The following is a 144179-nucleotide window of genomic DNA, read 5'->3' on the forward strand; positions in this document are numbered from 1 at the left end:
GCAGTCTTTAAAACAATTTAAAAAGTAAAAATTCCTTGCAACACTCCATTAATTTCTTGTTTACATATGCCTGATCGTTTTCCCCACAGCCTGACTCATTTTTTGCTTTCTGCACTCAATTTTGTCAGAAGGTAGCAGTTTCACAATAGGAAGGGATGGAAGACAGACAAAACCAATATATGTCTACTATGATATTTCTAGGCTATTTCTCAGAGAAATTTCGTCATACTTTTCTAGTCATACATAGCTACCTGGTTTGAAGTCTGATGTGAGGAAAAATGTTGCATTTGTCTTTAAGAATTAGTGGAGAGAAAGAGGAAAAAAAATAAGTGGAACATTAACTTTGTCAGGAGATATCCTAATCAAAGGGCTTTACCCTAAGAACCCAGGAAGAAGCTCTTCCTCAATTTTTCTTTCTTTTTGTCTTCAATAGGGAAGGAACAGAAGGCTGGGTGATTTAAAAAGGCAAACTGAAATATACTTCATGATTAGCAAAAAGTGTTACAGAAATAATTCCCATTCTAGTTTCTGGAGGAGGCAAAGCTAAAGAAAACCACCTAAAAGACTGGTATACCAATCTGGGAAAAATATGGCAGAGTCTAGCTGTTAACTGAAGAAACTTTAATGAAGGGACTGTTTATGAAGGTCTGGGCAGAGTTAAGGAACTCTAGCAGAAACTACAGAATCATGTTCACTGATGCATGCCAAATGTATGCCATCCAACTTGTTGTCAGTTACATCACAGTGGTTAAGAATATGCATGAACTCTGGAGTTAGACTGATAAAGAATCTAGTACCAGATTTATCACTTCAGTAGTTAAAAACAAAAAAACTATCTGTATTTCAGTTTCCTCACCTATAAAACAAAAAAACTATCTGTATTTCAGTTTCCTCACCTATAAAACAAAAAAACTATCTGTATTTCAGTTTCCTCACCTATAAAATGAGGATAATAATAGCTCAAAGTATTGTTGAGAGAGGTGATGAGAAAATGTAACTCAAATAGTAGCACCTGACACAGTACAAAAACACTTAGTCAATATTAAATCTGATTATTAGTCCTTGTTTTATTCCTAGTAATGATACTATAATGTTGACCTCAAAAACTGTTATCATTTAGTATAAGGTTGGGCTGTGAGTAATTTTTTAAAGAAGTCCCAGATAAAAGAAGCTTAAATAAAACTTTCTCTTTCAGACAAAATCCAGATGTAGAAAGGGCAGGTTTAGTATGGTAGTTCTGCTCTAAGAAGCCCACTTGTACCTTCTATTTCTATGTTCTGCCATCCTTAGTGAGTGGCCATTGTCTTCATGGCCTAAGATAGTGGTCATTGCATCCTTGTTTCATGTGGAAGAACGAGGTAAGAAGGGAAGACTGGCAAAAAGAGATCACAGCAGTCTCTTAAGGAAGGTTCCTGAAAGCTTACATCCTAATGGCCAGAACATTAGTCATATGGCCATACTAGGCTGCAAGGGAGACTGGGAGATGTAGTCTTTATTCTAAGGAAGAAAGAGAAATATACTGAAGGATAATTAGGAATCCTTGTCACAGTCAGCAACTATTTCAAATTTTCTTTATTAACCTCAAATTCCCAAGAGTTACCTTTAGTTCTCCCATTTTTTTTGGATATTTCTTCTTCTCCATTGAATTTTTTTCTCCCGCTTTAGCAATCATAGGCCTACATATTTTCTGTTCTACCTCCAGCTTTATTTCCCATTGTTTCTTTCATGTACGTAATGAGCATTCCTATTATTTTCCTGCACTTTTTAAAAATCATTTTGCATTTATTAAAGTTGCACCTTCTGCTTAGAGTGTCCTTTTCTCTAAGTTTTTTTTTTTTTTTTCGGTCCGCGGGCCTTTCTACTGCTATGGCCTCTCCCGTTGCGGAGCAACAGGCTCCAGACGCGCAGGCTCAGCAGCCATGGCGCATGGGCCTAGCCGCTCCGCGGCATGTGGGATCTTCCCGGACTGGGGCACGAACCCCTGTCCCTTGCATCGGCAGGCGGACTCTCAACCACCACGCCACCAGGGAAACCCTTTTTCTATACGTTTTTAAGTCCAAGACTGACTTCTCGTTCAAAGCCCAAATGTAAGTTTTAGAATAACTCTTAGGAACTTCAGGAACTTCAGGTTGGAACTCTTCTCCCTAGGTTTCTCTTGTAGCCCTGTATCTCAGGCCTTATGTATATTTCTATTCTCACCGAGAATGTGAGCTCAAGGAGATTAAAATCTATATCTTATACAGCTTTATATCTCCTCCTAGAACAACAGCACTTTGCACAATTTAAGTATTTATTGTTCAATCAAACACATAAGTTTGATTATTATATAGAATAGAAAAATATTCTTTAAATCCATCCAGGATTGTTACTATGAATGATTGAACGTTTTCCAATTAGGATTTTCAAATGTTTACTTTCCTTAGAATGGGTACCATTATACTTCTCTCAATAAAAAAATAAAATTTCAAACATAGATATAGAACTTTTAGTCAGATTTATTAAGATATACTTTATGTACAGTAAAATTCACATTTTTTAAGGTATACTGGTCTATGCTAGCTAACTTTCTATGATTACTACAAATATGAAGCTTCTACTTTCTAAATCTCTCTGAATGCTTATGTTCTGAGCCAAACAGTGGAAATCTCTTAACTGAAGAGAAACTATTTGAAAATCTTTAGTACGAAGGGAACTGTGAAGAGCGTGCTTGATATGATGAGGGAAATAAAATCTTCAATCATGCTTTTTATTTTTATTTTTTTTGCGGTACGCGGGCCTCTCACTGTTGTGCCTCTCCCGTTGCGGAGCACAGGCTCCGGACGCACAGGCTCAGCGGCCATGGCTCACGGGCCCAGACGCTCCGCGGCACATGGGATCTTCCCGGACCCAGGCACGAACCCGTGTCCCCTGCATCAGCAGGCAGACTCTCACCCACTGCACCACCAGGGAAGCCCAATCATGCTTTTTAAAACTTACTTTCCTAATGTCTTTTTTTAACTTTCCTAATCACTCTTAAAATGTTATGCTTTTCCAGAAAACTATAGCAGGAAAAAAATCTACAAGAGGGGCAATTCTTTTAATAACTTTATAGACTGATTCACATGGTATGAAAACTGAGAGGAAATATAAAATGACACATACTAATTACACTTGCCATAAAATCATACATGCATGGCAAAATATATGATTATAACCTTAGCACTGACAGTATAGTTCATACTACACATACAGTCAAACTTCCAAAGGGTTGGCTCTTAATAACAAAATGCTTTTTGATGGAAAATGTAGAGAAATGCAAGAATTGTGAATACTTCATCTAGACCTAATATCTTTTACTCGAATAGACATGTTCCATTCAATCTAGGGCCAATATGTCTAAAAGTTGTTTATAATAAAAATTCTATAATGAGACTAGAATCCACAGAGTTCTCCCTCTATTGGGTACTCTGAGTTATAAGCAGCTACAAATGTTCAAGTTCATATGGAAACATGACAGTGGCTTTTCTTGAGTGATAGTTGTGTTCAAATTTTAATATGGCACCATTTTCTTGTTCTCTCTATACAGGAGTTTTGAAAAAGTAGAAAATGATATAACCTTTCTTTGGTGTGATTCTGTAATTCTGCCTCTGGTTAAATTTGTCTGTGGTCCCTGAAAAGAGCACATCTTTACTCTCCAAGCCCCTCCCTGGACCTCTCCTTCCCAGGTCTGCTCTCACTATCTCAGGCTCCAGACTCTTACCTCCTCTAAATTAATATTTAAACTATCAGGTTGGAATGTAACCAGATAAATTAAATCCCCCCCAACGTGCTAATGACTAATAATAGCTCAATAGGTGATCTCTCTGAGGTGTTTGCATTAAAAACCTTCATTCAAGTTAAGTTCTGTGTATAGGATTCCAAGCACAAAGGCAGGTAGGACTTTTTGGTGGACTTAGGACTCTATTTAAAGCTTCTTAAATCAAATTCAGTCCGTCTACTGCCTTTCTCTCCTTGGCATATTAAAACGAAGATTTCTGTAGGAACTGTACGTATACTAGCTTAAAAAATGTTTCAAAAGATATTCGTCAAAATTTCCTTTCCCTAAAGTGTTTTGATGAATGAAATGATATTTACTCTTACAATGTCGTTTACTGAAGGTGGCAGAATATTTTGTCATTCACTTAAAATTAATGAATATAATATAAAAGATTAATATATCAGAGGAAATTAGGGCGAAAAAACCATCAGAACAGCTTGACTCCTCTTTGCTGGAATTCCTCACCCCAGTCAATGACATAAATCCTTAATTTTGCTCACTTTTGGAACCACATCTAATATATTTGACCAGAGGGAGTAGCCTTCGGGTGTGACTGGGAGGAAATTGATCAGGAAAAAAGAAAAGAGAGATGGAAAAGTAGAATGCTCTCAAGAAGGGGTGGGATTTGGGGTGGAGGCCAGAAAAAAAAATGGGACCGTTCCTTCATTCATTGAGCAAACATTTCTTTCTGCCTCCCACATGCCAGGGCCTCTTCTATTGGCGTCTTCTCCGGAAGGGTGATCCTCGTCGACAAATTCCAGATTCTGATTATCTCAGGAACTTGAGCTGCCCTCACTTCCGACCTCCTCTCTCACGAACTGCCTTGAGGCAGGAGAGTCGGGATGGGATGGGGAGGGAAAAAGAGGCGAGGCCCGCCTCGCAGAGCACATCTGCTGTGTTCAGCCGGGAACGTCTGTCAAGCAGTGGGAGGGAGAAGCGCATGGAGCCACCAGCCCACTCTCGGGAGAAACTCGCCAGAAAAACACCCGCCCTGCCCCCGCCCCACTCCTCCCCGCGGGCTTCTGGTGGTTTCTTTAGGGAGGTGGTGTGGAAAGGCAACTTTTGGGAACTTGAAGGAGAAGGGTGTGTGGCGAACAGAGAAACGTGACTTCATCAGGTTCCGACTTAGACTGCCCTGCCGGGCTCAGGGGCAGTGGGCGGGCCAGGCCGGGTCGAGACGGGTGTGGGGCCGAGGCCGCGTCCCGAGCGGCGGTAGCAGCGGAGCCGGGCGGGGAGGGCGAGGGCCCCCAGGCGCAGTTCTCTGTCCGGCCTCGCGGGGGCGCCGGCGCGGCCGATCAGGTGACCGAGCACTCGTCCCGGGCTGCGGGAAGCGGCCTCGTTCTCAGCCGCCGGAGACGACGCCGCCGCCGCCACACCTAGTGGAGGAGCCCGGGAAGGCGGCGCGGTGGGGGCTGGGGCGGAGAGCGCCGGGGGTGGGGACGGAAGGGCGGCGGGCGGAAGGCAGGAGGTTGCCGGGGCGCGGGCTGCTGAGGGGAAAGGGACCCCGAGGCGTCCGCCGCGGCTCGCTCTGTCACCGGCGCGGGTTAAAGGCGCGGGGGCCATGGGCGCGCTCCCCTGAGGCGGAGGTCGCGGGCGGGAGGGGAGGAGGCCCGACAGAGGTAGCTGCGGAGGCCGCGGTCCGGTGACTGGGCGCGAGGCGGCCGGCGGCGGCGGCGGCACCACCACCACCACCACCATGTCGCGCTCCGTGCTGCAGCCCAGTCAGCAGAAGCTGGCGGAGAAGCTCACCATCCTCAACGACCGGGGCGTCGGCATGCTCACCCGCCTCTACAACATCAAGAAGGTGCGCACGGGCCGGCGAGGCCGCGGCGGGGGCGGCGGGTGGGCTGAGGAGGGATGGAGAGCGGGGGAGGCCCGGGCGGTGGGGGCGGCGGGCGGCTCCCGGGACAGAAATCACCGCCTCGCGGCTGCAGGCCCGGCCGGGGTCGCCGGGATGCGCCGCGGCCTATTGCGGAGTCCCAGCGCCTCTCCTGCTGGCTCGCGGGCCGGCTAGGGGCGGAGAGGAGCCATTTCCCCGCTCCCAGCGGCCAGATCCGGCCGGCCCGGCGCGGGGTGAGGGGCGCCGCCGCCGCTCTCGCCCCCTCCTCGGCGCCCCGGCTCCCGGAACGGGCTCTACGGGAAAGAGAGGAGGGTGGGTGGGCGAGAGTCTAAGAGGGGGATAGGAAAACTTGGGTGTTCAATAACTGAGGTCGGATGGTAGGAACCTGGCGGAGATGGAAGCAGTTTTCTGTTTTGGGTTTGTTAAGTGTGGGAATGTGGGAAGGGAATGGCTAATCAGGATGAACCCCGCATCCCCTCCACTTTTGCCATTTTATTTTAGATTGCCAAATAAAAGCCATTAGAGAGCGTGTTGACGATTTGGAATTATTTCATTTTGAAGGTGGAGAGGAGGGGGAAGTGAGGGTGGAACCAGTTTTCTCCTGAAATACTTCTGGGTTGTGAGTCACTAGAACAGGAATAACAACCTTCTCTCCCTTCCCTCTTTACTCCTCCTCATCTTAGTTTTTCCAACCATGTCTGATAATACCAAAACATCATTTCTTAAAGTTCGGCGTCTATACAAAATAAAAACTGTGAATATGTTGCTATTACTGCTGATTTTATAGCGTATTCTGATAATTTGAGTAGATCTAGCTAATAGGCCCATTGAAAGTCTTTACGTGGCTTCAGCAGATTAAGGAATGAGGGGCTGAGTTGGAGTTAAGAAAAATAGATGTAAAGATAGAACAAATATTAATTTATCTTAGGAAAGAAAGACCAAAATCCTCTTTCTTTTAAGACAAAGTTAAAGTTTTAAATAATTTGATAAAGAGAAAGTTAAGATTTTTTGTGGCAATCTAGATCCTGACAGTTTCCAATGTGTATTTGATGTTATATCTTCGTAATTATTTTTGTTGGCTTTTTATTGCATCCTGAAGGTTTCTTTTTAGTTTAATCGTAGCAGTAGAGTTGTAGCCCTTGTGAATTAGGACTCCTGAAGAAAGAATATTTAAAAAAAATTCATACATGGGGTTGTGTAAAACTGACTTATTTGAACAATTTGATGTAGACACTGAATTCTAAAGGAGGAAAAACTGTCCTGGCTTAATAGTGGTAAATTTTGTGTAAAGATAGCTATGTTCCAGTCGCTTACCTGGACGTGAGGATTGGTTGACTTTAAACGCAGTGCAATCGGGATAGTAGCCTGTTCACTTTGTTACATTTTATGTGGCAGGAGCTCAGGGTCATTATAAAGAAGCCCTCTGCATTTACCAATGAGCCTTTGTTGTAAATTTATGTAAATTAGGAATAATTTAATTTTAGATAGTATTACTTATAGGTTGTATTGACCAGAACTTTTTTGTGAAATTATGCTCCTTAACAAACTTGGAAATTGGTTCCTATATGCCCTTTGTGCAAAAAACGAGCAAGTCAAACATTACTAAAAGTTTCTAGACATGTGGTATTGTGGTTAAAGGAAATGGTTATGATGGTTTCCAGAAGAGGAAGTGAGAGTAACATCAAAAGTGATTTGGGTATTTGGGCAAAATACCTTTTTTTAAAGCATTCATTGAACGTTTTTATGGCATAAATACAATCAAACTTTACATATTTCATCTTCATAAATGAAATAAGGTTGGACTAAATTCTAAGCATTTGAATGCTTATAATTCCAGTTCACTGCCTTTTCTCAAAAGCATATTTTTTTTTTCACTTCCTGTTTTGAGAAACTCCAGGCTCTTGTATTATTAAACTAGTAAAATTTAAAATGAGTTGAATGTGATCATTATATCCAAGTGGCTAATATTTTGAATTATTGAAATGTTATATTTCAGCACTTAACGCATTTATAATTTCTTGAGAAATATTTTTCTACCTTGCTTGATTGTGAGTTCTCTCTGGGTGGGGACAGTGTTACTTATTTTTGAATTACTGGTACTTAGGGTCCTACCTGGTCCATGAGGCCTTCAGTTAGGACTTGTTGAAAAGGATGAATACATTATGTATAGTATATTATATATATATGCAACATATATATGAATATGTGTATAATCTTGCTCTAGTTTTAATAGTAATAGCTTTTGCTCTGCTCTCCTTGTGTGATTTTGCATACACATACATCAGATGGATTTTGAATCTTTTGCCCTGTATAGAGTTGTCTGTAAAGGCTGGCATAGCTTCCTGGCTGGCTAGGATTGAAACATTTGTTCAAAAATCTTGCCAAAAAAGTGAGTGAGATCTGTTTACCATGTGTTTATAAGGTTCCTGCTGTTTACATTTTTATGACAGTATAAACCACATAATCTTTTCAATCTCTATCTCTTATACCTCAAAAAAAACTTCTACCGCATAATACGTGCCTGCCAGTCAATTATCACATTTTTATTAATGCATGTGTGCATTAGATTGTCTATCAGATCTGATTGCTCTGTTTCAATTGAAAGTCTGCAATGGCAATATTTTAGTGAGCATACACAGTGAAAAATACTTCAGTGACCTAAGTAAAATAACTTTTTAAGTTACTGTAATCAAGAGTAATAGGCTTTAATGCTTATTAAGGGAATGTAACATGGTTTCTGGAAAATGTTTTGCTTTTTTAAATAAAATTTCATCAATTGAAAATTTTTTGAGATCCTTATATGTACAGGTTATGAAAATTTTAAGGAATTTGTAGTCTAATCAGGGATGTAAGAACACATAAAGGAGGATTTTAGGAAAAAAAGGTGAAGGTGGTAGATAGTTTCACATTTAAATTTATTTGCATAATTAATTTTTTTAAAATTAAAAATATGTCTTCCCTTTTCTGGACCTAATAATACTACTCACTTATATAGTGATTTTTAACATTTTCAGGCTACTTTTATATCTGCTACTATGGCATGGCAGGCAGTGTGGTGGTGGAAATAAAGTGTACTGGGCCAGAAGTTAGGAGACCTGCCTTCCAATGTTTCAGTCTGTCTCTGAGAGATTTGTAATACTGGGTAGGTGTCTTGACTTCCCTGAGCTTCATTTTTCCTCATCTGTAAAATGGGGGGAAATTAACTGTGAAAGGAACACTAAAGTCTGTTCCAGCTCTGATTATGTTATCTTTCAAGTAGACATTAAGGCCTATTTTAAACAGGAACTGAGCTCAGTTTAGTTTTCCTTAATATAGGGATGGTAATGTGTGCTCTGCCTACTTTACAGAATTGTTTTTGTGAAGATAAAAGATAATAACAATGTGAAAACAGTTTAAAACTTCTCTGAATCTAAGATAGTATTTGTTTAGGAGTTTCAGTAACTTTTTGGGGCAACATTTGTTTCTCTGAAATAATTTACTACTGCTTAGCAAACACATATGCCGAAATTCCAACAGAAGACATTTTAGCTAACCTTAAAAATGTTTTTTTCTTGTTTACTCTTTCTTGTTTTTTCTATTTTTTCCTACACCATCACCAACATGAACTTGATAACAACGGATAACAAAAGGTATCAGTTAATACTTTCATATTTTTCATCTTGTTAAATTATTGCTTCAATTTTAAAGGATAGAAAAGGAGAAAAGACCTACCCAACTATTGCAAACTTCTTTTTAATGGTGTATTTTTGCAGGTTTCAATGTACTTTTACTTCTTTATTTGAGGAGTACTTTTTTCCCACAGTCTTCTCCCCGTGATTTTGGATGAATTTATTTCATGAGGAAAGAAATTAATAGAATAGTAGTGTAAAATTGCAAGTCTTTAGCTGGTATCTGCTTATCTAATGGAGGAAAAAAAATGTATGTGAAGGATGCAGTCGAGGTAAAGCGAGGGGAATCAGATTTAGTCTTCCCTTTCAGTGTTACGTTTCTCTTCATTTAGGGCCTTATTTTCTGTGTTGGTTGATCAGGAGCAGAAACATGTTCCAAAGATTGGGATTCTGGCAAGTTGTAGACTAATAAACATTGTTAGTATGCATAAGATTTTTTTCCCCAGGGAGATTTCATTATCAAGATCCTTAAACATGTTAAGAAGAAAACAGTCTCTTCATAAATCTGTATTTAAATAATATATATTTACATAAACAAATCCTACTACATCTGTAACTTTCAAGGAAGCTGCTTGTAAAAAATGAAGATTTGATAATTCTGTTTCTTGTTATGCTGGATGGTAGGCTGAGGAGATTAAGGTCACTGAAAAATTGCATAGGAAAAAAAATTATTTTTTTAAGTGGCAGGGGTAGATTATCCATCTTGTGTTTCCTTTGTGGAATTGTTAGATAACTTAAATATTAATTTTTTTAATGATTATAAAAGGAATACAGGTTTATTGTCAAAAACTCAAACATGACTTCAAAAATTCTCTGCCTGCTCATCTCCCACTTTTAAAAATAAGCTGTATATAGTTAAACAATTTTCTGTACAAATGCTGACATATGTGCATGCATATTTTGTATTATGATTCAATTAGGTTCTTTCCAAAAATAAAATTGAGGAAGCAGCATGGTACAGTTTATATATCAATGAAATTAGGGTTCTTAATCTATTGCTAGTATACTTATATTTTAAGAAAATTACAGGGATGGACATATTTATCTAGCTACATCCAATGTGTTAAAAATGAGTGGAGCCAGATGAGAAAGTGTGTCAGTGTTGAAAATTCTTGTCCTTAACTGGCTAGGATGATTAAAAATTTAATTTGTATTCTTTGATAATTTACTAGCAGTGTTACTGTTAAGTAAAATTCTAACAATAATTTCAGATCACGTTCAGTAGATGTATATTTTATGTGTTAGAACTAAATAGTTTTATCTCTTTATTGTTCAACAAAAATAAGGTGTAATAAAAGTAATGCTAGCTGCTATTTATTGAGACTCTATTATATGCTAAATTAAAAAAAATTTTTTTCTTCATAGATCTGTGATGTAGGTACCTATTCTATAGATAAAGCAATTGAATTTGGAGAATTAAATTTGCCCAATTCTTACTTTAAAAAATAAGAATTGGATTGGCACCTTTCTTTCTTAACCCCTAAGTCTGAGCTCTTAATTTATTCTTGCCATTAGATTTATAGTCATTAGTGAAATTTTCGTGGTAGACATAATTAGATTTTGAACACACAATAACCTTAAAGAAATATGCAGTTATATTACAGAAATAATTTTCCTCTTAGACTACTTTTGTATGAACTTTGTACGGATTTGTTATGAAAAGATCATTGAGATCATAATTATCAGTATACCAGTGATTATTAAAGACTTCTGTTTAGCTTCGTAATGTATTAAAATGAGAAATAGTTTAGAATTAGGAAATTTAAAATTCAGTTTATTAGCATTTTTGAGAACATGTATTTTGTATTTACATTTCATATTATATGCATTTTTCCTTTGTGATTATTTCTAATATTTAGTTCATGACATATTAAAATATACAAACTGAAAGGACTGACCATACAAGTAATACTAAGAAAACTAACAGGAAATTTTGCTTTAAACTGGGGGTAGAATATATATAAAGCAGGAAGGAAGGTGTAAGCTCAAAGAAACAGTGAAATAGCATTTATCTTCCTTAATTTTAAGGACGCATACAATCATTTCCTCATTGCAGATATTCTATCTTTAATTTTGAGATTTTAAATATACTTTTTCATTTTATATTTTGATTTCTGAAGTCAAATGGTAACAGTTTTTTCATTGAAAAACCCTGCATGAATTATAAGAAATGCAATTAAGAAAGTGTAACCAGTAAGTGTGTTTCTTTCTGTCTTGGAGTTTACAAAAATAGCAGTATTCTTTTCTATTCCCAAGGCATGTTTTTCTGTTGACTGTTTTTAATATTGTCTTTATTAGTAAATGTAAAATCTTAACTTTGATCCTATTAAAAATTTGCAGTACTGTAATTATTAGATTTTGATTTACTTAATCTGACAGTGATGAGAGAATCTCCTACTTAATCATTTCGTCACATACTATTGTACTGACATGTTTTACTTAAATAAGTTAATAAGCTCTTGAATTGTTAGTTTGTCTATGTTGTTCAATTCCACTTGCAGTGACATAAACATCTTCTTGAGAATTGAATGGTAATTAGTAACTTTTATTTGAATCTTTAACATTATTAATAATGAATTTTGAAATATATAATGGGTTAAAGGTTTCAAAGGAATCTCTTGTTTTAAGTAAAAGAGCCTGTACTGGAAAAACTTTCTTACTGCACAGTTGATTATTTTAGATATTTGACAGTAATAAACCTGTGTCTTTAAAACTATTTTATAAGTCACATGAACTATTCTTTTAGTCAGTACCAAAAACTGGGAGTTTCCTTTTCATTCATTCATTTACTCTTCATTTATTGAATGTCTTCCTGGACACTAGGGAAACAGATAAATTAAGATACAGTTTCCAATGCCAAGAAATTCATATTGTAGTGGGTGAGAGAGATGTATAGATAACTAACTAAAAAGCAGTGTTTAAGTGTGGTTGTGGGTGTCTTGAAAAGTGAGTTAAAGATTCCTGTCTGGGAGAGATGGGAACAAGAGTTAGTGACTTTTGTGCTTGGTTTTGAAGTACGAATAGAAACTTTAGCTGGGCAGTGACAGGGAGTAGCCAGCCAGTCATTATTCAAGATTTCAGACATTTTTTCAGTGGAGTATATAAAGATACAAAATATAAAGTTATAAAATCCCCTAGTAATATCTAATGTCCTTCTTGCTGGTATATAGCCTCTAAACTTCTCTGTTATTTTCCCATACTTGTAGCATATTCTGTGGGTTGAGAGGGCTAGATTCTAGGTAAAGCTCTGATCCTTTTTTTTTTTTTTTTTTTTTAACTTTGGACAAGTTGTTTAGTCTTTCTGAATTAGGGTTTCTTTATTTAGAAATTGAGGGGACCAGTGGTTCTTAGTCAGGGATACACAATATAATCATTTTAGAAGGTTTTTAAAAATACATATATCTGGGTCATGACCCAAACCTACTGAATAAGAAAAAGCCCCTGAAGTGGTTTTGATGTTAAGAACCACTAAAATAAGTAAAGTGTAACTTCTTAATACTTCTGATTTCTTTTTCTGATAATCGTTCGCTATAATGATTTAATTTTGTTTTTTGGGGATAACTAAATTTCTGTAATGCTAAGCTGCACGTAGACCCTATACTAGCAAAACCATCTATAGGGTACTTATTTGCTCTCAGCTTCTCTTATGCTTCAAGTTATATTTTTTGGTTTTCTAAGCCGTATTAGTCTTATTGATTCTAATTCTTGCAATCTTAGATATTCCAGTTTTCCCACATTTGTGGAATACTCTTTAATTAGCCTTGTAAGGTTGAGAATTAAATGAGTTAATTCACATAAAGTGCTAGTGTAGTGCCTGGCACAAGAGTAAGAAGTGAATAAATGTTAGCTATTAGTTCTACTTCTGGGGCTTGAAACATAGTGGACATTTACTAAGTGTTCATTTTTTTCTATTAACGCAGCTCAAGACCACCTTTAGGAAACATTTCTTAATTATTCCTTTTTACTGTCTGATATTATAGTTTGATATCTACTTACTGCTAATACAAAATAACTATTTGTACTTCAGAAGTATGTTTCTCAGCAGTCCTTTAAAGAGCAACTTCTTTAGAGTAGTAAAAATGTGGCCAGATATAACACTTTTAAAAAACTATAACAGAATGCCTTTGTTTATAAACTGAAATGTTTCTGTATATGAGAAGCTGAAAAATGTTTGAGAACAAGGACATAGACATCTTCTTGAGAATTGAATGGTAATTAGTAACTTTTATTTGAGTCATTAAAATGTTTAACAGTGAATTTTGAAATATATAATGCATTGAAATATTTCTTAAGTTTATGGTTTTCCCAGAACCTGTGCTTAGGAAACAGTAATCATAATTTATATACCTTTAAATCTGCTACTGTTGACTCTAATTAAGAGGTAATGTATAAAATTACATTAATTCTAAAGCATTTCTAATAATTTCAGTATACTTTCCTATCAAGCTTCTTAATCCAAACTGTAGAAGTGGGTTACTTCTTTTTCCTTCCTTTTTTTTTTTTCACCTACCCCAGCTCAAGGGGGAAATTGAAAGCAGATTGGTTGGGCAAAATATAGGTGATACAAATGAGGGGAAAAAATGGAAAATTAATCAGTAATAATAGAATTTGAAGCTTGTTTTGGTCTTGATAGATTTTCCAATACTTACTGGAAAATTTCACACCGTATTTCATTATTTTTAAAATTAGAAAATAAAAGAATTATACACAAGTTCCTTTTATGGTCCATGATCTTATTGGGTCCATTTTTCCTCTAGGCATTAATTTCAATTTGCTGAAGACTCAAGGGAGAATCTTTGTCCCTTTATGCCTTCAATTTTGCAAAGCCTGCTTTAAAACAGGTTTATTATTTCTTGTTTATTGAGTAAAAGTTAAATTCCTCTTTCTAGCATAAATTGGTTACATTTTGTATTTTTCTCCTCTTTCCTGATATGATTCAGATGAGGTTAATTTCTTTCCTATGCTCTCAAAAATAGCATTCTCACTCTGATCCCTGGGATTTTGTTCATGGTCTTTTCAATTAAGTTATTATATTAAAAGAAATCGTTTTGTTCTGTAGTATTTTGGCAAAGGAATGTGTTTTATTGCTGAGTTAGACTAGAAATTAAAAAATAAAACTTATTGAAATCATAGGAATTTTCCTTTAATAGTGATTACTCCAATAAAAGTTTTGAGCAGCTGAGGTATTGAAAGAAGGGAACTTTTTTTTTTTTTTTTTTTTTTTTGGCTGTACGCGGGCCTCTCACTGCTGTTGCCTCTCCCGTTGCGGAGTACAGGCTCCGGACGCGCAGGCTCAGCGGCCATGGCTCACGGGCCTAGCTGCTCCGCGGCATGTGGGATCTTCCCGGAGCAGGGCACGAACCCGTGTCCCCTGCATCGGCAGGCGGACTCTCAACCACTGCGCCACCAGGGAAGCCCTGGAACTATTTTTGTATACATTTTTGGGAGCATATATTTTTATTTTTTAAATTTATGTATTTTTAATTAATTTTTTGGAGTATAGTTGATTTACAATATTGTGTTAGTTTCTGCTGTAGAGCAAAGTGAATCAGTTTTACATACACATACATCCACTCTTTTTTAGATTCTTTTCCCGTATAGGTTATTACAGAGTATTGAGTAAAGTTCCCTGTGCTATACAGTAGGTTCTTTTTAGTTATTTATTTTTTATATAGTAGTGTGTATATGTCAATCCCAGTCTCCCAATTTATCCCTCCCTCCTTTCCCCCTTGGTAACCATAACTTTGTTTTCTACATCTGTGACTTTCTGTTTTGTAAATAGGTTCATTTGTACCATTTTTTTAGATTCCACATATAAGCGATACATCTTTGATATCATATGATATGATATCATATCTTTGTCTTACTTCACTCAGTATGACAGTCTCTGGGTCCATCCATGTCACTGCAAATGGCATTATTTTGTTCATTTTATGACTGAGTAATATTCCATCGTATATATGTACCACTTCTTTAACCATTCCTCTGTTGATGGACACTTAGGTTGCTTCTATGTTCTGGCTATGGTGAGTAGTGCTGCAGTGAACATTGCAGTGCATGTATCTTTTTGAATTATGGTTTTCTCCGGATATATGTGCAGGAGTGGGATTGCTAGATCGTATGGTAGCTCTGTTTTTAGTTTTTCAAGGAACCTCCATACTGTTCTCCATAGTGTATGTACCAATTGACATTCCCACCAACAGTGTAGGAGGGTTCCCTTTTCTCCACACCCTCTCTAGCATTTATTGTTTGTAGATTTTTTGATGATGGCCATTCTGACTGGTGTGAGGTGATACCTCATTGTAGTTTTGATTTGCATTTCTCAATTAGTGATGTACAGCATCTTTTCCTGTGCTTTTTGGCCATCTGTATGTCTTCTTTGGAGAAATGTCTGTTTCGATCTTCTGCCCATTTTTTGATTGGGTTTTGTGTTTTTGATATTGAGCTGGGAGCATATGTTTTTATTTTTATTTATTTTTTTAAAAAATTATTTATATATCTATTTATATCTTTGGCCGTGTTGGGTCTTTGTTACTGCACGTGGGCTTTCTCTTGTTGCGACAAGCAGAGATTACTCTTCATTGCTCTGCGCAGGCTTCTCATTGCAGTGACTTCTCTTGTTGCGGAGCATGGGCTCTAGGCACGCAGGCTTCAGTAGTTGCAGCACGCGGGCTCAGCAGTCGCAGCATGTGGGCTTCAGTAGTTGCAGCGTGCAGGCTCAGTAGTTGTGGTGCACGGGCTTAGTTGCTCCGCAGCATGTGGGATCTTCCTGGACCAGGACTCAAACCTGTGTCCCCTGCATTGGCAGGCAGATCCTTAACCACTGTGCCACGAGGGAAGTCCATGGGAGCATATGTTTTTATTTATTTATTTATATTATTATTATTATTTAAATTTATTTTATTTTTTGGCCGTGTTGGGTCTTCGTTGCTGTGCATGGGCTTTCTCTAGTTGCGGCGAGCAGGGACTGCTCTTCGTTGCGGTGCGTGGGCTTCTCGTTGTGGTGGCTTCCCTTGTTGCGGAGCACGGGCTCTAGGTGCGCGGCTTCAGTAGTTGTGGCGTGTGGGCTCAGTAGTTGTGGCGCACGGGCTTAGTTGCTCTGCGGCATGTGGGATCTTCCTGGACCAGGGCTTGAACCCGTGTCCCCTGCATTGGCAGGTGGATTCTTAACCACTGTGCCACCAGGGAAGTTGAAGCATATGTTTTTAAATAAGTGTTTTTAGTGTTTTGGAATCTTTGGGTACTCAGAGTAACTGTAAAACCCTGAGCAAGTCACTGAATTTCAGATGCTCCTTTCCTCTCTGTTGAGTGATGGTTTAGATAATTTCTAAACCAAGGTGTTTTGCACGCAACAGCTACCCAGTAAATGTTCCTTTTACTCTCTACTCTTGTGTCTTTATTGTTTTCCTTTTTAATGATTGTTGCTTAATCTCTTATGAATAGAGAGAGGACTATCTCTATCTATATATTTTTTTAACATTGTGGTAAGGCAGTTTTTGAAAAACTACGTAACATTAACCATATGAAGTTAAGCTGTGGTACGTAATCTATATTGAGACAATCTGAGGAAAGGCCTTGGGAAGGAATTTTGGTGGTAGATTGGCAGAAAGATTTGTTTTAAAGTCATATTTAAAATTACATAAAGTCTGATCTTGAGGTTTCTAATCAAAGATGTTTATTTTGTGCCCCTAATAGAATATTATGTGGTTCTTTGAAACATCTTTGTTCTTTATTTTGGGTAATAATGTTATATTTGTGTTTTGTGAAAAAACGAATTAGGAAATACTGAATTGACAATACTGACATTGAATTGGTTACATGGAAAATCTTATTTTGATAATTGGGAACTCACTATAGATATCCAGGTGTTTTGAAAAGTTTTACTTAAAAAAATAGAATTGTTTAAAAGTTATAAGTACTTGTGGGCCAGGCACCTGAAATAAGTACTTTATGTGCATTTTGTCTTTAAAAAATCTGAACAGTCTACCCTATGAAGTAGGTAATAATAGTATCCTCAGTTTATGGGTTAGAGTACTGAGGCTTAGGTTAAGCAGCTTGCCTAAGGTCATATGGGTTGTGATCCACTTAGAGACAAGAGTTGTTAATTATTATGTTTAACAGTATTTCCTTTAACACTTGTGTAATTTTATCTGCCACATTAGTCTTAACTTTGTTGAATTTAAAGATAATTAGAATATTCATGGGAAATAAAGTTCCAATTCTGAAAACTGGAAATTTAAGTATATAAATATTTAAATTTGCTTTAGATCTTCTGGGATTTTAAATTATAGTATTTTATGCATTATGAAATCATGCTGAGTCAAGATAAAGTAAAACATAAGGTTTTAGTGTGGTGCTTTTTAAAAAAATTCTGTAGTTCAGATATAGTTTCCTTTTTGTCTGGTGAAATAGCCCTTTTAGCCAGTTATGCAAAAAACTTTTTATTGTAGGGCTATTAAGATTCAGGGGTTTAGACACAGTTTTGCCCTCTACTCACCTTTTCTTTTTTTGGGGGTGGGGGGCAGGGGCGGCGGTTTGCAGGTTAGAAGTACTCAAGAGTTTTATTTAATTGAATTGGTAATTTATTAAACCTTTTGATTCAATCTTTTTGGTAGCGTTTCTGGAATGTATTAGTCTAAAATGAATTGATAACTATAGTAGTCTATATCATTTTCTTAAATCTGCTATTTCAAAGGGCGTTACTTTTAAGAATGAAAGATTAATTTTGTGTAATATTGTTATTGCAGTAAGATAGGGTTTTAGGTGTATCAAGTGCAGGCTGTGTTCTTAAAATATAAGTTGTTATCTTATGATTCCTTTGTCCTCAATGTCATCAAAATGAAATTTTTGAGTTAGAGTGGGAAAGAAGATTAATCTTTATAAAACAAGACATGTGGTTAGTTGGAATTTTGCTGTACTCTTTCAGTATAGTAGGACATTCTTCTTAACTAAATTATTCAGTATGGCTCTTTGCCAAGATGTACTTACCTAGATGACCTTGGGCAAGTTACTTAACCTAAGCCTCAGTATTCTAACCCATAAACTGAGGATACTGTTATTACCTAGGTACTTTTAGTAGGGTTTTATTTTTTTCTTGCACTTTTTTTGGCCAGAGTATTTGCAAGTGTCTGTATGGGTGTTAAGTAAATAAATCAAGTAGGTTGATTTCAGAAAAAAATAAAATGTGCCTAGTACTTCCGTATAGTGTCTATTAATCTTATATTTTTTATTGGCCTTTTTTGAGTGCTTGTGGTATACCAGATACCTTTAAGAATTCTGCTCATGTACACACATACAGACACTCATGTAATGGGTTTAAAACCTTTTTGTGTACATTGTAATTATTATCACGTAATTAACAGATGAAGAACCTGAGGCACAGAAAATCACTTGGTTATATTACAGTTAGGAGCCAGGATTTGAACATGGACAGCCTATATCCATGTTTTTAACTACTAGGCTAATCTTTTTCTATAAGTAAAACAAATATAGTATGTTTAGACTTGGAGTAAATAAAGAAATAAGTGATTGGGGGAAGGAGTTGTAGTCATTATTACTAGTTCTGTATACTCTGATAAAGACTATTCTGTGGTTACTATTCATATGAGACTTTTACTTAGGTAATTATAATTATAGCTATTATTAACAACAGTTAACATTTTTAGAGCACTATGTGCCAGTCCTTTTGCTAAATACTGTACATAGCTTATCTGTCTTTTAATCCTCATAATTAACTCTATGAGGTAAGTACTGATGTCCCCATTTACACGTGAAGAAACTGAGATTAGGAGATGTTATGTAATATAGTCAAGGTTCGATGGATAGTAAGTGATGAAAATTGAAATTCAGCCAGTCTTATTCCAGAGTCTGTATTTTTAATCTTTATGGCATACTGCCTCCCAGTGTAGTTTGTTTAGTTATGGCTCACTGAGTAGTGTGGAAAAAGATAAATTAATTCCAAGGAAAGACTATATAACCATTTATTTTTCCATGAAATTCCATTCTTTATGTTTTCAGTGTAATAAGGAAGAGCCATTCATATATAGATATATGTTTAATTACTTGATTAAATTCTTACATAATTTGTGATCATTGGAAATGGGTGTGATAGTCTATCATATTTTCATTTGTTGATTGCACTAATATTGTTAGGATGGATAACTGAATTTTTAAGTAATTAGAGTATGAAAGATAATACATATCATTTAAAAAGAATTTGGAATCACTTTGGGATTCTTCACGGCCTCAGGCATGTTTATGAAAGTTGCTTTTCATTTTATCATTGATATAAGGAAATGCTAATATGTAACTATTTCTATTGGGACAAATTCTTAGTTATGTGGTTCTTAGTTATTCTTTATAGTATAATATTTTTGGGGGAAGTAGATTAATTGGAAGATTAATTTATGAGAAATAATATTTTAAGCAAATGATAGTCTGAGGAAAAGTCAGATATATTTTAATATTTATGATGTTGAAATGGAATTTACAAAATAGCCTCTTATTGGTGTGGTTAAGGATTACAAAGTTCTAAATTTCTTATCTAATTATGTTTGAGAATTAAGATAATTCTTATTGCATTCCTATTTCTATTTGGAAAATATAGGAATGTTTGCATTGATTTTTATACTTTGGCTTGGAAAGGAGTTAGTTGATATTTGAAAAATAGTTTTAATTTGAGCTGAAGTGCAAAAGTCATCCAATAACGATTTATTTTTATTCTTGGCTACCGTTTCTTTTTAAGGTATGTAAAATTTCACTGATGGTTTTGTTCCTGTTTTTATAGTTGCATGTAGTCTTTATTTTTCCTTCTAGTATTATTTTAAGTTGATTTAGAAAGAGCACCAAGAAAGTGACATGGTTGTACACCTACACAGTAGTATTTAAATATATATAAATAATATAAACTCTATAAATCTATTGTATACTAAAACTTGCTACTTAAAATACCTTTAAAATTATAGCACCATACAGTTCTCATCTTGTTTTGTTATTCATAGTCTGCAGTGCATAAGTTCTCTACTGAAACGTGTGTCATAGTTTGACAATCATTGTTTACAAGTAATTTTCTCTCTTTTTATTACAATGCTTCCCCAGCAAGGACAAGTTTGGAAGGTTTGCAAAGCTTTTCACCTTCCCTCTGCCCGCTTGCCCGCTTTCAGATCAGTTTCATGTTTCATAACTTCTCTTTCTGCAATCCACAACATAGCCATAGTGAATGATGAAAAAACATTAAATTGCAAAACTGTATTTCTTCACACATAATAGTTAACTTTTCAAAGGACACATCCTCTTTAAAATGCAATAAAAAGAAGTTAAGTAAGAATGTTATAATTTTAGTAATTCCCTAAGAAATAGCATCTCACTAGAAAGCAGTTAATTAAATGTCACAGAATGAAACTGAACAGTATTGAAGATTATTCTGTATTGCTCATAGTTCAGATAAAAAGTTCTTTCTAATAATAATACCTTACATTTGTACAATGATTTACAGTTTACTAGAGAGAATGCTGTACTGCTGATGTGGTCAAAATGTAAACATTTCCATTTGTTCTGTGTTTAAGAGATATAGAATAGGTATAGATTTCATTGTTTGAAGTGCTGCTGGTATGATGGAAACCAATGTTGTAACTCAGATGTTCAGAGGAACAGGCAACACAGCTTTAGTGCTGTAAAGACAATTTTAGCAGCTTCCAGTTCTTTTGAACTAGGGCTCTTGTATTAAAATGTTTAAAGTGAATGAGGAAAACATTTTGGAAGAGACATTTAAACATAAGCTTTTATTATATAACACGTAGAAAGAAACATTTCCAGTACTCTACTGAATATTTAATTTTGTAATATTTTAATAGCTTCAAATGAATACAATCCTACCTCAAACCAAGAATTTCTTTTTCTTTTTCTTTTTTTTTAGGTTTGAGCTTTTTCCTTCACTGCTGTTCTGCGCTAACTGCTTTGAAACTTTCCATGCATTTTTTTCAGTAGAAGAACATCTCTGTACTGTCTCCCATTGCATATTTCAGCTGTGACAATCCCTGCACTTTGCCTATTCATTTTGTCACCTGCTCACCAAAAACAAATATCTCCTTAATTTCTGATTACAGATTTGCTATTATTCCTTGGTTTTAGAAGAAGGATGCATTTCACTTTTATTACTGTTGTTTTATAGGCTTGTGGAGACCCCAAGGCAAAACCATCCTACCTTATTGACAAAAACCTGGAATCTGCTGTGAAATTCATAGTCAGAAAATTCCCTGCTGTAGAAACCCGCAACAACAATGTAAGTCATTTAAATTTTTATATTACTTGATTTTAGCCATCTGTATTGGAAGTAGTGGTCAGTATAATGCTTGAAGTAGCTGTTATTTATCTACTTTATATTTAGACATACAAATTGCATACATTGATTAAGGGCTTTTAGAGATAATATTCTTATCTCTAAACTGGAAAAAAAATGAGCTACATTGCCATTTTATTATAGAAAACATAAGATCTTAATTTCTTATATACACTTATTACCTTTCAAATTGCAACAAAGAGTAAGGTAATAGATACATGTGTATTTCAAATATTTGCATGACTAGTTGGGGAGTGTTTTCTTATAGTCATAGACTTAACTGTCTTGAAGTTAGAAAATGTCTTCATAGGGCTTGTATTGTTTTTAGTAATTAGCTGTGTTTAGCTTTAAAATGTATTTGTTTCTCTAGTTTTTTTATAATTGAGAAAAACATTTTTGAAAAATAATATAACAAGCTGATGGTGTTAGGATCTTTATTATCCCATATTACTTTTCTCTGATGGGAAAATTTTTCATAGTACTCTATTGAAATATTTAGTCTTCCCAATATGTTCACATATCTTTTGGTAATTACTTATAATAACTGCTATGAATAACTAATTTTAGGAAATTGGAGTTATTTTTCACCTTGCTGTGGCCTTTTCATTTAAATTTTGTTGACTTGGAGTCTTTCTGCATGTCTTCTCTTTTTCCTTTATTTTTTTCTTTGATAGTCTTATGTTATAATTCTTGCTATCTCTTTTTCTTAATGTACAAACTTAGTCTAGAAATTTCCTCTTACATGTGATTTCCCTACTTCTAAGAAGCTCTGCTTAAGAAATATTTTGTCATCTTTTGGTTTCCTCAAATCATGTATGTTCATTGAAGATTTGTATTAGCCTGTTGATTCATCTTTCACTTAAAAATATTTTAATATAGAGGAAAAATACCAGTCACAATTAACAAAATACATCTGATAAAGTGCTTTTTAAAGAATTAATTTTAAAAAGTTTTTATGTTTTTTGTGAGTATGGGTTAATAGAAGTCTTTCTTTGTTTCACAGAAGATTGTGTTTTATCATTGGTATATTAGGGTATCACAATTAGTTCCTGATTACAAGTGAGTGATTCAAAGCACATATCCTTAAGAACACTGTTATTTGTGTGGAGAACTCTTTTTTAGTTATTGACATTAATTAGCTAACTCATCTGAGAGATTATGTACTCACTCTAAATTAAAGAGATTTTATAATAAAATCTGTCTTATGTTTAATTTCATATACACTTCTCTTTTTCATGGCTCAAAATCTCTGTGATATGAGCTCTTCAGAGAATCTTTTCAGTTTAATTTATATACATATATATGTAAATTTCTGTGTGAGAATGAGCATTTTCTTAGAAAATTAGCAAGATCTGATTAAATATATATTCACTGTTTCATAACAGTAAAATTTTTTGTTAAAGAATAAATAGAGAATCTTTGTTCTTGATTTGCTGGGCAAGCTGTTTACAATAATGCTGTTGGGGGGTTTTTTTTGCTTGTTTGTTTTTTAATACTTTTACTTACCTTTTTAACTTTTGCAGTACAAAATTGATTTTTTAAATAACAGCTTTATTGCAATATGATTTACATAGCATGCAGTTCACCCATTTAAATTATACAATTCAGTGGGTTTTAGTATCTCCACACAGTTGTGCATCCAATGCCACAATCAATTTTAGAACATTTTCATCATCCCCCTAAGAAAGTCCAGACCCAGTAGCAGTCACTCCTGCCAACATCCATCCTCCCCTGCCCCCAACCCTAGGCAAACATGAATCTGCTTTCTGTATGCCTGCCTATCCTGGAGATTTTATATAGAGTCAAATAACATGTCTTTTTTGACTGGCTTCTTTCACTTAGTGTAATGTTTTCAGTCTATTCAAGTTGTAGCATGTATCAGTACTTCATTTCTTTTTATTGCCAAAAAATATTCCATTGTGTGGGCATATCACATTTTATTTATCCATTCATCAGTTGATGAATGCTTGAGTTGTTTCTGCTTGACTATTATGAATAATGCTGCTACGAATATTTGTGTAAAAGTTATGTGGACATACGTTTTTTATTTCTCTTGGATATATACCTAGGAGTGGAATTGCTGGGTCATGTGATAATTCTATGTTTAACCTATAAAATCAATTATACAACGTTGTTGAATGTTATGACTACTTGTAGAATGTACTCTGGTTGTTTTGTTTGCAAAGTCTGAGTTCTGTCATATGGTCTTTACAACTATTCTATGTAATGCTATTCTTTTCTTTTTTTTAACCTCCTGAAGCACTGCGTAGTTTTTGAGTATTTGTGAAGTTTTGTGATCTTATTTTGATTTGGGCCTGCTGAAATCCTTTGAGAAGTTCCTAGCCAGTTTAGGTTAGGAAATGAGAAGTGAGGAGTTTAGTTTTATTGTTATATTTAATTCTAGAGAAATAGTTAATAGAAGCTTAAGGACAGGGAATGACAGTAGCATCTCGTATTGATAGGAGCTTGCAGATTTCTGGCTACTAAAGCACACTGAAGAAATAGTATTGATATCACAGTTGGTTTTTTTCTTTCTTATTCCTTACTCTTTTCTTATTCTTTGGGCCATTGTATAAATATGTGCTTCAGAACATGCTTACTTTATCTCAGGGATCAAGAAGATTACTGGTTAGCACTTTTTTGTTTTGATTTATGTTATACAAGCACCACTTGTCCCCAATTTCAGAAAAGGCAGTCACGAAAATTAAGATTTTTTCAGTGAAAAATTCAGCAAAATTTTTGCTTTCAAGTTTCTAAAATAGATCCTTACAAAAAAGCCAGTCTTGGGCTTCCCTGGTGGTGCAGTGGTTGAAAGTCCGCCTGCCGATGCAGGGGACACGGGTTCGTGCCCCAGTCTGGGAAGATCCTACATGCCGCAGAGTGGCTGGGCCTGTGAGCCATGTTCGCTGAGCCTGTGCTCCGCAGCGGGAGAGGCCACAACAGTGAGAGGCCCGCGTGCCGCAAAAAAAAAAAAAAAAAAAATGTTGATTTTTGATTGTTTCTTTAGTAACTGCTCCTGCTTCCAGCTCCTATACTTCGAAATCCAGTAGAAGCTGGGAGCACATAGATATCTAGTATACAATGAAGGAAGGCAGTGCCGACTAATAGCAGGATTGGTTCCTAACATGGCTTCAGTAAGTGATGATGTTGCACTCTGTCGAGTCACTTTTACTGTCTTGCTTAGGCCTCTTTGTGACCAGTTATAAACTTACAAACTTTCCCCCCCAATTCTGGACTTAGGGAGAGTCTGTACCAAGGAATGTGATTCTGCTTTTTTCCTGGGTCATGGTGTTGAACTAAATGCCCTATACGCTTCAAAGCAGCTTGATTAAGTAAAATTCATATGAATAAAAGCCATCCAGTTTTATAATTATAACAGACACTTAATTGAGTGTCTAATATGTGCCAGGCTATATATTTTAATAGACTTTATAGACTTTCTTATTTAGTTTAGATTAAGGAAAGCGGTTCTGAGTTGAGAGATTATCTAATTTGCCTATAACATGATATCTTCCATTATTTTGAAAGTGTAACTGTCAAATGGATTTATGATTTGTTTCTCATAGGTTTCTTATGAGCATATAGAGGGAAATCTGTTATTTCCCTGGATGGAGAAAATAGTAGAAACTCCTTATTTTATCAACAGGTAAAAATTGTTTTGCCCAAGAAATCCTAAAAGCTAATATTCAGGTGTATGTTAAAACTTTTCTTAAGAAATTTTTTTTTCTAAAAGTTAGAAAACTTAATTTCCCTTCCCCTTTCTTCCTACACAGTAAAAGTATCTGGCACAAAAGTGTCATTATGGGATTTTCCTCTTTATTGTCCATTTTAGTACAAAATTTTGGACTTGATTCCCAAATTAAGGGGGAAATGATATAAATTACTGTCCTGTATATGTTAAATTAGATCTTAATGCCCTAAGAATGAAGACATTGTGAGTAGAGTGGCACAATAATAATATAGGGATTCTGGACTTAGATACAGGCCATTATTGAAATAATTTGAAATTAAGCTTTCAGACTTAGAGGAGTATTTTGTATTATAGATATTGTTTATTTCCTCTTTCAAGGAGCACAGTATTACAAATACTATGCAATTATATTTTTTATTTAAGTAGCTTACAACTGTCACTCAAGGCAAGACAAAATAAAGCAACTCTAAAGGTGTCGTCATTGCAGTAAGGTTTGTTCAGAGATACAGCATTAGAGTCTGTTTTTAGACACCATTTTATCCCTAGTGCTTGGCAGATAAGAGGCACTAAATAATGATGAGTGAATGAACCTAACTGATATGATTTAATTTAGCTAACTTTCATTTATTCAAACATTGTCTTAGAACTATGTCAGGATTCAGACTTACCAACACTTTTTTAAAAAACTTCATTATGTTATTAGCTATAAAAATAACTGTACTTTTTATTTTTAGTGGAGTCCCAGCTTCCTGAAAACATAAATGTGTTTTGGGGGTGGGGTGATGGTATTGGGGATGGGGATGGGGATGGGGAGGCTCTTGACACATGCACTGTGGTTTAGTCAGGAGTCAGAAAGAAAGGGTAAGAAAACTTACTCGTTCCTAGTCTCTAAATGGGCATTACTTGTCTTATCATGGCTTCCATTATGATGGTAGTATACTGGTTAAGAGGATGGACAACAAACCAGAATTTGAATTTTGGTCTTTCCACTTGGCTGAATAATATTGGACAGATCATTCAACATCTTAAGGTCTCTTTGTGCTTATCTCTAAAGTGGTGATAGGAACTTTCCTAGTGGACAGTGGTTAAGAATCCGCCTGCCAATGCAGGGAACACGGGTTCGAGTCCTGGTACAAGAAGATCCCATATGCTGCAGAGCAACTAAGCCCATGCGCCAGAATGACTGACCTTGCGCTCTAGAGCCTGTGAGCCACAACTGCTGAGCCCGCATGCCACAACTACTGAAGCCCGTGCACCTAGAGCCTGTGCTCTGCAACAAGAGAAGCCACCGCAATGAGAAGCCTGCGCACCGCAACGAAGAGTAGCCCCTGCTTGCCGCAACTAGAGAAAGCCCGCGCACAGCAACGAAGACCCAGCACTGCCAGAAATTAAATAAATTGATTAATTAATCTAATTAAAAATAGATTAAAAATAAATAAATGGTGATAATTCCAATCTTAAGAAGCAGTTTAATATCTCCTAAAGCACTTAGCAGATTTGTGTAACAAATTACTTTTGAAAAATGGAAGCTGTTATTTATATTACTTCTCTGACTTTTTGGTCTACTTTACTGGCTTTTCTTCTAGCAGCTCTTTCAACGTGGGTATTTCTAAATGACCTTTTTTTTCACACCCTGCAGTATATATGTATGAAAACATTTTACTTCCATGGCTTCAACTAAGTAATATACTATCAACTAAGTAATATACTAGATAGTATACTATCTAGTAATATACTATCTGTAGTTACCCTTTGGACAGCTCCACAAGCTAAATATCAAACATTGTATCCAGTGTTGAATACATGATTATCCTCCATTTTGTTTCTCTTCTGTGTTCTCTGTTTTGAGCCATCACCATTCACTTGGTTACCTAAACTAGAACCTTTGGAAACCCCTTTAACTTTTTTTATATAAATTTATTTTATTTTATTTATGTATTTTTGGCTGCATTGGGTCTTCGTTGCTGCGCCTGGGCTTTCTCTAGTTGCGGCAAGTGGGGGTTACTCTTCGTTGCAGTGCGTGGGCTTCTCATTGCAGTGGCTTCTCTTGTTGCAGAGCAGGGGCTCTAGGCACGCGGCCTCAGTAGTTGTGGCATGTGGGCTTAGTTGCTCCTCAGCATGTGGGATCTTCCCGGACCAGGGCTTGAACCTGTGTCTCCTGCATTGGCAGGTGGATTCTTAACCACTGCACCGCCAGTGAAGCCCTGTAACAGAGTTTTGTGGGGTTTTTTTGCGGTACGCGGGCCTCTCACTGTTGTGGCCTCTCCCGTTGCGGAGCACAGGCTCCGGACGCGCAGGCTCAGCGGCCATGGCTCACGGGCCCAACCGCTCCGCGGCATGTGGGATCTTCCCGGATCGGGGCACGAACCCGTGTCCCCTGCATTGGCAGGCGGACTCTCAACCACTGCGCCACCAGGGAAGCCCTGTAACAGTTTTGATGATGTACTTTTGTGAAGAAGTATGTGTGTGTATCCTAATGGCAACTTAAAGAAATATTGGTTTTGACCAATTAAACTTTACCAAAATTCAAAGAATTTTAATACAGTGAGAACTAACTTGTGTCAATATTCTTTTAAAAATGTATCTTCAACATTTAGTTAATATCTCTTCTACATGTAATAGTCTTTAATTCTGCCTTGAATAAAGAAAGTAAATATAAGAATGAACCCCTCACTAGAAGAAACAACTAAGCCTTTAATATATTTGAAAAGTATTTGAAATAGGTCAAGTGATGGCAGGGAATTGCATCAGCCCTAATGACCTACCTAAACGTTTAAATCTTTTTATTGTTAATTTTTACCATGCTAACATGAATACATGATAATGAATTGAATAGTCTAGAAGATTTAAGGATGAAAAGTGAGTGTATGTAATCCTACCCCACTCTCTCCCACCCTGGTCATATTTCTCAGGGGGAACTTCTGCTTTTAGTGTATCTGGAGGTTACCTCCAGAACTATAAGGAATATGCTGATTCTTTTATATATTCATTTGCCAACTTTAGACAGGATCTATTAATTCTTTGCTACAAAATATGAAGATTTAGCTCATTAGGTTTCCTCCCCTCATTTACCCTCTCCCCTCTTCCTGATGTTTGATAGTTTTTTTGCTAACATTTTTGGATCATTGGTTACTTCTTTTTAAACTTTAAATAGTATATAGTTCTTTATATTTGTACCCTTACCCTTGGTCATTTATACTTTCATGTTGTCAAAATTGTTAATGCTTTCCTTTGGTTCTGTAATCATGAAGTGTTCTGAGACTGAATTATATGCTGATTCTAAAAATTAAAATTAATAAAGACCTGAGTGTTAGGTTTGCATTGCTGCACTCCATTATCACACTTCGCACTTATTCTCATAAGTCCAAATATATAATATGTTTACATTATATGTTTTTTTATATACGTAATATCATATATTTATTATCAAAGTGAAATGGATTCTCTCTTCCAGAATATTTCACAGTTAAATTTGTTACATAGATATATTGACTTTCTTGAATTAGTTAAGTGCCTTTATAGAATTTTAAAATTTATCCAGTCTAATAATCACACCACCTTTCTGTAAGCTTTTTTTTTTTCTGGAGCCCACTTTCCTATAATCCTCTGTCTTCTAACTTCCCTCTGGATAATTTGCATAAGCCTGCTGCATAGCTCTCATCCTGGGACATATTTCTCTTTATTGTCCTGAGTGTAATGGTTTTCACCTGAACTTTCACACTGAGTTTCATAGAGTTTGGAAATCCCCTGAAATTGTGTACAGAGTTCTTGTGTGAATGTATTTTTCAGCTTTTGTCATGTTCCCAAGGGTGGTTCTTATGATCCCAAAACACATCTGTTTTAAAATCACCTTATGTTGTGAATCTTGCCCACTCTATATTCTAATCATACTAAACTGCAGTAATACCTTCTTTAACTCAAGGGTGCTGTCAGTTTTTCTGCAAATGAATGGCCAATGAGCATTATACTGGGGTTTCATAGCATAGTCCCCAAGGAGATGCATTCCTGCCATTTGCAATCATTTATCCAATTTCTTCAAATTTCCTGAAGTTATATCTTGCCAGTTTTTCAGCTATCTTCCAAACGTTGTTAGCCAATCCCTTTGGCTGCAATGGTGATAATGATTTCCTTCATAATAGCAAAGGATGTTACCAGTACCTAATCACCTGTTGATCTTTAGCTTTTATTTTCTTGGTCATTTGTTTGAAGGGGTCTTTAGCCACTTTTAACCTGCTATCCTTTGAGTACCTTTGACATGGTATCTTATTGTTTTTCATGGCCAGTCCGGTTTTACCTGTTGTCAAATCAAAAGTTATTTGCCAAGATCCAAAATTGAAGACAGCAAAAGAAACTATAAGGGAATGAATAACAGATGTTGTAAAATACTTATTTTCTTTTGTTCTTCCTAGCACTCACTCATCTTGGCTAAAAATGTTTTAAATATGTACAGTAATGGTCTTTGGCCAAGAACATATAGGATAGTATACTGTGTTAGTCCTCATTGTCTGGTGTAGGATAGAATGTAGAAAATGGGGAAGTAGATTTAATTGCTTTATTTTTTAAAGAAATATTTTATTTTGGGAGAGTATACACTTTCATGGCACAAATGGCCATTCTTTCTCTTGCCTCTGGGTCTTTTGTTTATGCTGTTTTTCCTATCTAGAACAATCTTTCTCTCCCATATTCTTTCACTAGGATAATTTCTACTTGTCTTTCAGGTCTATCCTTAGATGTCACCATTCCAGAGAAGCTTTTTCTAACTCTTTCAAATTAGGTTAAGTGCTGCTTGTGTATGTTCTCATAGTCCTCTCTATTATTCATTTATTTATTTAAAACATTTACTGGGTGCCTTCTATTAGCTAAGTCCTGTTCTGGGAGAGGGAATCCAGCAGTAAATAAACAAGTCACTGGGCTTTGTAGAGCTTACATTCTGCTGGGCAGAGATAGACCAAAAACAAAAACCCAAACAAACAAACGGAAAAACACATAGTGCCACATAGAGTTGAGTTCTAAAAAGAACAAAGTGATAGTGGGAAGATGCCAATTTACTTGACCTGGGGAAAGCCTTACTGAGGAGGAGGCAATATAGCAAAAGATTTAAAGATAGGAGGAAGTGAGGTGAGCTGGGGGAGGAGCCTTCTGTGCTGAGGGAGCAGCAGTGGCAAAGGCTCAGGCGGGAGTGTGCCTGTCTTGTTCATGGAACAGGAAGTAGGCCATTATGAATAGACCAGAGTGATTGGGGAAAGGGGCTGGGAGATAGTGGTAGGAGATGAGGACAGTGATTGAAGGGGTCAGCAGATGAGATATGGCTTTCTAGGACATAGTAAGGACTTTGGCTAATTACTCTTGAGTAGAGATGTTATTGGATAAGAGTGGTAGAGGAATGAAATGATATACCTATGATCACTGTGGTTGCTGGGTTGAGAAATAGTCTGCAGGGGAACAGAAGTAAAAACAAACTGGTTAGGAAATTTGCAGTCATTGAGAGGAGAGCTGATAGTCGCTTGGTCTAGGGTGGTACAGGTGAGAAATGTTCAGATTTTGGATGTTTTGAAGACAGAGCCTATGGTATTTGCCAATGTATTGGGTATGGGGTATATGAGACAGTGAGAAATGTAAGACCCCAGGGTTTTTGGATTGAGGAAATATCAAGATTTACTGGAGTGAAGAAGCAAGAGGAACTGGTTTGGGGTGGGAGTATAGAAGGGATAGTACTCAGTAGCTTGATATTAGCTATGTTAAGTTTGAGAGACCTGCTAGAAGTCTGAGTGGAGATGCTGAGTAGCCAATTGTATATATAAGCCTAGGGCTCAGGCTAGCATTAAGCTGAGAATCAAGTTGAAGAGGAATTATTGAGAGAGAGGAGAAGGAGTGGGATAATCACTGAGGAGAGTGTGAGAGTGAATTGATGGTGAAAATGGCATAATGTTGCTACTCAGTTATATTTAATGATTGTGAATTCAGGTTGAGATGGAGTCAGCATAGACATAGGCTTTCTCCTGCTGTGGGTTTTATCAGGTAATTATGATAGGGGGACAAGGGAGTAATATAATGAAGGACCATTATATTACAAGGGAGTAATATAATGATGGGCCAAAAGAGGAAACCGAACATGAGAGGTTGTATTTCAATAAAAAGATAGTAGGGTGAATGAATAGGAGCTCCCTCCAAGCTCAAAGAATTGATGAAGGTAGGGTATTAAGAGGGTATTAGAGATATCAAGTGGGAAGTATTCTTCCACTGATGCCACTTCACCTTATCTCCAAATCTCCCAAGAACAACAGATGTCCAAAAAGGCCAGAAAGAAGTCAAGACAGCCTAAGCATAAACTTTATTCCTCTTTACAGGCCTACTGATTGAGGTAATTTAATATGAGCCACCACTCTCTGTTAGTATGTAATCAATTAACAAAAATAATCCCTGAGTGCTCTCTGAGTTTTAGGCCCTCCTTTAATTTTCCCCGTCTTGTTTCTCATCTTCACCACCCTTAGAAGCTCTGACCTTTCTTGTTATGGTCTTTCTCATACTATTTTGTGTGTGGGTTTTTTTTGTTGTTGTTGTTGTTGTTTTTATAAACCTCTTTCATGTTATTACAAATTGGTGAGGGTCTTTGTCTTGAAGGGAAGGTGGGAATTAATCATTGTAGTTTTTCACCATCTTTGAACCTTATACTTAGAAGTTAGTGTGGTGTAACCAGATTCTAAAACTGGATAGTTATCTAAAAAAAGTGAGAATTACCTGTATATCTAGATATACAGTCCTCACTAGATTGTATGCTCATTTAGGGGCAGGGTCATCATTTTATTCAGGGTTTTATCCCCAGCTCTTCCAACAGTGTCTGACAATATAATATCATGTTGGGGTATTTGTTGACTAAATGAATAATATAATTGTTAACTAAATAATTGTTAACTAAATGAATAATAATATTACAGTAACTTGTCTCTTTTTAGAGGTTACTTTTCATATCACAAGCCTCTCTGAATCACATCTGGGAACTAGGAAGCAATACCACTTGTAGGAATCTGCTCAAGAAAAATGGAAGTACATTACATGTCCACATATAGATATGTTTATAGCAGCATTCATTGTTCATAAGAGCTTAAAACTGGAAATAATTCAAATGCCCATCAACTGATGAATAAAGTAAATTGGTAGTATATGCAGTTAATGGAGTACTATTTAGCAATTAAAAGAAACAAGCTACCAATACATGTTATAGCATGGATGAACTCCAGAAACATTAGGCTAAATGAAAGAAGCTAGATGTAGAAAGCTTATATATTATTTGATTTCATTTTATAGAGAGTGTCTGGAAAAAGCAAATTTATCGAGGCAGAAAGCAGATCAGTAATTATTAGGGATGCGGGTAAGAATGGGATTAACTGTAAATAGGCACAAGGGAACTTTTTGGGATAATGGAAATGTTCTAAAACTGGGTAGGGTTGGTGGTTGCACAACTCTGTAGATTTACTAAAATAATTTAATTGTTCACTTCTGATGGATGAATTTTATGGTATATAAATTATACCTCAGTAAATCTGTAAAAAACAAATGATTTTGAGCAACCAGAAATGGTAGTTTATAAAAAATGAAGTTTATTCAGAAGTAAGCTTTTTGGTTCTCACTGTGCCCAAGCTTGTTGAGTTTGCTTAGGTAAAATTGTTAACACGTATATTTTCTAATGCATTGTACCTTAAAGGGTATTCTCATCAGGAGCAAATGGTAATTGATAGGAAGAGAAATAAAAACTTTAAAAAGTAAAAAGTATAGCCAGCAAGGACTGTTTAATGTTGGCATGTTACCTTGCACATGTCAGTAGCACCTGAGGCCATCTTGACATAATTAGCTCAGTATAATTGATTACAGTTATGATATCTAATCAGTAAGAAAAGCCTGACTTATTTCGCTGTACCCAGGTTGTGAAAGCAAGCTAATCACATATCTGAAAGACTTTTAAAAAATATTATTAAAATAGAGTGTAAAGGGGCTAGCTTCATTTACATTTTCATTCATAATGGAAAATGGTACCATTATATGAGGTAAATTGTATTTTCGTTAATACAGTGTGATATCTTTCATACAAAGATGTTAGATCTGACTGACCACACTATACTGGGGCATATATTTAGTGCTTTTCTAGTACTAATGATAAAATTAGTTTCATTAGTTTGCATTAATTTAACCATCTTGTGACCAGAAATCTTAAACTTCCAAGATTTTTCCTGGTGCAGGTTAATGTGCTCAGGTGGTGAAATAGAGATTATTTTAATTTCTTTTATTGAACTTTTTATTAATCTTTGTTTCAGTTACCGAGTGCTGCCTAACAGACCACCCCAAAACTTAATGGACTTAAAACAACAACAACTCATTTCATATTCTGGGGTTGATTGGGCAGTTCCTCTGCTGGTCTCACCAGCCTTAGGTCACAGCTGCGTTCATCTGGTGGGTGGTTGGGGCATGGGGCCTGTTGGGATAGAGGATGTGGAACCTTCCTTTCTGTGGGATATGTTAGCTTTCTCACACATGACACTTTAGGACAGTGTTCCAAAAAAGAACAAAATGTGAAGTTATAAGGCCTTGTAAGTTAAGAGTATCATTTCCGCTGCTTTCTCTTGGTCAAAGCAAGTCACAAGGCCAGCTGGGATTGTAAGGGTGGAAAAATAAACTACATCTCTTGATGAGAGGAACAGTAAAGTCCTATTGCAAAGAGGCATGCATAAAACCTTTAATTTTTTTTTGCCTTTCTGTTCTTTAAAAAACAAAACTCTTTGCTTTTCAGAATTAATTTGAACAGATGACAGCAATATAAACTTGAAAAAGATCACTTTAGTATATAAAATGAAGAGGTTGAATTAGAGTTCTTAGAAGCTTCAATCTGTGAGATTGATGAAGCTACAATTAAATAGAAGTATTTTCTGAGAAGAAAATAGCCTTAGCTTTGCTTATCCCTATACTACTTTTGTCATGGTGTGGCAACTTGAATTTTAAAGTGTATTGAAGAGGTGTTTTGAACTTTGAAATCTGATTGACCTGGATTAACATCTTAACCCTTTTCTAGTCTGTTTCTATATCTGGAAAATGAGGATAAAAATATACCATGACTGGGAAGATGAAAAAAATTCTGGAGATAGGCGGGGTGATGGTTGCACAGCAATGCAGATATATTTGTACGTGTGAACTGCACACTTATAAAATATGGCTATATTGGTAGACTTTGTTATGTTTTACCACAATTTAAAAAATGAACCTTGCAAAGTTGTGGTGAGGATTTAGTTTAGTAACAAATATTAAACATTCAGTAATGCTTATTTACTAGGCAAGTGTTAGGATAACTTTCCCTAAAATTTATTTACTACCTTTTGCTCAGAAAAATGCATTTATGAAATATTGAATGCCAGTAGAATCATTTGTATATAATAAAATGAAAGTTCAACAAGGTCCCATGAACCTTTTTTAAAATGACTAATCTTTGTGTTAATTTGGATTTTCATATAATCTTAGGAGATTTGCTTATATTTGATATGAATATGTCATTTTCTTTAAATGTTTCTCATTTCTTATCCTGTAAGGACATAATGAAGTATTTTATCCAACAGGGATTTATTCAAGGGATTAAATTACCACTCCGTGTTAGGATACATAAACTCATTTGAGACATGAATTGATACCTGATATTGCATTCATTGATAATTAGTACAATTTAAAAGTTGATTCTATGACTTATGTTGAGAAACTTGAAGATCATTTATTTATTCATTTAAAGTGCATCTACTGTGTGCTAGTATCTAGACCTTGGATACAAGAGCATGAAATAATACAAACCTCCTTTCCTCTGTGGAATCTCAATTCAAGTTAGGATGTTAGACAACAAACAACTAAAGTGAATAAATACGTACTTTTATTTGGAGATAAGTGGTAGGAAGAAATAGAAAGCAGGATGAGGAGTAAGAGAGTAACGTGGGTGAGAAGACTATTTTAGGTAAGTGCACAACAATGGCTTCTCTGAAGAGAAGTGAAGGATTGAGCTATGTGAAGAAGTAGAGAAGAGCATTCCAGACATGATAAAGAGCAAGTGCAAAGGCTCAGAGGTGGGACCAACCTTGGTGAATTTATTTGATGAACATAGCACGCAGACCAGTATGACAACTACTGTGAGAGGCTGGAGGAGCATGAGGGGAGATGAAGTTGTAGAGACAGGCAGGGGTCCTATTCAAATTTTATTCTGAGACATTGGTAAGAGACTTTGTATTTTAAGTGTGATGGGAAACTTATTAAAAATTTTTTTAAAACCCTTTATTTTGAAATAATATTAGACTAAAACAAAAATAATACAGTGAGTTCACGTATACTCTTCATCCAGTGTTAATATCATGTATAACCTTCATTGGAATCATCTCTTCAGGGTAGTGTGTTACCTTATAATGTCCACTCTCCTGCCACTATATGGAGAAGACTGAAGAGGCAAGAGCAGAAGTACAGAGATCAGTTAGTAGTTCGTAGTCCACATGAGTGTTGATGAGTAGAGTGGTGGCTGGACAGTTCCTTAAAAGAGGTTTATGGGCTTCCCTGGTGCTGCAGTGGTTGAGAGTCCGCCTGTCAATGCAGGGGACACGGGTTCGTGCCCCGGTCCGGGAAGATCCCACATGCCGCGGAGTGGCTAGGCCCGTGAGCCATGGCCGCTGAGCCTGCGCATCCGGAGCCTGTGCTCCGCAACGGGAGAGGCCATAACAGTGAGAGGCCCGCGTACCGCAAAAAAAAAAAAAAAAAAAAAGAGGTTTACACAAATAGCCTCTCAGCACTCTTATTTTAAAAAGCCTGGTTTAGGGACTTCCTTGGTGGCACAGTGGTTGGGAATCCGCCTGCCAATGCAGGGGACACGGGTTCAAGCCCTGGTCCGGGAGGATCCCACATGCCATGGCGCAACTTAAGCCCATGTGCCACAACTACTGAGCCTGCGCTCTAGAGCATGCAAGGCACAAGTACTGAGCCCTTGCACTGCAACTACTGAAGACCCCGGGCCTAGAGCCCATGCTCCGCACAAGAGAAGCCACCACAATGAGAAGCCCGTGCACCGCAACAAAGAGTAGCCCCTGCTCACTGCAACTAGGGATAGCCTGCATGCAGCAATGAAGACCCAACTTAGCCCCCCCAAAATAAATAATAATAAAATTAAATAAAAAAGAAAGAAAAGCCTGATTTAGAATATCATACTAAGAAATTGAACAAAGCCTTCCCTGAACCAAATTTCTGTACTTGGTTGTTTTTTAAGAGGAACAAAATACTAGCATAGTTTAGGTCAAGAAAAATAATTTATTATGCATAAGCAGTTTCGATGATGAAAAAATATTTGAAATGGGTGAATAAAGGACTTCAGTCACTTTCCTTTATGTTGAAAATCTGAGTTAGCTCTCTTAGTCATTGGTTCCTTATTGTAATTTGCTAGTATCTTTTCTTTGAAAGAATGAAAGCTAGTAAATACTAAATTTCAATCAGTTTTTTAGATACTTATATTTTGTGTAGAAAATGCTTCTTAATTGTACAAAGATTAATTACCAAGATTTTTCATTGCAAAGATATGATCTTATTTTGTGATCTGCATGGCTATTTATCCTGTTTATTTTGTTTCTACACATTTTACTTAAATTTTAAGAATAATGTTCCACAGTCAGAAGCTTTAATGAAAGCATTGTACAGATATTTTGCTCATATAGTTAACCCATGTATCCATTATATGCTTTTAAAGTGTTAGCGAATATTGATAGAATCATTTCTCAAAATTGTACTTTTCTAATGTTCTGTTCTGTAGCATCAAACAATCTGTTACTGATCTATATTCTTAAACCATTTCCTACTTTTTATTTACTATAAAACAAAGAGATAATGGGAAAAAAACTTGTTCTGGTTGTTGAACCTAGAAGTTAAATACTTTTTGATAGTGTCTGCTCTACTTCACTTTAAAAACTAAAATAGGAGCATTTTTTTTCAGTTGAAGCCCAGGAGTTGTAGACACTTTTATTCTTTGTTGTTATAGTTGAACTTTCATGCAGAGCTTTATGGAATTTATTTTCATTAAATAAGGAACATAATTGTAACTATATGTAGAGACATTGAGGGAATTTTGTGAAATACTTGTATGTTATTTGGAACACTGCCTGGCAAAGAGAGCATGCTCAGTTAAATATCAGGTCTTATTAGAAGTACTATGAGTAGTATTGGGATTATTTAAAACAGCTTTATTCTTGCTTATTTTGGAGAAGTGGTCTGTGAGCATCTTCTGTTATTCAGTTAATATTTAATGAGCAGCTTCTGGGTGCCAGGCACTGTAAAGTGTTCTCATGTATATTATCTTGGCTAAACTGCCCACATCAGCTCCCATTTTGATAATGGGGGTATTAGACTCTTGAGAGGTTAAGTCATTTAGCTGTGATTTCACAGTAAGAGGTGGGTGTCACTTGCTAAAACATGTCATCTGACGCTGACATATAAAGGTTTTTTAATATTGTCCTAATCACTCATCTGATAGATGTTTATATTGTGTACTTCTTTATGTGCAGAGCTGTTTGATATGGGCTGTGGAGTTTGATACACTGTCTCATAGTGTTGCAGGTAACTGATATAAGGTAGAAAGTGATATTATTAGAAATTATACACATTTAGAGTAGGGAGATGTTATTTGCATTGAGGGAAAAAGTTCAATCAGGGATGTTTTCTTGAAAGTCAACATTTAAATCGAGTAGTTTAGGAGTAGTAGGATTTGGACATACGTGAGTGGTGGAATTTGGACATCTCAAGAGAGAAAACAGTAAAGAAAACATGAGATGTGTGTAGAAAATAGTGAATAGTTTGTTTTGGCTACTCTGTATAGTGTGTGAATGGATGTAGGGGAAATTTAGATTGGAAAGGTAAATTAGGACCAAATTATGTAGGGTCTTAAAAACTTGAGTAGTTATTTTGAATTTAGATATCCTTTAGTTCAGTAAATTTGTTTTAGCCAGTGTAGAGGCTAGTTACATACAATTTGGGGGGAAATAAAATTGAATGAGAAATTGAGACCATAATGAGATTTTACTATTAAAAAGGAAGATGGGGGGGCATGTGGAATGGTAGAAAGAACACTATCAGGAGCATGGATATGAAATTTTTAATCCTGGCCTTGTCATATTAAGTAGTTATATAACCTTGGGAAGATTCTTTTAAGTTCTGTGAGCATTAGCTTCTTAATATGCAAAATGAGAATTTGTATAAAAGATCCTTAAGGCCCATAATAAGATGGTGACTGTGTCATTTTTTGTCCAAAGTAGGACACTGAAATTGAAAGGAGGCACTGTTAATAATTAACCCAGTAGCAACCAAATTATACTTTTGCTTTTTATCCTATTATATTATGAGTTTACTTTCACCTGTTACCTTGCAAAGTTCAAATTTAAAGTACTGAAAAGTAGGGGAAAGGATTAAGATGTCAATTGTATTTAATGTTATTGAACAAGGTAACAGAGGAAACAGAGTCATTTAAAAAGGTGTCTGCTTGATGTTGTGAGTGGTAATGATTAAAAGTGTGCTTATAAACATAGAATTGTTTTGAAACATATATTCAAAATAAAGTCAACTACTACCACAGATAAAGTTAGAACGGTTACATACATCACTATAAGTATATGTCTCAGTTTGCCTGGCATATAGGGGAAGTAGAGATACTTCGTTTACACTTTTTTACATGTCCTCAGGGACTGCCGTGTCTAGGGCACTTTACAATAGTTGGGTCTACCAGAATGCTGTGCTTGCTGTTTTTTGTTTTGGTTTGGTTTGGTTTGGTTTGGTTTGGTTTTTGCTGTACGTGGGCCTCTCACTGTTGTGGCCTCTCCCATTGCGGAGCACAGGCTCCGGACGCGCAGGCTCAGCGGCCATGGCTCACGGGCCCAGCCCCTCTGCGGCATGTGGGATCTTCCCAGACTGGGGCACGAACCTGCGTCCCCTGCATCGGCAGGCGGACTCTCAACCACTGCGCCACCAGGGAAGCCCCTGTGCTTGCTGCTTTTTAAATAGTCTTTTAATAGTTTTTTTAATCTCCTGATGTTATGCTCACTATTGTAAATTTTCTGACTTATCATAATGGTTCAATACAATTATGTGTAGAGGCACCTCTCCCCCAACACTCCTGTGTAGGTGTAAGTTTAAGAACTGATTGAGGGCCTCAAAACTGTATGGGCTTTGATAGCAAGTTTGATATTTTGAAGCACTTTCTCATATTTTCTGGTTTTCTCATGTTCTAGGTGAATTATTTTATATTTAATGTGCATTCAGATCACCTGGGTATCTTGTTAAATGGCAGATTCTGATTTGGTAGGTTTTAGGTGGGCCTGAGATTCTGCTCTTCTAACAGAAGTGGAAGATGTGGAAGTTTCTATTCTGTAGACTACATTCAGAGTATCAGATAGGTTCTAGATGTTTTTCCGGAATTCTGGCAGACTTATGATATATGATGTTAAATATGGCTGGATTCTTTCAGAAATTATATTAATAGTTGTTTTAAAGAGAAAACTTAGGACTTTTGTAAATTTAATAATACAGTTGATTGAAATAATATTTGTCTTTTGTATTCACATTTCCTTCTTCATATGTTTACCAGTGTCTTAACTCTAGTTTTGCTTCTTTCTCATATCTTTTTTGTTGTTTTGGTTTTTGCTTTTCTTTAATGTATTATTGTGTTTTGTGGATCTGGTCAGGGAACCGTTACTGTATTTTATGTTTGTATCTACATTTTATTTTGCATGCGTAACGTGGCTTTGCCTGGATGTTCTTTTTGGTAAGTTCCAAATTTATAAAGCATATTGTTTTTTGTAGTGTAAGTTATAATGTTTTTCACCTTCTTTTCTCCCACTTCTAGTAATGTGGTCATGCTCATGAGTTGTTTTTAGTTTTTTTAAAGAGTTCATTTGATAATTATTTTTTCCTAACACTTTCCAATTTTCCTTAATAGTAGTGCAGTTTGGTACTAATCTGCTTTGATTCGTTTTATAGCCTCACAATGTCAGTTGCTGGTCACTATTAGCAGTTGCTGTCTCAAGTATTTTGGTTTTTTAAAAGAGCCTTAATCATCTAGAAATATTGTCCTAAAAGCTTCTGCTTCCATTTAGCAATCATAAAAGAAGATAGTTTGTAGTAAAACTAAATAATTTTGTTCTCTGTAAACAATGCATTCTAATTTTGTTTTCACAGCAACAGCTTGCACAACTACAGAAAGAAAAATCAGAGATTTTGAAAAATCTGGCATTATATTACTTCACATTTGTAGATGTTATGGAATTTAAGGTATGTATTTTAATGTATAGAATTTAACATTTCAGAGATAGATTGATATTTGTTAATCATATAAATTGTTCTGTCACTTGTAGATAATAAAATTAGAATTCTTCTAGAACAAAAATTCAAAATACATTTTATTTGTGTGTGTTTTCTGAATTTAGTAGTATTCATATAGGTAAAAGGTTTAAATAAACTTTTATTTTCAGGACCATGTTTGTGAATTGCTGAATACTATTGATGTTTGCCAAGTCTTCTTTGATATTGTAAGTATTATTTGAGAAAAATTTCCAATTCTTCTGTCTGTTTCTAGTAGAACTAAGGGGATCAAATGCTTTTCTTTAGAGAAAATGTAAATGATTAGTATATAAAGTTTCAGCATTGTTAATTTGGCTTGTATTTTTTAAGGTAAGGAGTTATACTGTATTTTCACTTGTTTATTTGATTGTCATTGAATATAAATCTTGTACATATTCGGAAATAGTTGTTAATTTTAGTATTTTAATAGGCCCAATTTTAAAAGGTTACACAAATAATCCTTTTCTCTATAAAAAGCATACTTGATAAAAATCTTTCTTGATAAGTCAATTTCTAGATATAGGAAGTCGAAGTGAAAAACGTCTCCACTGACTTAATGGTGAACCTATTTATTTATTTAATACTCCTTTTTTCTTGCTTAGTGAGATTTGCTTTCATGTTTATTATTTTTCTGGTTTTGGTTATTCTTTTAAACTGTTAGCAGTTTGAATAGGGTGATCACAGACTCTGTTTCAGCCATAAAATTGTGTCACAAGCACAAAACTATTATCTATAACTCCAAAATTAGAGGCATGTTTTTGGTGAAAGGAATTAGATAGAATTTCAGAAATGGGGATAAAACAAATAACTATAGAAAATTATTAGCTTTCAGTAGCTGCCATGAAGATTTTTGTGTGTGTGCTTAAAAGTTTGTGGAATAGGAAGGAGTTGAACTTAATGGTTTTTTTCCCCTAGACTGTAAACTTTGATTTAACGAAGAACTACTTAGATTTGATCATAACATATACAACACTAATGATACTGCTGTCTCGAATTGAAGAAAGGAAGGCAATCATTGGATTATACAACTATGCGCATGAAATGACCCATGGAGCAAGGTAAACCTGCATTATAAAAATCTGTGTGAAATTCCCAATTAATTTTATGGCTTACAACTCAGTGATATTTGATATGTCTGTTTTAAGTGACCGAGAATACCCACGTCTTGGTCAGATGATTGTGGATTATGAAAACCCTTTAAAGAAGATGATGGAAGAATTTGTACCCCATAGCAAGGTAAGAGCTGGTTTTTAGGGGTGCTTCAATAGGCATATGAGATAGCTTAAGGGTGGATAGTTAGAGTGATAAACTACTTTTAAGAAAGAAAATTATAATGAGATGTGAATAATAGTTATGCATGGTTTTATCTAATTGTGAACCAGAGAACTCATTAATTAGATTCAGAATAGTGAATAGAGATTCAGGAATATATTGATCCATTGTAGTTTTTAGGTTCAATATAGTGTATATAGTGAAGTTTAGTATTTGAGAATGTCTATATTTGTATCAGATTGCTTGGGTTCTAATCCCAACTCTGCCAATTATAGTGTAATATTGGGCAAGTTACTTAACCAACTTCAGTGTACCTCAGTTTTCTTACCTGTAAAAGTGCAGTATTAAATGAGTTACTTTGTAAAGAGTATTTAGGTACATAGTATTTAATAAATTTTAGCTATATTATTATAATATAGCCTCTTAATGAGAGAAATACTACAGGAGTTTTGTGATAATTTGGCATGTCTGTCTTTTATGGTATATTAAAAAACTAGTTCTTAATGAAATAGTTTTGGTTTAGAGTCTTGCCTTTATGGCTTCTCTGAGGGAGGGCTGGTTCCTAAGCACATCAAGGAAATTTACAGGTATCCTCATTATTTATAGATAAGGAAATTGAGGCTGGAGAAGTGATATGATGAAGTAAGCCATTTGGTAGCAATAGTGGCAAAACTAGAGCTAAAACCCAGGATATTAGAATCTTGGCCCATTGTTCTCTTTGAATGATGAGAGTTAGAATTTTTTTTTTAATTTATTTATTTTATTTTTGGCTGCGTTGGGTCTTTGTTGCTGTGCGCGGGCTTTCTCTAGTTGTGGCGAGTGGGGGCTACTCTTCGTTGCGGTGCATGGGCTTCTCATTGCAGTGGCTTCTCGTTGCGGAGCACAAGCTCTAGGCACGCAGGCTTCAGTAGTTGTGACACATGGACTCACTAGTTGTGGCTTGCGGGCTCTAGAGCGCAGGCTCAGTAGTTGTGGTGCACAGGCTTAGTTGTTCCACAGCATGTGGGATCTTCCCAGACCAGGGCTCGAACCCATGTCCCCTGCCTTGGCAGGAGGATTCTTAACCATGGTGCCACCAGGGAAGCCCGGAGTTAGACTTCTTAGTAATACAGTATTTTGTATGAATCTATGCTTTTTTTTTGACATACAGTTGACAGCAAGAATTTTCCTTCAGTTTTCTTACTCCCATGAAAATTCTGAAGATGCATTTCCAGTTTAATTTCTTTGCATAGCTGTATTATATCTACAAATTTATGTAGGTTTAATGTCTTGGAGTTAGTTGAATCATTAGTTTGAAAGAGGCTAGTAGATGACATTAGTTTTGAAGTAAAAATCAGCATTGTAGGTGAAAGTGCCAGGATTCCTCAAAGTGCTGAGCAGATCATTGTTGTCTGTCTCTCTGATTTTGATAGTCCTTTTTCCTCACCTAGAAATGTCTTCCCTACTCCTTTCCTGTTTTTTCTCTGGATCTGTTTCTAACTTCTTGCCAATCATGTATGGCCTTGTTTTTAGTTAGCCACTTCAAATTTGGTTTTTTTCCCAGTTGATGAAAATTTCTTTTAAAGGCTGTTGGATCTCTAAGTTCTCCATAGCCATTAGCTTATATTAGACAATTAATAATTACTTGAGGAGAATTGTCCATTTAAATTAGACCAGTTTTTTCCTAATCTTGAGTTTTCCGATGTTCTGTGATATCTCAGGGTTTTGATAGAAAGACCATCATGTATTTGCTAGGATTTGTTAAAATTCAGTTAATTTAATTTAAAAAGCTATTCTGAATCACTTGGTGGAGTGTGATAAGAACAGATTCCTGGGCTTTACTCCCAGAGGTTCTGGTTCAGGCAGAGCCCTGGATTCTCTTTTTCTGAACAGACTTCCCTGGCAATTTATGTGCAGCCAGATTATAGAACCACTCGTACAGAATTTTTAGGAAGGAGGAGTGAATAGCAAAGAATAGTTAAAAGCAAGCAAGAATCAGATGAGATGAAAAATTAAATACCTAGATAGTAAAGCTGTAATTAATAGACCAAATGGCAAATAGAAGTTAAGTAATTTATTAAGATAAAGTACAGTGGGTTATTTTTAGAAGGCATTCTTTGAAGAAATATGAAACATGTTGAGCTCTATTAACACTTAGTCATGTAACCTTAATGTCTTTTTCTTTCAGTGAGAGCTATTGAGTAGAAAGTGATGCACAAAATGATTACCCTAGACTCTCTACCCTTTTTGAAATAAAGATCTCAAGATTGCCAAACATTTTCACCTGAAGAAAGTAACATGATTTCTTGAGCTAAGCTTTTGCTGAGGAATGCAGAATCTATGTAGCTTCATGAAGTTAAAAAAAAAAAAATCTAGAGGAGGATAACTGGAACCCACCTCAAATATTATATGGAGCGTAGTTGTAATTATACCCTTGTTGTTTTACGATGATACAGTTAGAAACACACAGCAGTTGTAGCTGGAATTTAAATGGAAATTGAAAAAAAACCCGTTTTATTCCTCAACTTTCTTTTTTTCTATTTAATTAGTCTCTTTCAGATGCACTGATTTCTCTTCAGATGGTGTATCCACGAAGGAATCTTTCAGCTGACCAGTGGAGAAATGCTCAATTATTGAGTCTCATCAGTGCACCCAGTACAATGCTTAACCCTGCACAGTCTGACACTGTATGGTTCTGTATTTTCTTTTTTGAATGAAAATAGTAAAGTTGATTTTTAAAAAAAAATATCAGTTAAGCAGTGCTATTGCAGTTTTTCTTCTAATAAGTATTAGCCTGTCAGTGAAGTTTATTTATTGTAAAATGCTCAGTATTTAAATCATACCATTTAGTTTTTGTATTTCTAGATTCTGATGCTAAGTTAGTAAAATTAGTAGTACGAGTATTTTCTTCTAAGGTTTAAAAATTTGCTTAGCCGTATTATGGTAGAAAATTTGGAAGATTCAGAAAATTATAAAGAAGAAAACAAAAATCATCCCAAATCTCACCAACTAGAGAAAATCGCTGTTGTATTCTGTTATATTTCTTTTCAAGCTTTTTTCTGTGTATATGAACATAGATGTTACGCATATGGAGAATACACACACATAATTACTGATTTGGGTGAGACAGTGAACATCGAGGTACATAAATCTTTTCTTTAACTTGACTAAAATTTTATCCTTTGGAATACTGCAAACTCTGCGATAGACTTGGGAAATTTGGAAGTAGTCATTTACCAGATTGAAAACAATTTAGCAACAATATTTTTTAAAGAGAAGTTTCAGGGTGTGTAACTGTGAAAGAGGCACAGCTTTCATTGTCCTTTATGGACTGCAAGTATAAATATAGGTTATAAAACTTTCATCCAACTTTTCAAATATGTTGTGGTGGTATTTGAACCAAGAGTTGAGTAGTCAGACTTCTCAGGAGGAAGAGAAGGAGGAGTGACTCAGTACAGAATATTTTTTTTAAGAATTTCTTTAAGCCACAAATTTATATTTTCTCTTTTTAAGATGCCTTGTGAATATCTCTCTTTGGATGCCATGGAAAAATGGATTATCTGTAAGTAAAATTGGTTAGTTTTTGATTACCCCCTCAGGTTTAAGTTTTAGAGAAAAATAACAGGTAACATGTATTACTTTTGTGCCAAGCACTGTACTAAGACTTCTATGTACATTACCTCATTCAATCCTTATACTCACCCTGTTAGGGTAGATGGTCTATTTTATAGATGAGGAATCTAAAGTTTCGTCCACACAGCTAGTAAGTGACAAAGACAGAGAACCCACACTAAATCCAAGGCTGATGGTCTACATTATATTTCCTCTCAACACGGCCATCCAAACTAAATTTTTATTTTATTTTTAATGATTTTCTTCATATTGCATTTATTCAGTTAAAGTTTTTGGTCTTAATTACTTTAGTATATGTAATAGATGACTCATATGTTTGCATGGGAGATAAAATTACTTGTTTGCACTCCTAGGAAGTTCACAAACTATGGGAGAAATAGACACACAGATATAGTATAAATGAGAATTGCTATAATTTTTTCTACCACCCCAGGTCCACTGGCAGAGGGGAATAATTTTGAGCAGTTTGTGCTTTTTAGTTCTTATAGTTCTTGTTTCTTAATTTATTAACATTTAGGTACTATTTGATGACTTTTTATTATACTGTTTCTAAAACTGGTGAAGGACCAGTTTTTCTTTTTTAGTGATTTTTAGATTGATACTTTTATAAAATACAGTGGAACTGAATTACTGGAATTATCAGAAATAAAGTAATAAGCAAAGACAAAATGAAAGCCCACATTTTAATTATTAGATTCAATTTAATCTAACAATTTGATTGTTGTTAGGTTTCTACTTATAAATTGCTGTCAGTGAAAAGTTTTCTAAATGAAAGTTTCTAAATACTCTCAGTTCTCTACTTAATCTCAGTATGCACTGGCAGTTTGAGTAGCACTGTTATTAGTATGAAAGAGGAAGAATTTAGCACACACACCCTGCCCTTAGCCATTTTTATTAATTATAATTTTTATGTTGATCAGGTTTGGATGTTTATATTTTCTTTTATAATGGTAGTTAAGGTTTTCGTGCTTTGTTGATTTAAAAACACAACTTTCAGAGTATTGATTTTGCTCAAAAGTATGGTGATCCTTGACTGTTTTATGTTTATGGATGTGTGGATAAAGAACTAGTGTGATTAGTAGAGTTAGGTGGCATGAGTTAGGTGACCTCTAGCATTAAATAGGACTGTTTCCCCGCAGTCTTTACCTTAAAAGGGAATGCTGAATGCAGGCTTTGTGTAATGAGCCAGGAATGTGAGTCAGAAGACAAACTACCCTAAGGGGAGGATACCTGGGCATGGAAAAGGCAAACAGATTTGGGATAACCACAATTGCCCAAAGTAAGGAATGTTTACTCAGTTTTGCTGCTTTCATTTATTTGAGCCTTGAGTAGAATTAATAGAATTAGGTCAAACTGTGCACTTCTCTTTTTGACATCAATTCCCACTCTAGGACTTTCTATAGAAGATGGTCTACTTTCTTTAGAGCTTTGCTCTAGATTAGTTCAAAGGCTAGCAGTATCACCTAGGAACTTGTTAGATATGCAGAATACTGATCTCTACCCTAGACCTACTGAATGAGAAACTCTGAATGGATCCCAGCAACCTGTGATTTAATATGCCTTCCCAGTGATCCTGCTAGAAAGCTAAAGTTTCAGAGTCACTGATCTAGATTATAGCCTAGGACCAAGCATTGTTGAGGGTCTGCAATGTTGAGGACCCTGCTCTTTTGAATGCAGTTACACCATAACTTATCCTGATATTCTTTTCAGGGTCTGTTCTTACTCTATTAATTACACTAAGAGGACTCCTTGGGAAAGACCTCTTTTTAAATTGATAGTACAGTCTTTCTTTCTTCAAAGATTTTCTCCAACTTTCTTGTCTAGTATTGGTCTTCTATCTTGTTTTCTAATATTTTTATGGCTTAAAAAAATTTTTTTTTCCTGTCCTTTTATTGGGACCTTAGTGGGGAAAGGAGGTTAATGTGTGCTTCAATTAATAAATTGTCTTCCTAATCTTGGGCTATTTTAAATTAATTTACCTTTTATTGATCTTATCATGAACAAATGAATATATCTTAATGTATAATGTGACTCATATCTTAAAAAAGTAAAATATACAGTAACCCATAATGAAACTGATAATATTCTCAGAGAAATTTTATTATCAACAGCAATCTTGTGAATCTAAGTATACATTGAGGTACAAGGCACTAAGTGAAATTTCATTGTACTAAGGGGATTAGAGTATAAAATGTCAGTATATGGGACTTCCCTGGTAGTACAGTGGTTAAGAATCCGCCTGCTAAAAAAAAAAAAAAAAAAAAGAATCCGCCTGCTAATGCAGGGGACATGGTTTCGAGCCCTGGTCCGGGAAGATCCCACATGCCACGGAGCAGCTAAGCCCGTGCACCACAACTACTGAGCCTGCTCTCTAGAGCCTGCGTGCCGCAACTACTGAAGCCTGTGTGCCTAGAGTCCATGCTCCGCAATAAGAGAAGCCACTGCAGTGAGAAGCCCATGCACCACAACGAAGAGTAGCCCCCCCACTCGCTGCAACTAGAGAATGCCCGTGCACAGCAATGAAGACCCAATGCAGCCAAAAATAAATAAATAAATTTATTTTTTAAAAAAAGTCAGTACACGAGGCAAAAATTTTTACAAAACTTCTCAAGGATTTTTAAAATTTTCATACAGTATGTTCTATTTCTTTGGTTACGTACTAGATCAAATAATTAGGCTTGCATTTAGGGGCCCTGTTGTATGAAAAACATCTTAATATATTTCAGGAAATTTAAGGAAGTTCAATGTACTTTTGTTTTTGTTTTTGTTTTTGTTTTTTTTGCGGTACGCGGGCCTCTCACTGTTGTGGCCTCTCCCGTTGCGGAGCACAGGCTCCGGACGTGCAGGCTCAGCGGCCATGGCTCACGGGCCCAGCCGCTCCGCGGCATGTGGGATTTTCCCAGACTGGGGCACGAACCCGTGTCCCCTGCATCGGCAGGTGGACTCTTGACCACTGCGCCACCAGGGAAGCCCCAATGTACTTCTGTATGTATGACTTCTCAATATATGCTTAACAGTTAGCTTGCTTGTATAGTGACCCTTTAAAAGGAAGGTTGAGCTAAGAATAAAAGACAAATGGCAAGTTAAATGTTAACGATTCAGGAGTTTAAAGATGGGAGTGACTATTGAGAGTCAGAGGGAAATCTCAGAAAATAGGATTGAATTTGTAACTGGCCAGTACGGTACCTAGTTTATAATACGCACTCAGTAATGTTGAAAGAATGAAAGATGAGGTTCTATGGCTTAGAATAGAGCGCTAGGGAGGACATCAACAAACATACAGCATTACACATTTGTGTAGGATTTCTAAATTAGATGACAGAAGGTAAAAGATACTCAAATTCATATGATAGAGAACAGCGTAATATATTGAAAGAATATTGGACTTTAATGGTAACTGCTTGAGGCAAAGTCTAGCTCTAATACCTTATTAGTATAACTTTAGTCAAGTCATTGACCTTCATTTCTTCAATTATAAGAAAAGGATACCACTGGTTCTTTCTACACTATAGGATAATCATGTCAAAGGACTTATTTAGTAACTATAATTTGCTATGAAAATGTGAGATGCTATTTAATTTCTTCTGGAGATTTAGAAGAGTAGATTAGCTTTTTCAGTTTTTGTAAAAACTGTAATGATTACTGTATTATGTGTAAATTGGTAGCTTCTGATCTCTGGCTTAAAGTATCTTTTACTCATTTTTTAAAACCACTTCCTTCTCAACCCAGAAGTGACATTTTTTCCCATTTCATCAGTGTAGGTTCAAAGCACTGGTTTTGCAGAGTACAGAAAATTATAATTGAAAAAGAGAAATATTGCTGGTATCTTGTATGTATATGTATTATTAACTGTCACTTAAAAGCCTCAGTTTAGTGATTTGTTAATGTTTCTTTACTTTTAAAAAGCTACCCTGTAACTGAAATAATCTAACTTTGGAATACTTTTATATTTGCACTTCTTTTTCATTTGTTTAAAGTTGGATTTATTTTGTGCCATGGGATCCTAAATACTGATGCAACAGCACTGAACCTTTGGAAGCTAGCTCTTCAAAGTAGCTCTTGCCTCTCTCTCTTTCGGGATGAAGTTTTCCACATTCACAAAGCTGCAGAAGACTTATTCGTAAACATACGAGGGTATGGCATTTTCAGTTTTTTTGTCTTTTTTGGAGAAGAGTAGTGAGTGGAATATCTATTAAAGTTTTGGGGATAGAGAAGGATATTACACAAGAAGATGTAGCCTATACCAACTTATCAGTCACACCAAGTTGTTTTTAGCAATGATCCTGATATTTTTTACAGGTAATTTCACAGGTTAAAAAATCTAGTGTTCCTGCCCTTTCAAAATGTGCATTCTAGGAGAAAGAAGATATGTACTGTTTTGCATATTGTAATATGGTTTTAGACATAAATATTACTAAAAGCACAATGTACATTTTAAGAGTTGAAATTTTTAGAAGTGCTATTTTACAAGTGTATTTTAGAATATCTTGCATTTAGAAAAGTATATGAATCAATCAAAAACACTTCATTAATTATAACAAGTACAGAAGTCAGACACTGCAAAAAGGAAATCATGTTTCCTTATAATAAGGAAGTATTCTAAGTGATTCATTCCCTGTAACACAAATGATCCTCAAATTTGTTTTCTTGGAATTTTTAATGCCTGCATTTGTTGAATTCAGGCTTGGTTTTAAAATGTTTTGAAATTAGGAGCATCTAAAATATCCTGGGGGTCCCCCGAACCTGAAAATATTGAATAATTGTGTTGGGTTTGTCAGCTTCATAGAAGTGAAATTTACCTACATTTGTTTCATATCCAATTCAGTAATGTCCTAAAGAAATTGAGATTTTAAAAAATCTATTAGTTATTAAAACGTAAAGCTATGTGTAGTACTGACAGTTTAAGCCACTATACTATCTCAAATTTTAGTGTGCATGTGAAGTACCCTGGGATGCAGATTAAAATCCAGGTTCCTGGGCATCACCTCTAACCTTCTGTATCTCCTTTATCTGTATCTTAGCGAGATTAAAGAAATCTGCCCTTCCCCCCCCAGTAGTTTATTGAGGTAAATTTACAAACAGAAGAATGCATAAATTTTAGGTGTACAGCTCAACAAGTTTGCATATGAATACTCTTGGTGACCACTTAGATGAAGATACAGAATATTTCCGTTATCCCCAGAAAATTCTCTTGTGCCTCTTTCTGATCAGTACTGCCACCCCTGATCCCTCTCGCTCTAGCCTTCTCAAGTGACCACTGTTTTGATTTTGTCACCATAAGTGATTCTGATATTCTCATGCAGGTAGTCTCTCAGTCATAGTACGAGAAACAGTACCCTCTGTATTTTTCAACTCTTAGTTCACCTTTTATTATATAGGGTGGAGTACCTGGAAATATCCTGTGTCGTTGTGGGCTTTGTCATTTTCTGATTGATTCAGTTCAAAAATCTTGAAACTTATGTGATGTCTTAGCATACTGACATCCTGTCTGTGGAATTATATTTAAATATATGTAAACATTTAGAACCAGACAGTCTCCATATATCGAGTGAGCATATGGTACATATGGTACAGATAAGTTTAATGGCATCATGAAACTGATTGTCTTTTTGTTACGCCTTTTTTTTTGTCTGTGCCACACGGCTTGCAAGATCTTAGTTCCCTGACCAGGGATTGAACCTGGGCCCACAGCAGTGAAAGCCCTGCATCCTAACCACTGGACTGCCCGGGAATTCCCTTGTTACGCAAATTTTTGTTAAATTTACCATTTAAGAATCTCTGTATTTAAAGTTGAAAAGTTTTAATTTTTTATTAAATCGTGAGTGATTGATCCAACTTAAAATGTGAATTATTATAGTAATTACAAGTCAGACCACAAGTATAAAAGCTCATTATTTATACAGGTCAGTGATTACAGAATTAGTGTATTTTGGACATTTCCCTAAAGAACACAAAAATCTTAGCGTACTTAATTTAGAAGTTGAAGTTCTTGGTCTAAGTGGTTTTAGCCAGGTTGTCAGGAAGATAATTTTTCTTTAACATTTTAGGAATTTTGAGTTTTTGCGTTTAGTAGTAAGGAAATTAGCATATATTTATTAGCGTTTATTTTTTAGATGGTACCTTCAAACTGTTTGATGTTGGTGTTCAGTTTCTTTTATTTAAATGTTTTTAATTCGGAAAAAAAAGTGTTTTTTTAAAAATGGTGAGTAAAAATCACCCATAATTCTGTTCCTTAAAATGATTTAAAGTAGTCAGATGCTTTCCTGCCCCAGTTTTCTCCACCACAAAAGCCGTATTCCCAGTCACTAGTATTGATCACTAGTATGTGTCCTTTGAGAAATTTTTTTATGCTTGCGAGATAGCATAAAAAGTCAAGTGATAAAAAGCCAGAAGTAATAGCTTTGTCAGCACTTCCAATTTTTGGAAATCACTGCTAATTATATTAGAAGTATAATTTTAATATCTCTATTGGGGGTTTAAGGAAGTGTATTTAATAAAATAAAAATCTACGTGGTAAATTTTAATTTTATTACTGGATTTTAATATAATATGAGGTTTATTTTTCTAAGAATAGTTGATTGGATACTTAAGGTGCTAGAAAAGGATGTGGATAGACTTCTTCCATGTATTTCCAGTTTGAAGGCCAGTTTTTCTTGTTGATAATAAGACATTTTTAATTGACTAGTATTTGACTAACTTATTTTTACTGTTATTGACCAAATTAAGATTAACATATTTACTTTTTTTTTCTTTTTGCTCATAGCTATAATAAGCGTATTAATGACATAAGAGAATGCAAAGAGGCAGCTGTGTCACATGCGTAAGTAGTTCTAACTTACCTGTGGAACTTTTAATCAAGAATTCCTTTCTTAAAGCATTATTTTGTTGAAGTGAGTGCAGATTAATGGTGTGTTAGATATGGTCGTAGAAGTGAAGGACTTTCAACCAACGAGGAATAAGTTTATAACCTCTGTATCTGTACCAGAGTACAGTGTATTAACACCAACATCTCTGTATTGGTGCTAATGCAGACAGATTTTAAGTATTTTTGAATTGTTTTTAAAAATGCTCTAAGGAATACTATACAGAGGACTTTATTTTGGTATCATTCAGTTCTCTTATTGCCACTATGCTTTGGTGCCAATACTTTGCAAGTTACGATGATTTTTATGATACTTCATGAAAATTGACATATCTTTACACTCTCCCAAATGATATTTACTTTTCAAAGTATGTTAATCCCATACCTTTCCCAAATTTTAGTAAATATATTTTATTAGTAAATATATAAATTAGTGTATTTAAGATGTTTGAACAACTTTTCAATTTTCTCATGAATAATTTGATATGTCATTTAATTGTTATGTATGATATACTTGTATAGAATAGTTTCTCCAGTAAGTCTAGGTAATGTAGAGATAACATTATCTGATCCATCAGTATTTCTATAAGGCAGAGAAAAGATAAGCACCATGGTCACAGGTAAAAATATAAAACCACAAGAAGTTTTAGAATTTAGGTTTAGGCTGTAAAATGGATATTGGGAATTTAAATCATCTTTATTCATTGCTAACTGTAGTATATTATTTCCCATGCATTTTTTCACTTGAATAAAGTACTTATATTATTATAAAATCATTCTCTAGTACAAATAACATACTTTGGAATGTGTTAGAATTTCTTTCCTGACCTACAGAAATACATATGATTATGACTTATTCATGTGTTAGACCCTAGGCAGATATATGGTGTCTCAGCTATCTTTTATAAAGATCTTTTAAAAGTAAGGCATTTTTATTCCCTTTATTTATTATATAAAACAGGTATAAATAGTGAGGAGTAGTAATTCTTATCCTTCATTAACACGTGCCATAGTACTCCATATTTTCTCTCGATGTTAATATTCCTTGCAGCGACCCTGAGTAGCAAAATAATCAAAACATTTGCCCACTTTCTTCTTAGATATTACACCAGATGTGTTTATTATTGTCAGTTAAAAGAGAGCTTGTCATTAGAATTATACTGACATTGTAAAGGTACTATATATTAGGCATCATGAAAGATGTATTTTTTTGAGTCAGATGTCATCATCCCTGCTTTATAGATGAGAGGCTGAAGCTTAGAGAGATGGAACCTGAGGTCACATAGGCAAAGATTGGGTTTTAATGTGTCTTCTAAAATTAATCTGTTGTGTCACAGCTTAATTTCTGGTGTTGCATATTTCTTCTATCAATACTTAGTTTTTTGGCATATGGTGTGTGTGGTGTATGTGTGGCCATTTATTTTTTGCAACTATCTAAATTTTAAAACTTTTTTGGAATGGTGTATGTTTTGAATAGTATGAGGAGTTGGAATTCATAGAATATTCTGTGATTTTTTTTTTCCTTGTTAATGTGTGAGAATAAATTTTTCTAATTTGTATTTTATTTTTAAGATACCTAGTACATGAATATCTATGATTATCCTTTCCTCATCTTTCTGTTTTTGAACAGTAGCACCAAATAGATTTCATCCCAGTACCTTATTGAATATAGCTTTTATTTAGTCAGTTTCTTTTTTGTTGTTTTGTTTGGGTTTTTTTGCGGTACGCGGGCCTCTCACTGTTGTGGCCTCTCCCGTTGCGGAGCACAGGCTCAGGACGCGCAGGCTCAGCGGCCATGGCTCACGGGCCCAGCTCCTCTGCGGCATGTGGGATCTTCCCGGACCGGGGCACGAACCCGTGTCCCCTGCATCGGCAGGCGGACTCTCAACCACTGCACCACCAGGGAAGCCCCTATTTAGTCAGTTTTATATATTTAATAGGAATATACTTAATAAAGGAGGATATAGATTATCAGATATTTATTAAGTTATATTTATTGATTCTATGTGGGGGTGACAAGTATACAATAGAACAGTGCTTGCTTCTGAGGATTTCACAGTATAGTTTATAGAGTGCTAGTCTATATGGTACTAAACTGGCAGAAATTATTCAGAAATAGACATCTGTATATTGGGAAATACTTCTTGAAGGATTGGTCTTGAAGTTTGGGTAGGATTTTGATAGCTAGAGAGAAGAAAATAAGCATGGTTAAAAACAGCACAAGAAAGGCAGGGATAAAGATGAGATTGGAAAGTCACTTAATGACAAACACATAGAAGATATTTGTAAGGGCTTCTGTTTCCTAAGAAAACTTTGGAAGTTGACCCTGAAATGATGTTATTTAATTGCCAATAATAAGTTTACTAGAAACAGATAAACTGTAATGGTGGGTGTCTTTCCCTATAGCGGTTCAATGCACAGAGAAAGACGCAAGTTTTTAAGGTCTGCACTGAAAGAATTGGCTACTGTCCTCTCTGATCAACCTGGCTTGCTAGGTCCCAAGGTAATTGATTTAATCCTTATTTCAACTACAATCAGTGTGTCATATTAAAATTAAAAAAAAATTTTTCTTCTCTCTCTGTGAAATTTTACAAAACTTTGAGTCAGGGACTACATAAGTGTATTTTATATTTAGCTGAGAGTGGATTTGCTGACTTGGCACTCGTAAATCAGACCTTCCTGCATTTTCCTCACATCTTGCTTATGTGCATGCTTTCCTTGATACATTGAAGTTTTCCTCTGTTTTCTCATTTCTGTCTTTTAAAGTTGGTATTATCAGTTTTGCTAATGACTTTTCACTTGGAGAAAGATTATGAATACGTTTTGTTTTTAATCTTTGCATGAGAGTAAATAATGTTATTATTATTTTTTTAATATCTATCAGGCACTTTTTGTTTTTATGGCATTATCCTTTGCCCGTGATGAAATTATCTGGCTACTTCGTCATGCAGATAACATGCCAAAGAAGAGTGCAGATGACTTTATAGATAAGTAAGTTTAGCAACATTTAAAAAGTATAATATTTGTATATTTTGATTTATGGGCTATGGAATTTGGGGACTAAAGTAACATTATTTTTAAAAACTTTTTTTAAGGCTTTTCATATTTGTCATAATGGAGGGAGTATTTATAATATATCGTTAGGTGATATGAATTACAATGCAAAGTCAACTTTAGCTTAGAATTAGGGCTTTAAATGTTTTCTCTTTAGTACTCTAGGTGGTCATAGAATTCTTGTTTGTTTTCTTGCTATAGTATAGTATTTCTTATGGAATTCATGTTTCAAAACTATGTACTACACAAAAATTTGAATAAGAATCCTAATGGAGTTGCAACTGTGTCATTTGTAATATCTTTCTCTCATTTTAGTCCACGGTCCCTCAATACAAGTTAGGTAAATGAATCGGAGAAATAAGAGCATACAGAAAAATCTTACTTCTCCCTAATACTGTAATCTTCTTTCATTTATGATTTTTTAATGATGTATTTATGAGATGTCCTCATTTTATTTTTATTTTGTATTTTCCTTTATCAGTCTTTTATTCTTAGCTTTTTTTTTGCTTTCCATGATTTATTTATATGAAATAATATAAAAAGAAATTAGTTGACATTAAATATTTAACAGTGCTTTTTCTAAGGAAAAAACTTAATGTAGCAATATCAAAGGCATTTCATATTTTCCTTGATAACAGTGAATTTAATTTTTGAAATATTTTTCTTGAATTTTTTTAAAAAGGCACATTGCTGAATTAATATTTTACATGGAAGAGCTTAGAGCACATGTGAGGAAATACGGACCTGTAATGCAGAGGTATTACGTGCAGTACCTTTCTGGCTTTGATGCTGTTGTCCTCAATGAACTTGTGCAGGTAAAAAACTATGTCATATTCTCCCTTTTGTTCCTTATTTCCCTTCTCTCTAATAACTGATTTATTTGCTCAGTAAACATTTACGAAAGTAATCTTTTGCCAAGTGGTGAAGATACAAATGTAAGTAAGTCATGGTCATATTTTGTTAAGGGGATCATCATCTAGAGGGGCAAAAACATTTTGTTGTAGTTCAGTGTGATGGGCATTATGCTTACGTGTGTATAAAACTCATAGTGAACACATGCAGGGAATAATTCTTTATCTTGGGGGTGGAGAGGTACAGTAACCAAATTATAGAGGGTCTTGCAAAAGAGGAGGTTAGTCATAAATCAGATTTAATACTTAGGAAGATCACCCTGACTCAGTGTTGGTGATAGATTGCCTGGGGCCAAGTGAGGATGCAGAGAGATCAGAAGAAAAATTACTGTAGTAGGCTAAGTGAGAGCTGCTGAGAGCCTGAACTTGGGCAGTGGCTATGGAGATCAAGAAGAGTTCATGGAGACATTATAATTGATAATTAAGTATTAGAGGAAAACAGAAGATAAATCTTTTTGCATAGTGTGTTAGAGAATGGCGAGTAAAAAAAAAAATTCATCTAGATGTCATAGTTTAATAAAATGTCCTAATTTTATTTTCAGTTTGCATTTTCTTCTATTGATTTTTAGTCTTAGCTTTTTTCATTTTTTTGCTTTCCATAATTTCTTGATTCAGTCTTTTTAATCTTAATATAGATTTATTTTTATGCCAAATAAATTGACTTTAAGGAAAATAATATTTCAGTGTTTTCATTTTAAAAAATCAGATGTCTATAAACTACTATAAGCTAACATGGTACAGAGGAAGAGCATCACGAATTATCTTTATATTAAGACTACTCTAAAAAAAAAAAAAAAAAAAAAAGACTACTCTAAAACTACTCGTTTTCCACATAAATAACCATACTTTGATATCCGAATTTTCTTTCAAACTTACCTAAAAATGCAAATTAAAAAAAAATTGTTCATGTAATTGTTTACCCTGGGTTATATACAGTTTATAGTTTACTATCCTAAACTAGTTTATTTCTTTTATCCACTAGATGGAGCTCATATGCTTCCTTTAATAATGTCTATTAAAAGGGGGGATAGAAAAGCTGATTTTATGCTTAGAGTGTTATTGCTTTGCTGCAGGTTTTTTTGGAATAGTTATTACTTACCAGATAAACCAAAGTCTACTGTGCTATCACAATCTAAAAAAGTAAACCAGACTCTTGGTTTCATGGCATTTTGAAACTTACTGTGACTAGTTGGATATTTATTAATACATTTTACAGATTTATGTTAAAGTGTTAGAATTTTTAAGTCACTCCATGTCTTTTGGTGTCTTTTATATAAATTGGATTTTAACAATACTGAGAAAATTAATTTTTTATTTTTTCTGGGATTATAGTAATAGTAGTAGCAGCAGCAATAATAATACTAATATTAATAATTGGCAAATTTATTGATAGTATATTACTTCTGTACAACAACTTTGTGACGGTAGGTATAGTGAAGAAAAAAGACCTTATGTAACTTGATCAGTATTGCACAGTTCATGAGTAATAGAGCCACTATTTGAACTCAAGTCTTAACTCAAATGTCTGAGCTTTTTACCACCCACTTCTGTTGTAAAGTATATGCATAGTGTTTTTAACCATTTGTTAGGATTTAAATTTAGAACTAAGATTAACCTGTTAAAATAGTTCATTGTAATAGGTATTAAATTTTTTTAAATTGTGGTAAAATATACATAACATAAAAGTTACCATTTTAACCATTTTTAAGTGTATAGTATAGGACATTGTGTACATTTACATTGTTGTATAAGTCTAAATGTTTTGAAAATTATTTATGCTTTTTGTGAGCTAAGCATCCACTTTTTAAAAAGTTAATCATTTAGCATCTACTTTACATGCAGTTATCAAATATTCACTTTTTTTAGCCAGTTTGAGAGGGATTTTTTTTTGGCCGTAATTTTGTTGAGGTAAAATTTATGTATGATAAAAATCATCCATTTTTAGTGTACTGTTTGAATTTGGGCAACTGTATACATTCATGTAACATTACCAGTCAAGATGTAGAGCATTTCCAACACTAAAAGTTTTCTTCTGCACCTTTGTAGTTGATTCCCTCTCTAGACCCCCAGCAACCCCTTGTCTGCTCTTTGTCACCTTTTGCCTTGTAAAAAAGTTTTTCCTATAAATGAAATTGTCATGATATAATTTCTTGTTTTTCATTTCTTTCAATTAGCATAATGTTTCTGAGATTCATCCATGTTATTGTGTGTATCAACCTTCCATTCCAGAAAGGAATGTTTATTGCAGAAAAATATTCCATATTATGGATATGCAAGTTTGTTTATCCATCTACCAGTTGATGGACCTATGAGTTTCTTCCCAGCTAGATGTTTTTATCATTATTTTTTGATTTTCAGAATCTTTCTGTTTGCCCTGAAGATGAATCAATCATCATGTCCTCTTTTGTGAACACTATGACTTCTCTAAGTGTAAAACAAGGTAATAAGTCTTTTAAATAAAAACATTTTCTTGTAATCAGGTTTCAAATTAGATTATTAAGGAGAGGATTTAGCAGTTAGTTTTTACAGAATTACTTATCTTATTTTGGGACATATTTAACCTGTTCTCTTTTGTTTTAACTTTGTTCATTCTGAAGCAAAGGTTTCCAGAATGGATGTGTGATGATTATAAAATCATAAGAAGTATAGCTTAACATTTCTTATTATTCAGCAGGGGGAAGAAAGCATTTTGTAATATAAAAAAATAATAAAGAAAAATGAGCACTCCACATCGTAACAAAGTGCATATTTGGTCCAAGCATTACCTATGACAGTAATGGATACCACTAATAAAATGGTTAATCTGGGCAGGCACTTTATATGTATTATCCTATTTAATCCTCATCAGTGTTAAAAAGCTGTTACTACTTTTATTTGACAGATTTGGAAACTTAAGGTTTAAGGGTTAACCTCCCAATTATTTAACATGGTTTGCCCACACTCTAACAGATGTTAACTACTACAGTGGGATCTTAAGTTCAGGTCTGTCCATCTCAAAAGTTGATGTCATATAATAGACTGCCTCTCCATTAGTTGAATACTCTATTCCAGTAGACTGATATGATGTTCTAGTTTTATAATCTTTAAGTAAAAGGTATCAGAAACCTTGAAAATTTCTGAGTAATAAATTTATTTAGTTTTATTAACCTTTATAGTTATCACACTTAAGTAATGAATCTACTGTAACCTTGCCTGGTTGTGTTTGGTTTATATAAAGTTATTTTGTGGGACTTCAGCATGCTATCCAAAGTTTCTATTTGCAGGATTCCTCATGCTCTATTTTAGGTCCTTTAAATTGACATGTAAGCAAACTGAGAGTCACAGGGTTTAGGAGAGAAGTCTGTACTTTACACTTCTCTTAGCATAACTGCCTCCTTTATCATCATCTTTATAGGATATGAGAATTATTTCACTCTTACCTATTAAATTATTTTTAAATTGCAAAATAAACATAATATGAAATTTACTATCTTATCATTTTTAAGTGTACAGTTCAGTAGTGTTAAGTATACTCACATAGTTGTGTAATAAATAATCAGAACCTTTCATCTTGTAAAACTAAAACTCTAAAAAATAACAATTCCCCATTTTCCTTTCCCTCCAGCCCCTGGATCCACTATTCTACTTTATGTTTCTATGAGTTCGACTATTCTAGATACTTCACATAACTGAATTGTACAGTATTTGTCTTTTTTGTCACTAACTTATTTTACTTAGCATAATGTCCTCAACATTTGATCCATGTTGTAGTATGTGGCAGAATTTATTCCCTTTTTAAGGCTAAATAATGTGCCATTGTGTGTTTATATCACATTTTGTTTATCCATTCATCTGTTGATGGACTTTTTTTTTTTTTTTTTAAGATGTTGGGGGTAGGAGTTTATTAATTTATTTATTTATTTTTGCTGTGTTGGTCTTTGTTTCTGTGCGAGGGCTTTCTCTAGTTGTGGCAAGCAGGGGCCACTCCTCATCACGGTGCGTGGGGCTCTCACTATTGCGGCCTCTCTCATTGTGGAGCACAGACTCCAGATGCGCAGGCTCAGCAGTTGTGGCTCATGGGCCTAGTTGCTCCGCGGCATGTGGGATCCTCCCAGACCAGGGTGCGAACCTGTGTCCCCTGCATTAACAGGCAGATTCTCAACCACTGCGCCACCAGGGAAGCCCCTGTTGATGGACTTTTTGGTACTTCCACCTTTTGACTGTTGTGAATAATGCTGCTATAAACATTTGTGTACACATATCTTCAAGACCTTGCTTTATTCTTTTGTATATATGTCCAGAAGTGGAATTGTCTTAGCTCTTAAATTTTAAAATGTGATTATAGGTTTGTATAATTACATTATTACAAATTATATTAATTACAACTTAATTACATTAATTTGGTTTGTAATCTTTTTTCTATTATTGTAGTTGAAGACGGGGAAGTATTTGATTTCAGAGGAATGAGATTAGATTGGTTTAGATTACAGGTAAGAATAATTTTCATTGTCATTCTGTTTTGTTATTGAATACCTTAGTTAACATGAAAACATAACTTAATATGAAAAAAATATTCATTATATACCTATTGAAAAGACTCCTTTTGTATAACTAACATAGTCTACTTCATGAAAGAAACTTTTTTTTATTGAGGTATAATTAACATGAAAGGTTCTGTTAGTTTCAGGTATACAACATAATGATTCAATATATAAGTATATTTTGAAATGATCACAGTAAGTCTAGTTAATATCCGTTACCACATGTAGTTACAAAGTTTATTTTTTCTTGTGATGAGAACTTTTAGGATTTACTCTCCTAGCAACTTTCAAATATATAATACAGTGTTATTAACTATAGCCACCATCCTGTACATTACATACCCAGGACTTACTTATTTTGTAACTGGAAGTTTATATCTTTTGACTACCTTCACCCATTTCACCTACCCCTGACTCCCTGCCTCTGGCAACCACCAATCTGTTGTCTGTACCTGCAAGTTTGGTTTTTTCTTTTGTTCATTTTGGTTTTTTTTTTGTTATTTTATATTCCACATATAAGTAAGATCATATGGTATTTGTCTTTCTCTGTCTGACTTCTTTCACTTAGCACAATGCCTTCAAGGTCCATCCATGTTGTCACAAATAGCAGGATTTCCTGCCTTTTTCATGGCTGAATAATATTCCTGTGTGTGTGTGTGTCCCACAACTTTTTTTATCCATTCATCCATCAGTGGACACTTAGGTTGTTTCCATGTTGTGAATATTGTAAATGATGCTTCAGTGAACAAAGGAGTGTAGATATCTTTTTGCATTAGTGTTCTCATTTTCTTCAGGTAAATACCCAGACATGGAATTGTTAGATCATATGTTAGTTCTATTTTCAATTTTTTCAGGAACCTCCATACTGTTTTCCATAATGGCTGCACCCATTCCCATTCCCACCAATGATGCACATGGATTTCCTTTTCTCCACATCCTCACCAACACTTGTTATTTATTGTCTTTTTGATAATAACCATTGTAACAGGTGTGAGTTGATGATTAGTAATGTTGAGCATCTTTTTATGTACCTGTTGGCCATCTGTATGTCTTCTTTGGGAAAAGCCCTATTCAGATCCTCTGCACTTTTTTAATTGATTTGTTTTGGTTTTTTGCTATTGAGTTGTATATATAGAAGACATAATTTGTATTAGTTGTTAAATTTGGATAAATATATTTCTCACTTATACCAATATAAAAGTTTTGATTACAGTATCATATTTTTTACATAACTAGGTTTTTGGGCCACGTAGTCTTTGTTATAACTACTCTGCCATTGTAGTGTGAGAGCAGCTTTATTTAATATGTAAACAAATGGGCATAGTTGTGTTTCAATAAAACTATTTATAAAAGCAGGCAGCTGGCTCACAGACCATAGTTTACCATCCCCTGATCTAGTGCTAAAAGCTTCATTTTTATGAAATGCAGAAATAAATATTAGACTTAAAAAGTTTTTATTCAATATATAACCATCACATAAATAGTTTTTAAGGACTTTTTAAAATTCGAGCCTGAAATTTTTGTATGTACTGTAAATTTAATGATAGAATTTAATTGCCCCTTAAATATTTCTAGTAATTATGGGGAAACTGTGGCATGGTATTTTCAATAACTGTATATTTAAAAATAATAATAATATGTTCTCATTATAAAAAGTCAAAGTATCCAGAGGTAAAGTAGAAAAGGAAAATTCGCACTTTTCCCAGTTTCATTCCCCAGAAATATTAACTCTTAATAATTGGCCTATGCAGTATCCTTTTAGATGTTCAAACCTATAAATGAGGTTATACTGTATACTGTTCTGCAACATAAAAAAATTTTAAAGTGTTTTAATTAAAAGTGAAAATATAAGCACCATGTGTTTGAGGAAGAGATTTTTAGATGAATACAGTCTCAGGAAGCACTCATAGAAAGAGCATAGTTTTCTGGCAGTCTGCTTAGTTCCCTGAGGTGCTTTTGCTTTTGTTAGGTTCTTTCCTTCCAGTGTCAAAATATATAGGTACTTTTCTGTCTGTTGATCTGTGTTCTACAACAGCATATTTTTAGAAATTAAGATTTTATAAATTAAGCCACAGTTTTAAGTAACTTGCCTGAGATTACAGAGCTGGTTAGTGGGAGATCAGGGGAAGAATACTTGAGATACCACCATCCCCAAATGTTTAATGTGTATATATTATAGGTTATTTTTTTCCAGTTAAAAATAAAGTTTAGAAATTAACATTTTCTTGTTTTAAAAAATGCTCTGGGGCTTCCCTGGTGGCGCAGTGGTAGAGAGTCTGCCTGCCGGTGCAGGGGACACGGGTTCGTGCCCCGGTCCGGGAAGATCCCACATGCCGTGGAGCGGCTGGACCCGTGAGCCATGGCCACTCAGCCTGTGCGTCTGGAGCCTGTGCTCCACAATGGGAGAGGCCACAACAGTGAGAGGCCCATGTACCGCAAAAAAAAAAAACCCAAAAAAAAAAACCTCTGAAACAATACATAAGCAGTGCTTATAAAATGAATGAAAATAGAAGTGGAATTACTCTGCCAAAGGATATATACATCAAAAATTTTAAAAGTCATTGTCACAAAGTTTGAACTGCTTTCAGTCTCTTACTCTTAGTTTGTGGGAGTGCCTAAACCAACATTTAGGTTCAGAGAATTTTAGAGATTTAGATGCATTTCAAATATACCCTTATTAAATACTTCCAGGATTCTTAATCTTATTCATTTGAAAAATTTACTTGAGAACTTTACCTTTGTCCAGTGCAGTCATACAGCAGAATATAAAGCATCTGAGTGAGCATTAGAGATATAGAATTGATATATCCCTCTGTGAGATTTTTTAATTTTACTTAGCTTATAAATGCAACACTGTAATGACATTGCTATCTCTCTTTACATAGTCTTCCTTCTTTGTTTATCTGTGTATCCAAATTTCTTCTTTTTTTTTTTTTGTGGTACGCGGTTCTCTCACTGTTGTGGCCTCTCCCGCTGCGGTGCACAGGCTCCAGACGCGCAGGCTCAGCGGCCATGGCCCACAGGCCTAGCTGCTCCACGGCATGTGGGACCTTCCCGGACCGGGGCACGAACCCATGTCCCCTGCATTGGCAGGTGGACTCTCAACCACTGAGGCACCAGGGAAGCCCAAATTTCTTCTTTTTATAAGGACGCTGATCATATTGGATTAGGGTCCACTTTAATGACCTCATTTTAACTTGATTACCTCTATAAAGACTCTTTACATTCTATGGTATTAGGGATTATAATTTTGGGGGACATAATTTAACCCGTAACATTGCTCTTAACCAGGATTGTGACATACAGTCACTCAACCCCTTTCTATTGCATAATAGGTTCTTATTTTTTAGTGATAATAGGTCAGAACATACCAAGGAAGAAATAATGGGACATAAAACTGAGCCAGAGAAGTCTTAACTAGGAAAAGGGGGCAGAAGTGCGAGGTGGGTGGCAGTGTCCAGAATCTAGGAGGTTTGCAGAGATTATTAAGAGCAGGTCAACAAAGAGGGTTCTAAGACTACAGACTAGACCATAGGATGCAGGATATAAAATATTGACAGTAGTATTATATAATCTGTAGAAGAGTACAAATCCTCTTTTGGGTATTTTATAAATCTGGCTATGAAGACAAGGCATAAAACATGAAAAATTAAATAGCAGTTTAAAAATCTAAAAGCTTAAGTTGAAATATGCCACCAACAGAGTATGATTAACAATTAATTATAGTTTTCTTAGGAAGGAGAAAGTTTTATTCAAGTTGGAATTGCTAGTAGTGGCTTTATAGAGAAAGCAATGTTTTAACCCAGACATTGAAAGATAGGTAGAATTTGAATAGGAACATAGCTTACACAGGAAAGGGCAAGTAAAGAAACTTTTTAGTGTAAAGTATTACTACAAGAAGGAAAATATCAATATCTTCACAAAAGATATGAATGATCTGCATTTGATCAGTGATCTGGTAGAAGGACAAGAGTTATTAGGTATAAGCATATGGCCAGAGAGAGATGTCCTGAGCTCTATAGATATCACTTCTTGAGTAGAGCAGGGCTAGAAGGATAAGCATTTGGGGGAATGTTATAATATGCTTTGTGCCTTCACTGGAGTCTTTGTAGTCTTAAAAGAAGAGTTCTCCTTCTCTACATGTATTCTCTGCCATTTTTTTCTGCTTCCTAAGGCACCTCATTCCACTGTGTCTCATTAGTCCCTTAAGCATCTTCAGTCACTCTTTTAGCTTCTTCTCTTCTGCCTTCTAATTTACGTGGGTTGTTCAAATCTTAGACTTTTATTTAAACCAATTCTTTTTTAGTAATGTATGTTTCTTCTTCCATTGTTGTCAGGTATTTCAAATGAGTGTTTTAAATCAAATTATCTCATTTTGTCACCATCTATTTCATCTGAATTTATTTTCACAGTGATATTTTAATTCAGAATTTTTAAAATGAGGCTCAGTTAATAGAAGTCTTTATTGAACTCATGGCCACTACTGGTTTCTCTTTATACTTTAAATCTGATGAAAGGTAAATTAAACTTCCGTTAGACTGAGTTTGTGATGAATGTCCAGAATATATCTTGCCATTAGAGTACTGCCATCATATTCCTCATTCTCTTCCCTTTACTGGCAGACACAAACAACAAATATAAAACTCTGCTTTGTGATGTGCTTGCCTCAGTGAATGGTAATTTCCTCCATGTAGAAGCTGAGATTTCCCATTGTAGAAGCTGAGGTTTGATTTTTATCCTACTTAAAAGGCAATAATTATTTAGTCTCTTAATATTTCATGTGTACTAGCAGAAGACATGGGGGTCTTGGATCAGAGACAAAGGACTTAATTCACTGCACAGGAAGTGGCATGAACATCAGTATATATACATCATTTTTCCCTTGCTTCCGTGTCTCATGTGGGTAGTACAGAGAGACCCAGATGAATGCTATGCATTGGTCATGTCTTGCAGCTAAGGAGGACTGAGTTTGAGGAACCCTCTGTTTTGTCATCAACAGTAAGCATACTTGCTCTTTGTTCCAGAGGGACACATTTCTTTATTTCTCAAGTTTGGTAGATGCAAATATAATCCCCAGAAATGGCCTGGATAGTGAGTGGTCTGGGCCTTGCGTTTTTGGCATATCCAGCAGGGTGTGTAGGCACACATATGAGATTTATGAAGGAATGTCTCCCTAAAGCCAGAACCCTGGCCATCATCCATAATTCTCTGTTGCCTCTCACATCTAGTCATTCCCAGATTAAACACTTTTGAATTGTACGACCCTAGACCATAGCATAATCCTGTCTGGATTATTGCCACCACTTCATCCTAACAGATATCGGCCTCCTGTTCGCTTTCTGCCCACCCCTCTCTGTTTCCCCTTCCACAAAGAATAATCTTTCTAAACAGTAATTAGCTATCACACAGAACCTTCGGTGGTTCACCAAAAAGTTTAAATTCTTTAACATGATTTTCAAGGGTCTGCAGGATCTGGTTGAATCTTTTCTTTTACCATTTCCTTTCTCTTCTTTGCACTCTAACCACAGCCATAGTGAGCAGTGTTTTGTTCTGTAGGCACCCCTCCTATTCTTGTTCTCCACCCTTCTGAAATGTCCGCCATCTGTGGGCAGGTTTCGCTTTCTGTGAGTTGGTACCTCTTTAGTGGAATTTCTTTCCCTCACAACCTATCCTGATGGTTTCGGTTAAGACCTATTGCCTTTTTGGTCAACGTACACTAATTTTACCATCTTCACAGTGGTTTTCTAGAATCCATCAGTTAATACAATGTGTTATGTTATCCAGTTTTTAATGATTCAGTATAATCTAAAACCTCCCTGAATCAACATGTGCAATACCTACTTTCATCTTATTGTTTCCTATATAGGTTTTCTCTTGAAATAGATTGAAAACCTCTTTTGGTAGGGACACTGTGACAATTCATTGTTTTATACTTTTGATGTTGTAACTTCACTTATTTTGGGCATTCAAGATGAATGACCCATGTATTAGATTCTGTTTTATGGACAGTATTTCAGTTTATTTAAAGAAATTCTTGATAGGAATTTCAAGTTTGGGTCACTGTAGACAATTTTTAAAAGGTGATGTTGCTCATAATAAACTTTAAGTATTTTTCAGTAGTGGGTGTTTTTCTTTTTTCTTTCCCCCCTGTAGACTTGGTCTATACCTAAAGTCATTACCTAAACTACTTTTGTTTTTTGCTTTACTTTTACAGGCATATACTAGTGTCTCTAAGGCTTCACTTAGTCTTTCAGATCACAGAGAACTTGGAAAGATGATGAATACAATAATTTTTCACACAAAAATGGTAGATTCCCTGGTGGAAATGTTGGTGGAAACATCAGATCTCTCCATATTTTGGTATGTTGTAATTTTCTTTAAATCAGAATTTGAAATTTTTATTATCCAAAGGTATATTTCTTGATTATTTATGTTAGTGTGGTGCTTAATACAGTTCAGTAATAGACTCTTAAGAATAAATGGAATAGTGGACAACTTGCCAATAAAATGAAGTTTACCAAGTTGGGATTTTATATCTTATTTTTCTCTATAAGAGCAACTCTTACTGATGTGAATTTATTTTTTACACTTTCTTTGAGGAGGTGAAAACAGTCACTTCAGATTGTATCATTAGACTAAAGGAAAAAAGTTTTGGGTCAGGGTTAAATAGAGCAAACATTGGAAATTAAATAGCACATAATTTCACTCTGCAGTATTAAGTTAGACATTTATATTATGATGATGTGGTGACTATTCCCTCCATTGTGCTCCACTCTCCTTTGCTTCTATCATATAGCTCTTTTGTTATACTTAGTACTTTACAACTCTTCTTCTCCCCCACATAATATGGTTCTTTTTAAAATTTATTTATTTATTTTTGGCTGCATTGGGTCTTTGTTGCTGTGCGTGGGCTTTCTCTAGTTGGGGCAAGTAGGGGCTACTCCTCGTTATGGTGCGTGGGCTTTCCATTTGCGGTGGCTTCTCTCGTTACGGAGCATGTGCTCTAGGTGCGCGGGCTTCAGTAGTTGTGACACACGGGCTCAGTAGTTGTGGCGCATGGGCTTAGTTGCTCCACAGCATGTGGGATCCTCCCAGACCAGGGCTTGAACCCGTGTCCACAGCATTGGCAGGCGGATTCTTAACCACTGCACCACCAGGGAAGCGCCATAATATGGTTCTTGAAGAAGGTCATGTTTTTGTTTCCTTAATGTCTAATACAGTAAGTACTTAATAAATATCTAAATGAATAAGTGAGCTTGATTGTAATAAAATTAATAGACAGTGGTGTCAGGACTCAAACTTAAGTATTCTTACACCAGAGCTGTACAATAACAACTCTGTTTCTGCTTCCTGACCTTTTTTCCTTTAGGGAAGCTGATGGGAATAGTCTAGTAGATCCCTTTAATTCTAAAATGCTGAGATAGTCTCAGTGGATAGTGATAGTAGTTTCTTTGTATTGAATAGAGATCATTATGAAAAGTGTCTCGTTGCTTTTATTTTTGGGGGAAAAAACCAATCTACACTGATTTTTGCAGTTTGTAGTATGGCTTTAATTAGCAGTGTTACAGAAGAAATCCAAATCGCCAGGTGGGGAAGACATAGGGATCTCTTAATGCAAGTCATGAAACACAGTTATCACATAACAAGTTTGTAAGAATTTTAAGGATTATTTGGAACCCTATCCTATTGTCTGACCCAAAGGCTACCTTGGAAAGAAAATGGAACATTTTACGTTTAGGTGTTTTTGAGCTACAGAAAGGTTCCTATTGCAAAAGAAGGATACAGCAATCAGAAATTCCTCTTCTCTTTCTTGGAAATAAAGGCACTTTGAATAATGTTTAAAATTTGCAAATTTTCAGTCATTTAATTAATTTTTATCCATATTTTCTCTTAACCACAGTCTTACTTTGTCATATCCAAGATAAAGACATGTGTACGACTTCTGTTTGTCTTCATTATTCCAAGATGTACTATATTTTATCACCTCACATTCTTTTAGATTTAACATCTCTTAAATCCGGAAGTAATTTAAAATTGATGGTGTGTCATTGTTTAATTGACAATGTTTTTCTTTCTTAGTGGTACATAAAATAATGGTGTTTCTTAAAATTGACAGTGACTTAGCTTTGATAAAATTTGATGATGTAAGATTTGAATGTCATATATTCATATGCCATAGATATGGTTTATCTTCTCTTTAATTTTTTTATTTAAAAATGTGTTAATGTTATATAAATAATATTTTTATTACTCTGAAATGATTATTGGTGTGTAAGAGATAACTCTTTGGAAAAATAACTTTTCTTTTCCTAAGAGAATAAATGCTACAGTTGGTAATTTTTACTCACTTGAATCAAATTAAATTAATTATAAGGTACTGTTTCATAAAATTTTAATTTTAACTATAAAAATTGTGATTCTAATTTTTGTTTCCTTATAGTTTTTATAGTCGTGCTTTTGAGAAGATGTTTCAACAATGTTTGGAGTTACCCTCTCAGTCAAGATACTCAATTGCATTCCCACTACTTTGCACTCATTTTATGAGTTGCACACATGAACTGTGTCCAGAAGAGGTAATTTCAGAGTAGTATTGTGATTTATATGGTATGCAGAAAAAACTACTCCAAACATAAAGCTGACCGAATGTTCACAAAGACTCACAAAGTCCTAATTATCTAATCTAGCTGCCCACTAATGCATCTCTGTGCAGAATCAGAAGAATGCTTGAATAGATATATGATATAGACATAATACATATCTGAATAATCAGATAAATATACATACATGTTTGTAAGAACATATAAAGTCACTTGGAATTACCTTTATTAAAATAGTGAGTCAGGTATTAATATTTATGGTAAAGTTATATAGTGATTGATTTTTGAATGCTTAGTTTTCCTCTGAAACGCTCATTGAAAAGACTTGAAAATTGGAGAGATTACTGACTAAACATAAACATTTCAAAGAGGAATTTCACTGACTCGTCAATATAATAGATACAGTAAGCAAAATCCAGATTTGCTGGTATTTGTAATATATTCACATACAGGCACACACAGTTACTGAGTAATTGAACTACTCAAGTTTTACAGATACCAAGTATCTATCAAAAATGTACTCAGTATTTCCTCTAATCTTTCAAGAAGAAATATCACTTTGTGAGTATGGTAAGAATATATATTAAAATTAAATAGTATTTTAAAAAATAATTTAACTTAGTGTTGAATCCCTTTACTTAGAGCTGCAGAACTTGTCAAAAAAAACCTTACAAATAGCAGCATTATTATTATCTTTAAGCATTAGGTAGTATCTGTTGTAGATTGTTTTTCAGCATTCCATTGGAAGCAGGCTCAGACAGAAATTAGCCTGCAGGAAGTTTATTAGGGAGTGCTTTTAGGATTAATACCTGTGAGGATATAATACCACCAATTTTAATAGATTTGTAGATTTTTTACAATTAAAAGATTTTTTTCCCCCAATCGTGACACCTAAGATATATTGTCAGTTTTTCCTCACCATCATCCTTCCCATTAATTACCCATCAAGTCCTCTTCATTTTATTTGTATGGTATATTGTAGTTCAGCTTTTCAGTGTTTTTCATCTGTACTGCTAAATAATTTTTCTTCCTTCAATATCTGCCTTAAAGACTAACACAAAGCCACCAGAGTGCCTCTTTCCTTCTTAAAGAACCATCAGTGGTTCTCCATTGCATATGGAGAAAGTAAAAATTTCTTAGGCATTTAAAATCCTCAACAATTTGATCTCTACCCCCATTCTTTTTTTTCTTTTGTTTTATGTCTTTAAGAAAAAAAATATATATATATAAACATAAAAATGTAATTTTAAGTATTTTAAAATGTATAGTTCAGTGACATTAATTACTTTTACAGTGTTGTGCAACCTCACCACTGTTCATTTCTAAAACTTTCATCACCCCAACCAGAGACTCTGTATACCTTTAAGCAATAACTCCCCATCCTTCAGCATTCCATTGGAATGGTATACTCCAGTCTGCTTTCTGTCTATGAATTTGCCTCTTCTAGAGAGTTCATATAAGTGGAATCATACAATGTTTGTCCCTTTGTGTCTGGCCTGTTTCGTTTAACATACTGTTTCAAGGCTCATCCGAGTTATAGATATATCAGAACTTTCATTTTATGAATGATAATAATCCATTGTATGTATATATCACATTTTGTTTATCCACTATATACTCACAGTCTTCTACTTTCCACTCCCTACTGTAACTATCCCACCTTAGGTAAACTGTACTCATTTACTAGTCTACTTTTTGGCATCTTAGAGGCTTTTTCCTCATACATAAAATTCATTTCACTACACCTCTACCTGTCGTACTCTTACTTTTTCTTCAGTGATCAGCTTGAATCCACCTCCTCCAAAAAGATTTTCAGCATTCCTCCAGTTAAAATTTGTCCCTCCTTAACCATATTTTCATAGCACTTTCATCATTATTTTATCTATCATCATCTAACCTGTATCATTTATTTTAACGTTTCTACCTCATTTTGTTGGTAAAGTTATGGTTCCTTAATGGGGTAAGACTCAATTCTTACCAAATAATTACAACAGGTAATTAATAGTGTGTTTATATTTATGTAGAACCATAAAATTTATACAGCATTTCTCATCTTTTGTTGCATTTGATTATTACAACAAAGTAACAGCATAGTCAGAACTACTGATAATTTCTGGTGGACTGATGGTTTTTTTCTCCCTATATTCATATAGCTAGTAAGTGGTACTATTCTGTTTTTCATTTAGCAAACTTGTTAAAGCCTGTTATATTCCAGCTGTGCCTTCTTAAACCTGTGATTGAAAGGACACAAAGACACAGTCTTTACCCTAGACAAATCCGTGATCTGATGATCTGTGTTGTGGTAGAAATATACATGGGGCACTCTGGGAACATTGAGGGAATTCACTTAAGGGTGATGAGGGAATTCACCTAAGGGTGAGGATAGAGTAAGTTGGTGTGCACAGTTAATAGTTCTCAGTGCAGTCTTGCTTTGTTATTTTAGTTTTAGCCATTCATCTCATTTAGATCAGAAAGGTTATAGAAAAGGCCTCTAGAACAACTTCTTAATGCTGAGGCTTTAGTTTAAGCTGTAGTACTTACAGTGAATTTGAAGAAAGATGGTACCTTTTGAACTAGATTTGAAATTCACACCCTCCTGGGTCAGCAGGATTCCCAGATAATGGTAGCCAGTACTAATGAGAAACTAATTATCATGTTGCTATAACTGTACCATCCAGTAGAGTAGTTCACTCATCTTTTCCAGTTTCCAGTTTCATTGTTTAAAAATCTTCCATATGCTAATGTCTCCTAAATCTATATCTGCAGCCCACACCTTTCCCTTCGAGTTAGATTTTCTCTGTATCCTGCTGCAACTTAGGTATTTTTAGCCATCTGAAGTGTAACATGTCCAGAATAGAATTATTGATTTTCCACATCCACCCCAACTTGGAGCCTTTCTGTTTTGAGCTCTGCCTTTATATATGTATATATAGATATTCAAACTCCTGCCTCTTCTCACCCTTGAACAAGCCACATCATCTTTTGCCTGGTTGATTGTTATTGTCTCCTAAGTGGTCTCTTTGCTTCTGCCATTATCCTCTGTTCTCAGCACAGAGCCAGAGTTAAGAAATCTTAGTTGTTTTCCTTCCAGTCTTAGCATTTTTGAGCCATTGAAGAGAAGTAGTGAAATCAGATCTGTATTTTAAATAAGTTAGTCTAGTAAGTTTGAAGCAATGCTGGTTCAGAGTTCTTTTTTTCAGGAAGAAGGGATAGCAAGAGATATGTTTTATCTTTCAGGAGTCAGAATTTGGTTAAATAAAATGCAAATGTTTATAATTTGAAATTTTTCCTTAAATAAAGTGAACCATTATTTAATTGTATCTGGTCTGTAGATCCCTTTAGGTTTTGCTTCCTATTCAAGTTTTAAAGGGCATCTAAAATACATTATAAGGTAGCATGGTACATCTAGGAACAGTTATTTTACATGTTTAAGTATTTTTATATTCTTTTATATTATATTTATTTCAGCATAGAAATAATGTTTGTAATGTCTGCATATGTTTGTTATATAATTATGGAAGATCAGGGAAGGAAAACTTATAAATCTGTCTCCAGAAACTAACACAACATTTTAAATCAACTATACTCCAATAAAATTTTTTTAAAAAGCTGTCTCTTTGTAAGTATTGCAAATGTATAGTGCAAAGTTGTACAGCATTATATACTCAACATTCCAGTTACCATTGATAAGAAAAACCCATTAAACTGTTGCAACGCCCACCAAAACTAAAATGATACAGAATTCTGTAGCTAGAGATAGATTGATTTGAGTGAGTGTATGTATCTACATATATGTATATAATCTCCCAAACATTAGATATAATGTTCTTTTTTCCCCTGTTGTGTTCAGAAAATGCATTTGTGGTCAGCCTTTTTTTTCTCTTCTGGGATGGGGAGTTTGATTTTAGAGAGTTGAATGCCTTGTGCATTTGTTTGTTTTACTGAGTTGATACCTATTTAAATATTTTAACATTTCTGTTTATACACTACAAAATTCTGTGTTTTCAAGATTTTTGTATATAATCAGGTGAGATCAGAAAACATAACTCTTAAGTCTGATCTTTCGTATTGTGTGTTTGATATTCTAGTATTTAAGAACTGGATATAGGACATTGGAATTTGAAAATTAATAGTTTTTCATGTTAAGGAAGACACTGATCCTTTCAGATTCCTTGCAATCATAATTGTATAATCACCAGGTACTTACTTTATGTCGGTTGTGTGCAAATACAGTATGGTAGGTTAGTTGTTAAAAGAGATAAAAGAAATCTATAACATCTCCCATCCTCACTCCTTATTGTAGAATAGACTTGAACCTTATTTTCCATATTTATTTAAAAAGTGTTTTAATTCAAACTACTTTCTTATAATTTTTATTATTGTTGTTGTTACTATTTTGCTTTAACAGAGACATCATATTGGAGATCGCAGTCTTTCCTTATGTAATATGTTCCTCGATGAAATGGCCAAACAAGCTAGAAATCTCATCACTGATATTTGCACGGAACAGTGTACTCTTAGTGACCAGGTGATAATTTAAATGTTCCCTTACAGATAGGAAAATTGTGTAGGAAGGCAAGAAAATGATCTCTTAGCTAGTTCTTTTCCATTTTTTAATTTTATTCTCACACTATCAGTAAATCTCATTACCTCATGTTGTGAAACTCCATTATTAGGTTTTTTAAAAATTCCCTCTGTCCTTAGGATTACAGTTTAAAATTAAGCTTCTAGCTTGGCATTCAAGTCCCTTCCTAAGGTAGCTCAAACCACTCTAGCCTGTACTTTATACTCCACTACCTAGTCATTCTAACTAGATTCTGAACACATCATGTCCTATCATAGTCTTGGTCTTCATAGGCCATTTTCCTTTCAGTAAAATGTTCTTTCTTATTCCTCATTTGCCTGGTATTTTTTAACTTGTCCTTTAACTGTAGCTTTGATATAACTACCTCTATGAAGTGTTTCTTCACACAAGATTTACCTGTTTCTGTTTTTCACCAAGCTGAGTGGGCTCTCCAAGCTGGCTAGGTAAACTCTACATCTCACCTATTACCTCTCTTTTTAGTGCTAGCATGATATTTGCCACATAGTCTGGATTTAGCTAAGGTTTGTTTCAGTAGTTAATGTTTTCAAAGTAATTGGTTTGTATGATTTCATTTCTTTTTAAATTTAGTTGCTGCCCAAGCATTGTGCCAAAACCATCAGTCAAGCAGTGAATAAGAAGTCAAAAAAACAGACTGGTAAGAAAGGGGAACCTGAGAGGGAAAAACCAGGAGTTGAGAGCATGAGGAAAAACAGGCTGGTAGTGACCAAGTAAGCCATCCACTATTATTGTATCTTTTTGTTACAGGTAGAGGAGTTTTTTTTCATTTTTTGTATGGCATTAGTACTGAGGAAATGCTGGTAATTGTAAATTCTTCATTTCCCAGTTGTTAATTTTTTTGACCTTTTTGAACTTGATTAGCCAGTAAGTGCTTATTTCATCTCAAAATACATATTTTGGATTTTTGAAGAAAATACATGAAATAGATGTCATTTGTCTTTATATGTTGAATATTGAAGGCCAAGAATCTGTCTAAAAATTTGGGGGGGTATACTATAAGCAGTCTATAATTTTCAGTTTATTTAAAGTCAGATGTCTGACACTATTTTGGCATCTTGTCATATATTAGAAAATACTTGATGTCCTTTTTTTTTAATGGGTATATTAGACTAGATAGCATTCAGTGCTGTTTGTTTGTTTGTAGGGGAGGTATAGATGAGCAATAATAGGTGAGTATTTTTTGTTTAAAGTAAATTTCCTACTTCCTTGCTTCCTGTGTTGAGCAAGCTATTGGCCATTTTGTAGACAGCTTTCTTCCTCCAGAACAGAAAATACAGCAGGAGTTGGAAATAATTCTTTATGAGTGCAGAATAAGCTCTTTCTTATATATTAAGTCAGTATAGTCATCATCTGAATGAAGAAACAAATGAATGATGCTGTCTTTAGAAAATTGCTCTCAAAGGTTAGTGATACCCTTAGAGATTTTGAACTTGTCAGTTCAGATCTTAAGAGAGAAAAAATCGATTTTGCAGTTATTATTCCCAAATAAAGTCTGATATGTTTAAAAAATTAATTTTGTATTGCTGTGATGAAATGCTAAAAAAAAATTTTAATTTACTGTTTAATAATATTTTTTCAGCCTTGATAAACTGCACACTGCACTTTCTGAGTTGTGTTTCTCTATAAATTATGTACCAAACATGGTGGTTTGGGAACATACCTTTACCCCACGAGAATATTTGACTTCTCATCTGGAAATCCGCTTTACTAAGTAAGAAAGAGTATAAACTGTTATTGTTTGTTGGTTTAGTTAATGAGTTTGTTATATTTATTCTTCATATCTATGCAATGTTTACTTTTATGAGGGAAAGCATTAGTAGAAATGGTATATAAATAATATATAAATTAGTAGAAACGGTAGTATAAAAAATAATGAACTGGGAAGTATAAAGAATAGTGAACTGGGAATTACTTAAATTATCCAGATTCTTATCCCATATTTATTAACTAGTTGTAACACTGGACAAGCCAGTTAATCTCTGTGAGTCTTAACTTCCTTGTAAGAAAAAGGGAGAAGATTAGAGCAAATCAGTGTACTTCAGCGGACAGGTGGCAACCCAGTAGGATCATGAAATCAGTTTAGAAGGTTGTAGTCAATATTTAAAGGAAGAAAGAAGAGGGAGGGAAGTAAAGAAGGAAGAAGAAATAGGAAAAAAATCAGTGCATTGCATGTAGTAAGTAGAAATACTGCTTCATGAAACTGTTTATGTATGTGTGTACTGTGTTGTGATGCTAGATACATATCTTATAGTGGATCACAGTCAAATGTGTGAAAACCTCAGGACTAGATGAACACTTAAGTCTTGTGAATTCCAACGTATGCTGTTATGCCAGTAGAATTCTAGACTCTTGAGGTGCTCGATTCTAATTTTATAAGTTATATATATGTTTCTTGCAATGATATTTTATGTAACAAGTCAGAAATCTTTTAATTTTGTAAACATTGCTTCAGCCTTTTTCTAAAATTACACACTTATTTATTAAAGAAAATATTGATTCAACATGTTTTTCTTGAAGGCCTTAAGGCAATTTATGAAACAAAATTTTGCCAAAGGTTTTTCAAAAACTTTAGCAAAAGGTTGTAGTCACTAACAAGTGTTTGTGCCATATGCATAACATTGTGTTTGTTAAGTACTATGAGTAGTAATGAAACGGTATAAAGCTTAGAGCTTCGACAATTATAGAACAAAGTAGAATATTTAAATAGGCAGTAAATTGAGTGTTAAGTCATCAGCTGAGAAGAGTCCAGTGTTGAGCAAAGACTATCTTTTGCTCTTCTTTAGTAAGGTAGGCATCCTGAAAGTGAAACCCAGACTGCTCCAGTATTTAGACCAAAGGGACATTACGCCTTCTGGTATTTATTGCTCTCAACTGGGTGGGGTAGGGAGTGGTGGGTGGAAGGTAGGGTTCAGTTTACAACTCCCTTGTTTTCCTTCTGTAAACAGTCTGGTCCGTTAATCCACGGAGAAGCAGATGTTCTTTTTACCAAACATCTACTTAGTGATCAGGATCAAGGCAAGGCTATATAAACTTGTTTACCTGGGAAAGATTTTTATGCCAGGACAAATAGCTTGTGAGTATTAGTTTGTTGATTTTTGCTGATCACTTGAGCACAGTCTTAGGACTTAGGGGCTGTGTACAAGGATAGCAGTTTTTGTCTTGAGTTGTTCTTCTGGGACTGATACTAGTGATGGGGTTTGTCTGGTGTCTTTATGGATTCATCCTTACAAATACAAGTCTAAGATCTTTGTAAATCTAATGCTCAGGGAGTTTTAAAGAAGGTGGCTAATGTGGGAAAAGATAGTTTAGGAAAGTATTTTCAACATTTGTTTCCTTTTAGGCTTATACAGTTTCTTGGGGTATAAACCAAACAGATCTGTGTTTTATGTGGTGTGAGTGATTATTGTACAATAAAGCTTTTGTTGTTGCCATGCTTTGATTGTCATGCATTTTGTTGAGAGGTAGCCCTAAGTCAGGCAGGTGTGGGGTCAAATCCTAGACCCACCACTTCCAAACAAAGTGACCTTGAGCAGTTTACTTGAATTCTGCACCTTAGTTGTTTTTTTTTCCCCCTCTATGCAATGGTGGTGATAACTGCATAGTAGGGTTATTAAATATGAAGATTGTAGGTAATATATATAAAGCCTAAAAAACTACTGGCACATAACAGTGCCAAAGGAATTCAGGCTATGGACTAAATAGTCCACTGTACTTGCTGGAGACAGCATATCGTGTTAAAGGAATTTTTTAAACCTCTTTATTCTTAAATAATTTTTATTACTGATGCCCTTAGTATTTTTTTTAATCACTTGCATTCCCATTTCATTATACCTTTTAGGTGTATATTCTTTTTTAAAGTTGTTTCTTTGGAAGATAAACATAGTAGTAATTTCATGAACTTGTAACAAAGTGTATTTAAAATTTCATTGCCTATTTAATATTAGAGATCAGTAGATTGAATGGCCTGTTTATATAGATACAACAATTAGAACTTTTTAATTTTTTTTTACCCTCCCCCGCCAGGTCTATTGTTGGAATGACTATGTATAATCAAGCCACACAGGAAATTGCAAAACCGTCAGAGCTTCTAACAAGTGTAAGAGCATACATGACTGTACTCCAGTCAATAGAAAACTATGTGCAAATTGATATTACAAGAGTATTTAATAATGTGCTTCTTCAACAAACACAACATTTAGACAGTCATGGAGAGCCAACCATTACAAGTCTGTACACAAATTGGTAAGGAACGTATTTAGAAATTTGGAGTGATATAAAGTTTCTTTGTAATGAATGCCTTCTGAAAGTTTTTTTTTTTAATGGATAATTGCTCATTCATGTTATTAGTCAACTTTAAAATTATATGCAGTAATGTATACCATAATAAATTTTGAATTAATTTCTCCATTTGTAAATTTACTTTTCGCCTTAGGTATCTGGAAACTTTGTTAAGACAAGTCAGCAATGGTCATATAGCTTATTTCCCTGCAATGAAAGCATTTGTGAACTTACCTACAGAAAATGAATTAACATTTAACGCAGAGGAATATTCTGACATATCAGGTGAATAATACTCTGACATGTTTTAGAGAATGAAGAAAGCTTGATTCTTTTGGTTTTGATTCTGTTGTGACTATTTTTATTCAATTATATGGATAATCATACATTGTATTTTAGACTTAGCTTTGCATTTGTGTTCTTATTTATTCTACTGACTTTTCTTCGGGTTTTCCATTAATAATTTGTTTCTTAAAATATTTGCTCTGTCAAAGTATAAAATTTCATTTCCTTTCAGAAATGAGGTCGTTATCAGAACTGCTAGGCCCATATGGTATGAAGTTCCTAAGTGAAAGCCTTATGTGGCATATTTCGTCACAAGTTGCTGAACTTAAGGTAATATAGTCTTTATTGATTTTAGCTTTAAAACATTTCAAGAATATGAGCAGCAAGCCTAGAAGCCTCAGGGAACAAATTTCTCATCTTTAATTTCTTGTGTTCTTTTCAGTATGAAATAATAGAAGAATTATGGTCCAGTAATTTAGCTTTTGCCAACTATTTTTTATTTCAGACTGAATAAGCAGATTCTTCTAGAACTGTTTGTATTTTTAGTGCTTCTTTGCCATTTAATGTGGTGGGTTGAGTACTATGATGTGATAATAAAAACTAGTCTATTCATATCTATGAGAATTCAAGGTATCTGGTATCCTTAACAGTGCTGCAAGGCCCCTAGAGGATCTGGCCTTCCACTTTTTCTCACCTTTTACACTCCTCCATCCTGGCTGGCCTACTTGCTATTGTGTCATCTCAAAATACTCTTCACTAAGATACTGTCTCAGCTTGTCTTCTCATAACATTCATGTATTTTCAATTATCAGAATATCCATCCTTGAACACACTTTTAAAAATCGCAACCATTACTTTTTATTCTTTTTATCCAGCTTTATTTGTATTTTACTTGTGACCTTTCATGTCATGCATCTTATGTCACTCACTAGAATAAAAACTCAATTATAAACTCTCTTAAAACCTTAGTGCTAGGGCTTCCCTGGTGGTGCAGTGGTTGCGAATCTACCTGACAATGCAGGGGACACGGGTTCGAGCCCTGGTCTGGGAAGATCCTACATGCCACGGAAAAACTAGGCCCGTGAGCCACAACTACTGAGCCTGTGCGTCTGGAGCCTGTGCTCCGCAACAAGAGAGGCCGTGATAGTGAGAGGCCCGCGCACCATGATGAAGAGTGGCCCCTGCTTGCCACAACTAGAGAAAGCCCTCGCACAGAAACGAAGCCCCAACACAGCCAAAAATTAATTAATTTAAAAAAAAAACCTTGGTGCTAAATTAGTGTCCAGCACATAGTAGTGCTTGGTAAATATCTGTTGGATTCAAAAATAAAAACAGGTAGCTTTCCTTACTCTTTACTTTGTTCTAGGACTTTTCTAAGCTCTTTATATATTTTTTATTAACTCCTTTAAATTCTTAAAACTGCTATTGTCCCTATTTTACAAATTAGAAAAGTAAGACCAAGAAAGATTAAGTAACTTGTCCAGGCTCACATGCTAATAAGTGGTGAAACTTTTAATTTGAATCTATATAGTCTATCTGGCTCCAGAGTTTATACTAGTACCCTACTACACTGTCTCGAGAAATGCAAGAGATCTTAGCAGTCAGCTAACCCACCCTTATCTGATGCCGGAATATACATTTTTCTGGGTGGATGATTTGGTCTTGTTGAAAATGAGGCAGTCTTATCAATTACTGCATATCTCTAGTTATGTTAATATCTAAGTAGTAATTTTTGATTGGTCCTCATTCTTACATCAAGAGGTAGAGACTGCCTCTAACAACATGACCCTTCACATATTTAGAAACTTTTGTTGGTATTTCTCTTCCCTAGGTGAAGTATATTCATATTTAGTCTCACTCTCTTCTATTACAAATTCTATCTTATTGGTGTCACTTTTAGAGGCTGGTGCCCTGAACTGAGAATAAACATCAGCTAGAGATCTGAGTAGTGAGGGTGCACCTACTTACCCTGGACACCATACTTACTGATACAGTTTAAGATAGCATCAGCACTTTACATAGCTATACCATCCTGTTTTCAACTTGGAATCAGGTACCTTTTTTTCCCTTCCCCCTTCCTCCTTCTCCTTTCCTCCTTTCCCCTGTCCCCCTCCCCTTTTGTTTTCATATACAGACTCGAACCAGGCTTTCTACATCTTGTATTTTGTGTGATTTCGTTTTTTAGACCTTTATTTTTGTTCCTTTAATAATTTATCTTGTTAGATATTGTTCATTATTTCTGGATATTTTTTTAGTTCAGATTTTGTCATAGTCTTTCAGTAATCCTTTTATAAACTTAACTGTCTTAGCTATGTCCTTAAGTATCAATGTTATCAAATACATTCCTATTCTTTAAAAGAAATGGAAGGAGCTTATGTTTTAACATTTCTCTTTTGTATCTTGGAATGACCATATTTTCTTTCTCAGATATTAAAATTTAATTTAAAGTTGATGTCATAATAGTATAGTGTTGACTTCTTTTTTAATACTATGAGTTTTCTGACTCACGAGTGTTATTTCTTGGCTGGATTCTTTTTCAAATATTTGGTAATATTAAACCTGAGTTAAAAAGCTAGACAAGAGAAACTTTTTGTGTAAGAGCTTAGATTTATTATCTTTGGAGATACGTGGGTGTGAATTAGCTTGGGTTTCTCATTAAATGCAGTATACCCCAAAACCAAGATGGTTTAGGATACTAAAACATTTTTTTCTCTAAAACTTTTGATTTTAGTAATCTATGTGATTTTCCTTAACTTTTCTTTTTACCTTCATAAAAACTTGCCTATTTTATTAATGATTTAATGTTAGTTGTAAGACTTTTAGAAAATCACATAATTATGTTTTGGTATTTAGGGGCTTTTTATTTTTATTTTTTTGCTTCTCAAACACTAAATCCTGATTTAGTTGAGTATTTTTCAGACGTCTTCTTCATGTGGCCAACCGTAAATATGAAAGCTTTACATTTCTAGCATTGTGCCCATTATCATTTAGATTTCTGCAAAACAAAGCTAGTCCTGAGGATTTAGTTTTCTGGAATTGCACAGTGCTTTACAGTGGTTTTCTTAGAGATCCTTCTTAATAATCCCAAATTGTAATTCAGATTTCTCTGAATTTATTATATTTTTTAATTAATTAATTAATTTATTTTGGCTGCGTTGGATCTTCGTTGCTACACGTGGGCTTTCTCTAGTTGTGGCGAGCGGGGGCTACTCTTCATTGCAGTGCACAGGCTACTCTTTGTTGCAGTGCACGGGCTACTCTTTGTTGCAGTGCACAGGCTTCTCATTGTGGTGACTTCTCTTATTGTGGAGTATGGGCTCTAGGCACGTGGGCTTCAGTAGCTGTGGCTCGCGGGCTTAGTTGCTCCGTGGCATGTGGGATCTTTCCTGACCAGGGATCGAACCCATGTCCCCTGCATTGGCAGGTGGATTCTTAACCACTGAGCCACCAGGGAAGTCCCTCTGAATTTAACTACTTGTATATTATTAAGAACTGGAGGTGTTATTTATGACTTTGTATTCTCAGCCTCTGTGTACTGAGGCATACTTCAATGTGTATTCTTATAATTTATTCCATAAGAAATCTTATGATCATAATATAATGGTGTTTCATATAGACAAGTTCAGTGTGTTTTATATCTCATTGAGATAAATCTCCAAAAGTACTTGTCTTTCAGTGCTGATTCTAATTGCTTTGCATTTTTCAGTGTCCTATAAAATTACTTTCCTTAGAATAATCAAATTTATGAAATTACAGAAGTAAAATAACATACAGATTGCTGCTTCCAATACTGGTAGGCTAGGTTATTTAGATCAACTTTTCCCTTAAGGACAACTTTTTTGAAATGTATATATACACATATATATATGTATATATAAAGAAAACATTTTCTAAAAAAGAGCTAAAAGGTCAGTGAGGTGTTTATTTCTAGGCTAAAATCAAGGAAAGCACTGGAAGCCACTGTGCTGATGTGAGGACATTCGCTGATCCAGAAGTAACATTTGTTAAGATTCAGCTGAGTCTTGGTGGTCTTGTGGAGCAAGGGGCTCCATAATCAAAACCCAAAGACTGCCCAGAGTGGGAGTGGAAAGGAAATCTGCTTAAATTCCCTTTCACCCTCTTTACATAGATACCCCAAAGAGTTATACCTTCAGGGTAACAGTGAACTGGAAATGATTCACACACACCCCTGTCCCCCCAGGATTTTCAGCCCTGTCTGTGTTACTCTTTTTGTTTTGAATCTCAAGTCTTGAATGTGGATTAAAAGCGGTCCTAGATTAGTAGTCCCCCAAGGTGCTTGGCAGACGCTAATAAAAATCCTCTCTGGAGAAAGGTATCTTCATCCTAGGATTCAAATGATTCCTGCAAATAATTTTTCACATGCAGTCACCTCCAGCTGAAGAGTGGAAGTCCGTTGGAGATTAAGGGAGGGAGGAGGGAGGAGGTCTAATACATCTGGCTGGCTATCATGATTCTTAGGTCGTTCTCCCTTTCTCTCTGGCCACCTTCTGTTCCTGATGTTCCTGAATGTAGAGTCCTCCTTGTCAGCATCACTTCTTAAGACGGTGAGAAGTTGGGTGTGTAACGACCCCCTCCCCCTTACAGACATGTAATAACCCTCTTGTTATCAAGCCCAAGTCTTCCTTTCTATGCCACTGCCTACAATTTCTGAGTCCTACCCAGGCCCTGAGGCTTCCATTAGCGTGCCTTCTGCATAGTATCTCCCCTACAGGAACTTAACTGCTCAAATTTCTCATCTCCACTTATTCTTTGCTCCGGTTTTCATCTTCTAGAATTTTGTTGGTGTCTCTCATTCTTCTTTTATCTCCTTTGTTACCAAAGATTTATGCCTTTTTATTTTTTTCCTATCACTTCAGTGTATTTCTGGAAGAAGCAGAGTTTAGACATAGATATAGAGTTCTCTACATTTAGCCAGCATGTAGTCTACATACTTGTTTGAACATTTCTATACGACAAATTTCTGAAAGTGGATCATTTTTTTCTGATATTGTCAAATATCCCTCAGAAAAGATTGTAACTCACACTCTCCATATTAGAGCATGATGATGCCGAAATAGCATTTTAATCTTTATGAAATTAGTGAATACAGTGTTTTGGGGGGAATTATAATACTTTTAAGATAGTTCTGTAACATCTTAGCTTTTAATTTTCTCTATTTTTATTTTTTATATTTAATCTAAACTGACATAAACTAAATATTATGTGGCTGCATCTTCTTTTTATCTTAAAGATTACCTTAATTGATTGTTTCAGTTCCTGTTTTAGCTGAGGACCTTTTTTATTTCAGAGTAAATTTGTGGGCCAATTAAAAAAAAGGAAAGCTTCTTTATACTTAATGGTTGTGAGTAAATCGTGTGTCAGACATAGTCAACACTGTGCACATGTACTAATGATAAAACGTGTTTATTACTTTCTGGAGAAGAAAACAACCAGTGTCTCCATTCCTACTAAAATTCTTGGGGTGTTTCATTTGGAGTTGTGCCCATCGAGTCAACTTCTTCGAGTCTTGCCAGTTCTTTCAGTTCTTCTAGTTCTTCAGAGTCCTAGAAGGATGAAGTAAGAAATTTAAATATGAATTGTGCCAAGAATTTAACACTTTCTAACAGAAAACCAACATTTTTTTTAGTAGTCTTGATTCTTTTCACTTGATTAGTCTCAGTTTGTTCCAAACCATTTAGTTATAATTCCTAGTTACAGCTTTTGGGCCATTTGTCAGAGATATTAATCAATGGCTTTAAATGTATAGAAAGCTCTGTTTCAGGGTGCAATCGAGGGAGAAAAGAAATTTATATAAACTATACTTTTAAGAGGAGACATCATTAACTTTTTTTTAAGAGTAATGTGCAAACAGATAATTCGGGGTGATCGTTCTTAAACCATGGTCCCCAGATAGCAGTGGCAGCCTTGCCTTGGATCTTAATAAAAATGCACAAGTTTTGGTTCTACCTAAGATCTGCTAAATCAGAACCTGTGGAGCTAGAACCCAACAAGTCCTCCAGATCATTCTGATGCACACTGAAGATTAACAACCATTTCTTTGGGGATTAAGAGCATGGATTTTAAAATCAGGCATACCTGAATTTAAATTCCAAATTCCACTGTTTAATATCTATAACTTTGGGTAAGTTATCTAACTTCTCTGAGCCTTAGTTTTCTCAGTTGTGAAATTGGACTGTCACCTCCCTCATTTGGATGAGGGTAAATGGGATTGTTTGTAAATTGCCTAGTAGAGGAGCCTAAAAATGATTACAGAATCTTACTATTAAATATATACAATAATTTATTGATTCTAAAACAATTATCCTATATTAGCATTTCTGAAATTATACATGTCTTATAGTCATATGATTAGAAAACATTGTGTCAGTTTAATTGGTAGAGGTTTTTTTTTAATTTATTTATTTTTGGCTACATTGGGTCTTTGTTGCTGTGAGTGGGCTTTCTCTAGTTGCGGCGAGCGGGGGCTACTCTTCATCGCAGTGCGTGGGCTTCTCATTGCGGTAGTTTCTCTTGTTGCGGAGTACAGGCTCTATGTGCGTGGGCTTCAGTAGTTGCAGCATGCGGGCTTCAGTAGTTGCGACACGCAGGCTCAGTAGTTGTGGCTCGCGGGCTCTAGAGTGCAGGCTCAGTAGTTGTGGTGCACTGGCTTAGTTGCTCCGTGGCATGTGGGATCTTCCCAGACCATGTCCCCTGCATTGGCAGGCAGATTCTTAACCACTGCGCCACCAGGGAAGCCCGAGTTTTTTTCTTAATGGCACATTAGATAATGGTGCATTTAATATTCATTGCTGTCTTTGATTCACTGATACATGATATTTTGTTCAAGGTGCGTGAGCACAGTCAAGGTTGGGCATATATTTGAGTGTATACTGATTGATGGGACAAGTATTGAATAGGCCTCAGAGAGAGCAGGTAGTCTAATTAGACACTGTAGAGGTTGAATTTAGCAAATAAATGTTACTGGAGCTGAACATCTGAATGAGAGCATAAACAGAAATGATCTCAAGTGGAACATAAGCAAAATTCATACTAGTATGGGAAAAATTACTTTTATAGATTTTCCATGGAGTTTTTCATGCTCCCCTTAAATCAGTTGTCATCAGCCTTTGGCTTGTAACACAACCACTATGGCACTTCAACAATATGCTTGCTACATACATCTCCACACCCAGACCTGCTGAATTGAGATATCCAGGCTTTCCAAATACATATACCCACTATCTCTGCCAGAATAAAATTGATTATATTTGTTTGAGTTATAACTTTTAAATGAAATTACTTTTCCAGTACTCCTTTTAAGAAAAGCATTGTTTAATGAGTTATACTTTTCTTAATTAGCTATCCTTCACTCTCTTCCCTCTCTTCTCTTCCCTTTTCTCAGTGATCCCTGAAAGAGGAGGTAGATAGTTGACTTTCCTTTTTGTGCTAGGAAACATTGCTCTGTTCTCTGTGAAGTGGTACCATACCCCTACAAGTTTTTCTCCCTCTGATTATATATATATCCAATGATGAACTCTAGGCTATCTTTAGCCAGCTTTAACTTTAGCAAGTTCTTTTTGTTTTAGTTGGAATTTATTGCTCTCTATATCCACTTCAGTGTCTGCTTTTGATTATTGGTGCTGTTCTGTGTCTAAGCAGAAGATAATCCTTTATACTACTACTTATCTTTATTGCTTTTTCCTGAACTCCTCCCTTCTTGAATTTGCAAACTGAAGGAAAACATTAATTTTATGTAAATAATTTTAAAATTCTTTTATGAAAACAATAACAGAAACATAGCATAGAGCATCTAGATTTCATGTATTATTTTTCCTACTTGCTAGATTGTAATTTCCAAGCATGTTCTTATCTCATCAACATAAGGAGGTCTATGCCTGACCTAGGATCTTCCTTTTCCTTTCTTTAGAAACTTGTGGTGGAAAATGTTGATGTGCTAACACAAATGAGGACCAGCTTTGACAAACCCGACCAGATGGCTGCACTCTTTAAAAGATTATCGTGTGAGTAAATCATGATACTTTTTATAAGCATTAAGAACACCTTGACACTCAGTATTTAGCTTTTGCTCAAATTTTATAAATATAAATAGTAAGTTATGAAAAGTACTCTTCAGTAATGAGGAGAACTAGAAAATTTTTGCAGTCAAAGGAACTTTTAAGTGAATGGCTTACTTGTTTCATATTTTTTTTCTTTACAATACTCTTAGTACCATGTGTCAGATATTTGATATCATTATCAATTAGTTCATGAACCCATTAAATTAAATACAATAAATCTATATTAATTTAGACTGAAGGAGATTTAACTTTAGAGTCTGTAATTTTCTGAAAATCAACTTTATCGAGGTATTGCTTATGTAAGTAAAATGCACACATTTAAGTGAACGGTGTGATGGATTTTGACAAATGTTGTGTACATCCACATAACCATTACCACAGTCAAGATGTAGAGCAGTCCATTAACCTCAGAAAGCTTCTCATGACTCTTTGTAGTCAGTTTCACACCGTTAGACAGTGACTGATCTGATTTCTATCACTGTAGATTAAACTTGCCTGTTCCAAAACTTCATATAAACAGAATCACACAGTATATACTCTTTCATATATATTGTTGAGATTCACCCCTCTGTGTTAAGTGGATCAGTACTTTGTTCCTTTTATTGCTAACTAGTATTCATTGCATGAAAACCTGAGCCTACAACTTAAAAAACTATCTTCTTGATACTGATTCTTTGTGGGAGATATGTGAAATAGCAGTGAATCTTAAGTGTTTATTAAAGTATGTTTAGCCAAGTACCTATTTTAGATGTACTTGAATTAATTTCATTTGATTTTTGTCCTTGAACTCAAAGTTATAATTAAAAATTATTTTAAAGTCATACTTCTTACTAATTCATTCAAAAGCCTTTACAACATTAAAAATTTAGTGAAATCCTAAATAAAATATTCTCCGTATTTGAGAAAACCAGAGAGTTTATTTTCCCAAGTAAAAAATAACCCTGAAGTAAATTAAAGATGCATATATTTTATATACTTCCCCTTTGATGTTTTTCTTTTAAATGTTTTGCAGCTATATCAAATTTTATAAAACTATAAAATGATTTAGAGAATCACTTTATTAGGCTATCTTATCCTGCTTTTAAAAATAGAAACTTTGGAGCTTCCCTGGTGGCACAGTGGTTAAGAATCTGCCTGCCAATGCAGAGGACACGGGTTTGAGCCCTGGTCCGGGAAGATTCCACATGACGTGGAGCAAGTTTGTGTGCCACGACTACTGAGCCTGCACTCTAGAGCCCATGAGCCACAACTACTGAGCCCTTGTGCCACAACTACTGAAGCCTGCGCGCCTAGAGCCCGTGCGCCGCAAATAGAGAAAGCCCACACGCAGCAACAATGACCCAACGCAGCCAAAAAATAAATGAATAAAAAAATACAAAATTATTTAATAAAAGTTAATATAAGACTATACTACAGGGGCTTCCCTGGTGGCGCAGTGGTTGGGAGTCCACCTGCCGATGCAGGGAACACAGGTTTGTGCCCCGGTCTGGGAGGATCCCACATGCCGCGGAGTGGCTGGGCCCATGAGCCATGGCCGCTGAGCCTGCGCGTCCAGAGCCTGTGCTCCGCAACGGGAGAGGCCACAACAGTGAAAGGCCCGCGTACCACAAAAAAAAAACAAAAAAACAAAAACTATACTACAGGTTGCCTTTTAGAACAGATCAGTGGTTGCCAGAACTGTAAAGGGAAAGCAGCAAAGGAGTTTTTTGGGGTGATGAAGTTGGTCACCACTGTGGTGATGGTGGTAACACAGATCTACACATGTTAAATTTTTCCTAGAGCTGTACACTGAAAGGGGGAAAAGTCAAGTTTACTGTATGGAACTTTAAAAAATGAAATGAAAAAAAGGAAAGATTGACTTGGTAGCATTATAGGGAGGAGGAGTGTGAATAAATACTTAGTAAGGGGACTTCCCTGGTGGCACTTCGGAATCCACCTGCCAATACAGGGAACCCAGGTTCGATCCCTGGTCCAGGAAGATCCCACATGCTGCGGAGCAACTAAGCCCGTGCACCACAACTACTGAGCCTGCACGCCGCAACTACTGAAGCCCATGTGCTGCAACTGCCGAGCCCACGTGCTGCAACTACTGAAGCCTGTGTGCCTAGAGCTCATGCTCTGCAACAAGAGAAGCCACCGCAACGAGAAGCCTGTGCACCACAACTAGAAAAAGCCCATGCATGGCAATGAAGACCCAACACAGCCAAAAATAAAAAATTAAAAAAAAAAATCTTAGTAGGATATTATTTTTTAAATCCCTATCTGATCTCTTTTGTTCATTGTTTTTTTTTTAACGTCTTTATTGGAATATAATTGCTTTACAATAGTGTGTTAGTTTCTGCTTTATAACAAAGTAAATCAGCTATACATACATACACATATATCCCCATATACCCTCCCTCTTGTGTCTCCTTCCCACCCTCCCTATCCCACCCCTCTAGGTGGTCGCAAAGCACCGAGCTGATCTCCCTATGCTCTGTGGCTGCTTCCCACTAGCTATCTGTTTTACATTTGGTAGTGTATATATGTCCATGCCACTCTCTCACTTCTTCCTAGCTTACCCTGACCCCTCCCCATGTCCTCGAGTCCATTCTCTACGTCTGCGTCTTTATTCCTGTCCTGCCCCTAGGTTCTTCAGAACCATTTTTTTTCTTTTTTTTTAGATTCCATATATATGTGTTAGCTTATGGTATTTGTTTTTCTCTTTCTGACTTACTTCACTCTGTATGACAGACTCTAGGTCCATCCACCTCACGACAAATAACGCAATTTTGTTTCTTTTTATGGCTGAGTAATATTCCATTGTGTATATGTGCCATATCTTCTTTATCCATTCTTCTGTCATTGGACTCTTAGGTTGCTTACATGTCCTGGCTATTGTAAATAGAGCTGCAGTGAACATTGTGCTACATGACTCTTTTTGAATTATGGTTTTCTCAAGGTATGTGCCCAGTAGTGGGATCACTGGGTGTATGGTAGTTCTATTTTTAGTTTTTTAAGGAACCTCCATACTCTTCTCCATAGTGGCTGTATCAATTTACATTCCCACCAGCAGTGCAAGAGGATTCCCTTTTCTCCACACCCTCTCCAGCATTTATTGTTTGTAGACTTTGATGATGGCCATTCTGACTGGTGTGAGGTGATACCTCATTGTAGTTTTGATTTGCATTTCTCTAATGATTAGTGATTTTGAGCATCCTTTCTTGTGTTTGCTGGCAATCTTTTGTTCATCGTTATACTATATACTTATATTTTCTAGTATGTTTTACTTTATTTTTTTTTTCACATTTCTTTAATTTTTAAATACTCATTTGATCACCCAGCTGGCCTTAACCCTACTTAATTTCATGCTAATAAACAACGTTTTGACTGTGTCATCTGGTTAGAAGCAGCTAATCCACTGCAGTGTTCAATGCATGTTTACTGTTACTTTAACTCTTCTATTCGTGGATTTGAAACAAAATCTTTTTTGTGATTTGGAAAAAGAAAAGATCTGCTTGAGAGTGACTTATTTAGGGGAATAGAGAAAGCTACGCTTTGAGTTGAACTGTTTTCCAGAATACTCTCTTTTGTCTCTGATCTCCTCTTTACCTTTGTGCTGCCTTTATCCCGTATACAGAAATTGATTTACTTTTGTAGCAGTTTGATTTTCATAGTCAACAAACACATTCTTTTAAATACCCTAAAAAAGAGAAAGCAATATAATTTATTAAAAGTAGCTCTGGGGAATTCCCTGGAGGTCCAATAGTTAGGTACTTGCACTGCCATGGCCCGGATTCAATCCCTGGTTGGGGAAGTAAGATCTTGCAAGGCACGTGGTGCGGCCAAAAAAAAAAAAAGTAGCTCTGAATTGGGAGACAACCTGAAATTAACTTTTAGTTTTTTGGAATTTCTGACTATGTGACTTGAGCACATTTATTTTATTTATTAAAACAATAAGTTAAACAAGATTTCTTAATGTGAAGTTTCTCAGAACTTTTAATGTTATTGTGCATATTCAAGAGGAGGTTATAGCTATAGTCTTTGCAAACTTCATTAAATTCTGGGTAACATCGAAGTATATGATTATATCACAGTACTTATTTTCTGATTGTTCACCTTATTCTCTGCATTCTTTTTTCTGGGTTTGCTGTCTTGTTTTTTGGACTGGAATGCCCTTTTGTTCTCACTCCTTTATGCCCATAAATTGGATGACATATTCTCAGAGAAATATTTTCTTTTACCCTCATTTCTTCTCTCCTTATCTGGATAGTAACAACTTTCTAGTCTCATTTCTTGAATAACCATTTTATTGAACATCTTCTAGTCTTGTGGGTCTTAAGCACTCTGCTGAGTGCTATAGATAGATAAAAAGATAAGACTTTGCTCCTGTGGAATTTATATTTGTGCCTTACATGATTTTGTTAACACTTTTAATTCTCATCACATTTTGGCTTCTATTATGCCTTTCCATGTGTATTAATAAAAGATGCTTATGGTAAAGGTTTAAACAAACCACACAGGAGGTAGAAAGTCAAAACAAAATTCTCTCCAGTCCTACTTCTCAAAGGTTTAACTACAGTTAACAGTTTTCTGTACATCTGTCAAGAAATTTATTATATATATACAAATATGTGTGTGTATATATGTATATACATATATATCTTCTCTCATATAAATAGGATCATATTTTCTTAGTTTTCTTGACAGTCCATTTAGACTGTTATTAAGGTCTAGATTATTATTTTGTTTATATTTGTTTCTTATATAGTACAATGACTTGTGTATGGGGAGTAATTCAATAAATTTTGGTTTTTTAAAATATGAAGGTATTGATCCTTCTAATTCTAATATCTCCTGGTTTTATTTAACCAAGTTTTGGTATTGAAAATAATAGCAATAAATTTCAGAATAATGTTCTCTAACCAAAATGTAAGTGATCAAATCCATTCATAGTCTTCAGAAACCTGGTCTTACTGCTTATGATCTCAATAGTCATTTTTTGTTTCTGGACTCTCTAGATCTCAACTACTTAATTTAGCATCTCCAAGTTCCAGGGCCAGTTGATATTTTCTCTTTTTTTTTTTGGCTGTGTCGGGTCTTAGTTGCAGCACACAGGATCTTCATTGAGCCATGCGGCATCTTTTGTTGCGGTGCGCTGGCTCTTCATTGTGTCACATGGGCTTCTCTCTAGTTGTGGTGTGCAGGTTTTTTTCTCTGTAGTTGTGGCACGTGGTCTGCAGAGCATGCGGGCTCTTTCATTGAGGTGTGTGAGCTCAGTAGTTGTGGTGCATGGGCTTAGTTGCCCGGAGGCGTGTGGGATCTTAGTTCCCCGACCAAGGATTGAACCCTCATCCCCTGCATTGGAAGGTGGTGGATTCTCTACCACTGGACCACCAGGGAAGTCCCGCCAGTTGATTTTTGAGGATCCACTCTGATCAACTTCTTCTTTTTCCCCTAGTCTCTCTCTCCTTCCTCCTATCACTACCATTAATGTGATAGGATTATACAGGTGGCTACTTGCATGATTGTTTCAGGATTCTGATGAACCATCTAAACCATTTTAAAGAACAGAGTGTACTCCACTGGAAGTAAACTATAATTTCCTAATTTTAACATCAGTTTTCAGTACCCTTGCCTCTTTAATCATTGGTTGTAATCAAATTGTTTTTAATTGTGCCTTTTATCATGGGGATTTTATGACTAAGAGTTTTCTCCATGGTTAAGAAAGAATCCAATTCACTCTCTTCTTTTCTCCCCTTCCTTCAAATTTAGCTGTTGACAGTGTCTTGAAGAGGATGACAATAATTGGTGTAATTTTATCCTTCCGATCATTGGCACAAGAAGCACTTAGAGATGTAAGAAACCATTACGAGTACATATCCTATAGCCAAATAATCCTTTTTAATTTCCCAGAAATTTAAAAGTAACTTTAAAAATTTATAGTTGGCAGTAATATAATTAAAATTCCAGTTTTCATAGTTTATATGAAATAAAGCATATAAAAATTATAGTTACTTAAACTCATTTTTTGTTTTGGTATTGAAATTTAGGGGATATAACTTGCCTGAATATTGTGCTACTTTTTCAACTTTTTTCTTCATTAGAGCATTTTCCATTTTGACTATACTTGGTTTGGCATCAAATACATTCCGTTTATGTATATTGTAGTACTTCAGAAAATCACTTGAAAATAGACAAAGTAAACTAGAAGTAATTGAATGGTAATATCTCATAAGTTTAGAGGTTGCTTTTTAAAAATAATTCTGCATTCTTAATTTGTTTTCCTGCCTAGGTCTTGTCCTACCACATTCCTTTTCTTGTCAGTTCAATTGAAGATTTCAAGGATCACATTCCAAGGGAAACTGATATGAAGGTAATAAAATTTCTATTTGGATCTTACAGTTTCTAAAATGACATATTTAACTTACATATGAAGTAAAATTAAGTAAATCCTAAGCTACTATAAAGTTTATATTTTAGAGTGATGGGTTAGCATGCTTGCCTTTGAAAATGCATCTTAGAGAGCTCAGCACCAAAATACTATATAGGCATTTTGAAAGTCAATCTTCCTTGATCACCTATAGCAATGTAAAATGGGTTAATATCAATCACCTTTTCCTTAAACTGATAGCTGTTTATACATGGTCATAAGCAGAATGAAAAAGATAAGCCAGAGCTTCCCTGGTGGCACAGTGGTTGAGAGTCCGCCTGCCGATGCAGGGGACACAGGTTCGTGCCCCAGTCCGGGAAGATCCCACATGCCGCGGAGCGGCTGGGCCCGTGAGCCATGGCCGCTGAGCCTGCGCGTCTGGAGCCTGTGCTCCGCAACGGGAGAGGCCACAACAGTGAGAGGCCCGCGTACTGCAAAAAAAAAAAAGATAAACCAGTGAAATGAGAGTTGTTTTGTTTTAAATAAAGCTAATTTCAGTTTTTAAAAATTGATGTTAAAAAAATCTTATAAAAGGATGTTAATTATAGGCTATAATTTTTTAAATTAGTATCCTGTTTTAAATAAATATAAGAAGGTTGGTAGTCTTACCAGAGTCTACAGGTTTTGTTTTGTAAATTTATTGATCATTTATTTATTAAATCAGCCACTGATTTAAGCCCAGCAGATTTACCAGTGGTTACACATCTAATAAGTGACCTGTCATATCTATATTTTCTAAACTTTAATGTTTCTTGGAAAGATTATTTTCTGTTTTGCATATTTTGAAAAGCTCTGACTTGAAAAAGTTATTTCTAAACTTTTTGTATGGCGTTCAAGTCTCAAATTTATTTTTGAGGCTTATTTTCCATTACTTGTTCCATCCTTCTCTCTCTCTCTTTACTTTCTTACTCTATCCCTCTCTTCCATTGGGTCCTGTAAGATGACCAAATCTTGTTGTGTGCATTCTCACATTTTCTACTTTGTTCTCTAACTTATTCTTCCTGAAAATCCTGGCTTCTTCTATTTTTGCCTTTTGAAATGCTGCTCATCTTTTAATGACTGATTCAGTTGCCATCTTCTAAGAAATATTGCTGGATCCCCAAGTGATCATTTCATCTCTTCTTTCTTTTTTTTTTTAGTATTACAGAGAACTTTTTGTTTGTTCATTATAGAATTAAATATATTCTGCCCTGTATTATAGTTATGTTTTAACACTTAAATTTATACTAGATTGTAAACATTTGTTGTTGTAATATCAGGGCTAACCAATTATGTAGGTAGTTTTGTTTTTTTTTAAGTTTTGGCTGCGTTGGGTCTTCGTTGCTGTGTGCTGGCTTTCTCTGATTGCGGTGAGCAGGGGCTACTCTTCATTGCGTTGCACGAGCTTCTCATTGCAGTGGCTTCTCTTATTGAGGAGCACAGGCTCTAGGCGCACGGGCTTCAGTAGTTGTGGCACACCGGCTTAGTTGCTCTGCGGCATGTGGGATCTTCCCAGACCAGGGATCGAACCTGTATCCCCTGCATTGGCAGGTGAATTCTTAACCACTGTGGCACCAGGGAAGTCCCATGTAGGTAGTTTTTAACTGAGTTATTGAGCGGAGTATCCTTGAAATCCTTATGTGATACCAAAAGAAATTAGTCATTTGATATTATAATAAGTAATTTACTGTATTTATAGATACAATATGATTAGGCATTGAGCCACTATAATTTTAAATTAGACAAGTATGGACATAAAACGTAAGGCCGGTAATTTTGATTCACTTTTGTTCTTTTTTTCATATCTGTTGGTTTGATCTTGGTCTTACACTTACGCTTCCAATAAAAATAATAGCTTTAGAATGATTCTGTTGGAATTGCCACAGAAAGTATACAAGTTTTGTTTGGCTTAGTAGTGTCAAGTTATAATCAGCAGTGCACACACACAAAATACTAAATCAGCTTGCTCAGTGTAGTTAGTTGTGCTGTAGTTCCTTCTATAGCCAAGTTTCTGAAATTCTCTAGTGTTCTTGTAGGCAGACTCTAATTTAAACACTATACTTTTTCTTACTAAAGTGAGATTTCTCAGAAATTTGTTAGAATATTTCTTACTCTATAATTCTTGTATTTTTTAGGTTGCAATGAATGTATATGAATTGTCATCAGCTGCTGGATTACCGTGTGAGATTGATCCTGCCTTGGTGGTAGCTCTTTCCTCACAAAAATCAGGTAAAATGCATTAGTAATTATGTAGTAGTCTTAGTAAATAACCAGGACAACATAGATATAGCTGTGATACTTATCTATTTGTTCAACTGCCTGCTTTATATCAAGGTTTTTTTTTGTTTGTTGTACATACAGATTAGATATTTAAGTCATAAGACTGTATGAGGTTATTAAGCCCATTTAGTGTGCAGAAATGAAGAGGATCAGAGTCTGAGTCCTCGTACACTCTCAAGTTTAAGAGTTCAGGGAGAAGGAAGAACTACTAAAAGATAAATTTGAGAAGGAAGGATCTGTGAAGGAGAAGAAAAATCAGGAAAGAATCGCTTCGAGGAGAGTGGAAAGGGAATGATCAGCTATGTAGAATTAATACGTGTGACAAGAGCAATGTCAGTGAAGTCTTAGAGGCAAAAGGCTCATTAAAGAGGGCTTGGGAGAAAACAAATTAGAGATAATGAGTATAAAACAACTCTTTCACAGAGTTTTACTGTAAAAAGGGGAGCAAAGAAGTAAAATTATAGTAGCAGGAGGCAAGAGTAAAATCAAGAGAAGGATATTTTTCACATGGGGAAATAATAGCATTTGTGTGCTGATGGAGATGGTCTAATAGATAGAAGCATTGTTATCTAGAAAAGGGTGTCTTGGGAATTCCCTGGCAGTCTAGTGGTTAGGACTCAGCTGTTTCACTGCCAGGGCCAGGGTTCAATCCCTGCTTGGGAAACTAAGATCCCACAAGCTCCTGTGCAGCCAAACAAACAAATAGATAAAATGTATAGAAAAATAGAAAAGGGTGTCCTATATTAATTGGACTAGAGCTACTTACCATAAAGAGTCTGTGCATTATTATGTAATATTAAACGTTCAGAATATTTTAAAATCAGCCCTTTGAAATGTGGTACACAGAATTCTCTAGATATTTCTAGATTTTTCTACAAAGTAAAAACATTTCATCTGCTTCTGGCACTAAAATACCTTCCCCTACTTCCTTGGATGTAACATGGTGTTTGACTGAGTTCATCAGTTCTTTTTTGATTTGACATTACTTTTGTTTCATCATTCGTGCAGTATGTTAATTATAGTTACATGGATAATTACTATAATTACTTGATTTGCCACAGCTATATTTTTCATAATCAGCCAGATTTTTTTTCCCCTGAAATATAGTTGATTTATAGTGTTGTGCCAATCTCTGCTGTACAGCAAAATGACTCAGTTATACACATACATTCTTTTTTTTATATTCTTTTCCATATGGTTTATCACAGGACATTGAATATAGTTCCCTGTGTTATACAGTAGGACCTTGTTGTTCATCCATCCTGTATATAATAGTTCACATCTGCTAATCCCACACTCCCAGTCCTTCCCTCCTCCACCCACCTCCCCCGTGGCAACCAGAAGTCTGTTTTCTATGTCTGTGAGTCTATTTCTGTTTTGTGGATAGGTTGATTTGTGCCATATTTTAGATTCCACATATAAGTGATATCATAAGGTATTTATCTTTCTCTTCCTGACTGACTTCACTTAGTTTAATAATCTCTGGTTACATCCGTGTTGCTGCAAGTGGCATTAATTTGTTCTTTTTTATGGCTGAGTAGTATTCCATTGTATATATGTACCACATCTTCTTTATCTATTATCTGTCGATGGACATTTAGGTTGTTTCCATGTTTTAGCTATTGTGAATAGTCATGACCAGCCAGATTTTTAAAATATATTCTGGCTCTTTTCTTATGTTCAATTCTTAGTTATATGTGTTGATAAATAGTAAGGTGACTAGAAGTTCCCAGGTACCCAATAAGTGAAGTACCTGGATAACCCACAGTTTTAGTATATGGATACAATAAATATTTTAGATAAATTATTTTACAATAAATATTTAAAACCTTAGGACAATACTAGTTGTATTCATTTATGACTGGTTTCTCCTGTCTTCTAAAATGGAGAAATTAGAAATCCAGTCTACTTTCCACATTTATCTCTTTTTAATAGTACATTTCACTTATATCTATTTTAGAAAAAAAACTTAAAGAGTTTTCTGGATGATTTTGCAGAGTAAGTTATGACATAATTTTCTATACTGAAACATAGAATTTTCCTATAAAGTAAGTTATTATTAGTTTTCAATTAGGAAATTTTAGGATTCCAGTAATTCTAAACAGATTTTTAGTCCTGTAACTAAAACTGTATTTAGTTACAGGACTAATATTTTTAAATCTTACAGTTTAAAAAAATTTTTTTTTGCTTTATTGTTTTATTAGAGGTCCTTGAAATATGCCTAAGGACTTGATAATAGCCAATAGTAATGTGTTTTATTTCTATTCATTCTATATGTCTTGTAACAAAATTGTAATCAGTTCTATAGAGACTCAGTAAAATACACAAGAATTAAAATATGCTTTTTCTGGTTTAGGTGATCAACTCTTAACTAATCTTGACAGAAATACCTTGACTTTATTTTTAATTTTTATCCCTTAGAAAACATAAGTCCAGAAGAAGAATATAAAATTGCCTGCCTCCTCATGGTCTTTGTGGCAGTTTCTTTGCCAACACTGGCCAGTAATGTGATGTCTCAGTATAGCCCTGCTATAGAAGGTAATAGTGGTTTAAAATTGTTTTGGCACTGGAAAAGTTATGAGTTTTGACATAGTAGGTACTTTTCAAGTAATTGATTTTTTTTTATAATAAAAAGTGGGTTAAGTTCTGCCGCTTACTAGTTGTATAACCTTGGATAGTCAGTTTTTCTTTTTCTAAGCCCCAGTTTCGTATACACATATGAAATGTGTATATGTGAGCCTGTGGGTGCCTGAATGTGTGTGTGGCAGGGGATGGTGAAGGGAGTATCCAACTCTTAGGATTATTTTAAGGATTGAATGAGGAAATATTTGTAAAGCAGCTAAGCACTTATTTTTTAAGTTTCCAAGACAATATAAAACTGATATATGGTTTCTTTTAGGGGTTTTTGAAAATGTGCCTGTTTAATATATATATAATTATTTGTTGTTATCTTCTACACTGTTCTTAAAAGCACTAGTTCTCATGAAAGTGAAGGGAGAGCAAGCAAGGCAGGTTATGATGCTTCAGCTCTGTTTTTAATCATGCCACTATTTATGTAGATTATGAAGTCATTAAAGATTTGATATTCTGGGGTCACACAGAAACCACAAACCCTATTTGCGCTTTCTCAGGGCACTGCAACAACATACACTGCTTGGCCAAAGCCATCAACCAGATCGCTGCAGCTTTGTTTACAATTCACAAGGGAAGCATTGAAGATCGGCTTAAAGAATTTCTGGCGGTGTGTATAATCAAACAAAACTCATGACAATTTTTAGAGAAAACTAAAAATCATAACTATGAAGTGTAACAGTAAATTCTCTTAATTAATTAATTAATTTTTGGAATAAGGAATAAGTAAAGACAGGGCATTGAAGTCAAGGAGCAGTTAGTTTAGCATTTTTTCCTTTGACTTAGAAGTCTCTCATTTCTAGAGCTCTGCAATGTGACTTTTTTTTCTAAGCTGATGTTTGGACTGCCCTAGAATTTTGCCTAGAGTTTGAAAGAGGAAAAAACAAAACCAAGGAAAATTGAGGCAAAAGATGAATGTATCCCTCTAAAAGGATGTATTTTACTTATTTCCATTTATTTGGAGAAAGACTGTTAATGGAATCAAACTCAAAAGTAAGAATACTATTCACTGCCAAAAGAGGGTAGTAGTGCTAACTAGCCTCATGAAGTATAGCTTTTAGTTTCTATGGTAGTGTAGCTCTTCCTTCCCTTTATCAACTTAACCTTTTTCATATTTTAATTAAAAGAAAGATGCAGTGTGGTATAAAGAACACTAGAATATTTGCTTCTTTTTAAGTTATAAATCCTGTTAGCTTTAAAAAAATTTTTTTTTATTTTTAAAGTAAACGTAGTAGCAAACTAACTTGAGGACAAAATAACATCTATTTCAAAGAAAACGGTATTAAGAGTTAAAATTTTTCTTTTCATTTTCTTTATTTCCTTTATTTAAGACTTAATGTCTTAATCTCATTGTGGTCCTATTAACTCAAACTCAATGTGAAATTTTCTTCTTATTTGGGAATTAAGAAATATAGTTAATACAGTTACTGGGAAGAGAAAAAGCAATTTAAATCGTTTTTTAAAAAAAGACTTGTTCTGAAAAAAATCAGTTTTAAAAACCGATAAGAATATTTGATTACATTTATTACCTTTGTATCTGTTTATACCGTAATAGCTCTTAAATTGTTGCTTGAATGTAAAGAGCCTAAGCTCACTTTATGATTGAAATGTGTTGCAAGTTGAAGCATACTGAAAATAAGTGGTGAACATTTATTTTAAAAAACTTATTTATTTAAAATGTATGTACACTTTTAAGCTTGCATCCTCCAGTCTACTGAAAATTGGCCAGGAGACAGATAAAACAACAACAAGAAATAGAGAATCTGTTTATTTACTGCTAGATATGGTAAGTCTTATTTTAATTTTTGCTAACAACAAGTAAGTTCCAATCATTCCTGATAGTCTTTTCTTGATACTTCAGTCATTAAATTATAATAAGAGCTGATGTATTTTTTTTAAAACATCTTTATTGGAGTATAATTGCTTTACAATGGTGTGTTAGTTTCTGGTTTATAACAGTGGTGTATTTTTTTGACCATTTATATTCACTCCACCCAAGCCACACACTTTCTAATAATTGCTAAATAGACTGATACCACTTGTACTTTACCATATGGTAATCGCATCAGAAAACAACAGAATAAAAGATCACCATCACCTGTAGAGTATTCTTTTATGAATAGTTTTTCAACCTATTGGGAAACACTCAGGCTTTATATTTTCCTAGTGTATCAGTTTGAACTCTTTTCCGAATTTTCTGTTTTTTTACTTCATCCCACCTATCTAATAACATTTCCTGTAATTTTCTGTGCCTCGTCAGTTCCTTCTCTTTACTGCCATGAAACCACCTGTGCTTGTTTCTACCATGTGATTCTTTCCTCACTTAGAATAATTTCCTTTATCTGCAGAGGTCTGTGTCTATCCTAATAATGATTCGGCATACCTCGTACTCGAATCTTTTTTCAGATAGACTTTCTTGATTACTTTGGCCTATGTTAACTTTTCTACTCTTTTGAACTCTCTGGAACTTAACAGCTTTCCACTTAATCATAGATGGTCTCATGTTTGATTTGGCTTTTTAGCTTAATGTTGGGTTCCAGTTAGACTTGATGATATGGACCACATTTTAAATGTGATATATTGTTGAGGGCAATGCAAGTGCTCAGTATTTCCTGTTGATTAATTGATTTAATTGAAAAGTAGTGATTTAAAATGTTTTGATAGCATACACTGTGGCACATTCGCATTTCAGATTTTAAAGTGAAAGGAAAACTTATGTCTGTTCCCAATAACGGCAATATAAAATTGTGCTTTACTAGTTGTCAGTAAATGTTCCCATTATAAATAAGTTGAATTGATGCATTTTTGGGATTTTTCAGATTGTGCAGGAATCCCCATTCCTGACAATGGATCTTTTGGAATCTTGTTTTCCTTATGTCTTGCTGAGAAATGCATACCATGCTGTCTACAAGCAAAGTGTTACATCTTCTGCATAAAATACCTACTTATTGAAGACAAGCACGCATTTTTGTTGCCTCGGTTTTACCTGTAAACTGTGGAACTATTTTACCTTAAGGCCTGAGAAACAGTTTCGTGGATTATAAATTTCTTTCATACAGTTGTGTTTTCTGATCATTGGTTTCTTAGTATCGTTGTACTTCAGTATACTTGGTTGATTTAGGTTGCACATTCACTGAATTCACTGAAATTATTTCAATAATTTTAGAGTATCATTTGTTTGAAAAACATGCATTCTCTATGTTTTTGATATTTGATATGGAAAAAAAAACCTTTGCTTGTTTATTTCCGAAAAAGAATTGTATTTAGTGATTATTTTAGATAGTGATATTATAGCATTCATCTGTGTGTAAATTATTTCATATAGGGAAGAGTTCTGACCTGTACCTATTATGGTTCTTATTGAAAACAAAACTGGATGTGCATTTCTGTGATGTTATGAATACATTTCTACTTTATTTTGAAACATTTGCCAAACTAATTACTATAACACTGTATAACATTAAAAATGTTAAAGGACTGCTTAGCATTAGAAGCAGGCTGTGTCCCAAAATTCTAAAACAGCAGCAAATGTTGTTGCTTGTATAAAGCCTAATGATAATTTTTAGACTAATTTCCATGGTGCCCTGTTGGCATTAGCACTACCATTGAACCCTGCTGTATAATAAACTATCTTAGACATTTATCAACTGTTGATACAAATGTTAGTCCCTAACCACTTTTTATATGTTTTAAATTTTTGAAATTCAAGTGTACCTGCCATAACATAAAATAAACACTAGACTGTATCACATTTTGAATGATTTCTTTAATTTGGGATCCTCAGAAATTTACTCAGTAATATGAAAGTTTTCATTTAAACTTAGTTTAAAGTAAACTTTAATTTATTCTAGGAATGTCTAAGTAGCATGTTGATACCAGGTCACCTATTATAAGATTTGTTTAAATATTTTGAAAAACATTCCGCTAGAAAAAATATTAAAACTAGAAAATAAAATTCCATAGCTTTTTTGGGGGGGGGGCGGGTGCACTCCCCAGATCTTAGTTCTCTGACCAGGGGTCAAACCCGCGCCCCCTGCAGTGGAAGTGTGGAGTCCCAACCACTGGACTGCCAGGGAAGTCCCTCCATAACATTTTTTTAAAATTAAGAGCTAAAATGAATCTTGTGTGCCATCAACTTGCTAATTTTATCTGTGAGCAAGTGGACAGATACATTTGAAAGATTGGGGGAAAAAATGGAATGATCATAGAATTAGTGAAAATGTTGAGAACTACTGCATCAGTCAGTAATGAATGGGAAAGACATAAAGGGCCTATTGCTTGGCAGTTGTCACGGAGGGCAGAGCAGCTCATTTAGTTTGAAAACTAACCAGATGTTTTGCTCTTTGATTGGTATTGTAAAGACTTTCTCAACAGCTGTGTATCTGGATATCTTATAGAGCTTCTGTTGTTCACAGCTTCTTATGTATACACCCTGGTAACTCATGTTAAGATAAAAGAAAGCTCCTGTGAACTTAGTTACAATTTTTTGTTGTTCAGATACTGGGATGAAATTGAAGTGCCACAAGATTATCATATTTCTATTTTGTGTATGATTTCTCCAGTCTGTATTTAAAGCAGGGAAATAGTTGTCACTATCCGTTGAAAATTTCCAGTGGTTCCATGAGGATTTTCTAAAAGGGAAGGAATTTTTAAATGGAATATTTTAAACTTGAAATAGCCTAAATACACAGGTAACAGTTGAAACTAAGATTAAGTTCTGTTTGCTTTGAAATATTAGGATCCTAGAGTGGTAATAACTTGTCGATAATGATATCCTCGGAGGTACAGTAGGCATTTGAGTATATACACTTTGACTGGGGTGATATGTTGAAGGGTATAAGGATGTACATAAGACATAATTTACCCCTCTTCGGGCCAAGAAAAAAATCGCTCTTTTATAGTCGTGTGAAGTTTACCTTGCCCCAGTTTTTTCTCATATATTCAAACTGACTGACTGACTGGTGTCCTGTGTGATTGCTTTTTGCAGAGTCTTTCTACCTCCAGAAAATAAATAAATTTAACATTTTTTAAAATAAAGTTAAAAGTAAATTGACTACTATTTTTAACATCTTGTTTTTCTTAACTTTCTTATTTTCTTCTGAATTTATACTACAACATACTGTTTTTATTTTCTCAACAGTGATGTCATCATACCATGTATGCTTGCCTGTAATCTACTTATTTAACTCAAGTAGAAAAGGGTCTTTGATATTTATATTCTTTTTAAAGCCTTCATATATACCATAACTAGTTTAAAAGATTCATCTGGATGAACATTTAGACAGATTTCTTCTTTTTCACTACAGGCGTACCTTGGAGATATTGTGGATTCAGTTCCAGACCACTACAATAAAAGTGCATACCACAATAAAGCAAGTCACACGAATTTTTTGGTTTCCCGGTACATATAAAAGTTATGTTTACACTGCACTGTAGTACGTTAACTGTGAAATAGTATTATGTCTTAAAAAATGTACATACCTAAATTTAAAATGTTTCATTGCTAAAATAATGCTAACCATCATCTGATAATGCAGGGTTGCTACCAGCATTCATTATACAAAAAACACAGTATTTGTGAAGTGTAGTACAGCGAAGCGCAATAAAATGAAGTATTCTTGTATTACAAATATATTGTATCTTAGTGAACTTGGACTGTTATCTCCTTAGGATAATTTCTCACCGGTAAAATTGCTTGGTGGAAGGGTATATACATTTTAAACTTCGATACCTATTAAATTTCCCTCCAATAAGATTATATCAGTTTTAGTCCTGCAATTGTGTGAGGATAATTTCCTCCTATAAGTAAACTATATACCAATTTTACTATTGTTGATGCATCTTTTCCTCCTTAAAAGATGAAACATAAATCTTGTTTTAATTTGCATACATTTGCTTATTAGTAAAGTGGAATATCTTTTTTTATGTTTACTGGTTTTTATTTAGTGAATTATTCATTTTCATTCTTTTTGTTGTTTTCAAGTGGAGTGGTCAAAAGATTTTCTCTTAAAATACTAATTGAACACATTTGCATGTATAAGATTTTTTAGTGCATGTATTTAGGATTGAAAACACCCCCATACAATGTTGAGTATAGTGATATGACTATTAAAATATACTAACAGTGCATAGTAATTAAAGTTAGTATACAGCTACTTTGATTACTGAATTTTAATTGACTTTTAGAGGTAGAAAACATTTATTTCCAAATCCAAGTTAAGAACAGCATTGATATAAAAAGGGTATATACCTGTTAAAGACTGAAAAGATGTCCAGTTTAAATATATGAACTACAGAGTAGATTGAAATTATACCAAACTCTAATTCCTTAATTGTAAATTTATACTATTAAATAGGTGTTGTAAATGACATAATAAGCTAATTCCAAAAGCTGCTCTTTGTGTGTTTAGATACTGTATGTAGGAAACTATATACCAATTTTAACCTCATTTCTCAGAGATGTCATTTTGAAAGCTTTATCTTTCTCAAGTAAAAACATCTACCAATCAGAAAGTAAAAAGTTGTAAGGCTTTCCTTGCCTTTCATACTAATAGCCTGGTATACCTAATTTTCAAAAAAGAAAAAAATATTTTCCCCCTAAATTGATGTAATTAATACTAACCTTTTAAATTAGCAATAAAATAGCCAGGTAAAATAACACCCTCTAAAGTTAATTTGTAAAACTCTTTATATTTTAATGTGCTTGCTAAAATTACACTTGTATTACTCATTCCAGCCCAGACTTCATTTTTTGGAAAGTTTTCCCATTTTACAAAATGTTTTGGAACCTAGGTAAAGTGGCCTTTTTGTTATTAAATATACAGAGGAAATAGAAATCTATACGATATATTATTTTAAATGTAATTAAGAAAGGAAATCACTGCCCTACCGGTCATTAATCCGTCTTTATTTACTGTAATCATTACCTATTTAATAGATTGAACTAATGCAGGATCTCTGGTCACAAAGTGTCCTCTGTTCAGTCAGTTTGAGAGCAGATGTCTGAACTGTTGGAGATGAAAAAGATGTGTAAGATCTTGCCCCTGCCTTCCAGGAGCTTAGAGTGAACTTTGTACTGTTTTAAGTCATAATTTAGTCAGCTATTTATTCTGTTGTGCCAGTGTTGCCAGTTTCTTAAACTACCCCACCTCGCCCGCACCCCCGATAGGAAAATATTAGAAGTTCACTGCCATAGGACTAGGGCTCTGGTATCTATTCAGGAGAAAAGACAGTTGGGAACTTAGAGGCAAGAGAAGGTTGGGTCCAGAAAAAAAACTCAAGAGCCTGGCTTTATGGGTTATAATTGGCACAGTGCTGTGCTGATAGCTGTGAGATGCAGTTGTGCGAGTGTTGGCTGGGTGAGATCAATTTAGTTTAAGCTAGCAATACCCCTACCAAATCTTTGTTTCCCCAGTTATTAAAACAGTACCTCAAGAGTTAAAAATGAGTTGTTCCTTCCTTTCTGCTAGACTCTCATGCCTTTTGTTTCTCCAGCTTATCTCTTAATTTTTCCATCCTCTTTTCCAGAGGTAACCATGGAACTTGACACACGTGCTTCCCATGACTGCCATTCTGGATCTTCGAGTTATAGTCATTGTCACTCTTACTAATCATTTTCTTCTTTTCCGTTCATTCATTGATTCAGCAAATACTTATAGATGCTTGGGTGTAAGGGTGAGCAAAATAAAGAAGGTTCCCCTTTACACTTAAGTTCACATTTTAATGATGGTAGACAGTAAAGAAGCAAACTTCTGATAGTGATGGGAAAATATCCAGGATGATGAACTGAGGAGTGGAAGAGAGAGTTGCTTGGGGGCAGTACTTTAGAAAGTGTCATCTGGGAAGGCCTCTGTAAGAGAAACATGAAGGATGAGAAGGAACCAGAAATGGACAGAACAGTGAAGGTAAAGGCCCAGAAGACAAGAATAAACTTGGCATATATGAGAAGTAGAAGTACACAAATTAGCATTCCTGCAGAAGGAGCACTTGACAGAGCCTCATTTGGCTAGCTAGCGCTTTTCCTTTTTCTGGTTTACCTGTCTTCCTTTGTTCTTTGATTGTATATTAAGAGTTCACAGATCCAGTCAAGGTAGGTTGGTTGTAAAGAAGGAAATGAACTGAATTCACTGGTGCTGTGGCATTGATCTGAGAATGGTAAGGTCTATTACACACCACCAGGTTTTCTAAACCAAGCCCAAGTTCTGTCAGGCAGTGAACCTTAACATTCCAGTTAATTTATATGAAATCATGCCCACCCTTCTATTACAATGACTTGCCTTTGGGAGATTTCAGCTGTGCTATTTGTAAAGACTTGTGAATGAATAATCCTTAAAGTAGTGTAACTCCTTATATCTGTTCTTCATCTCTTTTATAGCCACTTGAGCATGAAGCATCATTTCATTTGATGGTCTTGGCCTGAATTTCCAAATAGACAACTTGCCCTCTTTTTCTAAAGGTATACCATGACTTCTGACTTTGGGGAAAAGAATCGGTTTGAAATTTTAAATGCTTTAATCTTTAATGAGAAATGATTTTTGAGTTATTTGGTCCTGTTGAATGAAAAGGAAAAGTATTTATCGACTGTGCTCTGGTTATTTTCAGAGTGGAAAGTTGCTTTAAATGTATTAAAATTGCATTCTTCCTTGTATGAACCAAACTTTCCATACACGTTGCTGTAGTTAACATTTCAAGCATGCCTAACTGAAATGTTTCATTTCCAAGAAAAGTTTTTATTTCATTTTGACCTGAAAATAACAAAATAAGATAAATTAGCAATCTAAAGTCAGGATCCTAGCCATAGAGGGCCATATCTCATTTCTGATTAAGTGCACCCACTTGACCCTTAGCTTTCTACTTCTTTCTCTTCGGAAGTAAGATGGATGGACAAGTCTTGGTGTAGGCTCTGGTCAACCTCTTACATGAGGTTCACAAACCTGGAAAGTGGGTAAGCTGGAGATAGGGTATGCAACCTTGCTGACTGCCATGTCTTAACTGTGGTATATGGCTGAGTCACATTTATAGTGCACATATTGACCAAATGCTCAATGGTTGATTCTTGAAATTAATATTTGGCCAAGGCCTAAGTTGAAAAGTATCATCATAGTATACAAGTTCTAAAATACATGAATTAATTTTATTCAAAAATTATAATTTTATTACATCAATTATATTTTAAAATTTTAGTGTAGTTCAGAATCATTAATTTCTCACTTTTTTCAACTTCTCAATTGCTCCCACACTCAATGTTAAACTACTTATTTAAGGTATTAAGTAGTTACTTTCAAGTGTAGAGCAGAGACCAACTCATGATGAAGTTTCTATCAAATCATTTGCTTTTTCTCCATTAGTAAGTTAAAAGGTATTTCCTCTTTAACTCCTGGATTTAAAGTTTTGGGGGTCAGTGGTGATGATACAGTTTTATTAAAGTATTCTCACTAACTGAAACTTTATGCACAATTGGATAAAGTTTTCAGAAACCTAAGATATGTTGCCCTTGTTTATTTTTTTTTCTAATGTTTTTGCAGGGATTTACTGCATCACACATTTGCTTGAGAAAACAATTGTCAGTAAATGTTGGTTCTAGAAATCTGGCACTGGAGTGATGTGACTGGCTCTCAAGATAAAAATATTGCTTCTGAATTTCAAGTTGCATATCATTTTTAGTTGCGTGTATGCACACCAATTTCAGCATCTTCCCTGCAGTAGAAGGAGAATCTTTACAGCAAGCATCATGTAAGAAATACTTGCATTCTAAAGGCACATTCACACTTAAACTGGTGGATAGATTTCAACATGTTAAGCACATAGGGAGATTTTCACTCCCAAGTTACATCTAAAATGTTTATTTGAAAGTGAACATTCAATGATTAATTATAAATCAAGATGCCATACTAATTAGGTATGACCATAACCTATGTAATCACATAGTCATTGATTATACACAAGCTGTGGGTGCCAGAAAGCAATCTGAAGTAGGCATTCAACTGTTAAACCTTGCAAAGGCTGAAGTTGAGGAGCAGATAATGTACAAGTTCCCAGGCTGAAGCTGAGCTTCAGTTCATTCCTAGTTCTTACCTTCAGCCAAAACGTACAAGGATCCTTGTATGCAGCATGAAGCAAGGCCCAGCTGGCAGAACTTGAGGCAGCAATGAAGAGAAAATTTGACATTGACATTTTTTTTTTTTACATCTTTATTGGAGTATAATTGCTTTACAATGGTGTGTTAGTTTCTGCTTGTAACAAAGTGAATCAGTTATACATATACATATGTTCCCATATCTCTTCCCTCTTGCGTCTCCCTCCCTCCCACCCTCCCTATCCCACCCCTCTAGGTGGTCACAAAGCACCGAGCTGATCTCCCTGTGCTTTGCGGCTGCTTCCTGCTAGCTATCTATTTTACGTTTGGTAGTGTATATATGTCCATGCCTCTCTCTCGCTTTGTCACAGCTTACCCTTCCCCCTCCCCATATCCTCAAGTCCATTCTCTAGTAGGTCTGTGTCTTTATTCCTGTCTTACCCCTAGGTTCTTCATGACATTTTTTTTTTAATTCCATATATATGTGTTAGCATACGGTATTTGTCTTTCCCTTTCTGACTTACTTCACTCTGTATGACAGACTCTAGGTCTATCCACCTCATTACAAATAGCTCAATTTCGTTTCTTTTTATGGCTGAGTAATATTCCATTGTATATATGTGCCACATCTTCTTCATTCATTCGATGAGGGACACTTAGGTTGTTTCCATCTCCAGGCTATTGTAAATAGAGCTGCAATGAACATTTTGGTACATGACTCTTTTTGAAGACCTTGACTGTTAATAGGGGGTTTGTCCAAACCGAAAATGTTGGCTAGAGTAATAATGAGAACTAATGTTTATTGAGAATTCATTATGTACTAGACACTGTGGTATAAGGTAAGTTTTATCTAATTTAATTCTCTATTGCTCGTTTCGTTCTCACAATAACTGTGTTTGATGGTTATCCTCATTCCAACGTGGAAACAGAAACTCAGGGAAGGTAAGTAAGCTGTTCAGACTCACCCTGCAAGGAAGTAGCAGGGTCAAGATTTAAATCTGGCCCAGAACTGTACTTTTATCAGTACTTTGTCTCTCAGATATGAATGTGGGCTTTTTTTAAAATCCAGTAGTGTTTAAAGCTGCTTTGCACTAATTTAACTGCAGCTCAAGGAGCAGAAGAATAACCCTTACTCAGTGCTTATATTGTGCCACTCTTGATACTAGGCATTTTCATGTCCCTTATTTAATCTCTTAAACCAAATTACTTAGTAAGGATTATTTTTTTCAATTTTCATAAGTGAATGGGAAACTGTTTTACAGCCTTAAATCCCTTGCCCCAGTGTCACAGAATTATTGAGTGACAGCACTGAGATTAAAATCTACAGCTGTTGGATTTCTAGCCCATTACTACTACTGTATTGTGCTCTTTCCCAAAACACTGAAAAACATTCCCTGGGTAAATAACAGTGAGAAGCTAACCCAGCTTTTTTTTTGGCGGGGGGGGGCTGCATTGGGTCTTCATTGCTGCGTGCGGGCTTTCTCTAATTGTGGGGAGTGGGAGCAGCTCTTCATTGTGGTACACGGGCTTCTCATTGCGGTGGCTTCTTCTGTTTTGGAGCACAGGTTCTAGGCACACACGCTCTAGAGTGCAGGCTCAGTAGTTGTGGCACACGGGCTTAGTCGCTCTGCGTCATGTGGGATCTTCCTGGACCAGGGCTTGAAACTGTCCCCTGCATTGGCAGGCGGATTCTTAACCACTGTGCCACCAGGGAAGTCCCAAAGCTAACCCAGCTGTTGAAGTGAGATCCTACTTTGGATTATTCAACACTTGGCCTAGCATTAGACTTAGTGTAGGGAGCTCTGTAAACATGACTGATTAAATGATTCTTCGTTTTTGAAAGATGACCTTATTTTTAAGATAATGGCTAATACTTAAATGAAAAACCCATTATGCAGCAGTGATTGTAATAAAGGAGCGTTTTACAGCTGGATAGAGCCTTAGAAATTGTCTGCTTCATCTTACTCAAGGGTTAAGTAATTAAACCAAGTTACTTAGAAAAAGACTATGGGATTAGAATACTATCTTCATGATTCTTGGTATAGTGCTCTTTGTGCTGTGCAGTGCTGCTGCATATATGCTTGTAGTTACATAGTCATAAAGTCTTAATCATAATGAGCTTTCACTGGTTCTTGGTAGGATTTCGGGGGTGGATGTGAGGTATGATGCCATGTCATCAAATTAACCTGGGATTTGAATCCAACTCTGTCACTTAGGGATGATTTGCTTGACTCTTCTGAGTTTGTTTCCCTAAGTGTAGAATAGGGATAATACCTACCTCAAGGACTATTGTGAGAATTAAAGTAAAGGAGATTATGTATATAAATCAATGAGATTGGGTCCTGCCACATAGGCGTTCAGTTAATGGTGGTTGTTTTTCTGGTATTATTCGGCTATTTGGTTTTGCTTATAAAATTGCCTTCTGAGAGTTCCATCATGTTTTTATGAATAGTATAACATCACAATTTACATTCGTGAGAATGAGGCATCTTCGTGTCAGTCTATATTCTAGCTCTGGTTTGAAAGTCGTTATGTTGTCTTAAATGTGAAAGTTTTTTTTTTTAAAGACTGCTCTGTACTGTATTACTTTATACTGATTTTTATATACTACATACAACAGAGGTAAAGCTTGTATTTTCAGATATCATTGCAACATCCAGAACAGTTTCAACAGTTGCTCATTGGAAGCCTCTGTACTTTTCCTCATGTTGTTTTCCTACCTCTGGAAATAGAATGTTCTTTTATATTCTGGCTGGCAAATCATCACCTCCCTTTTTCATAGCACATCATCCTCTGTTTCTTTTGAACATTTTAGGTAGCTTTATTATAGTACTTACTGAATCACAGTGTATTTGTTACGTGTCTGTGTCTTCTTCAAGTCTGGGAATGCCTTAAGGTCAGGGTCCATGTTCATTTCACCTTTCAGTTTAGTCATCCCCCCAGCCCTGCACAGCCCTCAGAAAATATGCTGTGAGGTGGAAAAGACTGATGGCTAGACAGATACTATAGAACTCCATTGCTGATGATACCCATTGCTTCATGATGGGAACAAGTGGTTATTTTCCCCTTTGTTCTTGTGGAGGAGGAGGGCATTATTAGTTACAGGTAGGTTGGGGTTTCTAGCACCTGGAATGGACGTAGCTCATTGGTGATACAAAGAAGTGGTTTCTGTGATTTCTCCTAATGAGGCGATTCACATGTCTGGAGTATTTGGGGGAAAAGATGAGGGATCTGAGGTTCTTATATATCAATAAATAGGCATAAGGATGGGAACATTGGTGGGAGATCAAAAAGGTGTTACATGTTATAGGAAAATGATTTTTTTAATTTGGAAATTAAGTGAAATGCCAAGGGCAAAGTAGAAGGACCACCAGAGAAATTACAGAGTGACTGCTCAGGTCACTGTTCTGAAATAGAGAAATGATCCTTTTATTCTGGTGACTTACTTCTAGGTAGAGTCTGTACTTCATAAAAGAGGCAGGAGCTTTGAGACACTTAATTGTAATCTTATCCCTTTGCAGAAATACCTCCCATACTCAAGCAGGTTTGATGGTCTTCTCATGTCACTAGACACAAGGATTAGCAGACCTTGAAATGTTATCCTATCAGTATAACTTCACATCTATTCTCAACATTGCGCTGGCAATTAATTCCCTTGGCAGCTGATCACACAGTGAGGACCGACCAGGTTCATAGGCTTCCAAGAGAGCCAAACACCCTTGAAGAATAAATGCCTCTGCCACTGGAGGTCACGGCACCCAGAAAGTGATTAGAGGAAGCAGCTGATGACCTCTCTAGTGAGTTCTGCTATTCCTGTCATATCCAAGCCCAAGTCCAAGGGTTGCTGGCAAGTTGACCAATACCATGACTCCCGTCTGAAAGATAGACCACACAACCCAACTATATTCTCTTCAGCCCTAAGCCATTCAGGCTTCTAGAAAAGCAGGCTGCATATTGATTCCATACAGCCTGTGACAGTTGGAAGATAGGTGTGGTGTTTCAAGAACAGCTTATGAATCCCTCAGGCCACCCTATGTAAACCTATCATAGGAATTTTGCTTTGCTTCATGTATTAACCTCATTGTACCATTGAGGTAGAGATTCCTAAAAGAGTGTACACAGGGTGAGCCCTGTTAAAATAATGAGTTTAACTCTCTCTTCATGTGAGAAGGAGGACACCGTGAGAGTACCTGTGTTCTTGGGCGGAACACCCAGGTAGAGGTGCTCACCACATGCTCTGACATAACTACTTGCTCCCAACGTGAAGCAAAGGGCATCTTTACCAGCGGATTTCTGTAACATTTGTCTAGCCGTCAGCCTTTTCCTCCTCACAGCATATTTTCTGAGGGAGAAGTTTATTAGAGGGGTTTGTTTCCTTACCTTTTCAATCTTGAAATTAATAGAGCCCTTCGTGTAATTCTAAATAGCTTAAGTTCTAAAGAGAATCAGAAAAGAGAAAGAATACTCTGGTACTTTTCAAATGTGCAGTATTGTCAACAATGGTTATTGTGGACAACGGGTTTCTGAGAGTCTCTCGTTTTCTGTTTTAGCTGTTTTAATTGATTTTTCAAAGATTAATTTGATAAGAGTTTTCATTTTAAAAGTAATGCTTGAGTCGGGAAATTAAAGAAACAAATTTCCAGCTCTAATTCTACTCCTCCTTGGAGCATTATATATCTTTCCAGAATCCCAAACCTCAGCAACTATTATTTCATCTCTCTCCATTTTCCTTCTCAATGCCACATAATTCTAAAATTAAAAGAAACAATGTATTATGTCATATCCTAGCAGCGGTTCAACAAATGTTCTTTACCTCCTATGTGCCAGATACTAGGGGCAGAATGATAAAACTAAAAATACAGTTTAACTAGTCTGTGGTGACCTGCCCTACTCACAGCTTCATCTTGGAGAGATATTCCTAATGGGGGCTCCCTTCTTCTGTGATTATCGATATGTGAATGCATTAGAAAATTAGTGTGATATCATTAGCAAATAAAATAAATTGCACTTAACTAGAATTCAACATGGGCTGGGCTTCCGTCCGTCCCTCCCTCCCTCCCTCCTTCCCTCCCTTCTTTCCTTCCTTCCTTCTTTCCTTTCTCTCTCTCTTCCTTTCTCTGGCTACAATATTATGCTAGTACATATATTTTAATTTGGTGGAAGGCGTTCATAACAAAATAAGTGAAAAGCTGTAAATGTTAGCACATATTTATTCCAGTGACTAAGGAGTAATAAATCATTTTGTCAAGTTGCACTGTAGCAGTCAAGTTTCATCTCTATTATGGCTAATTGGCCAGGAATTTGTAACTCCATAGAATGGAAAAAAAGTATATTAACTTGTAGCAATAGATCATTGAACTTATTAAATGTACCTTTCCTAATTCATACTTTTCTTATGCTGAAAATAAGTACCTCTCTCAAATATATAATTTTTACAGGTCATTGGAAAAGAATGCTGTACAACAGGATTATTATAATGTGCTAAAAATGGCACTTGTATCTCATTGGCACGTAGAGAGCTCATGTGAAACCTCTTTTTGATCTTTGCTGGCTTTTTAGCTGAAAAGATTTGGAAATCTTTTTGGCACTGGCAAAGATAGCACTCTAGTGGCTGTTGGTCGATTTTTAGCAACAGATAAGATAGTCTTTGTTGAAGTCAGTTGATTAATACATAATAGGCAATATGTTGCCTTAAAAGCAAATGCATATTTTTCTCATATCAAAAAATTCCCCAGGTTTGCCAACATTCAGAGATATTTAAAAGGGGTCTACATTTTCTTTTCCAGTTGGTCCTATGTTGAGAAATAATACTGCCACCCTCTGAGTTTTAGCAGTTTTTTAGGTAAAAGAAATTGTTCATGATGTAATTGATATTGTAACTACTCAGCTGGACTCCAACTTTCAAGGGCTAAATGCATTTGCTGATTTGTTTGCATTTCCTACTCCAGCTAAAAGAATTCAAAGACATGAAAAGTCTGTTGTGAAAAATAACGCAAAAGGGGCTTCCCTGGTGGCGCAATGGTTGGGAGTCCGCCTGCTGATGCAGAGGATGCGGGTTCGTGCCCCGGTCCGGGAGGATCCCGCGTGCCGCGGAGCGGCTGGGCCAGTGAGCCATGGCTGCTGAGCCTGCGCGTCGGGGGCCTGTGTTCCGCAGCGGGAGAGGCTGCGGGGGTGAGAGGCCCGCGTACCGCAAAAAAAAACAACGCAAAAGTCATCCTCAAGTGGACTATCAGAAAGGGTACAAAAGCAGTTATTGCTTTCTAATACAATTATGAAAAAATTAAATTGAAAAAAGTATAACCATCTCAAATTTGTCAAGGCAGTTATAAAAGAGTACATAAGGGAAGGTTTCCCCTAAAATGTTTTTTTAATTTAATAAAGTCTTTTTCCCCCAGCTTTATTGAGGTATAGTTGACATATAACATGTAAGTTTAAGGTGTACAAAGTATTGGTTTGATACACTTATATATTGCAAATATATATATTGCAAAATGATTACCACCAGAGCATTAGCTAACACCTCCATCATGTCACATAATTACTACTTCCTTTTTGTGGCGAGAACATTTAAGATCTACTCTCTTAGCAACTTTCAAGTATGTAATACAGCATTATTAACTATAATCATTTGATCCCCAGAATTTATTCATCTTATAACTGGAAGTTTGTACCATTTGATCAACATCTCCCATTTCCCCCACCCCCACCATTGCCTGGTAATCACTATTCTAATCTCTGTGTCTATGACTTTGGCTTTTTTAGATTCCACATGTAAGTGATGTACAGTATTCGTCTTTCTTTGTCTGACGTGTTTTACTTAGCATAATGCCCTCAAGCTTCATCCATGTTGTCACAAATGGCAGAACTTTCTTCTTTCTCATGGCTGAATAATATTCCATTGTACATATACACCACTTCTTATCTATTTATCTGTTGATGGACACTTAGTTGTTTCCCTATCTTGGCTATTGTGAATATGCTGCAGTGAACATGGGAGTGCAGATATCGCTTCCAGATCCTGTTTTCATTTCCTTTGGATATATACCCAGAAGTGGGATTGCTTCATCATACGGTAGTTCTATTTTTAATTTTTAAGATACCTTCATACTGTTCCATAGTGGCTGTACCCATATCTATTCCCAACAACAGTGCACAAAGGTTCCCTTTTCTCTACATCCTCACCTACACTTGTTTCCCTCATCTTTTTGACAATAGCCCTTCTAACAGGTATGAGGTAATATGTCATTGTCGTTTTGATTTGCATTTCCCTGATGATTAGTAGTGTAGAGCACTTTTTCATGCACCTGTTGGCCATTTGTCTGTCTTCTTTAGAAAAATGTCATTTTCTTAGCTCATTTTTAATTGGATTTTGTGGGGGGTTTTTTTTTTTTTTGATTTTTTTTTTTTTTTTTTTTTTTTTTTGCTGTTGAGTTGTATGAGTTCTTTATATATTTTGGATATTAATCATGTATCAGATATAAGATTTGCAAATATTTTCTCCCATTCTGTAGATTGCTTTTTCATTTTGTTGACTATCTCTTTTGCTGTGCAGAAGCTTTTTTTTTTTTTTTGCAGTACACGGGCCTCTCACTGTTGTGGCCTCTCCCGTTGCGGAGCACAGGCTCCGGACGCGCAGGCTCAGCGGCCATGGCTCACGGGCCTAGCCACTCCGCAGCACGTGGGATCTTCCCGGACCGGGGCACGAACCCGTGTCCCCTGCATCAGCAGACAGACTCTCAACCACTGCACCACCAGGGAAGCCCCAGAAGCTTTTTAGCTTGATATAGTCCCACTTATTAATTTTTATTTTTGTTGATTGTGCTTTAGGCATCATATCCAAAAAATCATTGCAAAGATCAATGTCAAGGAGTTTTCTCCTTGTTTTCTTCCAGACCTTTTATGGTTTCAGGTCTCCTGTATTTGTGAATGGCATAAGATAGGGGTCCAGTTCCATTCTGCGTGTGGTTATGCAGTCTTCCCAGCACCATTATTGAAGAGACTATTTTTTCCTCATTGAGTGTTTTTGGCTCCCTTGTCAAATATTAGCTGACCATATACACATAGGTTTATTTTTGTGCTCTTCTGTTCCATTGGAATTTATGTCAGTACATACTGTTTTGCTTATAATAGCTTTGTAGTATAGTTTGAAATCAGGAAGTGTGATGCCTCCAGCTTTGTTCTTCTTTTAATTGATGCTTTGGCTATTTGACATCTTTTGTAGTTCCATTCAAATTTTAGGATTGTTTTTCTATTTCTGTGAAAAATGCCACTGGAAGTTTAATAAGGATTGCATTGAATCTATAGATGACCGTGGGTATTATGAACAAGTTAATTTTAATTCTTCCAATGCATAAACACAGGATATCTTTCCATTTATTTGCATTTTCTTTAATTTCATCAGTGTCTTATGGTTTTCAGTGTACAGATCTTTCACCTTCTTGGTTAAATTTATTCCTAAGTATTTTATTGATTTTGATTCTATTGTGAATGATATTGTTTTCTTTGTTTTTCATTGTTAGTGAATAGAAATGCAGCTGATTTCTGTGTGTTGATTTTGTATCCTACAATTGTACTGAATCCATTGATTAATTCTGGAAGTTTTTTGGTAGAGTCTTTGGGATTTTCTACATCAGCAAACAGAGACAATTTTAATTTTTTTCTTTCCAATTTGGATGTTGTTTTTTTTTTTTACCTTTTTTTCTTGCCTGATTACTCTGGCTAACACTTCCAGTACTATCTATGTCAAATTTATTGCAAGAGTGGGCATCCTTGTCTTGTTCTTGATCTTAGAGAAAAAGCTTTCAACCTTTCACCACTGAGTCTGCTGTTAGCTGTGTGCTTGCTACATATGGCCTTTACTATGTTGAGGTATTTTCCTTCTGTACCCAATTCGTTGAGCATTTTTATTGTGAAAGGATTATAGTATTTTGTCAAATTCTTTTTCTGCATGTATTGAGATGATCATATGATTTTTATCTTTTATTCTATTAATGTGTATCACATTTATTGACTTTCATATGTGAACTGTCCTTGCATCCAAGGGATAAATCCTGCTTGATCATGGTGTATGATCCTTTTAATGTGGTGTTCAATTCGGTTTGCTAGTATTTTGTTGAGGATTTTTGCATCTACGTTCATTGGGGATATGGTCTGTAGTTTTCTTTTATTATAGTATCCTTATCTGGCTTTGGTGTCAGAGTAATGCTGGACTTGTAAAATGAGTTTAGGAGTCTCCCACCCTCTTCAGTGTTTTAGAAGAATTTGAGAGAAAGCTTGGTCTTAAGGTTTCTTTAAATGTTTGGTAGAATTCACAGTGAAGCCATCTGGTCCTAGGCTTTTCTTTATTGGGAGGTGTATGACTACTGGTTCAATCTTCTTAGCGATTATGGGTCTGTTTAGATTTTCTATTTTTTTTACAATTCAGTCTTGGTAGATGTATGTTTCTAAAAATGTATCCATTTCTTCTAGGTTAGTCAATTTGTTGGCATATAATTATTCACAGTAATCTCTTATTTGAGTCTTCTCTCTTTTTTCTTAGTCTAGCTAAAGGTTTGTCTATTTTGTTTTATCTTTCCAAAAAACTAGCTCTTATTTACATTAATCTTTTCTGTGTTTTTCTGGACTCTATTTCATGTATTTCTGCTCTGATCTTTGTTATTTCCTTTCTTCTCCTAATTTTGGGCTTAGTTTGTTCTTTTTCTAGTTTCTTTAGGTATAAAGCTGGTTATTTGAAATCTTTTTTCTTAGTGTAGGTGTTTATCACTATACACTTCCCTCTTAGAACTGCTTTTGCAGCATCCCATGGCTTTTATATTGTTGTGTTTCCATTTTCATTTGTTTCAAGATAATTTTTTCCCTTTTGATTAATTCTGTGACCCATTGGTTGTTCTGAAGTGTGTTGTTTAATTTCCGCTATTTGTGAAATTTCCAGCTTTCCTCCTGTTACTGATTTCTAGTTTCATACCATTGTGGTTAGAAAAGATACTTGGTATGATTTCAGTCTTCTTACATTTGCTAAGACTTGTTTCATGACCTATCATATGATCTGTCCTGGAGAATGCTTTCTGTGCACTTGAGAATAATATATATTCTTTTGCTGTTGGATGGAATCTCTTCTATATGTCTGTTAGGCCCATTTGGTTTGAAGTATGTGCCAAATCCCACGTTTCCTTGTTAATTTTATGTCTGGATGATCTATTGTTGAAAATAGGGTTTTGAAGTCTAGTATTGTACAGTAAGTCCCCTACAAACAAACGAGTTTGGTTCTGAGCATGCGTTCGTAAGTCCAATTTGTTTGTAAGTCAGAGTTAGCCTAGGTACCCAACTAACACAATCGGCTATATAGTACTGTACTGTAATAGGTTTATAATACTTTTCACACAAGTAATACATAAAAAATAAAACATTTTTTAACTTACAGTACAGTACCTTGAAAAGTACAGTAGTACAGTACAACAGCTGGCATACAGGGGCTGGCATCGAGTGAGCAGGCAAGAAGAGTTACTGACTGGAAGAGGGAAAGGAGGTGGGAGATAGTAGAGCCGAAGGATCGTCAGCGATAGAAGACGGAAGGCAAGCTGCAATTTCACTCACACCTGACGTTGATGGCACAGGTTCTGGTTCCTTGCTGGATTCAATTCTATCTACCCTCTTAAAAAAAGGATCCAGTGATGTCTGGGTAGTAGCCCTTCTTTTCTCATCATAGATGACATGGTAGCACTAGATTGCATTCTGAATTGCTGCTGCACCCTTTGTGTACCATTCTGCATTCGGGTCCTGTGCCTCAAAGGCTAACAGTGCCTCCTCAAATAAAGAAAATCCCCTTGCCATTTCCTGCGCAACCACTTCTAGAGGATGCACACACGTGACAATATATGCCAGACACGTGAACTAACGTGATTGGGCATGCAAAAGCACATTCGAATCTTTGAAAGTTTGCAACTTGAAGGTTCGTATGTGGGGGACTTACTGTATTGTCTATTTCTCCCTTTACATCCTGTTAGTATTTGCTTACTATAAGTGCCTCAGTGTTGGGTGCATATATATTTATAACTGTTAAATCTTTTTGATGAATCATCTGCTTTATCATTATATAATGACCTTATTTGTCTCTTGTTACCATTTTTGGCTTAAAGTCTATTTAGTCTGATACATGTATAGCTACCCTTTCTCTTTTGGTTTCTATCTTGCATGGAATATATTTTTTCATTCCTTCACTTTGATTCTTCCTGTGTCCTTAAAGCTGAAGTGAACCTCTTGTAGGCAGCATATAGTCAGGTCTTATTTTTTTTAATACATCCAGCCACTCCATGTCTTTTGATTGGAGAGTTCAACCCATTTACATTTAGATTAATTATTGTAAGTAAGGCTTTACTAACGCTACCTTATGAATTGTTTTCTGGCTGTTTTGTAGTTCCCTTGTTCCTTTCTTCCTCTCTCTTGCTGTCTTCTGTTGTAAATTAGTTATTTTCCATAGTGGGTATGCTTTGATTCCCTTCTCTTTTTTTTTTTTTTTTTGGCTGCACCATGTGGTTTGCAGGATCTCAGTTCCCTGACCAGGGATTTAACCCAGGCCATGGCAGTGAAAGCCAAGAATCCTAACCACTAGGCCACCAGGGAACTCGCCCCTCTCTTTATCTTTTGTGAATCTACTGTGGGTTTTTGCTTTGTGGCTATCATGAGGCTTACATAAAGCATCTTATACATACAACAATCTACTTTACATTGATAACAATTTAACTTCGATTACCTACAAAAACTCTACCTTTTACTCCCCCTTTTATATTTTTGATGTCACAATTTACATCTTTTTATTTTGTGTATCCATTAAGAAATTATTGTAGCTATAGCTTTTTAAAAATACTTTTGTCCTTTAACTTTTATACTAAGGTTAAGTAGTTAACCTACCACTATATTACAGTATTAGAGTATTCTGAATGTAACTATATGCCAAATTTAACCAGTGTGGTATATATTTTCATATGTTTCATGATACTAATTATCATCCTTTCATTTCAGCTTGAAGAATTCCTTTCAGCATATCTTGTAAAGTAGGTATAGTGGTGAAGAACACTCTCAGCTTTTGTTTGTTAGGGAAACTGTCTCACCTTCACTTCTAAGGGCAGTTTTTCTGGGTAAATTATTCTTGATTGGCAGTTTGTTTCTTTTAGTACTTTGGATATATCATTTCATTCTCTCCTGGTCTGTAAGGTCTGTGCTGAGAAATTTGCTCTTAGCATTATGGAGGTTTCTTTGTTATGTATTTCTCTATTGAATTCTTCACTTCACTCTGTATTCTTTAGCTCCAAAATTTGTTTGGTTCATTTTTTATGTTTTCTATCTTTCTGTTGAACTTCTCATTTTGTTTTTCTGTTGTGTTCCTAATATTGTTAAATTATTTATCTGTGTTCTTTGTAGTTCTCTGAGCATCTTTAGAATAATTATTTTGAACACTTTGTTGGGCAATTCCTGCATCTCCATTTCTTTGGGGATCATTACTGATGGCTTACTGTATTCCTTCAGGAGAGTCGTGATTCCCTGATTCTTCATGATCCCTTGTAGCCTTGCATAGATGTCTCTACATTTAAATAACTAGTCACCTCTTCTGGGCTTCATGGACTGATCTCAGCAAGGAAAGACTTTCACCTGTGGTTTGGGACATGCTGGAATGTGCTGTGACCCTGGTTCTAGTGGAGGAAGGTACTAAGTGTGGGGACATGTGGTGGCACTGGGTCCAGGGGTGCATGGTGTCTCCTTGGCTCATGCTGCTGAGGTCCACGACATCAACAACTGTGTAGTCCTTGGGAGCACTGTGGGGGTCTACAGTGGCTGTAAGGGCTGTTGGGGTCCTCAGTTATGCCCCTAGGTCCAGCAGCTAGTGACCAGGCCAGACAATGATGGTGGCTAGAGCCAGTAGTGTACATACACTGGGCTATGGGGCCTGCTGCAGGTGCCTGTGTGGTAGCTTGGATCAGCTGCAGACACATACACAGTGGTGGGGGCCAGGGTAGGCAGCAAGGGCTGGGCCAGTTGTGGGCTCACAGGCAGCTGTGGGGGGCCCTGGCTGTTGGTGTGCTCTCCTATGACTGCATCGTCTCCCTCTGTGTGTGCACTGCAGGGGAGGCCAGTAATGGGGGTCAGGCCAGGAGTATGCAGGTGCACAGCTGGAGGCCTTAATTGCAGGTAGTGTGGTGCAGTGGTGCAAGACAGTGACAGAAGACAAGGCCTGATCCAAGCCCACAGGCAGTTATGGGGACCTTGGCTGTCAGCATGCTCTTAAGTGGCTGTATTGTCTTCCCCTGGGTGTGCACACTGCAATGGACACTGGTGACAGGTATCAGGCTAGTGGCGTGCAAATGCACACCTGGAGGGGCTATGTCAAGTACACACTAGGAAGTGGATGTCAGCTGTGGGGGTCTAGGCTGGCATCTAGCACTCATGTAGCCACAGAGGCCTGGGCTGGCCACCAGTACAGTTCCTGGGGTCTGGCATGGGTGAAGAAGGAGGTAGCAGGGAAGGATTCAGGTGGCTGGTGTCAGTAAATACAAATACCTGTGGGGCAAAAGCTGGTGAAATCCCCAGGGGGTCTCTGGCAACTGTGCTGGTGTTAACACGTTTCTTCAGTGGCAAAATCTTCTGGATTTGTCTGCAGAGCAAGTCACAAGTCACTACAAACCATGATTGTTATTGGTAACTCCTGCTTTTCTTCCTTGTTTCTGTCTCTCTGTGTGTCAGCTTTGCCAGTCTCTGGGTGGGGTGAAACTGTAATGGGACCTTCATATGGTGCCCCAAAGGCTGGGGAAGCTGGTTGCTCACTCCATCCACTCTTCGTTTCCTGGCTAGGGGAGCTCTTTCTAGCTGGGAAGTTCTCTCTTGACCCTGAGCAGTGCTGGCTTGAGGAATGGGATAATGCAGGCAAAATGAAGCTTTCTTCCTTCTCTTCTCATGAGGTTATTCTCAGATTTTTGTTCCACTGTGTTGCTGAAGATTCTTAAGTGGACTCGAGAGCTCTCCAGAGTTGTTCTTATTCATGGAGAGCTGTCTAATTGCTGATCTTTACTGGGGGATGGAGGGCAGGGTTTTCTCCATCACTGTTTTGGTAATATCACTCCTGCCTCCACTTAAGGGACTTTGTGACAAAGGCTCTGTACTTCCATATGTGTATGCTTTTTCCTAGGGAAATAATTCATATTGTTCATCAGATTTTCAAAGAGGCTAGGGAAAAGGTTAAGAATAATTGCACCATATGACATATATAAAATATTTGTTACATGAATGCTTGCATTGGACTGTATTTCTTCTTGAAAGATTTCTTTTAATAGGTACCATTTCTTCTTGAACAATATCTCCTTTAGAAACTCCTCAACTAACAAAGGTAAATGAGTAAACATTTTTTAAAAATTCTTTCCTCTCCCAGAGCTCCCTGCTCCCCTTTTCTGGAATCTTTCATATTTGAGAGGCAAAGTACTCCTGAACGTCAGAGAAGCTACACAGACAAGTTGTGGCCCGAACACTTGGGAGCCATTTGTTCCTCCAAATATAAAGTTCTGGCTGTGGTGCAGCCAGAAACAACACAGCCGTCCATGTCTTCAATTAGCACAGGGCCCGGCTCTCATGGGGACACTGCATCCCATTCTGCCTGGCTCTGTTCCTCAGGCTGCAACGCTGTTTCTTGGGCTGAGGAAGGCACTGGTGAGAGGTGGGGGAGGAGATGGCATAGCCTGAAAACTTGCAGTTGTGATCACCTAACTTTGAATTGATCTAGAATGAAGCCTTTTTTCCCTCCTAAGCTGCAAGTATTTGAAGTGCTCAGTGGCGTCTTTGGGGTGGGAAATTAGCATAACTTCCTTCTCTCACAGTCAGGTCTTCCACCCTCCCAGTGGGGTTTCTCTTTGAAATAAGAGTCATGTGTGTGGAAAGGATTCAGGAGCAAGGCTTGGAGGACCAAGAAGAAAAGCAACCGGCCTATTTCCCATCCAAAGAGTAACCAGATACAGCTGTAACTTTAGACTGAGGTGCTTGGGAAAATGATTTTTATTATTTATTATTTTTTAAGAAGCAAGTGTATATTGCTGAGGAAAGGGCCTAAAATGTGGCTGAGGAAATCTAGCCTTGATGATATAGTCCAATATACTATGTAAAATTTAACAAGCTAGTTGATTTTTATTCTTAAGGAAAAAACTCTTAAAATTAATTCTTTTAAAAAGACAAAATGGGGCTTCCCTGGCGCAGGGTTGAGAGTCCGCCTAACGATGCAGGGGACACAGGTTCGTGCCCTGGTCCGGGAAGATCCCACGTGCCGCGGAGCGGCTGGGCCCGTGAGCCATGGCCGCTGAGCCTGCGCGTCCGGAGCCTGTGCTCTGCAACGGCAGAGGCCACAACAGTGAGAGGCCCGCGTACCGGCAAAAAAAAAAAAGACAAAATGATTACATATCAATTTAGAAATACAAACCAGAGATTCTCAAACACCCAGAGGATACGACAGACTTACAGCCCATTCTTATTTCCTTCCATATTAGCTACATTCAAGTTTGAGCAGTTATTGAAGGAAGTTAAAATTCTCTTGTGTTTTGACTACCTGTGGGAGCTATAATAAGATCTCAGCTGAAGCAGGAAACATACAATAAATCCTCCTTTGATGGCTGAACTGAACATAGTTTATGGTATTTGCAATAGTCATGTAACTTTGTGGGGGAAACAAGTAAATTACATTGTAAGTTATGTATTGCTAAATAGCCTCTGCTGAATAATAACCTGTTTTGTATATTTGCCACCTCTTTGTAATAGTAGCTTGTGTCTGCACTGTAGCTAGCACGTAATCAGCTGTGATATTGAAATGAAGAGAAAAGAGGCATTTGACACTAGGTTCGTGAAAGGTTATATGTAATGGCATTTCCCATGAACAAATTAGACCAAGGACCTCCCTGGTGGCACAATGGTTAAGAATCTGCCTGCCAGTGCAGGGGACACAGGTTCGAGCCCTGGTCCGGGAAGATCCCACATGCCACAGAGCACCTAAGCCTGCGAGCCACAACTACGGAAGCCCCAGTGCCTAGAGCGCGTGCTCCGCAACAAGAGAAGCCACTGCAATGAGAAGCCCGCACACTGCAACGAAGAGTAGCCCCCACTTGCCACAGCTAGAGAAAGCCCGCACGCAGCAACGAAGACCCAACGCAGCCAAAAATTAATTAATTTTAAAAATTAGACCAAAAAAGATACACTACATTTTATTAGTTTGGAAAGAAAAAGGGTGACTTAAAAACTAGGAATTATGTCAAGCACATGGTTTATTGGCTCAATATATTTTTTCAAGGAGGCATTATTTATGAACCTGAATGATACCCACGCCCTTTCTTTTAGCCCATTGAAGAGAAGTTCAACAGTTATTCTTTAATTACTGTCACCAGAAAACTAACCTTTAAAAAAGAAAGAAAAGGAGAAACAATTGTATGTTTTTGAGTCCAGTTCATTTGGAAAGCCTATGTTGGAGTCACCATATATGTGGATTTGAACCAAACTTTTTGTTCAGGTAAGTCTATGCACCTCAGATCCAAATTTGGTGGTGTTCCAGGATACCTGCAGCACCACTCCCATCTGACTTTGCATCTCCAACCTATAACCTCAGCAAGAATGGATGTAATTAAGATGAGACTTGTAAGGTGTATCCCTTACCTCGACACTGTGCAAGATTCCAGTTTAACTCCTTTGAATTCTTGAGGTGACTGGGCTCCGTGTATCTCGAGTGTAAGGTTTCACAGTGGTAGTAGTAATCAGTCTCGCTGCAACCAGACTGTTTTTCTGAAGGAAAAGAGACATTTCTCCATACAAATAGAAGACTAATTCTGTCATAGGATGCATTCATCTGAAAAGGGATTGACGGGCAAGTGGAAATTCAGAATTTCAGTATCAAACGCGTTGAAACCCAGATTCAACCTTTTAACAATCTGCATCTGTTTTCACTCATGATCCTTGTTCTGAATATTGTGATTGTGGCTACAATTCTAGCAAGGCATGTTTGTGAGTCAGAGAACAGACTACAAAGTCCAGAAACTGCAGGACTATTAACTAAAGGGTTCAGACTTAAGTGAAATACATTTCTCCTGAGTGTCGAAGAAGTGCTACCTCATGGCTAGATACATTAGGAATAAATTAAGGAGGGCCCCATAAAAGAGGGGGGAAAACCTACAAACCACATTCAAGAAAATTAAAAACAAAAAAGAATCTCCTTCCGTGAGACCTTTACACTGAACCTTTTAGGATATATTCATTTCTACTCTATGTGCTATTTTCTGGAGTATACCATAGCTTAAATAATAATGCAAAAATGGATTCACTAATGATTCCTATATTTTACGTGTACAACACCTAGGCCTCTGTCATCATCGGGTTGAATCCCAATCTTCTATAGCTGAAAAATAACATTTCCATATTTATTTCTTTAACGCCTTCATCTTAAGAGCTGGCGTTCTACACAGAGGATATTATACTAGGACTGCTCGACTCTAAGGTGGTATTTCCTTGTGGAGGTAACCACATTTCCTCCTTTGTTATTAAACTGGGGAGGCAGTCTTAGATGGATAAAACAAGAAGGAATTGGATGCTAAAACAAACAATTTTCCCTGTACTCCCCAGCCATCAGTACTTAGGTTGACAGGTTGGCTACCATTTTGCTTGCCGTGTAAAGGTACAGTGTGGAATTAGGTTCATCTTCACTTCAAAAATCTGAAGATGTTTCCCAGATGAATTTAGAGTACATTAAGCAACCATTAAATGCCCTTTTATCATGTTTCAGATTATGGGAGGCTCACTGCCCTCAAATTTGTGTGAAAAGTCAGCAGCCTCAGGAGGTCCTAGGAGTTCAAAAGCTGTAAGTGTAAGTGTTCTCAACCCAAGGCCTGGGATGGCAGCTGTGACTTGGTTCCCATGTCACCAGGCCCTACAGCACAGATCAGCTCTGCCTGCCACAAAGCCTAAAGGGCATGAGACTACATTGATAGATTTGGGCTCGGAAAGTGTAAATACATAAAAATATGCATTTTTTTTTCCCTTGAGTATGATATAGTCTTTTTTTTTAGATGTTGGGGGTAGGAGTTTATTAATTTATTTATTTATTTTTGCTGTGTTGGGTCTTCGTTTCTGTGCAAGGGCTTTCTCTAGCTGTGGCAAGCGGGGGCCACTCTTCATCGCGGTGTGCAGGCCCTCTCACCATCGCGGCCTCTCTTTTTGCGGAGCACAGGCTCCAGACGCGCAGGCTTAATAGTTGTGGCTCACGGGCCTAGTTGCTCCGCGGCATGCGGGATCCTCCCAGACCAGGGCTCGAACCCATGTCCCCTGCATTAGCAGGCAGATTCTCAACCACTGTGCCACCAGGGAAGCCCTGATATAGTCTTTTAATTGGTTAATGTATGATTTTTTCTTCTAGTGTCATCCACTTAAATAATTTTTCCATGTTATAAAGTAATACTTGTTTATTGAAGGAAACATATATTTACTGAAGAAAATACATGTTTATTCAGGAAAAATACAGACAAGGAAAAAACACAAATGTTAAATCACCCCAAATCCCATCTTTGTTAACATTGTATTTAGATACAGGTATAAAGATATCTATAGAGATTGAGATTAACATACATACACTATTGATACTATGTATAAAAGAGAAAACTAATGAGTTATAAAGGTACATACTTTGAACCTCATGGTAATAAATACCAGTTCTTGTAAATCTTGAAAAAAGAAATCATTCTTTGAAAAACAATCAAAACAAAAAAAGATGTATATCTAGATATATCTATAAATATAGATATGTATACCTACATACATATATATATATTCTAGAGCTATATGCATTTCTATATTTATATTTATATGTACATCTACCCCGTACATCTATCTATTGATCTACTTATCTATTTCAGCATCTATATCTATATACACTTACTTGAGATCATTCAGTACCCACTGTTTGATAACTTTTTAAAACTTAACATATATCATATGCATTTTCCATGTCATTTTCTTCTACTACAGTATAGTCTACTAAATCATTTTTAATGTTTTAATGCATCGTATTCCATGTGCCATACTTTTACCAATCCCCTATTTTTTATTAAGATACATTCGCAGAAGTAGAATTATGAGCCAAAATTGTAAGGCTTCTGCTATTCAACAACACTGTCTTCCAGATGGTCTGTTCCTGTTTCTACTTCCACCTGCAGGGTTTGAGAGGGCCTGCTTCCCTGCCTCATTACCAAACATTACTTTAAACTCTTATAGGGTATTCTTTATCTGAACAGCTCAAAGTTTCACGCAGACATCCACTTAACAATTTATTCTCTCCTAGGCACGGGAGTGAAAAGGGTTGTTATACTTGGTTTAGTGAAAAACATTCAATATTTGGCTGAAGTAGGAAACTAAGATTAGGTCAAGCAAAGACCAAGAACAGACTCCTGGTCAGCAGAGTTCCCAGTTATATTTCTTTTTTTTAGCTATATTGCCAGAATTTCATTTAACTATATATTCAAAGAACTGTTATTTTAGTTGAGTGGCATGGTTCGTTTTTTAATAGTAATACATTTTTTTCAGTTCAGAGTTTCAAAATGAATTCTAATATGTGAGAGTTTAATTCAGGGCAACTTCAGGACAAAATTCAAAATGAATTCTAATATGTGAGAGTTTAATTCAGGGCAACTTCAGGTTTTAAAGAGATCTGTAAAAGGGAGATCAGCTCTGCTTTGTGACCACCTAGAGGGACGGGATAGGGAGGGTGGGAGGGAGGAGCAGGAGGGAGGGATATGGGGACATATGTACACATATAGCTGATTCACTTTCTTATACAGCAGCAACTAACACAACATTATAAAGCAATTATACTCCAATAAAAATGTAAAAAAAATAATAAAATGTGTTTAGAGTTCCTAAAGAACAAAAGAGACTTGTAAAAAGAAACTAAAATAAATTCCTGGATTTCAAAATATCCTTTAAATAGAATTGGTGAGTAAAGTATAAATTTAAAAAATAGATTAAATTTTCTGACAACACTCATTGACTTAAGAAAATTATACTGGTTGGAAAATACATTTTGCTAAACACAAAATATTTGAAAAAGAAGTTTTTGCGAAGTCTACAATATGTCAGAATTTATTCAACCCTAGTTTTTGTTGCATTTTCAGATATTAACCTATGGTATTTAAGAGCATCTTCACAAACTAAGAGGAACTAGCTCTAAGGGGCTGCTATATAAAACGTGTAATACCAATGCTGCATACTTAAGGATAGATGTACTCTAGGAGTTACTGTAAAATGGGATAATCTGCATTGGATTCATGTAGCATATCAACGAAAACACATGAAAATGCAATTTGGGAAGAAAGTACTTAATGATAGAGGTAGACACGGTCTGGGTAGAGGTAGGTGTCCCAAGACTCTACTGCCCCTGTGTAGCATCTGCCATTTTCACATATGCACCTACCTCTTCACTTTGTCTTCTTTCACACTCATCTCTGACTTCCTTCTTTTATTTCCCCTTTTCTATATATTTCAATCTTTTCTTGCTCTTTTATCTTCTCCTTTTATTTTAGGTTATCAAGGTTTCCATAGCCTTGTCCAGTGAAGGAAAAAGAGGGAATCTGCTTCTAATTGTGATTCTTTATATTGACTCCCTTTATCTCCAATGGAACATCCCTGCGTGTTTCTCTAATATAAAACAGGTAAACATATAATGGAATGGAACCTTAGTACCATTTAGCCTGCGGCATCATCCTTCAGCTGTAGGTGGTAAAAAGAGAATACTGTCCTGGAATTGGTGATATTAAATGGACTGGGTCAGGGGTCTGAAAGCCCTGGGTTCAAATCCAAATCTACTACTCACCAGCTCTTTGCTATTGGACTGACCTAAAAACTCACAGTGTCTTAGGATTAAATGAGATAACGTAGCTCCAGCATTTAGCACAAGCTTGGCCTACAGAAAAACATTTTTTAGGAGGTGAGATAAACAATCATTTGGGACTCTCATTAAGTATGTTGGCTCCACTAGGTGTTACTGGGGGTTACTTTGCCCTCTTAAGTGTTGAATACCATTCCACTAACTGCAGAAAATCCAGTGTTTTCCCAACAAATAACTATGAATTCCTGAGGAGTTTATGGTCATGGTCACCTATGACTACCGTCTCCTGCTTCTGCCAAATTATTTGTTAAGGGACTGTCTCACCATGCCATGAATGTGTCCATGTTTTGTGCCACTTTGACCCTGACATGTCACCCAGTGATTTTATTTTGCATACATACACAAAAAGTACTCACAAAAGATTTATTTGTATGTAGAAAACTTGATGAAGTTTCAGGTAGAGGATTTATTTTACAGACATGTTAACTTACAAATTAAATATTGGTTATTCTTGATTTTGAAAGTACCTTGGCCATTTTTTAAAAGTGGGCTCTAGTTTCTATAAAATGATGATAAATAGCAATACCTAAGTCATAGGATTGTTGTGAGGGTTGAATAATGTAAACCATGGAAAACACTTAGAACAATGCCTGGCATGAAGTGGTTAGCCATTCCTTCTACTCTTACTATCATTATCGCTCTTATTGTTATCTGCCCTGCCGCTCTGTGGCCTGGCGCTCCTCTCCCTTCTTTATCTCTTCTCTTTCTTCTGCCACCCACATTTCTGTTTGTTGTCTTGGCGGCTGCTGACCTTTAGCTCTGGCATTCATTTATGAAAACATTTCCTAAACTGAGATAGTTTCCTTTCTAAGGAGAATTCTGCTGCTAGCTGTTAAGATAAAACGTGTTGGCAGCTTTTTCCCCTACTGCTTATATATTTTAAGCATATAAATTTATTTAGGAAGGTAGGTTCCAGATGTATCTTATACTGAGATCAGATTAATCCCTGTTTCTTTAAACAATTTATACCTACTAACTACCCGGTTTATTTATTGACCCAATAGTGTTTCTCATCTTTTTACAAGGGTGTATAGTCTTTGATGGCAAGATTGTGTCTGACACATTTTGATTTGACCCAGAGACTTTCATGTAGTGGATGTAATAATTAATAACTGATCGACTCCTTTCTCCACCATCGTGGTATGTGCGGTTGACTCCTTTCCTTGTCATGTCTTCTACAAGACCTTCAGGATCAGGTGATTTCTGGCTAAGAAACAAAAGCAGAGTCATTTCATTCCCCAAAGACTTCAAATGAAAATTCACAATACAGTCAGGTACAGCTCCAAGAGGAGACACTGGCGAGGAACCAGGCTGTGTCTATAAGGAATCGCACATCCGAGGCTCACATTTATACTGTATAAAGGTCACTAGCATTTTACCCTATCAAGCTGAAAAATTGCCACTACCGGTCCAGTTGGACATATTTTATTGGGAAAATTTTTTTTCTTTATGCTTCTGCACTAATAGGTTGGTTCAGCTATAAATATGTGAGACCTTTTGTTTAAAAAGCAATAGCTGATTGAATAGATGGAACAATATTGAGCATATTCAATTCCAAGGAAGAAAAGTTTTTTTTTGATTTATTTTTTATTTATTTTTGGCTGCACTGGGTCTCCGTTGTGGTGCGTGGACTTCTCATTGCGGTGGCTTCTCTTGTTGTGGTGCGTGGGCTTCAGTAGTTGTGGCACACGAGCTCAGTAGTTGTGGCTCGCAGGCTCAGTGGTTTTGGCCCATGGGCCCAGTTGCTTTACGGCACGTGGGATCCTCCCAGACCAGGGCACGAACCCGTGACCCCTGCATCGGCAGGCGGACTCTCAACCACTGTGCCACCAGGGAAGCCCTGGCAGGAGGATTCTTAACCACTGCACCACCAGAGAAGCTCAAGAAAAGTATTTTTTAAAAGAGCCAGCAATTTTTTTTCTTTTATTTTTTTTTTCTTTTTTTTTGCTGCGTTGGGTCTTTGTTGCTGCACACGGGCTTTCTCTAGTTGTGGCGAGCGGGGGCTACTCTTCTTTGCAGTGTGCAGGTTTCTTATTGCTGTGGCTTCTCTTGCTGTGGAGCATGGACTGTAGGTGCTTGGGCTTCAGTAGTTGTGGCATGCAGGCTCAGTAGTTGTGGCTCGCGGGCTCTAGAGCGTAGGCTCTGTAGTTACGCATGGGCTTCGTTGCTCCGCAGCACTTGCGATCTTCCCAGACCAGGGCTCGAACCCGTGTTCCGTGCGGATTCTTAACAACTGTGCCACCAGGGAAGCCCCCAGCAATTTTTTTTAAGGTAGCTTGGAGAGTTTTAATTGAATCCTTCTCTCACATAAGGAGCAGAAGAGGTGAAGATGATTATGCAGAGAGACCACCAGTCTGCCCCAGCTGAGCCCACCCGCAGAGGGCATTCTGTGAATGCCTCACTGCGGCTCAGCTCCCAGCAGTATAGGTGCTAAAGAGACCTGTGTGAGAACAAGTGGTCTACAAGGTTTGCAGTGTGTGTGCACATGTCTGGTTGTGTGAGTCTGTGTGGATGGGTGTATCTGTATGCGATGTGCAGCAGCAGGCAGCCAGAGGGGTGTTGAGGAGGCGGGGTGGGGGTGCTGCTCTTTTCATCCTTGTGTCCAGCTGAGCCATTTTTGGACAGCTTTGGATGCCTTTGGCATTTTAAAAATCTTGTAAGTACCCTACCAACCTCGGGCCTAACACAGTTTAGGACATTTTATATGAAAGAGGACATTTACATAATTCTTAGAACTCAAAGATTAATCTTTATCTTCTGCAAAACCCAGGGATTTGACACCTATTCTGCTTTTCCTGATGTTGCCCGAGATATTGCTGTATTTCACCTTCCTTGAAAGGACGGAGGAAAATGAATGATATTTATTAACTTAATAAACTGTAATCTCTTAGTGTTTATTGAAGACCAACATCTCTAGGATGCAAGGGCAGCCCCACTCCCTGCCACCTACACCCTACCTGGGCAGAGCTCATCAGCTCAGTTATTTACACTAGAGCTGAAAAAGTCTGTTCCATTTAGAACTGGCTGGAAAAAAAGTAGAATGAGGGGCGAGTTATTAGTGTGGTGTTTAGTAAGGTAGAGTAAAAAACAGCACTGATGAGGAGGAAAGTCAAGGAGAGAACATGGAAAGAAGGGAAGAAGGGAGGAAAGGAGACAAGGAGGAAAACAAGGAAGAAGGAAGGGAAAGAGGTATGTTGTGGAGGGATTCTAGGGCCTGCTATGAATTTACTCAGTTTTCACTGTGGAGAGAGTAGGTCTGGGAGTGGAAGGGGATCAGATATCTGCTTACTTTCTTTTTTTTTTTTTTTGGTTGAGGTATAATTGACATATAACATTATATTAGTTTCAGGTGTACAACATAATAATTTGATATTTGTATATATTACAAAATGGTCACCACAATGTCTAGTTAACATCTGTCACCATAGTCAAGATTTTTTTTCTTGTGATGAGAACTTTGTTTTATCAGCTTTCAAATATGCAACACAGTATCATTAACTACAGTACCATGCGGTACACTACAGCCCCATGATTTACTCATTTTGTAACTGAAAGTTTGTGCCTTTTGCCAGACACTTTGTAATTATGGCATTGCTTCACTGGATTCCGAGGGCCACGGAGCCAGCTGTCATGTCTGATCTTTTCATCACTGTAAACTCAGGACCTAGAACAGTGCCTAGAATTGAGCAGATACTTCATAAATATTTGTCAAATGAACAAACTCATTATTTTCCTAAAGACAGATCACTTTCTCTTTGTTTCCCATATTTAAAATAAACAGTTATTTTCATCCAGCATGCTAACTTGTGACTAAAAGGTCCACAGCAAGGGCTGAGCTGACCTAACTTTTCAGGAATCCCAAACCAGGGAGGGTAGCTGGGACCAGCCTGGGCTCCACCTAGAGGGGACACAGATCACAGACCCATTTACCCTTTCCGGTCCAGGAGAAAGAAACAGCAGAAATTCTTAGAGTGAGAATTTCCAATTTAGTTGTGCAAATCCCTCCACACACCCTTTGTAGAAATCATGAAGGTGGCCTCCTTAGCCACAAAGGGTACCATTGGGTGAGTTGACTCATCCAAAGCCAGAAATCGCCTCATTGACAAGCATTGGAACTGTTATTACATGGAAAAAACCTGTTGTTAGTTCCCTAAGCTTCTACAGAGATAATAAGCTCTTACACAGATAAGGATGAGCAATTATTAATTACCTATTTCTTGTGATGAGAAAATACAAGTAATGAGTTCAGAATGGGGAAGGTGGGGGAAATGTCCAGGTTATATGTAGGAAGAGCAGGTACCGTTAAAAGAGAGATGCTTGGATAGGTAATGTGCCCACCTAACAAAGGGGTGGGGAATTTTTAGGATGGGGAGAGATGCTTTCACAGATAATACTAATACTAATACTACTAATAATAGTAACAACAGCTAACACTGATCAGGCCAGGCACTGTTCTAATTGTTTACACATATTATCTCATTTAATCCTCACAGCAACCTCATGAGGTCCAGTACTGTTATCATTCCACTTGACAGAGGTGGAACTGAAGCTGAGAAGGGTTGAGACACTTGCTCAAGATTACACAGAGAGTTGGTGGCCTCCTCTAATGATGGATGGGGGGAATAGCAAATTTGGTAATCTCCAACCCCAGAAAAATTAAAATGAAGGGCTAAAATCTTAGGGGCTTCCGCTTCTATTCCAGAAGTAAGTTGGCAAGCATAAACCTGGGAGCACGACTCTTAGCAGTTGCCAACTTTGTAACTTCTGATGTTGGCTGTCTTTGTCATTCCTCTCATTCTCTGTCAAAATTCATTTTACAATTTTAAGTGAAATGAACTGGAGTGCTTATACCTGGGAGCAGTAAGGAAAATTGAGCATGAGACCAAGAGACAGGTCAGGGATGGTGGCTGGGTCCCTGGAGTCTGTTGGAAAAAGGAAACCACAGGCACAGGCACGTAAAGAGTCCTTGGAGATGAGCAGATAATTCCAGGATATGCAGACTATGTAAATCTTGGAAGCCGACTCAGACATCATTGAGAGAGGTTGTGGAATATTCTTTTCTGAAGGTGTTTAGATTTGGGGCTTGTTTTCTAGATCTGTTTTTATATTATCACTAAAAAGGAGACATGGTCTCCTGTGTCCTGGCCACAGCATCTGAAATGTTCTCTGTCCCCCACCCATGCCAACAAATCAGACCTAGGAGGCTGCTTCCCCTAGACTCACTTCTGAAGCATTGTTAAGAGTGCTTGAAGTGCTTGAAGAACTGTGGAAACAAATAATTTTTTTATTAAAACTTTTATTTGAAAAATGATGGGAATACAACATAAACACCACTTATCCCATCTTTTTTATCATCAGGGCATAAAGTAAGTGGCTAAATTCCTCCCTCTGCTTACACACACATTTAATTCTGCTCTCCAGGGGAAAGTATACCTTGCTTATCCTTTCCAACTTGTTTCTTCAGAGACATGGATGTTTTTTGTAGACATTATCTTATTTTACCCTAAAACTGCCTTTTGATGTTGAATGAAAAGGAACTATTATGCCCATTTTACAGATCAGGATACTGAGGGTCAGAGAAGTTCAGTGACTTACACAAGGTCAAAATATTAGTGGGAGATGGAACTAGGACTCAAACCAATTGTGCCTTGCTAGTCTTCATATTAGGTGAGGTTGTCATAATGAATAACTTCTCAGTGTTGCTGTTCCTTCCTATAACCATCAGTAAAGACTATTCTTCACAGTCACTCATTCATTAATTCATGCAACAATTTTTTTTTTTTTTTTTTTTTTTGCGGTACGCGGGCCTCTCACTGTTGCGGCCTCTCCCGTTGCGGAGCACAGGCTCCGGATGCACAGGCCCAGTGGCCATGGCTCACGGGCCCAGCCGCTCCGCGGCATGTGGGATCCTCCCAGACCGGGGCACGAACCCGTGTCCCCTGCATCGGCAGGCGGACTCTCAACCACTGCGCCACCAGGGAGGCCCCAAACTGTTCTTTTTGATGCAGTCATTCACAGGGCTGAGATTGCCCATATGCTCACCCTGAAAGTTAATGGCCTACAGAAAAACCTAGTGCTAACCTGATTTAGTTTTATAATTTTATTCCAATAACAAGGGATGTTTTCCACTGAGTGGGAAAGATGCATAAGGCATTTATTTGGTGGGATAGGTGGTTTCAAGACTTTTCTAGTCAGAGCAATTTTGTTCCATGATCAACAACATCAGATTTTCTTCTGAAAGCCTTCTTTTGGAAAGACCACATTGAACTTCAGAATGTATTTTAAGTGCTGTATTTGCTCTAATAAAAAAAGATAAACACTGTGACCATTTCATAAATTTCAGTGTTCACTTCATGTCTTTGCCACCCAACAAAGACAAAAGGGAATAAATGAGCTCCAGAACTTTTGGCATAGTTCATCTAAAATGTTTTTTGTTTGCTTTCTTAAAACTCAGGGCCATAACTCCTATATTGTCCATTTAGGAGTGGGTAAATGCAGCGACCCTGACTTTGGCAAAAGCTCATTCTTTTCTTTTTTTTAAATTGAAATTTCTGGAACATTTTCAAAACGTTACACTAAGGAAACTTTAAATGGTAGCAATAAGGTTTTGTTTAAGCTTGGCCATTTGACAGTTTCTGTTTGTCTGAAACAGACTGCCTAACATGCATCTACCATCAAATACACAAAGTAAGTTAAATTTGTAGTTCAATACACCATCTTGAAACCAAATGGCAGTCTAGGAGAATTTTCAAGTCAATGTAACATTTTATGGGTTTCTAGAAAATGTTTAATGTAAATGAGTTATTATAGAGGCTTCAATTTTAGATTGGCATATTAATCAAACTGTAATGGAAAATCTAAAGTTTTTCTAATTAGTTTACTTTAAATCAAATAGATTTAAAATATGTTGCCGGTTTGAAGAGCTGTATAAATTACACATTAAAAATTCTATTATTTAAAATAGAATAGAATGCCTTTCCAAAGAGTTGTATTTTGTTCATGTTTAATCCAATTTCAAGGCCTCCTGTCTTGCTGCAGAGATCAAGGCTCTGGGCAGCTCTTAGCTATAGTTGATGGCATTATTCACTGTCTTGTCTTTTCTAGAGGCCACAGTAATGAGACACTGAATCTAATTCTAACCTTATGGTGCTTCACTTGTCAAATCAGAGCCATCTCATCAGAGCTGGAAAGAGGGAAAGAGATGGTATTGATAAATGGCTGATGAAATTGGCCGGGAAGTTTCCTACCCTCTATCTGCTAGTGCAACTGATTCCCAACCCTGGATGGTTTCTCTGCGTGTCTCAATGACCTGTTTTTTTCCCCTTCCTCCTTCTCCCCTAAATTATCATTATCATTGAAACAATTAACGTATACTTTGGAGATAATGGAACAATTTAAGCTATATAAATTTAATTGAGAGCTGGTTTATCATTGAAAAATAGGTTCAAAAAGCCCTAACACCACCACCAAACAACCAGATAAGTCAAAATTCAGTTATATTCAACCTGGCTCTTTGTTCTTAATTAGTCAAATTTCTTTATTAATATGTAAGTTCAATCTAAGGGCTTAAGGAGTAGACATAAGATTGATCTATAAATAAATAGAGAACATAAGAATTAAGTATACAAATATAAGTATGTGTATGTACAATGAGAGAAAGAAAGGGAAGGGGAGGGAGAGAAGAGAGAAGAATCTTGGGTTTGGTGAGAAAGTGGGGTTTGAAGGTTGCAAGGTGGAGGAGTTATGTATCCGCTGGAATATTTGCAAATGTAAACAATTTCAGACCATGTCTGGTCTCAGGTACAGCGATCCATTTTGAGGTTTTTAGTTTCATTTTCATCTCTGCTTCTCTTGTGTTTTCCCCTTCATTAGTTTGAAAGTTATATGCCCTATTGCTATTTTTGTAGTGGTTACCTGAGATGCTTTAAAGGATACATTTAACCTAACACAGTCTAATATTAATAATTAGACAATCAAAGTATCCTTCCAAATGATAAAAGATTTTGGAATATCTTAGCACTACTTACCACTCCCTTTGGAATTACATGCTATTGTTATCTAGTAAATAAGTATCTATGGGTGGACATTCTTTAAAAAAAAAAAAAGAAATTGAGGGAGATTAGTTAAGGATTCAACAGATGTGCATTTTTTATAAACTAATTAATAGTGAAACTGTATAGGAACTGTTACCTCTCAGGCATAAATATTTTGTAACCATTATGTCTTGAGTTGAGTCTTAGTTCACGGACCCATGTGAATATGCTTGGAATTCATTACTTTTATCAGTGGGGAGTTGCAAATAAAAAGAGCAGGGGAGTCTTGGTGACAGTAAATGATAAACTTGGTGGGATATATGTTGAATTACAAGCAGATTTACACAGAAGCTCAGCAGTTTTCATGGATCTTACCCCAGAATCTTATAATATTTTATGGCTTTAGCCACAGTACAGATCAGATTCCCGAACACTACTCTTATCGTAAAAAGATGTAACACAGTTTTGGCCTTATAAAAACATACAGTATGTCAAAAGCACCTTTAGTCCTGGGTATTCTCAAAGGTATGCTGAAAGGGTTATTCAGCACAACATCTGTTCCATCTTATATTTCTGTAGCACTTAATCTCCAGGGCATTTTTGTTTATAGATAGGCAAAGAACAGGCAATATGAGAGGAAAATTGGTTGGGGGTCGTGGCACACATGAGAAAAATTAAAATGGTGAGAGTTGAAGTCCTGGTAAATATTACTTTATACTTATCATCTGCGACCTATTTGTTCTTTGTAATTGTTTTTATAAAAATAAACAATATTTTTAATAAGAGTAGTACTTTGGCATCAAATCATCTTTTTGAAATTGTATCCTTTGTGGTGATGTAGTGCTGAGGCACTGCACAGAGGTCTCATTACTATCCCTATTATAAGGGAACTAGACCCCAGGGACATAGTCATCCCCGAGGCCAATGGGATGAAATTAGACTCCTGGTAAACCTTGAAGGGTTTAGTAAACAAAGACCTTTCTTACCAATCCAAATTAGGATTCCAGTTAGAAAAAGAGTTAGAGCAGACCAACTGATGGATACGATTACTAACAAAGTTGATTGGAGAAAGTGGCTTTAGATATATGGCTAACAGGACTTGCTAACTTTTGACCCCAGGACTGAGAATTAAGTACCCAGTCATAGGAGTGCTGGGCCATCGTAGGTCTTCCTTGCAGTGGCTGCACTACCTCTAGAAGTGACCACAGTGGGCACCAAAGAGGGCTTGAAGATCTCCAAGAGATCTCCAAAAGAGAGGGAAAAGCCCAGTAGCTTTCTGCGCTCAAGTTCACAGGCCGGAAAAGTGGCTCTTCCAGTCAGATTCCTCCCATGTATTTAGTCCTGGGGAGGAGTGGACATCTCCTCCTCCCTGTGGAATTATCTTCTCGTTTCCCCACTAGCATTAAGTTCATCCCTAGCATCCTTCCAACCTGTTTTTGCTGCACCTCTTTTTGTTTCCTTTGTTCTCTCCTTTGTTCTCCTTCCCTGCCTGGGGTGGGGGAGGGGGACTTCCTGGGCAGCCATCAAACTTTTTTTGTCCTAATAATTTATTTCAGTCATATATCATGGCCTTAGGGATATATACTATTTATACCTATTTAGAAATGCAACAATGGAAACATATACTTTGTATATTTTGAGATCTATATATGAAATGATGCAAATATTAATTCTCTATAGTCAGGAAAGAAAATGTAAATTTTTACTGAGGTTGAAAACATGGAATGTGTGAATACCTTACATTTGTTAAAATATAGAATAAGTTCATTCATAGGAGAACCTACAAATTTGTGTTTCCCTGGAGGCAGCAATAGCTAGATAGAAACAATGGACTGGCTGTCTATTTGGATACTTTTTTCTTTTCTAAATGTGATTGAATTCTTTTCTAGTAAAGTAGTTTCTTGATTGCCTTAGGCAAAGTCTTACTATGAATCAAGTGTTACAACTTTATGGTTTTCTATTTGGTTGTTCTTAAATACTTTAGGGAAAATCTTAGCGTGTTGTTGGCTTGACCACATTCTTCAGAGAAAAGTGAGCTCTGAAACAAAATGCATAGCAGATGTAAAGCACTGCAAAGTTCCCCAACTAACCTTCACCATAAATGATATTTTTAACACTAGGCAGCACCCACTGAGTGGCTGATGTGGTGCAGTGTGACAGGGTTCCTTGAGGGCTGCACCACTCTGGCTATTGTGGTCTTACAGATACTTCTAGTTAAAATTTTTTTATGCCTAGAAAAGGAAATGCAATCTTCTGCAAAAAGCGTGTCCATGGGTGATGTGGGGAAGAAGCAAAAATAAAAGGAAAATATGGACCTATAATTTGGTGAAATGAAACATGTCACCTGCATGAAAAAGAATCATTTCAGATGTACACACTTAGGCTCTTATTATATGATAAGTGACTAAATAAATATATACTGAGCTGAAAATATGTTAGGGAAATGTAAGCGGTTTTTCAAGAGCAGTTTAGAGGTACTATCAAAAATGCCAACTTAACCATTTTCCACCTGCCAATTCTTTCAAAGCCTCCCCTCCCAGGGCCTCCTCCTTCCACTTTAAGTTTGGGGCCTATCTGAAGAAAACAGTGATGTTTGTGACCGTGCTTGTAGGGTGGTATCATCTAAACCCTTGGAAGAAAAAGGTGTTCTCTCTTTCTACACTAATTTAGTTTTTAAGGGACCAATTTCAGGAATTTATGAACCTCAATGGAGAACATCCTTCAGATTTAGTGTAAATCTTCTTTGCTGTTGTAACTTAGTTGTACATAATGTTGTAACTTACATAATGTTGTACTTAATGTTGTACTTAGTCTTTTCTCAGTTAAGATATAGGACCAACCATTATACAGTTCTTTCCATCTTGTAGAGAAAACTTATAACAATGTAAGTTTTATGATGGCTCAGACTTTGTTTGTTGTGTCATCTCCACAACCTAAAACTGGCACTTAGAAGGTATTAGTATGTGTTCAATGAATGAATGGATGAATGATCTTTTCCAGGATAACAATATTCTTTTAAACTCTCTTCAGAGATTATATTCCACCACGTCAACTCCGCCAAAGAGAAGTTTCATTGTTTCCTCTGTATCCTCTTCACTTTGGTCCTATTAGACACAATATTCTAGACCTTGGTAGCTATGTTGTCATTGTGTTAATCACCATCACTATCATCATAATCAAAAACATTAATATTTGTTTATAAAACAGTATAAATGGACTCCAATGGGCACTCTACTAAAAGGTCCTCTTAAAGACTTCCTTGTTTTCATTCCAATCTTACAAATTTAAATGGTTTTTGTTTCAAAATTGGGAAGAAAGGAAATCTAAGAAAAGGGATGCTATTTCTCACTCTTGCAAAATATTTAAAGAATTTAAATTGTTTTTGTTTGGCAATTACTAGTAAGAAGTCAAAATCTGAATGTCTATCAAGAGAGGAGATGAAGGATTTATAAAAAGTCTATGCTTAAAAGTATCTGAATGGCCTGATCTGATCTTCATGGGTGTCGTTTTCATAACTTTGTCAGATTTTTATCTTTATCGGCAAAGGAAAAGAATAGCTGATTTTCTGTTCCTGTCTCTCTTTCCACTTCGGATGGAATAATTCAGTGATGTCACTCTATATAACATCATTCCCTAATTCTCTCTCTGGGACTCCTTCCCATGCAATGTGTCACCTTTGACATGATGTGTAACTATGGGGGAAGGTGTGGTTTTCCCAGATGATTTACGTGCAAAGTCCTATCAAATTTTGAACCACATTAGGTCAATCAAGGAATTGGAGAGACTCATTTCTTTTTCCTTTTAATAATATACTTTAATAATAATCCTTTAATAATGATCAGACTGGCAGGTAATAAACAGAATCAAAACAAGTATTATTTTTTATAAATTATAATCATTTCTGAATAGTCTTGGAATTTATTTCTTATGAAAAAAATAAATAAAAACAAGGTTTTATTTGGAGATACAAGACAAAATTCTCCACTAGAGTTATTCCAGAGACTGTCATGTATCATAATGTCATTGTAATTAACAGGTTTGACCAGATGTTTTTCCTTTGGGTTCAAGAAATTATTTACTCTTGAGGAGGAACCAAGATGGCAGAGTAGAAGGACATGCTCTCACTCCCTCTTGCGAGAACATCAGAATCACAACTAGCTGCTGGACAATCATCGACAGGAAGACACTGGAACTCACCAAAAAGATACCCCACATCCAAAGACAAAGGAGAAGCCACAATGAGACGGTAGGAGGGGCGCAATCACAGTAAAATCAAATCCCATAACTGGTGGGTGGGTGACTCACAGACTGGAGAACACTTATACCACAGAAGTCCACCCACTGGAGTGAAGGTTCTGAGCCCCAAGTCAGGAGGTCCGGCAACAGGAGGAGGAATTCCTAGAGAATCAAACTTTGAAGGTACTAGGATTTCATTGCAGGACTTCACAGGATGGGAGAAACAGAGACTCCACACTTGGAGGGCACACACAAAGTAGTGTGTGCATCAGGACCCAGGGGAAGGAGCAGTGACCCCAGGGGAGACTGAACCAGACCTACCTGCTAGTGTTGGAGGGTCTCCTGCAGAGGCGGGGGGTGGCTCTGTTTCACCTTGGGGACAAGGACACTGGCAGCAGAAGTTCTGGGAAGTACTCCTTGGCGTGAGCCCTCCCAAAGTCTGTCATTAGCCCCACCAAAGAGCCCAGGTAAGCTACACTGTTGGGTTGCCTCAGGCCAGACAACCAACAGGGAGGGAACCCACCCCACCCATCAACAGTCAAGTGGATTAAAGTTTAACTGAGCTCTGCCCACCAGAGCAACAGTCAGCTCTACCCACCACCAGTCCCTCCCTTCAAGCCTCTTAGATAGCTTCATCCAGCAGAGGGCAGACAGCAGAAGCAAGAACTATAATCCTGCAGCAAGTGGAACAAAAACCACATTCACAGAAAGATAGACAAGATGAAAAGGCAGAGGGCTATATACCAGTTGAAGGAACAAGATAAAACCCCAGAAAAACAACTAAATGAAGTGGACATAAGCAACCTTCCAGAAAAAGAATTCACAATAATGATAGTGAAACAAAGACCTAGAAGAATTAAAGAAGAAACAAACAGAGATGAACAATACAATAACTGAAATGAAATCTACACTAGAAGGAATCAATAGCAGAATAACTGAGGCAGAAGAACAGATAAGTGACCTGGAAGACAGAATGGTGGAATTCACTGCTGTGGAACAGACTAAAGGAAAAAGAATGGAAAGAAATGAGGACAGCCAAAGAGACTTCTGGGACAACATTAAATGCAACAACATTCACATTATAGGGGTCCCAGAAGGAGAAGAGAGAGAGAAAGAACCAGAGAAAATATTTGAAGAGATTATAGTCGAAAACTTCCCTAACATGAGAAAGGAAATAGCCACTCAAGTCCAGGAAGTGCAGCAAGTCCCATACAGGATAAACCCAAGGAGAAACACGCCAAAACACATAGTAATCCAACTGGCAAAAATTAAAGACAAAGAAAAATTATTGAAAGCGGCAAGGGGAAAACAACAAATAACATAAAAGGGAACTCCCATAAGGTTAACAGCTGATTTCTCAGCAGAAACTCTACAAGCCAGAAGGGAGTGGCATGATATACTTAAAGCGATGAAAGGGAAGAACCTACAACCAAGATTACTCTACCTGGCAAGGATCTCATTCAGATTCGAAGGAGAAATCAAAAGCTTTACAGACAAGCAAAAGCTAAGAGAATTCAGCACCACCAAACCAGCTCTACAACAAATGCTAAAGGAACTTCTCTAAGTGAGAAACACAAGAGAAGAAAAGGACTTACAAAAACAAACCCAAAACAATTAAGAAAATGGTCATAGGAACATACATATTGATAATTACCTTAAACATGAATGGATTAAATGCTCCAACCAAAAGACACAGGCTTGCTGAATGGATACAAAAACAAGACCCATATATATGCTGTCTACAAGAGACCCAGTTCAGACCTAGGGACACATACAGACTGAAAGTGAGGGTATGGAAAAAGGTAGTCCATGCAAACAGAAATCAAAAGAAAGCTGGAGTAGCTATACTCATATCAGATAAAATAGACTTTAACATAAAGAATGTTACAAGAGACAAGGAAGGACACTATATAATGATCAAGGGATCAATCCAAGAAGAAGGTATAACAATTATAAATATATATGCACCCAACATAGGCACACCTCAGTACATAAGGCAATGGCTAACAGCTCTAAAACAGGAAATCAACAGTAACACAATAATACTGGGGGACTTTAACACTTCACTTACACCAATGGACAGATCATCCAAAATGAAAATAAATAAAGAAACAGAAGCTTTAAATGACACAATAGACCAGATAGATTTAATTGATATTTATAGGACATTCCATCCAAAAACAGCAGATTACACTTTCTTCTCAACTGCGCATGGAACATTCTCCAGGATAGATCACATCTTGGGTCACAAATCAAGCCTCAGTATATTTAAGAAAATTGAATTCATATCAAGCATCTTTTCTGACCACAATGCTATGAGATTAGAAATGCATTACTGGGAAAAAACCGTAAAAAACACAAACACATGGAGGCTAAACAATGCATTACTAAATAACCAAGAGATCACTGAAGAAATCAAAGAGGAAATCAAAAAATACATAGAGACAAATGACAATGAAAACACGACAATCCAAAACCTATGGGATGCAGCAGAAGCAGTTCTAAGAGGGAAGTTTATAGCTATAAAAGCCTACCTCAAGAAACAAGAAAAATCACAAATAAACAATCTAACCTTACACCTAAAGGAAGTAGAGAAAGAAGAACAAACAAAACCCGAAGTTAGCAGAAGGAAAGAAATCATGAAGATCAGAGCAGAAATAAATGAAATAGAAACAAAGAAAACAATAGCAAAGATCAATAAAACTAAAAGCTGGTTCTTTGAGAAGATAAACAAAATTGATAAACCATTATCCAAACTCATCAAGAAAAAGAGGGAGAGGAGTCAAATCAATAAAATTAGAAAT

General features: G+C 36.1%; 1 protein-coding gene and 1 pseudogene across 1 annotated transcript; both read left to right on the forward strand.

The window, feature by feature from the left end:
* The first annotated feature begins 4703 nt into the window (after nucleotides 1-4703).
* NCKAP1 (NCK associated protein 1) lies at nucleotides 4704-101838 on the forward strand. Its single transcript, XM_027126517.1, has 31 exons — nucleotides 4704-5600; nucleotides 21474-21584; nucleotides 40552-40644; nucleotides 40845-40901; nucleotides 41629-41771; nucleotides 41859-41949; nucleotides 44514-44651; nucleotides 45478-45526; nucleotides 49575-49731; nucleotides 52361-52417; nucleotides 54866-54962; nucleotides 55344-55450; nucleotides 56196-56328; nucleotides 58783-58864; nucleotides 60835-60893; nucleotides 67159-67304; nucleotides 69385-69517; nucleotides 73950-74069; nucleotides 74715-74854; nucleotides 75724-75855; nucleotides 78168-78386; nucleotides 78577-78707; nucleotides 78940-79037; nucleotides 86635-86728; nucleotides 92540-92622; nucleotides 93060-93140; nucleotides 95312-95405; nucleotides 97878-97994; nucleotides 98588-98697; nucleotides 99784-99873; nucleotides 100907-101838. The coding sequence occupies exons 1-31, from the start codon at nucleotides 5493-5495 to the stop codon at nucleotides 101021-101023; spliced, it is 3387 nt and encodes a 1128-aa protein (XP_026982318.1). The 5' UTR covers nucleotides 4704-5492; the 3' UTR covers nucleotides 101024-101838.
* Nucleotides 101839-121478: 19640 nt separating this feature from the next.
* On the forward strand, nucleotides 121479-125226 carry LOC113605080 (CUB and zona pellucida-like domain-containing protein 1; annotated as a pseudogene).
* Nucleotides 125227-144179: the final 18953 nt, after the last annotated feature.

This window comes from Aethalodelphis obliquidens, unplaced genomic scaffold, assembly GCF_003676395.1.
Source record: "Aethalodelphis obliquidens isolate GAN/ISIS:26980383/991018 unplaced genomic scaffold, ASM367639v1 scaffold2, whole genome shotgun sequence".
NCBI classification, from domain to species: domain Eukaryota; kingdom Metazoa; phylum Chordata; class Mammalia; order Artiodactyla; family Delphinidae; genus Aethalodelphis; species Aethalodelphis obliquidens.

Coding starts and splice junctions, on each gene's coding strand:
- NCKAP1 (XM_027126517.1), top strand. CDS start 5,493: ATGTCGCGCTCCGTGCTGCAGCCCAGTCAGCAGAAGCTGGCGGAGAAG. Junction 74,855..75,723: donor AACAGGCTGGTAGTGACCAA/GTAAGCCATCCA, acceptor ATATTTTTTCAG/CCTTGATAAACTGCACACTG. Junction 86,729..92,539: donor ACTCTTTAAAAGATTATCGT/GTGAGTAAATCA, acceptor CTTCAAATTTAG/CTGTTGACAGTGTCTTGAAG.